The following is a 124,933-nucleotide window of genomic DNA, read 5'->3' as shown; positions in this document are numbered from 1 at the left end:
CTATGATTTGTTATATACAACTCAGGATGGCTCTGGATTTACAATCCTCCTGCCTCAGCCTACAATTTAATAGGGTTAAGGCATTGGTGACAAAGAACCAGCTTCAGCAGGTAAGAGACTAGAGAGGAAATATGAAGTTAACAAATATTAAACACACAGAGAGAAGTCCTATCTGAGGGGGCAAAACTTAATTCTTCATTTTGCTTTTCTCATCCTCTTTCTTATTCTTATTTTTTCTTATCCCTTTTATACCACCCACTTCTTTATGTAAGAAGGAAATCACTTCATAACCTCAAATTACATATTTTCTGAGGACGAATTAAAATCTTTACACAGAGCCGGGCAGTGGTGACGCACGCCTTTAATCCCAGCACTTGGGAGGCAGAGACAGGCGGATCTCTGTGAGTTCGAGGCCAGCCTGGTCTACAAGAGCTAGTTCCAGGACAGGCTCCAAAACTACAGAGAAACCCTGTCTCAAAATAAATAAATAAATAAATAAATTCTTTACACAGGAAGAAATGACATTATGATCACAAGTCACATGCTTTCCTCAGATGCCCACAAGAAGTTCAACATTTTGTTTGTATTCATCTTCCCACCATAACGTCTCCACCCCAAAGCAAAGATTCTTTTATCATTGATCAACAAAGTATTAAGCAGGCCAAGTATATCTGAGCCAGTTTCTTTATACTGGCAGGCGAAGATGCAGGGCATCAGAAGATGCAGGCTGAGAAGCCATGAGAGAGGCAGACTGTGATGAACTTAAGCATCCTTTGGAGAAGGGATTCTCAAGTGAATTGTCAGTCAACTTGGTACCCGAGAGGAGATCTTGTCTAGGAATTGGCTTGGTGGTTCATTAATCTTGCTCAACAGTTGATTGGCATGAAAATCATCATGATCTACATGCTCTTGAGGAATGCCAGCTTTATTGCTGAAATAACTGGAGAAGGCACTTGAAGTCCCTGTGGGAGGTGTCTCTCCCTTCCTTGAGGGTACGACAAGGAGCAGTCAGCACTCCTAATCTCAGTGCCATCTCTCCAATCCAGAAGTTATGCAATTTTGATGGTAGTTTAGTTGTCAGTGTGTTCTTTGAGTGGCAATCCCTGGGTTTAATCCCAATACCACAAATAAGAATAAAAACAATTATTATATTATTTTGAATAAGGAAATTAATTATATTATTAAAAATTAAAGTATAACTAAAATCATATAGTAAAAGTGTCCTTCACATTGCTACCCTCAACCACCTAGACTCCTTTTCCTACTTGCAACCAATATTAATTATATCCTTCAAGAAATTATTTATGGGGGCTGGAGAGATGGCTCATTGGTAAGTGAACCTGGATCCTCTGGAAAAGGATGTTCCCAGCATCCACAGCTCACAACTGATTGTAACTCTGATTCCAGGGGATCTGGCACCTTCACAGATATACATGTAGGCAAGACAACAATGTACATAAAATAAAAAATAAATAAATCTAAAAAATGAGATCATTCATGAAAATGGGTATATGCTGTAATTTTCATTTTTACACAAAATAATAACTGTATCAAGACTGATTCTTGGCATTTTGATCCAAAAACATATACTGATATACTGGAGCTTATTCTGTATTAATATGAAGAGATTTCTCATCATGTCTGTTGCTGTACAGAATTTCAGTGTTTCAATACAGGATTGTTCTGGTTGGTTTTTGTCAACCTGACAGAAGCTAGAATCATCTGCTATGGAATAATGTTCTTGCACCCTGTAAAGATTTGTCACTTGTATTGGTTTAATAAGATGCAGATTGGCCAGTAGCCAGGCAGGAAGTATAGGCAGGATGACCAGAAAAGGAGAATTCTGGGAAGAGGAAAGCCTCGGTCTGCAGTAACCAGCCAGATGCAGAGGAAGCAAGATGAGAATGCCTTACTGAGTAAGATACCAAGCCACGTGGCTAAACATTGATTAGAATAATGGGCTAATTTAAGTTGTAAGAGCTGGTTAATAATAAGTCTGAGCTAATAAGCAAACCAGTTTATAATTAATATAAGCCTCTGTATGTTTTTGGAACTGAATGGCTGCAGGACCAAGCAGGACAGAAACTTCCATCTACAGTCATCCAAAAATAGGGAATCTCAATTAAGACAATGCCTCCATCAGACTGGCCTGAAATTAAACCTATAGGCAAGTTCTTAATGAATAATTAACATGGAAGGGCCCAACCCACTATGGGTGGTGATACCCTTTGGCAGGTGGTCCTGGGGTACATAAGAAAACAAACAGCAAGCCATGGAGAGCAAGCTGATAAGAACCATTTCTCCATGGATTCTGTTCCAGGTTCTACCTTGAATTCCTGTCTTAGCTTCCTTCAGTGGACCATGACTAAAGATAGGTAAGCCAAATAAACCCTTTCCTACTAAAGTTTCTTTTGTTCTGGGTCTTTATCACAGTCATAGAGAGCAAACTAACACCAAGATTATTCAAGTACTACCTTATTGAGAATCCAATGGGTTGATTATAGTTCCTTTTTATGGCAAACTTTCCTGTGTGTCAATCTTTACACATGGGTACATTCACAGGATGAATTTCTAGAGGTCAGATTCTGGAATGAAAACTGTGTACATTCACAACCTGTCAAATGCTATTAATATGACATCCATAGATATAGTACCAATTTACAATCCCACCAGTAATAGGAAAAAGTTCCTGTTTCCTCACACCCACACATGACAGGATGGTATCCGAATTTTTGATTGCATGTTTTAAATATACAACCAAAAAAATCCCAAAAGAATAAAAAAAGTCATATAAAAGTGACATTTTTATTTCTTTTAGATATAAATGACTTTTCTCTTTGTTGTGGGAAAACAGGAATGGGAACCACCACACCCAGACCAGGCACCAGGGACTGCATGGAGAACTGAAGGAATGTACTCACTTTGGCAGGGACTCAGGAGAGTAACCTCCAAAAACCTGGGCACATGGGCCACAGTGTCTTGGACTAGGCTAGTCAGCATCATTTCTGACTTCTGTCATTGGTGGGTTCGAATCATAGCCTATGTGACTGAGGACCATGAGTGAGAACTCAGCCTATTTGAGCATGAGGAGTGGGAAATTCCAGAAGTAAGCACATTTATAGCAATGGAAAGAGGGGCAGACAGGCAGGTCTTTTACAAGCAGATGCAAATTTGAGATAAAGCCCTGTGTTTTTGCTTCCTGCCGCCAGTGTTTTTTCCCAATGGTCAAGAGCCATTTGCACTTCCATATCTTTGAACTGTTTCATCCGTTATGCTTGATGGTATGTGGACTTGAGTAGGTAAAGGAGTACCCTGAGGGTTTGGAAACACTATTTCTGGATGTGCCTAGTGACAGTGTTTCCAAAAGAGATAACATTAGAAACATCAGATGGAGCCAAGAAGACTCATGTTTATGAGAGTGAGCAGAAACTCTCCCTGTTTCTGAATTCTGTATTAAGTGGGAAAGTCTGATTAAAACCAACTCAAAGAAATAGACCAAGAAGGATTTGGGTTCCTGTTGTTTTGCTTTGATTTTTAAAAGCAGTATTATTACTTGTAAGAGGCATCACACCATAATGTGAACTTGGTGGTCAGAGGACAAATTTGTGGTATCGGTTCTCTCTTGTCACCCAGAAGTAGAATCCAGGGATTGAACTCCGGTTGTTGTGCGTAACATGGCAAATGCCTTTGTCCACTAAACCATCTAGCCTTCTCTGCTTTTCTTTTAGAGATGGCACCTCGCTCTATAGCCCAGGTTGACATCAAAGCTAGGCTAGCCTTGAATTCAAGATCTTCTTGCCTCAGCCTCCTCAGTGACTAGATTTCAGGGATATACTACCAAGCTTGGTTCCTGAGAAGGATCCTTATCAGTGAGGAATTGAATGTGAATCAGAGTTGTCTATTAAAAATGTGTGTACACCCTTGGAGACAACCCTTATAAAGTGAAATGGATGGCTGGTCAGTGGTGGCGCACACCTTTAATCCCAGCACTTGGAAGGCAGAGGCAGGCAGACCTCTGTGAGTTCAAGGCCAGCCTGGTCTACAAGAGCTAGTTCCAGGACAGGTTCCAAAGCTACAGAGAAACCCTGTCTCAAACAAACAAACAAACAAACAAACAAACAAAAAACCAAAAAAAAACAAAAAATGGAAATGGATGTGACTAAAATACAAAGAACCACTGACTGGTGATCATAATCAATGGGAAGAAGAGCCCCAAAGTGTTAGCAGCTTTGAAGAGGAGCAAATGTCTGTAAGACCTGCCTGAGGGAAGGAAAAATCAGAAAGTACATGGAAACAGAAATTAGCCCGGAAAGATATATACATATGGTGTACACAAGGATGGCAAAGAATCGCTGTTCGGAAGATAATTAGGCAGTGTTAATAATCTTTGCTTTGTAGCAACAAAGTATGTCTAGCAATGTTAGGTCATGTTAGATTAAATTGGAACAATACTGCGTTAGTAAATCAGGCCAGTCACATTATGTAGCAAGTAGCCTACAGCTTGAAAAACCATAACCACAGGGCTAAATCACAGCCTAACAAATAACTGCTGAGTCCCTGAGGCAAGATGCCTTGAACACAGCCTTCTAAAGGCAGCATGATACAGGTTGAACACACCTAATACAAAAATTGAGGATCTGAAACACTCTAAAGCTTTCTGTGTGTTGCAGAGACCCAAACCCAGGGTTCCACGCATGGTGACAACAGTTTCTTTACTTTTCTTTCTATTCTTTCTTCCTTTCTTTACCAAAATAAAATGCTAAAAGTCAAATAATCTGGGTGTGGTAGTGTTGCCTGTGATCTGAACACTTGAGCAGACTGGGCAGGTGGATTAGGAATTCAAGATCTACCTTGGCCAGCTCAGGTCATATAAGATCCTGTCTCAAAACAAAACAACAATCAAATGATCGATAGTTCACCTTTTTTTATTCTTGGCTTCTTTATTCATTTTTTTCTGTTAATATTTTATAGGCCATTGTGAGTTACCCTTTAATTATTTCTGAACTTGTAGGAGGTACTAAATAGATTCAGGGGGTTACTCAGTCTGGGAACTGAGGATAGTCGAATGTCAAACTCCATGCGGCCCATTCAACTTGATAAGTAACACTGTCTTCCTTTCTGGCCATGTTGTTTCCACTCCCACTGGCACATTATTCCCCAACTTATCTCTTCCCCCACTGCTTTTTTTTCCTTTACAGCAGTAGGGATTGAACCCAGGGCTGTGTTCATGAAAGGCGAGTGTTTTATCAATGAGTTACATCCACCGCCCCTTTTAAATTCTTTATTTTGAAACAGGGTCTTGGTACATTGCTCAGGCTGACCTTGAACATGCAACCTTCCTGCTTTGGCTTCAGGAGTGGCTGGAATTACTTTCCAGATCCTACTCCTTTCCTATACTACCCACCATTCTACCTCACTCCAAATTTCTCTCCCAAAGCTTCTTTCTGTTTCTAGTATTGCCCCTCTTCTTCATCCGCACTTCTACCTTAAGTCTTCCCCGTAGTCTCTTCTCCCAACTAGTGAAATAGTCTTACTACTATTTTCTTTTTCTCTAACCCAGTGTATGCACTGCTGTTAAAGTAATCTTTCTAATCTGTCAGTGTGATTCACCATATAAACAAACTGAAAAATAAAAACCGCATGATCATCTCATTTGATGCCGAGAAAGCTTTTGACAAAATACAACATTCCTTCATGATAAAGGTCTTGGAGAGAGCAGGAATACAAGGAACATACCTAAACATAATTAAGGCAATATACAGCAAGCCAACAGCCAATTTCAAACTAAATGGAGAGAAACTCCCAGTGATTCCACTGAAATCAGGAGCAAGACAAGGTTGTCTATTCTCTCCATATCTATTCAATATAGTTCTTGAGGTCCTAGCCAGAGCAATAAGACACTTTGAAATGGATAAAAATCAGAAAAGAAGTCAAACTCTCACTATTTGCTAATGATATGATAGTCTACATAAGTGACCCCAAAAATTTCTATGACTCATAAACACTATCAGTAATGTAGTAGGATACAAGATTAACTCAAAAAAAATCAGTAGCCCTCCAGTACACAGATTATAAAAGGGCTGGGAAAGAAATCAGAGAAACATCATGCTTCACAATAGCCACGAATAGCATAAAATATCTTTAAGTAACTATAACCAAAGTGGAAGACTTGTATGACAAGAACTTTAAATATTTGAAGAAAGAAATTGAAGAGACACCAGAAAATGGAAAGATCTCCCATGCTCTTGGGTAGGTAGAATTAACATAGTAAAAATGGCCATCTTACCAAAAGCAATCTACAGATTCAATGCAATGCCCATCAAAATCCCAGCAAAATTCTTAAAAGACCTCGAAAGAACGGTACTCTGAGATTCCATCTTACACCTGTAAGAATAGCCAAAATCAAAAACACTGATGACAACTTATGCTGGAGAGGTTGTGGGGGAAAGGGAACACTCCTGCATTGCTGGTGGGAATGCAAGCTGGTACAGCCCCTTTGGATGTCAGTGTGGCGATTTCTCTGAAAATTAGGAAACAACCTTCCTCAAGACCCAGTAATACCAGTTTTGGGTACATATCCAAAGGATGATTAATCGTGCCACAAGGACATGTGCTCAACTATGTTCATAGTAGCATTGTTTGTCATAGCCAGAATCTGGAAATAACCTAAAATCCCTTGACCGAGGAATGGATAAGGAAAATGTGGTACATTTACACAATGGAGTACTACACAGCAGAAAAAAATGACAGCTTGAATTTTGCAGAAAAAAATGGATGGAGCTAGAAAACATCATTTTGAGTGAGGTAACCCAGACACAGAAAGACAATTATCACATGTACTCTCTCATAAGTGATTTTTAAACATAAAACAAAACCAGTCTACAAATCACAATCCCAGAGAATTTAGACAACAATGCGGACCCTAAGAGAGACATACATAAATCTAATCTACATGGGAAGTAGAAAAAGAAAAGATCTAGTAAATTGGGAGCATGGGGACCTTGGGGAAGTGTTGAAGGGGAGGGGAGAGGCAGGGAGGGGAGCAGAGACAAACATAGAGTTCAATAAAAATCAATTAAAAAAATAAAACCTCGCCAAAGACTAAATAAATAAGTGATCTTTCTAAGTGGATATGTAAGGGTAAGTGGAGGATTTTCATTAACTTTGAGTAATTCTCTATGTAGGGTAATAGGGACAACTGGAGTAAGAAACTAACCAATCACTGAGCACCCTGACTCTAAACCCAGAGTAAGGGAAAGAAACACACCCTGTATTTGAGACCTGGGCCACAGAGAGAAAGATCTTTTCTCCTGAACTCAGGAATAAAGACATGTGCCCTGGCTCTGAAACTAGTGTCAAAAGAACACACTTTGTCCCTAGAATCAGAATCAGTGAAAGAAATATGCCGTGGTCCTAATATTAGTGTCAAAAAGCTCAAAAAGACCAGTGAAAGAAACACATTTTGGCCATGAAGTCAGATCTATCTCTGCCTCTGACCAGCTAAACTGACCTGAACAGGGAAAAACCAATCCCCCTTCGCCCTGGGAAAACTCCCCCACCCCGCAAGAAGCCCTATATAAGCCTCTCTGCGGCTTCAGTTCGAAGAAGCCACTCTCCTGGACTCCTCCTTCCCAAATAAATCTCTTTCTCAAAAGAGTCTTGGGTGAAGACCTTCATTCGCCGGCAGAGAAGAAGAACCTGACTGGGACGTCCCTTGGGGACCGAACTGAAAAACCTTGCTGAGACCTCCTTAGGGGGCTGAGCAAGGCTTAGAAGGTTGCTAGGATGCTCCTTAGGGGGCTGAGCGAGGGGGCGGAGCCCAACAGAAGAACCTTGCTAGGACGCTCCTTGGGGGCTGAGCGAGGGGGCGCGAGCACAACAGAAGATTCTTGCTAGGACGCTCCTTGGGGGCTGAGCGAGGCAGCAGAGCGCAACAGAAGATCCTTGCTGAGGCCTCGTTAGGGGGCTGAGCAGGGCGGAGAAGAAAAGTAACAACTTCTTGCAGGAGCTGGAGGAGGAGATCGCTACATTTCTGCTGGGGCTTCCCCTAGTGGAGTAAACAGAAGAAACATCTTGGGCAGGAGAAGAAGCAGATAGCTCTACTACGACGCTCCCATAAGGAAACAGAGCAGAGCTCAGCTGTAGCGGCTCTCCAGGAGAAGAGCAGGATCCCTATATCCTGTGGGGAGACCATCCCCCCACACACCCCATCTTCAGGCAGCCTGGCTTCCCAATGGTCAGTACACCTTTCCTCCAGGGTTGAGCTGTCCTGTTGCAGCTCCAGCCTCTAGAGATGTCTTCCTGTGGCTCTATGCTCCCACCCCCAGAGCTGTCCTATTGTGGATCTACCCCTCCAGAGCTGTCCTATCATGTCTCTGACGTGCTGGGAAGCAAGTATACCCTGGCTTCCCAATAAGTCAGGATATCCCAACACCACTACTGTACCACATTCCCCTACACTCTATAGTTCTTGAACATTTGTTTCATTTTGTGTGTGTGTGTGGTTTTTTTTTTTTTTTTTGAGAGGGTTTCTCTGTGTGACAGCCCTGTCTGTCTTGTAACTAGCTCTTGTAGACCAGGCTTGCCTCAAACTCACAGAGATCCACCTGCCTCTGCCTCCAGAGTGCTGGGATTAAAGGCACCACTGCCGTGTGTGGAGCCAGGCATGGTGACACACACCTGTAATCCAAGCATTTGAGAGATGGAGGCAGAAGGATCTGGAATTCATGATTGGTGTAGGGTTACAGAGCAAGTTTCTTATCAGTCTGGAAAGAATGAGACCTTGTTGAATAAATAAACCAAAACAGCAAAAACAAGCAAAAGGAATGGATTAAATCTGTTATTAATGGTTTTTCATGCCCCAGTGTATGGCCTCATACCCATACACATATGATCAGCACAAACTGAACAATGAAAAAAGATGTCATGAAGTTGGAAGGGGATTTGGTATACTGGGAGATTGATAAAATAAAAATATATTGTATATATGTGTTAAATTGGGAGCATAGGCCCCAGCCCCTGGCATCTATCCTAGCCCCCAGGCCTGAGAGTTATATTGGTCTGGGCTCCAAATCCCAGCAGGCCAGTATTTAAATGAACTTCCAAAAGAAGAACACATAGTCTGTCTCCCCCCATTCCCCCACCCCCACCCCACCCCTACCTCCGCTGCATTCATGGCCTCCCGGTTCCCCATCGGGGCCACCCAAGAGTGCAGAACTCCCATTAAACCTGGATATTTCTTAATTTGGCTTGTTTTGATTTGGCTTGATTAGGATTTTGCATTGGCAGACAGCTCACGTTAGAAAAAATTCCTAGTGTCTTGGAGGTTCCACCGAGATAGGGCGGCCCTTTCCACACAGCCCTAGGGCATGTGTCGAAAGCCCCCTAGTCTATAATCTGAGTTCTCCACGCCACACTTAAACCGGCTTCTGGGCTACAGCGGCTGTGTCTTGGTGAGTCCCTTTTCTTGTCTATGCTATAGGGTTTTTGAGGGATCCATTCATACTTATTTTTGTCATTTTTCAGGTTCCTGTTTAAGCTGTGAGCTCGCGCCAGGGATCTGATTCCCAGCAGTGGCCAGACTGGTGGGCCAACCTCGGCTGAAGTGGAGATTTGTTTGTTTTGGGACACCAAGCATTCAATTTCCACGGCCCCATTTGGACCTAAGAGTCATTTTAGTGGACATGCTGGAGTGGACTTAGGTCACATGGTTGGGCATAGACTTTAAAATGGGCACTTGCAGTTCAAAACCAGATCTGCTGTTGCCCCTGAGATGCCTCTTACAAAATCTTTTTAAATTGAACCTGTCTGATACAATCTGTCCCAAATGGCTAATTTCCCTATGCACTAAGATTTGGCCTCAACTGTCTTCCAGGACCTTAAAATTTTTGCCACCATAAAGACAAATGGATAGAACTTACATATGTCCATGTTTTTTTGAGCTCTGTGCTCTTGCCCCTTCCCTTAGTAGCCAATGTCTTAGTAGCCAGTGTTGCACAATGCTGCCAGAGGCACTGGCCCCTCCCCCACTCCCTCAAGTCCACACTATCCAACCCCCTCCCTTGGTTCAAGGTCAACTTCCACCTTGCCCACCTTCTCCTCCTCTCCCCCTCCTACCTCATCTCCCTACGCTGGAACTCCCCTCTACACACTGGGCTAGCCCCTTCCAATCCTCTCCATGTTTCCTTTTCTCTTCCAGATCTCTCTCAGATAAAAAAGTGGCTAGGTTCCTTTTCTACTAATCCTTCTGCTTACCCATTTTATCTTTTAGTCTGTACCAGATATTAGGAAAGAGTTAAAAAAGGTTGAGGAGGGTCCCCAAACTCATACAAAAATTGGGGAAAATGGCCTTTAAAGTTTTAATGCCTGCGAAGCTGAGTCTTCCCAACAGACAAAGCTACAACAATCTACAGGCCCAGGCCTTATCAGCTGCCCTAAGGTCGCAGGACGGGGACAAGGGAAGCCAACCACAAGGTTCTACCCTGATAGAGCCCAGTCGAAGTCAATCTCACAGGCAAACCATTTCAAGTGTGGCCTAAGTGGTCATGTGGCATGATATTGCACTATGCCTCCTCCGAGGTTATGGCCCTATCTGCCAGCAACCTGGACACTGGAAGTCACAATGCCCCCATGTGGGCTTGTCCTCTGGGCCATGCCATGGAGATCCAGCATCACCATCAGCAAGTGAAACCGTACCAGTCAGCCCTCGAGCTTCTCAGCCTTGCAGAGGATTGACGCTGCCCAGACTTGGTTTATCCCATAACCCTAACCAAGCCTAAGGTAAAGCTGCAGGTAGCGGGTACGTTCATTACTTTTATTCTCACTCAGGGTTTATGTTCCCCTCACCAATTTCAGTTATGGGGGTAGACAGGACTCATTCCTCCCCACTTAAAACTTTGCCACTGCCCTGCATTCCTGCAGGACAATTGTTCTCTCATTCTTTCTTAGTGATACCTGCTTGCCCAGCACCTTTACTGGGTGGAGATAACCTTAGTCGCTTCCCCAAAGCTTTGTTCTGCTTCTTGGAGCCCCTTTTTGACCCCACCCATCTCTGAGATCGTATTTTACAGGTTCACTCCTCCTGCCAGATGTGTGCCCAGAGCAACCCACAAGGGGTTCTCCACATACGTCAGTCTCTACACCAGCTTCGTGGACACCAACCAGGTGAAGATTGGCAGGTTAATTTCACTCATATGCCTACTCATAAAAAACTTCATTATCTCTTAATACTCGTGGACACTTTTACAGGATGGATAGAAGCGTTTCCAGTCTCCAGGGAAACAGCAGAAGTAGTGGCTCAGGTACTCCTAGACCACATCATTCCTTGGTTTGGTGTCCCACGAACCATCCAGACAGACAATGGACTGACTCATTAAACAACAACTAACCAATCTCTCCATTGAACTCAGGTTTCTCGAACCTCAATGGACAGGACCTCACACAGTAATCCTTACCACCCCCTCGACTGCCAAGCTCTTGGGACACCCATGCTGGTACCATCTCTCCAGGCTCAAGTAGGCACCTACTCAGGACACTTGGTCTGTCCAGCAGACATGACCTTCCACCCTCCAGTTTTCCAGGATGCCACAATGAACGTGATAACAAATTTTTTCCTAGACACCTGCTTTCTCACCTCCCCCAAGGAACAGATGCCTGACGTCTCCGGGATGACAGTATATGGGATGCCTCTCCAGTCACACCTCTTGCTGAACGTGGACACCTTGCTCTCCCTTTCCCCACATTGCCCCATGCCTGCAGGAAGTAGCCAGATTTGAGTCTATGCTCTTTTTTTTTTCCAAAGAGAGCCTAAATGTTTGTCATAATTATCACTTCAATTTTCTATCATCCCTATATCCAAAGAGTCTGGAATGTTAAGTTGGGAGCGTAGGCCCCAGCCCCTCGCATCCATCTCAGCCCCCAGGCCTGAGACTTATATTGGTCTGGGCTCCAAATCCTAGCAGGCCAGGTCCTGACCCTGAGAGTGATATTGGTCTGGACTCCAAATCCCAGAAGGACAGGTCATGACCCCTCCCTGGGGAGGTGGGGGTGGTCAGGACTACTCTCACAGAGTATTTAAATGAACTCCCAAAAGAGGAACATGTGGTCTCTTTTCCTTCCTCCTGGTGGTCGCATTCACAGCCTCCCAGTTCCTCCTTGGGACCACCCGAGAGTGCAGAACTCTCATTAAACCTGTATATTTCTTTTTTTAAAAAAAATTATTTATTTATTATGTATACAATATTCTTTCTGTGTGTATGCCTGCACCAGACCTCATTACAGATGGTTGTGAGCCACCATGTGGTGCTGGGAATTGAACTCAGGACCTTTGGAAGAGCAGGCAATGCTCTTTACCCCTGAGCCATCTCTCCAGCCCAAACCTGGATATTTCTTTATTTGGCTTATTTTGATTTGGCTTGATTAGGATTTTGCATCGGCAGAGAGCTTGTGTTAGGAAAAATTCCTAACAATATGTATGACATTTATTAAAAGTAATTAAAAATATTCAAAAATATTATTGCTTCACTGTCTTAAGTCTTCCAATATCTTTCCATTGATTGTAGAAAAACTCCAAAGTATATTCATTTTATGTGTATGGATGTTTTGCCTGTATGTTTGTGCGCCCCCTGTGTACCTTGTGCCTGACAAAGATGTCAGATCTGGTACTGAAATTATAGATGGTTGTGAGCCACCATGTGGGTGCTGGTATTGAATTCAGGTCCTCTGTAAGAATAACTAGTGGTTTTTAACCACTGAGAAATCTCTCCAGCATCTCAAGATACCCTTTTTAAAGGTTTATCTTGGCTCACAATTCCAGGAGACATAGTCTGTCATGCAGAAAAGGCAGGAAAGATCTGGCCACATTGCATCGACAATCAGGAAGCAGAGACCAGTGACTCCAAACTCAAAATTCTTAACATAATACATTCCATTGGCTCTGGTACTTCATCAGTTAATTAGCTATTGAAGTGACTCTTAAAGTGGGAGGGAGTGGGTAAAAGGTTTCCTGCTCTTCCAGAACACCTGAGTTCTCAGCACCCACATCAGGGGACTGTGTAGGCATCCAGAGACTTAGACATCCTCTTCTGACCTCCACAGGCCCACAGCCACATGTGGTTTGCAGACACACAGACACACAAATTAAAAATAGAAAATAAGGGCTGGAGCATTGGCTGCTCTTCCAGAGGTCCTGAATTCAATTCCCTGAAACCACATGGTGATTCTCAACCATCTATAATGAGATCTGGTGCCCTCTTCTGGAGTGTAGGCATGCGCGCAGGCAGAATATTGTATACATAATAAGTAAGTAAATCTTCTTTCAAAAAAAAAAACACTAAGACATACCCTCTTGTAACCTCACACTCACTATGTAACCAAGGATGAATTTGAACTTCTCATTATTCTTCTTCCATCTACTGAATATTGGGATTGAAGACACATGCTGCCACAGCAGGTTTTAAAGTGATTTCTTATTTTTTTCTCTTTTTCTCCCAAGCAATTACTTTTCCAGCATTATCAAAGATGCTCAGTTCTGGGAAAAAGCTACAATAGACTTTTAATAAAATTTGTTCTTGATCCACTGAGATGGCTGAGCTTACTGCCAAACTTGAAGACATGAGTTCAATCCCTGAGACCTACATAGTGGAGGAAGAGAAATGAATTTTGTGTTCTCTGATCTACTCACACACATACACACACTGTAAACGGAGACCGCACTTTCACTTCCCAGCAGCCCAGACTTGAATAATCACACAGAAACTATATTAATTACAACATTGTTTGGTCAATGGCACAGGCATATTCTTAGCTAGCTCTTACACCTTAAATTACCCCATTTTGATTAATCTATGCATTGCCACAAGGTTGTGGCTTACCAGTAATGTTCTGGCATCTTTCTCCTTCAGCAGTTGCATGTCATCTGCCTGATTCCATCTTCTTTCTCTCTACATTCAGTTTAGCTTTCCCACCTAGGTATATTCTGCCCTGCCATAGTCCAAAGCAGCTTCCTTATTAACCAATGGTAATAAAACATATTCATAGCATACGGAGGAGAATCCCATCTCTCTCTCTCTCTCTCTCTCTCTCTCTCTCTCTCTCACACACACACACACACACACACACACACACACACACACACCTCCCCTCTACACATACACAATAAATAAATAAATAATTTTAAAGTGCTCAGTTCTGAGCCACAGTAATAATAATCAGTTAGCATTTACAGTATGCCAAATGCTTTTCATATTATCTCATTTTACAACCCTATGAAGTTGGTATAACTATCAGTTTAATAGATGAAAAAAACTGATGATAAAAGAGGACTGGGTGAGGAGCTAGAGAGATGACTCAGAGGTTAAGAGCACTGACTGCTCTCTTCCAAAGGTCCTGAGTTCAATTCCTCATGTTGGCTCACAACCATCCTTAATGAGATCTAGTGCCCTCTTCTAGCATGCAAGGAGACATATAGGCAGAAGAACATTGTATATGTAGTAAATCAATCAATCAATCAATCTTTAAAAAGAGTATTGAGAGATAACTCACTGGGTAAACTGCTTGCCCCACAATCATGAGGACCTGAGTTTAGATTCCTAGCATGAGCATAAGATGCCAAGCATGGAGGCATGTGCCAATTACCCCAATGCTAGGGAACAGAGATGTGCAGATCCCAGGGACTTGCTAGCCTGCCACTCAAGCCAATATGGTGCTCCAGACTCAGACCCTGTTGTAGCAGCAGGCTGCTTGTTCGTTCCCGGATGCTCAGCTCCAAGATAATCACACAGAAACTGTATTATTTAAATTACTGCTTGACCTATTAGCTCTAGCTTCTTATTGGCTAACTCTTACATCTTAATTTAATCCATCTCCATTAATCTGTGTATTGCCACATGGCAGTGGCTTACTGGCTAAAGTTTTCAGTGTCTGTCTCAGGCAGAGGATCCATGGCATCTCCTCACTCCACCTTCCTCCTCCCAGCATTCAGTCCAGTTTTGCCCATCTACCTAAGTTCTGCCCTATCAACAGACCAAGGCAGTTTCTTTATTCATTAACCTATAAAAGCAACACATAGACAGAAGGACCTCCCACACCACTTTATATCTAAAAATAAGGTAGAGAATATGGAAAGATAATGTCAGTCTCTGGCCTCCATCTGTGTACATAGGCAAGGGCATGTGTAGTCTGCATGCGCACACACACACACACACACACACACACACACACAAAGTTGGGCTAATGATGTAGCTAATGTAATGATGTAACAATTCTAATGATTGTTAGAATGCTTGCCCAGTATACAGAAAGTTCTGGGTTCCATCTTCAGCACCATATGAGCCCAGTTTTCATTTGTGAATTTTTAAAAATTATCAATAGTAGTGGTGATGATAGTGATAGTAGTAGTAGGTGTGTGTGTGTGTCTGTGTTTGTGTGCATGTGTGACAGAGAGTGCAGGTACACGTGCCATGCTGTGTTAGTGTTCTGTTGCTGTGAAGAGACACCATGACCAAGGCAAATCTTGTAAAAGTAAGCATTTAATTGGGGCTTGCTTACAGTTTCAGAGATTTAGTCCATTGTCATCGTGGTAAGAAGCACGGTAGCACACTGGCAGACATGGTGCTGAAAAGTAGCTGAGAATTCTCCATCAGGATCTGCAGATAGCAGGAAGAAGACTCTGGGCTTGGAATGGGCTTTTTTAAAACCTCAAATCCCATCCACAATGAAACACACACTTCCTCCAACAAGGCCCCGTCTCCTAATCCTTTTAAATAGTGTCATTCCCTGAGGACCTATTCGAATCTATGAGCCTATGGAGGCAATTCCCATTCAAACCTCCACACATGGCATGTGTGTGAAGTTCTGAGGACAACTTTTGGTAGTCTATTCTCTCCTTCCACCATGTAAGTCCTGGGGGTCAAATTCAGGTCGTTAGGATTGGCGGCAAGCACTCCTAATTTTATCTGCTGAGTCATCTCACCAGACCTTATTTGTGCTTTTTGGCCCATATTTCAGAACCTTGGTTTGCCATATCCTATTGTCCCTTATGTATATTTCTGTACAGCAGACTGCCGTGATTATGCTGCATAGGCTTTACCTTTGTGAGACTGATTTTTGTAAGATGTAGGTTTATATATACAAGTCTATTTTTAATCAGTCCATACACGAATTGTTCACGTGTTCAAATGATGTTCATTGATTAAGATGCTAAGGAACCAACTACCAACCAAACTGTTTCAGCTTTCTTACGAATCAAAAGAGCAATTCAATTCCTTTATTCCAGGAGCTGTCTTTTTGGTCCTGGGTGTAGTAGTCAGTTCTGCTTTACTCGTCCTTAGTGAGACCTTCCTATAACCAGAGTAACTAACCTAACCCTTTCGAATATTCTTTTTTTTAAGATTTACTTATTATGTATACAGTATTCTGTCTGCATGTATGCCTGCAGACCAGAAGAGGGCGCCAGATCTCATTACAGATGGCTGTGAGTCACCATGTGGTGGCTGGAAATTGAACTCAGGACCTCTGGAAGAGCAGCCAGTGCTCTTAATCTCTGAGCCATCTCTCCAGTCTCCCTTTGGATATTCTTATCTGCTCTTTAGAGGTCCCACTTTATGTTAGGTGTCAAGAGTTGGACACCATCTTGAAAGTACCGGCTAAAAAAGCTAATTAGGAGCACAGCACTAACCTGAATGTGCTTGATTTGGCATGTGATCTTTGTAAGCATTTAAAGGAACTGTCTAAATCGGGACTTGGATATGTTCGGCACATCTGTAGTCCTTTTCCTAACTCAAGCAATAGCAACCTACGGTCTTAGAAATTTTATTGGTACTATCTATGGTTTTCTTTATGTATTTTTAGTCTTTTTTTCTATGCCTTTGGAGATGTTCCTTTTAGTTCATACCTGTTGGCGTTTTGAGAATATGGCAATCTGGGATTTGTCTTGTTTTTCAAGAGAGGAGTTCTCTGCATATCCTTGGCTATTCTGAAACTTGCTCTGAAAACCTTAGGTTGACCTGGAACTCAAAGAGCTCCACTTGCCTCTCCCTCCAACTGCTGGAATAAAAGGCATGGGCCACCATTGCTTGGCTTGGTAATAAAGTAATCTGCTTTTTTTTAAACTTTAATAAAATGCCTCTAGCAGGCTAACTCTATAAATGTATATAAAGACGTATATAAAGATTTAAAGTGAGTGTTCAAACACATTGGCTGTGGCAAGGGCTCCCCTAGAAGCTCTGTCATTTCTTGGCAGCTGTCAAAAATGGGAGCATGGATGGGGTGAAAAGATCAAAATGCCAAATAAGGCAAATAGCAATCCAGGTCAGGTTTGTTCTAGTAGTTCAGTCTCTGAGGATCAGTGGCCTGTGAACAGTACCTTAACCCTACCCAAGGTCAGCTTCATCAAAGACTTAATGACCTGCCCTCAGGTCCTACCTCTATTTTTTATATGAGTGTTTTGTCTACATGTATGTCTATGCATCACATGCATGCCTGGTGCCCACAAAGGCTAGAGGAAGGCGCTGGATTCCCTGAAGCTGAGGTTACAAACAGTTGTAAATCACCGTGTGGGTGCTGGGAACTGAACCCAGGGAAGGTCTCTTCAAGAGCAGCAAATGCTCTTACCACTGAGCCATCTCTCCAGCCTTAAGGTCCCAGCTCTTAAATTGCCCTTCCATTACCACCACACTGGGCCAAGCTTTCAGTACCTGAATGCATGCTGAATATTTTCAACGGTATCTAACCCATATACTTGAGATGGTGAATCTGAATACCTGTATGCCTACATAGATGAAAGATGTAAAATATGAGACACTGTTCCACCAGCCTTTGATTCTATTATGTGCCAATAAACACAGGCCTGAAGGAAGTTCTAAGGGAACTGTGCCAGGAATAACTGCTCCCTAGGCCAAGATTGTTTCAGTATTGTATCAGAGTAAAGTTTGGTATTGCTATTCTTATTTTTTGTTTTGTTTAAAGAAAGGGCTATCAATTGTTTCCTGTAAAGACTTTCCATGTGTTGACTTGTTACATTTTAGACTTCAAACTCCTTATAAAGATGTTTGTCCCCACTTTGAAGTCCTTGTTTCCCTTCTACCATTGCTAATATTAGTTGATGGACTCGGCAGTGGATTTTAGACAGAACGCTTAGGGCCTCTAAGACAGTGGTTCAGGCTCCAGTCAGTATCTGGGCAGACGAGGCAACAGCCGAGCTCTCAAGTAGTACTGTCCACATTAGAACAGCTTGGCCTTTGTTATTACATATTCCTATCTGAAATCAAGGTTTAGAATTTCAGGACTAACAGTATTCCACTTTTAATCAAGGCGTGAAAACACATTCCTGAGACTGCCAAACTCCCAGTAGTTCCTCATAATTCCTGGAAGCAGGGGCATATGTCATGCTTTTTCTTCCCCATTATCTTGTATCTAGTGGTGCTTAACACAGTAACGGTGCCAAAGCATAATGTATGCAGCTGGCAGAACCTTTCTCATTGTATTCACTGATTACGTGGTAAGATTGTAAGGGAAGACATGTAACTTTGCACATACATACAATGAGAATACTGCTACTGAGTGAGAAACCAGAAGGAATAACGATATAACACAATATTTTAAGAATGGAGGATAATTCCAGGCATAGTAGTACACGCCTTTAATTCCAGCTCTTAGGAGACAGATGCAGGATCTCTTTGAGTTTGAGGCCAGTCTGGTCTATCTAGTGAGTTCCAGGACAGCCAAGACAAAGAGAAATTCTGTCTCAAAAGACAAAAATATAAAAACAAAGAGCAAATAAAAATAAAGAACACTCCATGCCACTTCTTTTACCTTAACACATATAAAAGGTATGTGTGTCAGATACCTAAGAGCTTGAACTCTGCTCAACATGAAAATGGCATTATTTTTAGTAGTACTACTGCACCAAGCAGTAATTTATATGACATCACACATGTTAAAAAAGAAAAAGTCACTTGTCGGGCAGTGGTGGCACATGCCTTTAATCCCAGAACTCAGGAGGCAGAGGTAGGCGGATCTACCTGGTAGACAAGAGCAAGGTCTAGGACAGGCTCCATCCAAAGCTATAGAGAAACCTTGTCTCGGGGGAAAAAAAAGTCACTCAAATGGCTTTCCATCATGCCAGGTAAAAGCGGAAAGGTCTCAAGCTGTCTTACCTTTCTCAATGGCTTGTCTCAACCTACTGGACTTTATAGTTTTCTCATGGCATATAGCTTCTACCCCGAGGCATGTTAGCTCTCCCCAGAATTCTCCTTGATACTCATAAGGCTTGGTTACTTGGTTCTTTCAGGTTTTAACTATTTGTTAGAAAATAATAAAGTCCCAACAAACAGTTCCTAACACCCTTATTGCACTGTTTCTTTTTTCAACTTCTTTTTAGAATTATTTTCATGTGCATGAAGACCTGCCTGGATGTATGTATGTATGTCAGAAGACGGCCTCGGGGGAGGGTTGTGAACCATAAGGGCAATGAGAATTGAACCTGAGTCCTCTGCAAGAGCACACGTGCTCTCTAAACCACCGAGCAATCTCTCCAGTCCCATGCTGCTTCCTAATGGAGCTTACTACACTGAAAGCTTCATGCCATTCTTACTGCCTTGCCTCCCTTGGCTAGAACTAATCTCTTTAGCCTCAGGGCAGCTTCTATTGAATCCCTCTTACCAAACACCAAGTCTGGCTTAGAAAGGCACTTTAGTTTGTGGACTTAAATCCTCATTACAACTGACAAAACTTTCCCTGTAGTGCCTATGAAGAAATGCTAGAAGTATATATTTGCCCAGACTCATGGATTTGTATTAAGCAGTTTTCCTTTAGGTCTACACTCCAGTCTATGACGATTTAAAAACAAGAGGGGAATTCACTCTAAGCTCTTCTCTCAGGGCCCTAAGTGTTAGCTAAGATTTTCCCCTTCTAATCGTATCTGAAAGCACTCTCTTCTCACAAAAACTTCAGGGACCTCTAGAAGAGACTTAACTACATTTCTGTCTTGAAATGCGCCCACATGAAATCTGAGTTGCAGATAAAAACCCAAAATAGAAAGCCTTTCCATCACAAGTTGATCTTGCAGAGCTTTTATTTCAGTGACCGAAAGAATGCAGTTAATGAACTTATGACTAACGTCAGGCATGCACGTCTACCTGAAACTGTTTCGTTTTTGACTGGCCTAAATTGTTATCATTTTTTAGGCACATCTGTGAATGTTTTGTATCCTGCCATACAGAGTAAATTAACTTCTTCCTGTGCCAGTCTGGTAGTAAGAATTATGCTCAGGAGCTAGATTCCTTTTTAACTAACTAAAGCCCTCTGGATTCCCAGGCTGCCATTCTACCTTGAGACCGTGTTTTCATTCAGTATTGAAGTAAACCACAGTATGGGGAGAAAGACAACCTAAAAGGCTGGATTGTATGAACACCCATAGAATTGTTTTCAGCTCCGCTAGTCAAACTTGAACGGTAAGAAAGCTTGCGGGTATACAGTGCCAGGTTATTTCCTCACTGCTGCTCTTTCAGATGCAAAGGGCTCCTCTAAAAAATCAGAAATGAATTCATACAAATAGAGAGTTACTCTATGTGGTCCCACTATCAAATTATAGAAAGCACTTCCACTATCAAAATTATATAAAGCAGTTAAGGGACCTTGAGAAAGCAGAGTCCCATATACAGTAAAATGCATCTCGTAATTTCATTTATCTCTCAATTATTTTCACAGATTAGCTTTAAAAACACAACCAAATACACATGACTCTCAACTCCCATACATAAAAGTGGTCTTTGTTCATTCTCAGGTGACAAGATGTCCCAAGAAACTTGGGAGCCAATCCCCCCTATAACCATTTCTTCAATTATCCCATCAACAGCTTTTCGTTTCTTGAACTACTTTTCCACAGAGGTAATGCTGAGATCAGTCAGAAAGGCTTTCTGAGAAGACCGGCTTGGACTTCTGGGTCTGTTCCAGTCGATTTAAGATGAATTGGCTTGTATCAATGAAGCGTTCAACACAGTTCACAAAACAGGCCTCAGCCCGACTGTCCAACTTTGGCCCAGGTTTATCCATGCACTTCTCCTGTTCAGAATAAGACACAGAATCACAAAGGGCACTCACAAATAAGTCTTTTGCTTGTCCAAATAATTTCACCTAAATTATCTGATTTGGTAATTTGGACCCCAATTTTTCTCTTACCTGTGACACCTACATTTAAAATCGCATAGTATGTGTGTATCTATACATTTGTGATATAACTAAAAAGGCTGTGAGGAGAGAAAGAGATTGTGAGGGAGGCAAGAAAAACACATGAAAATAACAGATATGATGAAGCCCATGACTTTTTAAGCAAAAAATTAATACAAAAATTTTCACATTTGGCATCTTACCAACTGGACACAAGCTTCTATTACATTTTTCAACAAGCCAATGGAAAACATTATCCATCCTCATTTTTACCAGTGGAATCTCTGGCAGTGTTTGCTCAAAAGTCAAGGGGCCATAATATGGCACATCCTGAATATAACAGTGAGAAAAGTGGCAAGCAAAATAACCTTTTCCAGGTGGTGGCACACACCTTATCTCAGTAGCTGGGAGGCAGAGATATCTCTGAGTTTGATGTCAGCCAGGGCTGCACAGAGAAACCCTGTCTGGAAAAAAACAAAACAACAAAAAACTACTTAGGTGCCCTAAAACCAATCAACAAAGAAAATCTATGAACGAACATTTTTTAACCTTGTTTATTTAAGACAGAGTGGTTTGTCTTTTGAGACAGGGTCTCACTCTGTAGCCTGGATGGCTGAAACTCTCTATGTAGGCCAAGCTGGCCTGGAACTTGAGATTCTTTGTTTTTCATCTTTGCTTCCCAAGTTCTGGGACTGTACCATCCTACCCAACACGCACCAAAGGCTCTTGAATCCCCTCAGGAGGAGTGAAAAACTGGAGTTTTGTAAAGGCCCTATAGTTCACAGATTTAAGAAAAACGCAGACGCTGGGCGGTGGTGGTACAAGCCTTTAATCCCAGTACTAGGGAGGCAGAGGCAGGCGGATCTCTGTGAGTTCGAGGCCAGCCTGGTCTACAGAACTAGTTCCAGGACAGGCTCCAAAGATACAGAGAAACCTTGTCTCAAAAAAAGAAAGGAAAAAAAAGAAAAGGAAAAAGAAAAAAAGAAAAAAACATGGACAAATTCGTACATATGACACACATGTATATAATATAATTTGAGCATATTCCCCATTACCCTCTCAACTCCCTCTACTTCCCAACTCCTCATTCCCAACAAGTCCTTTTCCTACTATATGCCCTTTCTTTAGGATCCACTGGATTCTGGATTGCCTGCAAGAGCATATAAAGTTCTTCTACTGGATCATGAGAAACTTCAGGGGCTTTTATTGAAGAAAAATGAATTCTCCTCTCCTGGCTCATTATTCTTAAAGTAGTCATTAACCACACCACTTCCCACCCAAATGTAAGGCATCAGAGACTTTTTTTAAAAAGAAAAAGCTGGGCATAGTGGTGCATGCCTTTAATCCCAGCACTTGGGAGGCATAGACTTGATCTCTGTGAGTTCGAGGTCTGGTCTACAAAGCGAGTTCCAGGACACAGAGAAACCTTGTCTCTATCTTGGTGGCAAATACCTTTAATTCTACCAATCAGGAGACAGAAGCAGAAACAATTTAAAAACAAAGCAAAAAAAGCTGGAGGCAGGAAGTCCATTTTCAAGGTCATTTTTGGCTACTCTCAGCTACCCATTCAGTATGAGACTAGCTTGGAATACATGAAAACTTGTCTCAAGAAAAAAAAAGAAAGAATTGAAGCCCTCTGATCAAAAGCAAACCAGAATCCAGAATTTCTAAAGAGCATAGTCCAGCAACACATAAGTTTACAGGGCCAAGCAAATCAATACATTATAGTTAGAAGCTTTTAGAATAAATTTCCTTCATGCTTTGTACACAAGACTTAGAGTCTCTCTAATTCCAACGAATTTCCCTGGCTTCTAGATTCTTTAAGTTTTTCTATCACAGGAGGGCAGTGTGCTTGTCCTTGGCAACCAGAACACTTTGATCTCAGCTACAAACGAATGCCTTCTGCCCCTCTGCCAAAGTCCCCTCACCGAGCCGATTCAATTTCTCAACCTTCAGACCTTAATTTCTTAGTATTACACAACAACTCACAGTGAAGGCAAATAAATTTGTATGCTGGGAGAGATTATGCTGCTTTCATACTTAATGAGCTAGAGCCGCTTTTCATCAGGAGGGGTTATGACTGGGTAACCTAGGTAAATTCCCGAGGAGTCCAGAAATAACTGTCACGGACTCTCTGGGATTCGGGCTCCCTAAAATTCCAGGACTGGGACTCTGATCAGTCTTCGTGGCCGGCACTACTGCCTTAACCTCAGGTGCCTCTAACACCTCCGAGTGCTGGGTGGGACAGCGGTGCAATCCCGTGACTCCCAACCCTTTGCACCTACAGGTTCCCAAAGTAGTCACCCTGGTCCCTTTCGACCTGGCCTAAGGAAACCAGAGTGCAGTCCGGACCACCCACTCTAGAGTTCCCGACATCCCAGCAAGTCCCGTGGGGCAAGGACACAGGGAAAAGTAGGCACAGCGTCCAGATCCGAGCCCGGGGATCCTCACCCAGCAAAGTTCCGTCATCTGGTGCACCAGCTGCTGGAAGCGCTGTTTCTGCGTCTCCACCTCGATGAAATGCTGCAACTGCGGGTCCACGGTACCCAAACCTGCGCCCGAAGACGACGACGAGGAGTCCATCCCGGCGCGACCACGCGGGCCGAAGCGAGCACAGAACCGACTCGCCGACCTTCACGTGTCTGGGTGACGGAACCGGAACCACAACCTCCCCCGCCCCACGCCCTCCCGCGCGCGCGCGCCGCCCCGCCCCGTCCCGCCTCAGGCACCGCCCTGTGAGCTCACTGCGTCTGCGCGGGGCAGGCGGCCAGGCCGGCTCTCCCTGGTCCGGGAGGGAGACCTTGCTGCGCTGGCTCCGCGGGCGGGATCCGCTCCCCGCCACACCCCAACTGCGGCGCTCGGCTGTGGCCTGGAGCGACGTGGGAGCGGATAGCCGGGGGAAAAAAAGAGCAGCGTAAAGGAAAAGAGGAAATTCCTTCACACCACGTGGTCCAGCGAAGGGCCGGCCATAAAACTCCGCCCTGCCCACTTCCAAATTGGCCCGCGCTTTCTCAGCCTTGGCTTTGCCCCCTGCAGAACTCTTCTGCGAGTTAACTGGCTGTCAACTGGCTGTCTTGGGCCCCTGGGCCCAGTTCTGTGATGAGGTTTTCGTCTTGATGTAGGGAAATGAGGCACTGGCTGAGTTTGTCCCTAACTCTAAGATTCAGTCAAATGATAAGAGTATGTCCACTGTGTGCCAAGCACGGAGGAAGGCTTGTACATTCATCTACAATTAAGAGGCAGGCTTTAACAAGAGAGAGGAGTGAAATGTGTCGAATTCTAGATTAGGAATATGCCACGCTAATAACACACGATTTTCTGCAATTCGCAGAGAGCTTCAGAGCGGCTGTGTAATGAATTAAAATAGGAGATACCTTCACTCTTTCTAGTAATTTTATTTTATCAAAACAACCCCTCCCATTTAATGGCACCATTCCAGGCTGTCCTGCCTCCAAACACTTAACACTTACCCAACAAGCTGGTAGACAACTAGTGGAGCTATTTACATCTTTCCCTCCCCCAGAATGTTCCCATCCCAAATCCAGTCTGTTAGGAGTCTTGAAGTTATGGGCAATACCAGGCACAGAAATTCCTTGGCCTTTGCTCAGAAGCATTATGCCAGGGACTGGAAGAAGAAAGGCATTCCTAGATGTCTAGGGGCCTTTATGCATTCAGTAGGAGCATGGAAGGCTAGAGCCCGTGAGCCTGGGAGCCCTCAGAAAAAGTGGAATTAGGGCTTGAAGGAGAGAGGAGGAGATCCACGAAGCTTATCAGCCAGTTCAGGATTCTTCATCCATGACATCTAGAATGTTACTCAAGAGAACTTTGAAACTAGGACGTTCATCTGCTTTCTAAAACCAAAGAAAACAGACAGTGTTACAGTGTAGAATCCAGAATCCCCAAGGAACCTGTAATAATCACAAAGCATTAGGCTGATTAAGCATATCCTAAATACCTAGCTGCAAACGTTCTTGCTACCACGAAAAGCAGAAAAATAAAAAAGCAGGTCTCCAAAATATTCTTGTGTGCTTTTCTTCTTTATCAACTCAAGTTATTTTTCATAATTTACTTTTATGTGCATTGGTGTTGTGCCTGCATGTATGTCTGTGTGAAGGTGTCAGATCCCTTGGAACTGGAGTTATAGACAGTTTGAGTTGCCATGTGGGTGCTGGGAATTGAACCTAGGTCCTCTGAAAGAGCAGCCAGTGCTCTTAACCACTGAGGCATCTCTCCAACCCATCCCTTGCATCTGTTTCCAGAAATCAGACATAGACGTCCTATCCCCACTTGCACCTGGTTGTTATACAAACAGTTCTAGGATTGCTCTTTATTTGCTTGTTTTCGAGACAGGGTTTTTCTGTGTAGTCCTGGATGTCCTGGAACTCACTCTGTAGCTCAAATTGACCTCAAACTCACAGGGACTCTCCTGCCTCTGTCTTCTGAGAGTTTGGATTAAAGGTGTGCACCACCCACCACCGCTGATTAAAACTGTGGACACATTCATTGCAAATTTATACACACTATCTCATTATTTCAGAGCTTGGAATGAAGATGGCTATCAAGTATACTTCACTGGTTGGCAGAACAAAATTCCTACAGGCAAGTAAAATGTTTAGTTTCCAAATGCACTTCCTGTCATCACCAAGCTAAATGGACAAAAGACTTAACTTTGCAAAGGCCTGAAATGGACCCTGAACAACCAAGGGCTTTTGTTAGTCTGACTTTAAGATTACAGCTCTTTTGGAGATCCATGATCAGATTAAACGCTGGAAAGTAGACCAAGTTGGCCTTGAACTCACAGAGATCCATTTACCTCTGCCTCCCAAGTGCTGGGATTAAAGGCATGTGCCACCACACCTGGTTAAGATTTGGTCTTTTTTTAAAAAAAGAAAATTTGTTTTAGTTTTTTGTTGTTTATTTTGAGATAGGATGTCACTCTATATCTCAGGCTGCCCTAGAAGGCAATATATAGCCCAGGCTAGCCTAAAATCATGGAAAAGTTTTCACCCTCAGATTTTTGTGTGTTGGAACTACTTTAACCTTCTTGCTTGGAAGTATTTGATAATTCAGGAAAGATTCGTGACAGAATGGCTTCAATCTGTCAGAATCAAAGGGTCATCAATTTCTTAGTACTCAAATCGTGGTTTTCAGAACTAGACAAGTATCAGAAGTTCTGGGAAACACAAAAGGCTTTCTGAGTTCCACAGCAGATGTACTTATCCAGACTTTCTGGAAAAGAAACCCAGTAATTTCTATTTTTGAAAATGCCTTAAGAGGCCGGACATGGTGGCACATGCCTTTAATCCTGACACTTGGAAGGAAAAGATAGGTGGATCTCTGTGAGTTCAAGAATGGTCTGGTCTACATAGTGAGTTCCAGGACAACCAGGGCTATATAGAGAGACTCAATCTCAAAAAAAAAATCTTAAAAAAATTTTTAGGAGTAGGGCATAAAAGTATATGCCTGTGACCTCAGCATTTGGATGGTAGAGTCAGGAGAACCAGAAGCTAAAAGCCAGCCTTGGCTACATAATGAGTCTGAGGCCAGCCTGACAATTCGAGACCCTGTCTCAAACAAACCCCTGAAACACACACCTGGCTTATGAGGTGCTGGAGACCAAGGAAAGCTTCATTCATGCTAAGTAAACATTCTCCCAATTGAGGCACATTCCCCAGCCCCAGCAAAGCATTTTTAGAATAGTGAAAGCTAATCCTTATTTTTAAAATACTACAAGTGCACCCCCTGCAAATCTATAATATATCATTTTTTAAAAATGACCCAGAAAGTTGTCACAGGTATTTAGAGCACAGACTGCTCTTCCAGTGGACCCAGGTTTGATTCCGAGCACCTACGTGGTGGCTTCCAACTGTCAATAACTCCAGTTCCAGAACATCTGATGCCCTCCTCTGACTTCTATGAGTACCAGGCATGAATGTGGTACATAGACATGCATACAAGCAAAACGTGCATACATGTAAAATAATAATTTAAAAATATTTTAAAATCAAAACCCAAAAATCAAAGCAGACAAACAAAAACTATTTTAGGTCCCTTCTGAGAGACATGGTGTTTTTTTTTAATGATTTATTTAACTTTATTTAATGTGCACTGCTGTGAAGGTGTCAGATCTCGTGGAACCTGCATTTTCAGATAGTTTTGAGCTGCCATGTGGTTGCTCGGAATTGAACCTGGGTCCTCTGGGAGAGCAGTCAGTGCTCTTAACCACTGAGCCATCTCTCCAGCCCTGAGACAGGGTTTTTAATGTCTCACTCAGACCCTCAACCAGAAAAGGTCGGCAACTAGTAAAGTAGAAGAAGGATCAAAACTCCTAGGTGAGGCCCAGATGATGATTACCTGAGTGCTTTCTGGAAGATGGCATGGTCCTACAAACTTCCTGTTCTTAAAGCTGATATAGGTATTAAGGTCTAGTCTGTTCATGATACTCTAGCAAGGATTAGGATAGGCACGGAGAAGCCATCTGAGGACTGGGACGCAGGGCAGAACGAGAAAGTATGTGGAGCTATGTCTGTACCCAGGCGACAAGTGACCATGGAGAGAGGAGACTGGCCAGCTAACTGAGACATTAAGGGAAGAGTTTAAGTGGGGACACTACAACACTTACCTCATGCCAGCAACTGTACATGATGGTATATACCCTCTCTGATGCCAGATGAGGCCGGTAGAGGCGTAAGCCTTGAGCAATATGTTCTGCCGTCTCACTGTTAGTAAATCTCTCATACGGCATCTTCCCCAGGGAGTAAATTTCCCACATCAAAACCCCTAGAAGATAAAAAGGAGAAGTGTATTTAGTCTTGTTGGAATATTTGGGCCCCAATCCTTCTGGATGAACCCTAAAGATTAGAATAAGTCGATTTTCCCCTCTGTGAATTTTGCATCTTTTCAGACATCTGCCATGGCGTTGGCTGCACTGCCGGCTATGGGGAGTTGCACTAAGCTAGACCGTTAGTCACTCTAGAAGAGAGACTGGGACTTGTTTGTGTTGGTAGCTTCAGAGTCTGGCAGGGTGCCTGGTACATAATCAGTATTCAGAAGCCTTTGAATAATGAATGGTTTGTTTTCCGGGATATATTGTAAGTTCTAAGAAAACACAGATTATGTCCAGTTTGCTGTGGTTGTCCTCAGAAACCCCTGTGGTTTCTGATACATAAGAGGCACCCAAGGATCAGATGAATGATGACAGGAGTGTGAATTTGTACTGTCCTTTCATGTTCTTTTCTGAGTTATATAATCTATATTCTCTCTTCTCCCCCACACCAGTGTGTGTGTGTGTGTGTGTGTGTGTGTGTGTGTGTGTGTGTACATGCATGTCCATGTACATCACAACATACAGTGGAGGTGTTGTTCCACACTTTCCACCTCGTTAGAGACAGGTCTCCCTTGCCGTTTTTCTGGTAGATTCTACAGGCTATGTGACCCATGCGCTACTTGTGATTCTCTGGTCTCTGCCTCTCTGCTGCTAAGGGCATAGTGGGATTACAGAAGCCCGTGCTCACTATTGCTTCCAGGTTTTATGTGGGTTCTGGGGATCTGAAGTCAGATTGCAAAGCTTACACGAGAAGCAATTTGACTTATCCACTGAGCCATCTCCGCACCCTGACCAATATGTTCATATCTACTTACCAAAAGCCCAAACATCAGATTTGCTGCTGAACTTGCTATACATAAGCACTTCTGGTGGAGACCACCGGACGGGAAATTTGGAGCCTACCGAGCTGGTATATTCATCATCCAGGACATACCTGCAAGGGATTCAAGACTTGTGGCCGTGAATATTTAGACAGCTTGATGTATGCCTGAGTCTTCTCAGCACATGCATGAGGACTGCACAAACATTTACAGTCTTTCTCGAAAGTTTCTGCTAGCCAGTCACTGCATTCTCCAAATGTTACTTTTAATAAAACCTCCATTTTTATTTCTTTTTTTTTAGGAAAGTATTGATTTGCCTTCTATGTGGTTGAACCCAGGGCCTTGCATATGCTAGGAGGATACCCTAAAATGATATACACTTCTGGCCCTTTTTGGTACTTTTCAAAAAATGAGACAGTGTCTCACTAAATTACCCAAGCTGGCCTTGATTTTTTTTTTTTGAGACAGGCCTCACTGTGTAGCCTTGGCTGCCCTGGAACTCACTCTGTGACCAGGCTGGCCTTGAACTCACAGAATCCTGGTCTCAGCCTCCTGAGTGCTGGGATTAAAGGTGTGCACCACCACCTAGCTAATTGTGAGCCACAAGCAGCCAGGGTTGTTATCCACAGAGCCACATCTCCAGCCACTTGAACTTTCAGTCATGACACAGCTTGAGTCTGCAGAGGAGCTGGGATTACAGGCCTGTACCATCAGGCTCATTTCCCATAGTCATTTTTGATTTAGTTTTCCTGATCCACAAGGGTTACAAAGAATAAACAGAAGAAATAAAAACCTAATAAGGACTTCTTTACTTTTTTCTACTCCACCTTTTTCTTTCTCTGCATTTCTTCTGCCCCTTTTCTTTCATCCTGCAGTAGCCAATCAGGGTTAGACCAAGAAAGCAGTCATGGAAGAAAGTCAGCAGATTTAATAACAGGACAAGATACCAGGGAAATAGGGGGATGAAGGAGGAGGGAGAATGCAGAGGAAAATGAGGAAAGGGGAAGAGGGTTACAACAATAAAGGAAAGGATGAACCTGGGCTGGTGGCGCATGCCTGGAATCCCAGGACTGCAGAGGTTGAGTCTGGTGGAGGCACAAAGGTCCTTAAACCCATAGATCACTAGGGAAAACCAGAATGTTAAACACACAGGGGCCTCTTCTCTGGTGGAGGAGATAAAATACCTGCTTTCCTGCCCAGAAAGCTGGGAGTAGATTTTAACAACCTGGTGACTTTGTTATCTGTGGAGGCAGACCTCACCCAAATTCCCCAGAATGATTATCCCAGACTCTTCCCTCCTAAACCATTACCCATCCTTAGGGGAGAGGGCGCACATACTTTATGCCCTGCTGACCTCTATGTTATCAGGGACCACACTAGATTCTAGGCCTTTTAGCTATAGAACCCACCCTGATGGTTACACGTATTGTGTAAGTGTTTCTTTGTTTGGTGAGATGGGAGAATTCAAGAAAGGGTTTCTCTGTGTAGCCCTGGCTGTTCTGGAACTCTGTAGACCTGGCTGGTTTCAAACTCAGAGATCCACCTGCCTCTGCCTCCTGAGTGCTGGGATTAAAAGTGTGTGTGACCAATGCCCAGTGATGTAAGAGTTTCCATGTAGTCACACCGTAAACTTTATTGTGCACCTAGAATTGAACAATTGTTGTCTGGAAATCTTTCCCCAAATTGTACTGTGTTTTGAAATATGCTAACAGTGAATCGCCTGGCATTAGACTCCCCAAAGTCTGATACAGGTTGACGAAGTCATTCTGCACTGGGTTTTCAATCTCATCTCTTCGAGAGTTCTCTTCCCTGCCTGGATATCTGCAGGGTCCCCCTCATGAGTCAAGACACTAAAGGAGGGGGCTGGAGAGATGACTGGGCAGTTAAGAGCATTTGACTGCTCCTCCAGAGGTTCTGAGTTCAATTCCCAGGAACTATATGCTGGCTTACAACCATCTGTAGTAGGATCAGATTCCTTCTTCTGGTGTGCACGAATCCAGAGGACTCATATACATAAAATACATGAATAACTACATCTTTTAAAAAAGACACTAACAGAGGGTAATGTGGGAGGACAGCTGTGAGTTCCAGACCAGCCTGGGCTGCCCAGTGAGTTCCAGACCAGCCTGTGCTGCCCAGTGACTTCCAGACTAGTCTGGGCTAGTCTCAGAAAAAAAAAACTAAAAAGATAAGAAATATAACCCCAAAAAAGAGAAAAAAGAAATGAGTGAACTAAATAATTCAGAATATGCAGATATTAGAAGACAGTATAATGAGAGCAGAAAGTCCATGCACGACGGTGCATGCCGTCAATCCCACCTGCTCTATATAATGAGCTCCAGGATGGTCAGACCTACATAGAGAGACCATGTCTCAAAACACAAAGACAAAAAAAGAAAACAAAGAGATTGAAAATCATAATGCGCCTCTGTTTGTTGTGTGTTGTTTTTGCATTTAAAGTGGATGGAAAAGTCAGGTGTGGTAGCAATACCTGTAATCCCAGCAGCAGAGAAGCAGCAAGATAGAATACTCATGAGTTTGAGGCCACCATGGACTACACAGCACAACTGTTTTTCCAAAATAAACAATAAACAGGAAGATGAAAAAGACACACTCACCTAGACAGGCCAAAGTCGGACACTTTCACAACTCCTTGATCGTTTACCAAACAGTTTCGAGCCGCCTACAGTACAACAGATACCAGTGAGCCCTTGGCCCCAGGTTAAAGACGTGATGCTTCTGCCTACCAGCAAAATGAAACTGGGAAGACTGATGGACTTCAGCTAAAGGCACCTCCCACCTAAAGGAGTTATTTGATGCTACTGAGGGGTTTGTGTGTGTGTATGGAGTCATACATGTACATGTATGTGTGTGCATGTGGAAGCCCGAGGTTGATGTCTTCCTTGATCACAGTGAGCTCTGGGTTGCCACAATGGGCTTTTACGGGGTGCTAGGGATCTGAACTGGGTCTTTTTTCTTACTCTGAAGGCACTTTACCAACAAAACTATCTCCCTTGCCCTTAATTTTGAGGTTTTTGTTTGTTTGTTTTTTTAGCGAGAGGGTCTTAACCTGTACTCCAGGCTGACCTAGACCTCACTATGTAGCTCAGGCTGGCCTCAAAGTCACGGGACGCTTCCTGTTTCAGTCTCGAACGTGCTGAAGTTATGAGGGTGAGGCAGCCTACTTGACTGAGCCTGAGAATTTCAGCTGCATTCTCATGTCACTGAGAGCAACCCGCTCTGCATTCCTAAACTAAGCATGCAGAACAGTTTCGTTCATGTGGACCACTCCGCTTCATTGAACCGATAAGAGAATTCAGAAGGAACGCTGGGCAAGCGTGTTTTGTCTTCTGGCAGGGAGACTAGAGGAATCTGAGTCTCCATCTGGCTCAAAGAAACGGAGGTACAGTCTGATGCCTGCTGGGCCTAAGCAGGCAAGCAAAGAGTGCAGTAGAGTGGGCGGAGAGTGCAGAAGCACACAGGCCTGGCATGAAGGCTACAACCCAACTCCAGGTGACTCTTAGCACAGTGAGATTGTGGGCCCTGCCTTCTCAGATGGTCTAGATGTTCAAGATAAACTACAAAGTATACTTGTTTTTTAAACGTAGAATACACTTCTTTAAGTATCATAATATGTTAACTATAATAAAAAGAGTTTAAAAACCACTAGAGAGGGCTGGAAAGATGACTCAGAGTTTAAGAACACTGGCAGCTCTTCCAGAGGTCCTGAGTTCAATTCCCAGCAACCACATAGTGACCTGCAGTCATCTATAATGATATCTGGTGCCCTCTTCTGGTCGCAGGCATAACACTGTATACATAATAAATAAATAAATCATAAAAGGGGCCTGGTGGTGGTAGTGCACGCCTTTAATCCTAGCACTTGGGATGCAGAGGCAGGGAGATCTCTGGGAGTTTGAGGCCAGCCTGGTCTACAAAGCAAGTTACAGAACAGCCGGGACTGTTACACTGAGAAACCCTGTCTCGAAAAAACAAAAAATAAAATAAAATAAAAATAATAAATCAACCATGAGAGAACTGGAGGTGTGGTCAGTTGGTAGAACGCTTGACTAGCAAAGCCCTGAGTTCAATCCCCAAAACTGCATAAACCAGGTGTGGTGATGCACACCTAGAATCCTAGCACTCGGGAGTAGAGAAATATCAGAAGTCCAAAGCCAGCCTGGTCTACATGTAACCCTGTCTCAAAAATAAAATAAAACAGAAAGAAAAGAAAAAGTGGATCAGAATGTATCCGTGGGTCCTGTTTGTGACTCTGCTGCAACCAAATGGTAGCCTTGTACCAGGGGTAGCCCTACTGGGAAACACGGGACTGCTCTTCTCTTGGGGGTAGTGTTTCCTCACAGGTGACAGGGACTCAGGACAAGTGGCAGGCCTGTTGGAACTGAGGCTGGAGACAACTGATGGGCTCAACACTGGGCCAGATGTACACTGAATCTGATGTTTTCTAGAGAAACTCTAAACGCTGGGACTTGCAAGCTCTCCCCCCCCCCCCCCCGCCAACATCGTATGCTCTATCTTCCAATGCTTGTCCCACCCACTTCTCCCCACCCCAGTCCTTCTGAGGTCCCACCAGGTCTCGGTGAAGGAACTGCTTTGACTCCAAGTACTCCATTGCTTCACAGACATCTTTGCACATCTCCAGCAGCTGCTGAGTCTGGAAGCGGTGGCGCATCTCCCGCAGGTAGTTCAAGAGACAGCCGTTAGCCATGTACTCAGTGATGATGAAGATGGGGCGCTGTTTGGTGCAGACTCCATACAACTGCACCAGCTTCTCATGGGAAAGATTCCTACAGGAGAGGCAAGGAGTTAGTCCTCCGTCTTGCCCCTGCAGACCAGTCATAGAGGGGCAGGGGAGGGACAGGGTTGGCCTAGCATAGAACATCCAGTAAGATAGCTAGCAAGGTTATTTTCTTCTTTGCATCACAAACCCCAAAAGTACCTCAAATGTGCAGGGATTTGGAGCCTACCAAATGAACAAGAAACAAGCCCAAGCTTAAAACAACAGTAGGTTAAACTAGAATCATCCTTTCTTTGGAAAGTCAGTATTGTACATCTATCGCAAATGGTACTGAGAGGGGCCATATTCTGCCCATCACTATTCACAACCAACGTCTAGGTCAAAGAAATGATTGCCTTAGCAGTTCTCTTTTTGTTTGTTTGGTTTTTGAGACAGGGTTTCTCTGGAGCTCTGGAGCCTATCCTGGAACTCACTCTGTAGACCAGGCTGGCCTCGAGCTCACAGAGGTCAGCCTGTCTCTGCCTCCCGAGTGCTGGGATCAAGGTGTGGGCCACCACTGCCCAGCACCTCAGCAGCTCTTTAAGGTAAGCCACCAAAGGGCCCTCATAACAAACCTCAGTTCTGTCACTGTAAGTAATATTAGGCCACAGTGTGAGGTCTTTATAGTTTCTAGATTCCTTCTACAACTGGACGGAGAGTTGAATTTAATATGTAACTCACATCATGACTTTGGCTTCTTCAATGAATTCATCCTCAGACATGGAGCCTTCTCTGATCATCTTGATGGCCACATCATATTGGCCCCTCCATTTCCCATATTTCACTACACCAAATTGTCCAGTTCCAAGCTCCTTCAAGAAGGTCAGGTCCTTTGGATCGATTTCCCATGATCCTACCAATAAAGTCTTGTTGTGATTCTTTGAGAATATATATATATATATATATATATATATATATATATATATATATTGCCTATACTACTACATAAGATTCCCAACTAGGGAACAAATAGAAAAATAGTAAAAGGTGAATTCTCAGGAGTACTAATCTACTTTTCTTTACTCAGGTAACTCTCAAGGGGAAGGGATTGCTGGTTGGAGGAATCTGGGGGCTTTAGTTACAAAATGGCCAAAAGGCAAGAAGGTAAACCAAACAAACTTCCAAAATCCAGTTATGATTAGACTAACTATGACAGTTAATAAACTCATGAATGATGTTAAAATTTTTTTTTCATAACAAAATAGAGCTGGTTAGACAGCTCTGTAGGTAAAGGTGCTTGCCACCAAACTTGAAGATCTGAGTTCGATCGCCTGAACCCATATGTTGGAAGGAGAGAAACATTCTTTCCTGAAGCTGTTTTTGCAGTTCCAGAAGGAACCACTAGAGGGAGAAAATTTAAATATCTTGGTTTTATCTAGCCTTTTCTTGAGACAGCTGGCACAGAACAGTCTATCTTTTTTTGTTTTGTTTTGTTTTTCTTTTTTTTTTCCAAAGTTTCTCTGTGGATGTCTGGCTGTCCTGGAACTCACTCTATAGACCAGGCTGTCCTGGAACTCACAGAGATCTGTTGGCCTCTGCCTCCCGAGTGCTGGGATGAAAGACGTGCACCACCACCACCCAGCTAACAGAGCAGTATATCTTAAGAACATTCCCTAAGACAAGGTCTACTGAGGCAATTCTTGGAACTTCCAGTCTGCCCAACTCAACAGAAAGAAGCCGTTACCATAGCCCAGGCCTGCAGTGGACGGTGCATTCTTGTTTTGTTTAGACACAGGATATTTCAGCCTCGATATGAGTCCTGAAAAAGAAGTTACAGTGTCAGCGTAGAGAATGGGAATCCTGTGCACACCATCTTAAATTCTCACAATTCTAGCATGAATCTTTCTAAGGAATTTTGAATCCAAGATCTCAAATAATCCACACCGTCTTCTGAAGGTTTCTTTCCTCAAAAAAAGTTTTTGAGGACAAAAAAAAGGAGAACAGTAATTGAAATATATTTCTTGTTGTTGGGTATGATGATTCACACCCATAATTACATCAGTCTGGAGACTGAGGCAGAAGGATTACTGTGAATTTGAGGCTATCCTGGGCTACAGATAAGATAGCAAGACCTTATTTCAAAAAAATGTGAAAGAAAGAAAAAAGATAGAAAGAAATACCCTTCTTCTTACTGAATGACCGAATGTATCCCCACTTGCCAGCCTGGGCTTAGCTCACATCCTGCTTTCTCAACGAAGTCTTCCCAAGTTTCCATGCCTTCCCAGCTTTCGTCAAGTGTGTCTGAGGGTACCTAGAAACTGTGTTCTGCTGTTGTCTAACTTGTATGTTCTTTCAGGCCAAGAATCTCAACCTAAAATTTTACTCACTTCTAGAATTGCAAGAGTACATGGTAGGAACATGAGTAATTGCTAGTGAACACTTGCTGACTCATTCGTCACTAGGCTCTCCACTATGTGTCCTTAGTACCAAATAAGAAGCTAGCCGTGGCCTGGAGAAGTGGCTCAGTGGTTAAGAGCACATTCTGTTCTTGTAGAGAAAGTGAATGCAGGCCCTGGCATACACACAACTACAGGGGATCCAGTGTTTCTGGTCTCCACAGGCACCTTCTCTCATATACACACAACCATACACGCACACACACACACACACACACACACACACGTTAAATAATATAAATATGTTAAGAATAAGGAGGGAGAGAAATAGTCTGGCCAGTCCTGGTGTGCAGGCCTGTAATCCCAACTCAGGAAGCTGAGGCGGGAGAATCAGGAATTCAAGGACAGTCTGAGCTACAGATGAAGGTTCCAGGTCAGCCTGAATAATATAGTGAGAGCCTCTGTAAAAATAAAAAAAAGTAGAGCTGGACATAGTGGTACAAGCTTTTAATCACAGCACTGGGATGCAGAGACAGAAAGGCAGCTCTCTAAGTTCGAGGCCAGCCTGGTCTGCAAAGCAAATTTCAGGGCAGCCAGGGCTACATAGAGAAACCCTGTCTCGAAAACCAAAAGGAAAAAAAAAAGTAAAAACAAACAGGTAGGGCTGGGAAAATTGCTCGCTGATAGAACACTTGCCTAGAATGTGGGGTTCGATTTTCTGGCACTACATTAAAAGAAAAACCATTCCATTGGATGTGAGGTATGATTCCATCTTAACTGGTAGCCTAGCCAGCATCACGGGGATTGACTTTCCTAACTACATGGTGTGACTACACTTCCTCCATCCTTCTGTCTTGGATTACTTCTCCGGGTGTCTGCAAACCTCCACTGCTGCCTTGGGCACTTACCTGCAGAGTTGTGCTGATGGTAGTTAATGAGCTCGGGGATGGTGCTGAAAAGGTGTTTCTCAGCCAGGTAATACTGGCTCTGCGGTGTTGAACACACAACGTAATGGCGTATCACCCCTTGCGGGTCCCTGAATAAATGATATTTAGTCAGTAACTTGGGGGACCAGAAACGGGAGAACCCAGAGAGTGAAATGAGGTGCCTTTTGAGTTTAATGCCGAGGAAGTGAAAGAGGCAAACCATCAGGAAGTGTTGAGAGGCTACCGTTGTCCTCTGTCCCCACGACATTGGAACAGTAACACTTACCCTGTGGATTTAGCAAATACAGACACTGTGTATTTTCCAGCTTTGCTGGAGTCTCTGACAATGAAACCACCTTCTTTTCCCTGAAACAATGAGAAAGCAGTTCACCATAAGAGAAAATGGTGCTTATGTCTGCATCCTGACTGCCCAAACACAGGAGAACGGAAACAGAATGCCCCTGATTTTCCCTTCAAGTTCCAGGTTGGAGACACAAGCTCCTTGCTTTTAATGAATTGAAAGGTCAAACTGGGATCCCAGTTGAATGGGGACCCAATCCTTGGCTTGTATTTACTGTGTACAGAGAATGCCTTTTACTTGTGGCCTGCACTCACCTCTTGCTTTAGCAGCTGCTCAGCTTGACTCCGAGTCATGTGCTTGGAATACCACCTGTGAAAAGGGAATACTTGATTGGCTGCTAGGCCATGTCTAGTGTCTTGGAAGTTAGAGCATCCTCAGGTCTCACTGGTACTATGAGTCCATCATTTCATTCCAACACTATCAAGTATAATCCACACAGCAAACTTGAGGTCTTTCAAAGCGCAAGCTGACCCTGAGAACTGATGCAAAGTGTAGAGCAAGCAAGTAGCAGCATTTCTAAGAATGTGTTAGGAATGACTCTCTCAAGGACAATCCACTTCAATGGTGAAGGAGAAAAGGCCACCGGTTCAATTTTGGTGTTTTTATGCTTGCAAATATTTCCTGTGAGAGTTTCAGTGCCTTGAGCGAGATTCTTCTGTATTTGGGAGTATGAGCGAGATTCTTCTGTATTCGGGAGAATGAAAAAACTTTCCAGCACTCATATGCATAGGGATTTGCGGGTGAGCATCCTAACAAAATACAGACACTAACTTTGCATGGTGGCATCATTTGACTGTTAGTACTAATTTTGATATCAATCTTTAAATAAACAAAACTCATTAAAAGTATATATATAAAAAATAAAAATAAAAAGTATATATATATATATATGTGTGTGTGTGTGTGTGTGTGTGTGTGTGTGTATGTATATATAAGTATATGTGTGTGTATTATTCCCAACACTCAGGAGGCAGAGGCAGGCAGATCTCTGTGAGTTCAAGGCCAGCCTGGTCTACAGAACAAGTTCCTGGTCTACAGAACAGTCAGGCCTACACAGAAAAAAAATCTTGTCTTAAAAACAAAGAAGTATATACTGGAGGCTAGAGAGATGGCTCAGCAGTTAAAAGAACTGGCTTGTCTTCCAGAGGTCCTGGGTTCGATTCTCAGCACCTACATGGCAGCTCACCACTGTCTGTAACTCCCATTCCATAGGATCCTCACCTAGTATCCTCACACAGACATATGTGCAGGCAAAACACCAATGCACATAAAATAAAAATAATAATAAGTTATTTTTTTAAAAAATGTATAAAAAAGCTGGCAGAAAAATGGATGGAGCTAGAAAACATTATTTTGAGTGAGGTAAGCCAGACACAGAAAGACAATTATCACATGCACTCACTCACAGGTGGTTTTTAAACATAAAGCAAAGAAAGTCAGCCTACAAACCACAATCCCAGAGAACTTAGACAACAATGAAGACACTAAGAGAGACTTACATAAATATAATTTACATGGGAAGTAGAAAAAGACAAGATCTCCTGAGTAAATTGGGAGCATGGGGACCTTGGGGGAGAATTTAAGGGGGAGAGGAGAGGCAGGAAGGGGAGCAGAGAAAAATGTAGAGCTCAATAAATATTAACAACAACAACAACAACAAAAAGCTCCAGACGTGGCTCAGTGGTAGATTGCTTGCCTATCACGTACAAGGCCCCAGTTTAAACCCCAGTACTGAAAAAATAATATTCTGTTAAAAAATGTACAAAAAGCATGCACTGCACTCTGTTTCCTGCAAGTCCGTGCACTGAGAACACAGGCATACTCACTCATACATCTCTATGGAGTCTTCTGCTTCGGTGACATAGTTATTAGGAATGTAGCCTTCCTGCCTGCAGAGAACACAATATGGTCACACAGTGCTTCTTTACCCTCAGGTAGACAGACTCCTGTACCCACTTGCCTGAGTTCAAACCAAATCTCGGAGATATAAATATATCCCTTAAAGAAGACTATATCGCTGATGCATAGTTAAGCCAGTGAAGGGGGGAGCTTCTGAACTTTGACATTTCATTGTGTGCATCACTACAGATGTTCTTAGAGGTGACAGATGCTGCATGTAGAGCTGTACACTGGGAAATACTTGAAGGGAGAGTGAACTCATTGTGCTGTGAGAAGAATCCAGACACAGCACAGGGGAATCATGTTTGGAGCATTTTGTGTACAGGTGGAGCAGGCAGGCAAAGGCTCAGGAGGGGCTACACACACTCACCCATTTTTATCCCGCGCTCGCCACCATGTTTGGCTGCTTTCCTCCAGGATAATGTACTCCTCACCCTTTATCAATTGCAAGTCATTTGCATTCATTGGCATATAATCATAAAGGGCCACGACCTTTTTCAGTTCGCTTGTGGAGACTGGTGCTGCTGTTGGCTCAGGGGGGAGGGGCTTTTTCAAGATCTGTGTGGTTAGGAGGAAAAGTAGAAGGAGAGAAGGTTGGCTAGTCATCAGACCCTTTCCTCTCCTCCTTTCTAACTCTCTGGTTTACAGGAGGAAGAAGCCACTCTAACTCACATCAGGCATAATGAATATCTTAGTCAACTTTCATTCCGTGACCTTTTAAGTAAGCCCCAAGCAGATGTTCCCAGCTGCAGTTCACGCAAAGATCACCTAGGGAGTGAGTGTTTCAACACTCCTATCTCCAGAAAGTCTCCAACAGACCAACTTCATCACATTTTCTGCTTGCAGGACCCAAACATTAGCATTCTCTATCTGCAACCAGGAAACCTACCTGATACACCGATCTAGTAACTGATTCAGAACCTCAGGTTCCTTCTTTACAAAATGATTGTGATAAAACCTAAAGTCAAAATGGAGCCCCAAATCAAGCTTTTTAAATTATATTCTCCCCCCCTCCCCGGTGTGTGTGTATTCATGTAAGTGTGCCACAGTGAACATGAGGTAGTCATAGTACAATTTTTCTTTAACCATGAGTATCCCAAGGATCAAACTCGGGTTGTCAGACTCAGTGGAAAACATCTTTACCTGACAAGTCATCTCAACAGCCCCCCAAAGCACTCTGGAGTCAGAGGCAGGGGGATTAAGAGTTTGAGGTCAGTCAAACATGATACCATACATGGCAGCGCTTGGCATGGGGACATAGGAGGATTAGTAGTTAAAGACCATCTGAAACTGTTTGAGACCAGTTTTGGCTACCTAAGACCATGTCCTCCCCCTTTACCCCACCCTAAAAAAGGAAAAGAGAGAGCGATTGAGGCCACCTTGGATTACATAGTGAGACTCTATCTCAAAATGCAAAAGAGAAAGCAAGAAAGAAACAAATGGGAAATGGCAGTGGTAGAATCTAAAAATGTTCAGTGCTAAGTTCTTTTCCTTAACATTTATTAGGTATACAGTGTTCTGATGCAGGCCAGAAGAGGGCGCCACACCGCATTACAGATGGTTGTGAGTAACCATGTGATTGTTGGGAACTGAACTCGGGACCTCTAGAAGAACAGCCAGTGTTCTTAACTGCTGAGCCATCTCTCTAGTTCAAGTGCTGGTCTTTTAACTTTACTGTATGTTTAAAAACACTTTTAATTAAAAGAAATAAATTGGGCATGGTGGGGCATGACTTTAATCCCAGCACTCTGGAGGCAGAGGCAGGCAGATCTCTGTGAGTTTGAGGTCAGCCTGTCTATAGGGTGAGTTCCAGGATAGCCAGGGCTAAATAGTGAGATGCTGTCTTATCTTAGCTAGAGTTTCTATTGATGTGAAGAGATACCATGACCACGGCAATTCTTATAAAGGAAAATCTTTAATTGGGGCTGGCTTACATTTTCAGAGGTTTAGTTCATTATCGTCATGGCAGGAAGAATGATGGTTACAGGCAGACATGGTGTTGCAGAAGGAGCTGAGAGGGTTCTACATCCAGATCCAAAGGCAGTAGGAAGAGACTGAGCCACTAGGCCTGTTTTGAGCATCTAAGACCTCAAATCCCACCCCCTAGTAACACAGTTTCTCCAACAAAGCCACACCTATTATAGTAAGGCCACACCTCCTAATAGTGCCACTCCCTAGGAGCCTATGGGGGCCATTTTCTTTCAAATTACTATATCTCAAAAAATTGAGACTAAATACATTAAATAGCTACCAAGAGCTATGTAATAGCCCTCTTCTCATTGAAGAGGAAGTCTAAGTAGACAAACCCTTTTGCTCAGTGTAAACATCAATGAGCACTTCCAAGTTCCAGGCAAGTCTAAGACTCTAATGTGTGGTCAGTGATTCACAACAGTTTGCTGTTGTTTTGTTTTTTAAAACAGGGCTTCCCTGTGTAGTACTGGCTGTTCTGGAACTCGCTCTGTAGAGCAGGCTAGACTCAATTCAAAGATCCCCCTGCCTCTGCCTCCTGAGTGCTGAGATTAAAAGTATGGGCCACCATGCCTGGTGACAACAAGTTTGCATTTAGCCCACAGCTGCATGTAACTTCCCATTATACCTGATCTTCCTCTGGAGTAGGCGGAAGAGGCTTTTTCGTTTTTCGATGAGAACTCCCAGGTTTTAAGCCTGTAAAACAAGAAGCCAGTGACATTATAAGATGCATTTTAGGGGAGGGCTCAGAGACAGGTTTGACTTTGTCGCTGTATACACCGCATCTGGCAAGTCAAAATGAGATTCTGGGTGCCTAGCCACTCAGCATAATACCAGCTGGACTTCAGCCCACATTAACTAATAACCCCCAGCAGTCAAAATGTGCAAATTTGTGCCGTGTCCTTAAATTTGATAGGCCCTTGAGACTGTGATGAAAATAATGTCGAAGGAAGGAGAAAACAGAGTGGGGACACAGTTGTCTAAAGCTTTGGGTTCCATCCCCAGCAACACACACACACACACACACACACACACACACACACACACCTGCGCGCACACACAGGGGAGGGGTTGTATTGATCAGATATCTTACTTCCATTCCTGTTCTCCAAAATTTGGCAGCCCATGGCATTTTTGGCTGTCTGAGAGCAGCAGAGATACTGTCCATCAATCCAGAAGCAAGGGTGGTATTTCTGTACCAGGTCACTATTGTAGCGGATTACTGTTGCGAAAGAGAAGAGAGATCACACAGAATATGCCAGAGAATATACCATCTGCCAGCTTCCTCTTTGCCAGAGGTAAGTGCTAATCATCAAACAACTCTCTCTCCTTAACCACCCTGAAGGACACAGACAGCAAGGAGCCCGGCTGGTTCACAGGGGTAGCCTGGCCTGCCTGTTCGCACTGATCTGAATTATTTCCTGCACACTTGTCTCTTTTTGTGGTTTTTCAAGACAGGGTTTCTCTCTGTAGCCTTGGCTGTCCTGGAACTCCCTCTGTAGACCAAGCTGGCCTGGAACTCACTGAGATTCACCTGTCTCTGCTTCTCTGAAATTAAAGACTACACCACCACGACATAGCCACAGTTATCTTTAGTGGCCTGCCATAATGAGTATTCTCCAACCAACACAATTAAACTGGCAGATGCCTCCAGAACCCAATGACAAAGATGTGTCTTTTCCCAGTAGTCATTATAATTATCGTACCAGGCAGTTGTTAACTATGATGTCTGTTTTTCAGAAGAAGGAAATACATGAGCCTAGGTCTAACTCATTCCATATTTTACTACACCAATTTCCTGGTTCCCACTTTCTGACTCTTCTTTTTTATTGTTTGTTGAGACAGAGTCTCACTGTGCAGCCCAGGTTGGCCTGGAATTCACTAAGTAGCCTGGGATAGCCTTATACTTAAAATTAATGACTACTGCCTCAGTCTCCCTTATCTTGAGGGTCCAGGTGTGAGCTACTCTGCCTGGATCCTGAGTCATATTTTAGTGACACCTGCCTTAGGGAGAACTTGCAGTATTAGGCTTTCTGTGTGCATGGAATAGTCACCAGAACTGAGCTTGAGAGAAATTGTGTGTCTGCCCTTAGGAGAAACCAAACACACATATAAACCAAAAAACACAAAATTCCAATCTTCCTTGGCCACTGAGCAAGACAAGTATATATTTGCGTATGATATATATATATATATCATACGCAAATATATGTGTGTGTATAAAGATAATTATATATATAAAGATAATTATATACATAAATAATTATATGCATATAATCTTCTTACTGCCAAAATACACATGCAGTTCCATTTACCTTACAGGAATGGTAGGCAGGCTCTAAAACTCTTCTAGAAATCAAAGTAATTGACAAATAGTGGTTTGCAGATGTGCGCAATTGCTGTTCATAATTAATTAATTCAGTGGCATCTCAAGAACCTTACAATAAACTCAATTTCAAAAACTTTTTTTTGTCTTAGGGGTTTTTTTCTTTCTGTTTTGTCTTGATTTTCTTTCTTTTTTTTTAGAGACACACTATAAAGCTGGGTGGGGAGATGGGGAAGATTATTATAGAGTCTAGGAGGAGTTGGGGGAAGGGAAAACCATGATCAAAATATATTGTATGAAAAACAGTTTCATTTTTAAAAAAGGGATCCAGGGCAGGGCAAACAGACAGATGGGGAATGTACTTATCACTAAAGCCGGACACCCTGAACTGGATTCTCAGACCCTACTTAGAAAACTTAACTGGTCTGCAAATCTGTAACTGCAGCATTCCTACGGAGATGGATGTCAGAGAAGAAAATCAAGGTGGGAGGTGGAGGCAGGAGAGTCCCCTTTCAAAGGCATCTAGGATGGTGTGGGATAACTGAGAAAAGTCAGACAGTGGAAACAGGAGGTCCTGAGTTCAATTCGCAGCAACTACATGGTCTCACAACCATGAGATCTGGTGCCCTCTTCTGGCCTGCAGAGATACATGCAGGCAGAACACTGTATACATAAAAAAATAAATAAATCTTAAAAAGGGAGTGGGTGGACAGTGGAAACAGCTGACAAAGGCCCAGGCTGCTCCAAACACATGCACACTACTGCCAAGAAGACTCTTTTATAATATAAGAACAAAACCAAAATATTCCAGCGTAGAAAATACCTTATGTTCTAAGAGCTTACTAGTCATTCCTTATGCTTTTAAAGCTGTGGGAAGAGGCCTAGAAATCTGAAGGGCCATATGTATTTCACAGGTGAACAAGATAAAAGTAACATTTTTAAAGAGTGCATGACAATAGTCCCAGCACTTGGAAGGCTGAGACAGGAAGATCAAAAGTTCAAAGTTTGGCTGGGCTACATGCAATACAAAATCCCTAAGCTGAAGATGTAGCTCACTTGATAGAGCACTAGCTTAGCGCGCACAAGATCCTGGGTGCAATCCCTGGCACCTCATGAAACAGACGTAGTGAGCCAGGCAGTGGTGGCGTACGCCTTTAACCCCAGCACTCAGGAGGTAGAGGCAGTCAGAGTTGGAGGCCGGCCTGGTCTACAAGAGCTAGTTCCAGGACAGGCCCCAAAGCTACAGAGAAACCCTGTCTCGAAAAACAAAACAAACAAAACAAAAGCGAAACAAAACAAAAATAGACATAGTGGCACGAGCTGGTAATCCCAGGACTCAGGAAGTAGAGGCCAAAGTTCAAGGCCATCCATCCTTAAGTGCATAGCAAGTTCAAGGCCAGTCTGGGCTACATGAAACCCTCTCTCAAAAAACAAACAAGCAAAACAACGATTAAAAAAAGGTGTTTTTCACAACATACATGGGGTGGTGCAGCATGCATTGAGGAAGGGGTGCGTGCAGTGCTAGGAACGGAGTGCGCTAGGCTAGCGCTGTACCACTGAGTCGCATTCCCAGTTCCTCATCACGACCTTTGAGACTTTTACCCACTTTCCCCTGCCAACTTTTCAGGGTTCCTCTTCACATTACCAAGCACAGTGTGGTGGCAGTTGCATCACCTATAGACACTCGAAAAATACTAACGTAATACAAGCGACCAACAGTTTATCTACCTTTAATTATTAGCAGACGCTGGTATTTCTAAATAAAGCCACTGAAACTCCACCCTGCCTGGGCTAATTGCTCTGACCACAAGTGGCCTCTGCTTCTCCCCCCTGTGCTACTCCCTCCACCAAGGGCTTTAAGACCTCCAGTTCCTCTGTGCCTTGTGAAGGACAGGCACCGATAGACACTGCTAGAATACTTAACATTGGGCCACTCTGACAAACCCATCTATGCTTATAGGCTACTGGGGGTGGGGTGGGATAAAGCTTTCTACTTTCTCCAGTTTCAAGTATCCTCTCAGCATGGGCGGCTGTGGTGGCGCATGCCTTTAATCCCACCACTCGGGAGGCAGAGGCAGGCCAATCTCTGTGAGTTCAAGGCCAGCCTGGTCTACAAAGGGAGTTCCAGGCCAGGACAGTTTCAGAGAGAAACCCTGTCTCAAAAAAAAAAAAAAAGAATCCTCTTGCCACCTGGCGTAGTGGGTCATGCCTTTAATCCCAGCACTCAGAAGGCTGAGGCAGGCAGCATCCCTACTTTAGTTGTACATCTGGGCCTGGCATTTCCAGGGACTTGGAAAAGAATTATAAAAGCAGGGCGTTCCATCAAGAGAACTTGGGAGAGACTGATGACTTCAGCCATGCACAGGTGGCCTGTTGGGTAAGCTCAATGGTTGGTGTTTACTCTCTGAGTACTTGAAAGCCTGCTGGCTTTCACGCTGCCAGAAGACTCTAAAATTCTGTTTCAAACAGGCCTAATTCGCTGCCCTTATTTGTTATTGAAGCACTGCTTGTGCCATTGCCCCATCAATTTTGATGAGATCGGGCGGTTGTATCTGAAGGTCAATTAGGATAGACTTTGTTGAGCTTGACCAAACAAACTCCAGAATAGATGTGAGACTGAGGTGTATAGTTCAGCAACAAAACAAGTGCTTAGCATGACCAAGGCCCTGGTTTTATGTACGAGCACTAAAGAGGAGGAGGGATAGGAGAGAAATGCTTGTTGTTTTAATGTAGAAGTACCCATTATTGTGTTCAAGAAAAACAGGACGAAAGAGCTCGTGTCTACGTTCTAGTGATATGGCTATTTTATGGAAGATTCCATTGGGAAAGTCACCATAAACCTGGTGTGGTGATTCACACCTATAATCCTAGCACGGATAGGGCTGAGTCAGAGGGCTGGTCCTAAGTTTAATACTGGCCTGGGCTACAGTATGAGATACGGTCACAAAGTAAAATAAAAATAGAAAGAGGCAGCGAGATGGCGGCAGGTAAAGGCTCCTCCCACCAAATCTGATAACCTGACTTCAATCCCCGGAATCCACATGGTGAGAAGAGAGAGCTGAATCCCACAAGGCAAGTTGTGTTGTCCTCTGACCTCCAGACTTGTAGCATGGTGCTCATGTTTGTACACACATGCTCTCAAATTTAATAAAAGGTGGAGGAGGAGGAGGAGAAGAGGAAACAGAAAATACAGCAGCTGAATATTAGGTCCTGCTTTAAAAATTAAGGTACAATTTACTTAGGATAAATTACACAGACCAATGGTGTATAGCAAGCCACTTCTGTCACTCCGTGCTTCACCTCACTTAGATCGAATACTTTGGAAGGCGCCTCCTTGCCTCTCTACGATTAATACCCCTCAATGCTCAGATGAAACCTCCTTTGCGTGCACCAAAGGAACTAAAGGCGTGCACCACCACAAGCAGGACAGCTCCCCCCTTTCCCCCTTTATTAGCACCAGAGACTGTCCTGAGGCTATTAGGACTTCCATCTGAATCTCTCAGCAACAATACAAATCGCTAGGAGCTGCTCCTGCTTCATCTCCTCAGGGTGACTCAGGAAGCTGAAAGCCTAGCTGATTCTAAAAAGATGTCACTGTTAGGTGAGCCCTGGCTGCTGTTTTCATGCAAGCCAGAGACACGCCATACTTGTTCTTAGCCCAGCTTTAGCATGTGGAACTACTTCCACACTGAAGTTTTGCCTTTGTATTTTAATATTCTAGGTATCAAGGCCCAGGGCCTTGCATATGCTAGGCAAGCCCTTGACCACTGAGATACATCTTCAGTCCTGTAGGTTTTTTGGGGGGTGGGGGAGGAGAAGAAAGAAAGACCACAATTTAAAAATAGCAAGTGACGAAACACGGTTTCTCATATAACACCTCTGTAACATTTTTTGTGTAAAGTATGTCCTGAAGATATCTAAAACTTGTTGAGGACAGTATAATGAAGCCCAATTACTTGTGAAGAAGGAGAAGAAGCAACAGTTTCTGCTTTGTCTCCTCTGGGATGGCCAAAGAGGTTTGACAAGTTATACCGGGCACATCTTCAGCAAAGCAGAAGGGGACGCAAAACTGCACCTAGGTATCCTGACCTAGGTCTATTGACCAGTAGCAAACCAGCTAAAGAGACAGTGTTTTTGCCATCTTGGCTTTATGTTTAGCCTATTGTAATTTTGGTTAATGAACTTGGTTTGGAAATTATTGTTTGAAGTGTAAATGAACTGCCAACTCACACATTTCTCCCTCGCTTCTCCTCAGATAGGCTGCCCGTGGCTTCCTGTTTCCTAACTCGCTGCCAGCCATTCGTGCAGAGCCTAAATTGGTGGCAGGTACTAACTCCCATAGAAAAATCTATTTGGGTATCTGTTTATCAATGGTTTTCTGTGTGCTTGAATGCAACACTGTCGAGGGAACCAAAGAGGTACAAATCTCGATGCCCTTGGTAGTTCTTATACCAGTAGCTAGGAATAGTTCTCTGGCTTGGAGAAAGTCTATTTGTTTTGCGAATCGAATCTCAACCCTGTAGCCAGGCTTCACCACTGACTGGTACATGCTCATGAGCGGGTATGTCGTTTCTTTGAGTCTCAGTTCTTTCGTGTGGAAATAGGAGAGTGCTAATTCAGAAAATTATTGTGAGGATTGAATGAGACGACACATTTGAAGCACTTATCACAGATCCTGGTTCACAGTCATTGCCTGTAAGGTGCTAGTTAGTGTTGCTCTTAATCCAAAATTACTGCGAAAATGAAGCACGGTTAATACAGATAAAGTTACTTAGTTCAGTGTCTGCTACTCAGTAAGAACTCAATAACTAAATGGTCCTTCCCTTACTTTTCTCCTTCAGTTTGAAAGAATTGGTGATTGCAATGTGTACTAAGTATACTTTCAAGGCAAACCACTGAGTATTGGAATCTAAATGTTTGTGAAGACAAAGGGCTGCCGTGCAATAACCCAACTGTGCCGTTATCAGGCTGCCCTCCTTCCTGTTTCTCGAGGCAGCCTTTCCTGATGTCAACTCAACCAGTTAATCTCTCAGTCACTTGACATGTCGCTATATATACACACGAGACTATGTTCATGCATCCTGTGCTGCAAGCATCTGCAGTGAAACTTATCTCTACCACTGTGTGGTGAAGCCCTGAGGAAATGTTCAAGTTTAGGTCTTCCCAAAGCAATGACTACAAACTAGCTCCTTCGGAGATAGTGACCCACAATGAGATGGTTGCCCCGTTCTATCTAAGTGCCTTATGGTTTTTCTCATACGTTCACACGTGTTATTATTTGTTTGATTTTTAGGCCACTCTGGAGGTGGGTATGGCAGGCCTTATCATCATTGCCGTTTGGGAGGAAAAGCTGGACCACCAAGAAGCCCATAGCTTACTTGCCTAAAGTCAATAATAGAAAGTGGCTTGAAACTGAACTCTTTGTCTCTGACTTCAAGCACTGTCACACCCCTACCTAGAACTGGAAATTTCATATCCAGGACTTGAAATATTGGATAATCACTGAGCAACATACCACCTTTGTAAATAGTGCAGCATTTGCACGATATTGTTATAGAAAGTTTTATATAAAAAAGAAAATGAAGGTGTTCACAGTTACAAAACTGCATTAGAAAGAGCTGCTGAAGCTTTGTTTGTCATAGCCTGAACCTGGAAACAACCTAAATGCCCCTCAATCAAAGAATGGATAAGGAAAATGTGGTACATTTACACAATGGAGAACTACACAGCAGAAAAGTAACGACAGCTTGAATTTTGCAGAAAAATGGATGGAGCTAGAAAACATTATTTTGAGTGAGGTCACCCAGACACAGAAAAACACTTATCACATATACTCACTCATAGGCAGTTTTTAAACACAAAGCAAAGAAAACCAGCCTACAAACCACAATCCCAGAGAACTTAGACAACAATGCAGACACTAAGAGAGACTTACATAGATCTTATCTATATGGAAAGTAGAAAGTAGAAAAAGACAAGATCTCCTGAGTAAGTTGGGAGCATGGAGACTTGGGGGAGGGTTGAAGGGGGAGGGGAGAGGCAGGGAGGGGAGCAGAGAGAAATGTAGAGCTCAATAAATCTCAATAAAAATGTATATAAAAAAAGAAAGGGCTGCTGAGATGGTTTCCTAGGTAAAGGAGCTTTCATATGCAATGGAAGGAGAAAGCCAACTACTGACAGTATCTCCACACACATGCTGAGGCATGCAGGCACACACGTAATCATAATCATAATCATAATCATAAGCACACAAAACTGCACTGGAGAGATGACAGGACTGGGTTACAACTCAGTCTAGCATGTCATCTTCTGTTCATATGTTGAGGCAAACACTCTCGATCCTTCTCTCCCTCCTCTGAGTCCTTTCTCTTCTGTTAATTCATTCTTCCTTTCTCTATACCTCAATTCTCCTTCTCTTTTTTCCTCTCTCCAGCCTCTCCTCTCTTTCTTATAATTTCTTTCTTTTACTTTTGTTGTTGTTGTTTTTGAGACAGGGTTTCTCTGTAGCTTTGGAACCTTTCCTGGAACTAGCTCTTGTAGACCAGGCTGGCTTTGAACTCACAGAGATCCGCCTGTCTCTGCCTCCTGAGTCCTGGGATTAAAGGTGTGCGCCACCACCGCTCGGTTCTCTTTTCCTTTTTAAAACTAGTTTACTTTCCAAGTAAAACTCACCATTTTTGAGCTGGTGAATCCAACGCTTTCTCAGCTCTTCAGTTGGGGAGAAAACATAGAGAGGTCCTTCATCATATACAACCTGGAGTGATGAACATACCACATTTCAAGATTAGGGCTCAGAAAACAGAAGGAAAATCTTAGAGCAATAAGTGAATCTTAAAGAACAACATTGTATATCTGTTGTATAAAAGAAAGAAAGAAAACCCAGGGTCTTCAGTTAGCTGTGGTCCAAGGGTCAGGTAAACCAGTTGAAGAATTCCTGAACACTTATGTCCAGGGATGCAAGACCTCAAAACACTTAGCTTTTCAATACTCTTAAGCCCTCTTAATGTATATATTAATCTATGTTCCTATTTAGTTCATAATATCTCACTTAGCATTTGGTAGAGTTTTTTTTTTCTTTAACAAGGGATATTTTAGCCTGGTGGTGGTGGCGCACCCCTTTAATCCCAGCACTCAGGAGGTAGAGGCAGGCAGATCTCTGTGAGTTCGAGGCCAGCCTGGTCTACAAGAGCTAGTTCCAGGACAGGCTCTAAAACAACAGCGAAACCAAAACAAACAAGGGATATTTTATGATCTCAGTATTAAATTTTGGTTTTTTATGGAAGAAAATTGAAAGGACAATATATATGACATAAACTTTGATTAGTATTTGTGGGTTTTTCGAATTGGAAAAGAGGGAGTAAATTTTCATTCATGACTATTAACAACCCTTTCCAGGGACTTTCTCTCATTATTTGCCAAAACAAATTTAGAACTACAAACTTACTTCAAATTGAGTAAGTATACATCAGAGACTATCATCAAATCGGTATTTTTTAACACTTACCACGTTCATTATGCTGGGTATTACACAGATGCATAAAATATAAAAGATATTGTTCTGAAGTCAAGCATGGTGACTTACACCTGTAATCCCATTGCTGGGGAAGCTGAGGCAGAAGGAAGGTAAATTCTAGGCTAGCCTGAGGTACACAGTGAAATTGTGTCTCAAAAAAAGGGCTAGGTCTACCCCTCATAGAGTTAGTAGGCATCACAGAATGAATTCTAAAGTCAAATACAAGTTATTTTTGAATTATGAATTAATGTTCTTTATATAATGCCCTTCTTCATCATCGGCTCGTGCAGCCAAGCGAGATGATTGGGTTAAAAGACAGTGCTAATAAAAACTACGTCACGAACACCCTTCTCTCACAAGTTTTCTAACGGTCAGCCATGAAAGAGATCATTTTACATTTTTCTTTTTTGCTTGCTGGTCTTGCTTGTGCTCACACATCCATGACAGAAAGCCCCCTCCCCTGAGACTTTCCACTTCCTTTTCTGGCTTTCACTGCTGCCGAGGCGGCTACATTCACTGCCTGTTGCCTCCACCGTTCTCAGGATACAAGCAAGCCGGTTTGAAGCCCAAATTGTACTCTTTTCTATGGCTTTCTGCTCTAGTTATCAAAACGATGCTCTTGACCTGTTTCAGATCAGACTGGAGCATAGGCTTGCATCTAATAAGCCTTCCCCACACTGCCCTTCTTAATACTACCCCTTTCCTCCCCGTTTTGGTTTTTTCAGCCCACATGACCGCCATTAAGTAGACATGCAGAGCCAGAAGGAAGTGACATGATCAGCCAACAAGCAGAGTGCCTTTCTCAGTACAGCCGTCATAAACAAGACATATCGGAATGGGGCTGGGGTTGATTTATAGTCTTTTTGAGGTGTACATATGGAAAGAAACTGTGTAGATGGGGAAAATACAAAATCAAACATGCTTGTTAGTCTCATACATTGCAAAATCTCTAGATGGAAATCAACAAATGAACAATCCTTTGCTGGGTTGCCAAGAGGCTTCTGCTGCATATTTAATAAGTGAAGGGCTTCCAATAGTAAACATATCTCATTTGCAGCTCAGAAGCATCTTGTGGGCACCTGAGAGCAGTCCTCATGAATGTTAGCATTCAAAGAATAAGACCTCTTTCTCTAAGACTCTATGGAAAGCCAGAATGCTAACTTCCGTTGTTCCTAGCCAACAAACACAGCTGGCCTAATCTCATGTACACAAACCTATGCTTTGTTCCTTTTATTTGACTTCAAAAGAAATCATTAATCCTGCAAGTAACACAGCTGGGGTATGTATTAGCCAGCCTGAGCTTTGCTGTAGATAAGACCTCTGACATAGAGTTAATTATAATAATGGTTTCCTAGGTTACCTTTCAGAGACCGCCAAGATCTCTTACCAAGCATTATCAGCAGTTCTGACTAGATGTGGTAGCACTGGTTAATAAACCTGTAATCCCAGTGACTGGAAGGCTATGGCAGGAGGATGTAAGTTTGAGACCTGCTTTACAGCTCATAAAGAGACGTCAACTTTTTAAAAACTGGAGGAGAGAGGAAGAGGAAGATTAAGATGGAGAGTTTACAATAGAGGAGAGGACTAAAAAGGAGACGGGGTTAGGAGGGAGAGGAAGAGGGTTATGGCAAAAGCGGAGAAGGCTATGAGGGGGGTAGGAGGAGCAGTGGGTGGGGGAGAAAGGGTGGAGAGAATTAGAAGAAGGTAAAATGGAGAGACGGAATTAGGAAAAACCATTGACTCCTCCCTTGGGCCTGTGCAGATCTCAAAGAATGGTCTAGTAGAGCTGAAAACCCCATCCCCATATTATGTCATTTTCTGAACACAGGTCCCATGAAGATCTGTGAAAACTGACTGTGCATTTGCTGATGACTGATTATCTTTAACCCTGTCACCACACCTTGAGCTCCACAAACTTATTTTTCTGATAAATGCCCTTCAACCCTTTCGGGGAAGACAATTTGAGACTCACGTCTCCTACTTCCACACGCGTTTTCCTTGGAGATGAACTCTTTCTCTGCTGAAAACTCATCTCAGTGACAGCATACTATGCAGGGGCCTGGTCCCCTAACAGGACTTCCTTGACTACAATTTCTGCTCACTGGAACCTAGTATCCCTAGTGACTTCATTACAGAGGCTTTTCCGGAGTGGGTTACACACAATAACTCACCTGGAATGGGTACGGGAACCTTTCAATGATTGAAATCTGTTCCATTTCACTAGACTCCTCACCCCTCCTCTGTAATGAAAGAAGAAAGGAACTATGGTTACCTGTGGATGTTGTGGTGGTTTGAATGAGAATGGCCCCCCATTAGCTTACATATATTTGAATACTTGGTCCATGATTGGTGGAACTTTTGTGGGGAAGGATTAGGAAGTGTGGTCTTGTTGCAGGAGGCCTGTCACTGTTTCCAAATTGTGGATCAAGATGTAAGCTCTAGGCTGTTCTGTGGACATGCCTTTACACTATCATCATGAACTAACCCGCTGAAGCCAAACCCCAAATTAAACATTAAACACTCCTTTCTTTCTTTCTTTCTTTCTATTTTTTTTTTTTTTTTTTTTGGTTTGGTTTTTCGAGACAGGGTTTCCCAGTAGCTATGAAGCCAGTCCTGAAACTCGCTCTAAGATCAGGCTTGTCTTGAACTCAGAGATCCGCCTGCCTCGCCTCTAGAGTGCTGGGATTAAAGGTGTGCACCACCACCACCCGGACACTTTCTTTTATAAGTTATTTTCGCCATGGTGTTCTATCACCGTAACTGAAAAATAAGTAAGACAGAAGAGATGCTCTTTTCTGAATTTCTTTAGGTTTTGGGAATATTTTACCATGGATGCAGAAAACATTTGCAAAAAGCTTTTATTTTTTTTAAAAATATTTCATATTTATTTATATATGTGAAATGTCTACTGATGCCAGAAAAAAAAAGCATGATGTGCTCAGGAACTGGAATTATGGTGACTGTGAGCCATCCGCTGCGGGTGCTGGGAACTGCACATATGCTCTCTGCAAGAGCAGTAATTGCTCTTAACTGCTGAACCAACTCTCCGGGCCTGAAAAGAATTTCTTAATGATTACTTCCCATAGACCCATAGACATTCCAAATCATTAGCAAAACTGTAGCTTCTCAACAATTAGTGCTAGGAATTGGATAGCCACTTCGCATCATACCCCAGTGTAAAGTTCAGATGGATTTAAGAGCAGATGGTGAAAGTAGAACTATGACGGGATTGGGCTGCAGTGCAGTGCTAGAGTGCTTGCCTTATGTGCATGAAGTTCTGGGTTCAATTACCAGCAAGGCAAAAACATACAAAGAAATTATGATCTGGGAGTGATAGAGTGCACCTGTAATCCCAGTGCTTGGAAGTCTGAGGCTCCAGAGGGACATCAAGCCAACCTGGGCTATACCGAGCTGTAAAAACACCCACAGAAAAAGAAAGACAGAAACAAAAGGAAGACAGAGCTGTGTGTGGTGGCACATGCATTTAATCTTACCACCTGGGAGGCAGAGGCTGCTCTCTGTAAGTTCAAGGCCAGCTTGGTCAGGCAGAAATACATAGTGAGATGAGAGAGAGAGAGAGAGAGAACAAAGGGAAAGAATGACGGAAGGACAGAAACCGCTAGGTGGGCAGAATAAAACAAACCAAAGCCAAATTTAGAGATTAAAAAAAACCTGGAAGAATATTTTCAACACACTAATATTGACAAAGGACTCTTATATCAAGATGTCTTTGAAAGTGTTAGAAACACAGTAAATATCTCAATAAGAGTGGGCTAAAAAATGAACATGCAATTCACAAATGAAAAAATAGAAATGAGCAGAAGACACATTGTTCAGCCTTATAAGTAAAATTAAGTCACCAATGAAATATTTTTCTTCTCTGAAAAAATAACTAGTATTTAAAATATTCCAAGTTATAAAGATGGAGAAAATACCACCCTACATAGTTTACAGGACTGTAAGATATCACAATTCCACTTCTAGAAAATGAAACGAAATAGAAACAAAAATAACAAAAGCATTGGGGCCAGAGAAATGGCTCAGCAGCTAAGAGTACTTGCTGCCCTTGCAAAGGAGTTTAACTCTCAGGATGCATGCCACAGCTCACAAACACCTATAACGTCAGGTCCAGCGAATCCGACACCCTCTTCTGGCCTCTCTTCTCACCAGGCACACACACACACACGCTACATTTATATACATGCAGGAAAACACTCTCAAACATCTTAAAAATGTTGGAACTGAAGATGGCTCAGCAGTTAAAAGCACTTGCTAATCTTCAAAGGACCCAGATTTGATTCCCAGTACCTACACGGAGGCTCACAATTGTCTGTAACTTCAGCTCCATGGGATCCTATGTTAGATCTGAGGCAGTGTTCTGACCTCTACTGGCACCAGGTGCTAGGTATGTATGCAGGGCACACACATGCATGCAAACATTCACATAATAATAAGCCTTGAAAAAATAAGGGTGGGGTGCTGAAGAGATGGCTCAGCGGCGAAGAGCTCTGGTTGCTTTCGCAGAGGACCCAGGTTTGACTCCCAACACCAACATGGCCGCTTACAAATGTCTGTCATTCCAATGAAATGACTCTCTCTTCTGGCCTCCTCAGGCACTGCAACCATATGGTACACATACATACAGTTAAAATACCCATATACATAAAATAATAAAATAGTTTTTCAATATAAAGTGGAGAGGGCCAACAAAATGGCCCAGAGAGTAAAAGCACCTGTCACCAAACCTGATTACGTGAGTTCCATCTCCAGGAACTCCATGATGGAAGGTGAGAACTGATTTCCTCAATCTGTCCTGTGGTTTCCATACTCACGCTGTGGCACATTGGCCCTCAACCACTTGCCTGCAATAGCTAGCTAGCAAGAGAGAGAGAGAGAGAGAGAGAGAGAGAGAGAGAGAGAGAGAGAGAGAGAGAAGTATAGCCAGGCACATTGGCACATGCCTTTAATCCCAGTACTCAGGAGGCAGTGGCAGGTGGATCTCTGAGTTTGAGTTCAGCCTGGTCTACAGAGTGAAATCCTGGCCAGCCAGGTGTCTATGTGAGAACCTGTCTCAAATAAATAAGTAGATGGATAGATACATATAATGAAAACCTTTCAAAGGGAAAAGGAGGAGGAGAATGACAGAGAACGGCCTCTGACTTGGACCTTCCACATGCACACAAGCAGGTGTGCATGCATTTGCATACACTTAGACCACATACACCCAGAAAAAAAATAAATTAGAAAATCCAAATCACCAGCTCCCTTCCAAAGAAAATAAAGGTAAATTGCAAAGCAAGGTATATAGCAGCATTGTGTTCTCATTATAGAATATATATTAGTGCATGTGTGCTGCTAGTAGAGAAAATATATTTAAACCTGTATGTACCAGGATGGTGATTATTATTTAAGTGAACAGTGGGATTATACATCAGTTTTTCTTAGTTTCGCAATTTCTATATTTTCCAGTTTCTATACTAGATAGACATACTCCTATAAACAGAAAAAAAGAATCAGCAGGTGCTATTCCCTGGAAAGAGCCTGGGAATTCAGGGAGACTGGACCATGAGATATTAAAGAATCTAATCTTGGGGATGGGAAGATGGCTCAGCAGTTAAGAGCACTGACTGCTCTTTTAGAGGACCCTGGTTTAGTTCCCAGCTCCCATATGGTGGCTAACAAGCATCTGGAAGTAAAGCTCCAGGCAATCCAATGGCTCTCCTGGCCTCTTCAGGTAGGTACAAGACGAGAATGTGGTGCACAGACACACATACAGGCAAATACCCCCACACAAACAAATAAAATAGCAATTGTGAAATTAAAAAAAAAATAGTCTCTAATTTCATGCTTGTGATTACAGTACTTGGAGGGCTGAGGTAGAATTGCAAAGAATTAAAGGTCAACCTGAGATGCAAGGTGAATCCCAGACAGCCTAGGATACAGACTGAGACTCAAATACATACATACATACATACATACATACAACTCTTTAAAAATTAACTCTCCCGTGGCTCAGCCTTGGCATGGAGAGTTCCTCAAGCCATAGGTCTGACACTGACAGCTGAAGGAGGAAAGTCAATCCTCTTTGCCCCTTGTGAGAGGGCAGCCCAGCAGTATTTTAGGTCGGGGGTTGTAAAGTTTTCCAGGTTAAGTGTGTACCTGCTAAGAAGGAAAGATGCTGACTTGGTATCACCAATTCGTGGGAGACTGAAGACCTTTCAGGCTGGAAAGGATGGCTCAGTGGTTAAGAGCACATAACTGCTCTCCCAGAGGGTCCATGTTTGGTCCCAAGAAGCCACGCCCACTCACAACATCTGCTTGAAATTCTAACTCAGGAATCTGACACTGGCCTCTGTGGGTAAATACAGAAACGCAAACATGCGCACACATTCACACACACACACACACACACACACACACACACACACCCCACATAATTAAAAATAAAACAAATTTTTTAAAAATGCTAAGCAAGCCCGGCGGTGGTGTCACATGCCTTTAATTCCAGCACTCAGAAGGCAGAGGCAGTAGATCTGTGAGTTCGAGGCCAGTCTGGAACTAAGAGCTAGTTCCAGGACAGACTCCAAAGCTGCAGAGAAGCCCTGTCTCGAAAACAAAACAAAACAACAAAAGCAAGCAAATTCTCTTTTGGGAATTTCTTTTTAAATCTCCTTTCTCTTTCTCTCTGTCTCTCTGTCTGTCTGTCTGTCTCTCTCTCTCTCTCTCTCTCTCTCTCTGTATGTGTGTATGTATGTATGTATGTATGTATGTATGTATGTATATTCTTCAGGAGCATGTCTGTGGAGGTCAGGGGACAGCCTCAAGTGTCAGTCCTCACCTTTCACCTTCTTTGAGCCATGGTCACTTTTTTAGCTGTTGCATATGCCAGACTAGTTGGGCCTTGAACTCCCAGGAATTCCTCTGTCTCCACTTCTCATCTTGACATGGGGGTGCCAAGATTACAGATGCACTGCTGGGTCTGGCTTTAGGTGAGTTCTGAGGATTCTCAAGTCCTCAGGCTTGTCTGGCAAACACTTTATCGCTGAGCCATCTCCCAGTCTGAATAAAAAACTGACTTTTCTTTCCTTTCTTACAGTCTTGCTTTCTCTCTGTTTCCTGTGTGTGTGTGTGTGTGTGTGTGTGTGTGTATGGGTGTGTGTGCATGTGTGTGTGTGTGTGTGTGTGTGTGTGCATGGGTGTGTGTGTGTGTGTCCACACCCGTGCTGCAGTTCTCATGTGGAGATGAGAGGCGGATTTTCAGGAGTTGGCTCTCTGCTTTCACTATGTGAGGTTTATGGATAGAACTCAGGTCATCAGGCTTGGCAGCATTTTCCCTTACCCACAGGGCAAGCTTGCTGGCTCCCTAAAGGAACAAAACTGTTCCGCAGTGCACAACAACAGTGCCATTCTCTCTGGAATATTTGGAAGTTCCAAATGCCTCCCAACCCCGTAGCTCTCCCTCCTTGACCCTGGCTTCTTCTCACCAGAATCTGTCTTTCTGGTGGAGGATTTTTTTCAGGAACCACTGTTTCAACGCAGGTGATCTTCTCAACATCTATTGAACCTTTCTTGCTGCCTCTTCTCTGAAGGAATGAGAAAGAAAATGAAGAAAGATTAAGAATGTTCAAGCAATCAGACATTTACACATCGTTATTTAATCAGTCTCTGTGGCGAGATGGTATGTAAAGCCTAACAGAACCCTGAACCCCGTTTCTGTTTATTTTTGAGACGGGGTCTCACTATGCAGCCCTGGTCGGACTGGAACTCACTATGTAGACCCAACTGAGTGCTGGGATTAAAGGTGTGTGCCCCTGGCAGAACCTGTTATTTAAACATCTACCTAACCTTTAAATACCAAATTGGAGACATGTTACATAGAAGGATAACAATTATGTGCAATTTTGTCACAAGAAATAGGCAATGATGACTTCTTGGATTTTATTCTCAACAAGCATATGAATTGTTTTTGTGGGGGGGGATGTCGAAACAGGGTTTCTCTTTAGCTTTGGAGCCTGTCCTACAGAACTCACTCTGTAGACCAGGGTGGCCTCAAACTCAGAGATCCACCTATCTCTGCCTCCCAAGTGCTAGGATTAAAGGCGTACACTACCACCTCCTGGCTCATATGAGTTATTACCAACCACAAGATTCTATCACCTTCTTCTTTTTTGTTTTATTTTGCTTTGTTTTTCGAGACAGGGTTTCTCTATAGCTTTGGAGCCTGTCCTGGAAATAGTTCTGTAGAACAGGCTGACCTTAAACTCACAGAAGATCCACCTGCCTCTTCCTCCTGAGTGCTGGGATTAAAGGCCTGCACCATCACCACCCTGCACACCTTCTAACACTCTTGAATTTTTTCCCCTTGCATGATTGTACCTAGTACTAGGCTAGGAAATATTTGCCAGAGTTTGCTGTACTTAGGTCAATTTTATTTCTACACCCTCCTACCCTGACCACGGAAGACCTATCTCATGTCTCACAGAAGACCGAAGACAACTAAATCCTTGAAATGGTGAATTTCAGACTTCACATTTGGGAAACTTACCCCACGTTCAAAGTCATACTCATAGTAGGAAAGTTTCTGCACGGTCAAGAGAAAGAGGCGCTTCTTAAAGTTTAAAGGGGATGTTTTCTTTTTCTGTTGGGAGCGCTTCAGAAAGATGCTCTCCAGGATCACTGCAGCCATGGCTTCCTCTCGCCTCCGGGACTCGTTGCTATGCTGTGGATAAGGACAGATCGTGAGGTTTTAGCACAGTCATCTCTATTCCTCCAGGCTCCTCCTCAGCCCTGCGTCTCATTTGAAACGAAACACGCATGCGCAACACTAGCAAGGCGCCTTCTGTCTGCCTGATCTCCTTCTTCCACAGTCCCCAACTTTGTCAAATTCCAGGCTCAGTGAAATGAACACTGAACTACGCCTAGCTTCTTGTGTAAGGGAACTGAATGCTCTAGCTAACCAACAACATATACCAGGCCTTTGGTAACGTCGAGACACCGCTTTACACTGTTTATCCTTTTCTGCCAAGTCGCCAGAATCTGTAAATGGTCAACATTTCTGTGAAATTCTTGGCCCGTATATTCTCAGAAGGGATAATTCGGGCACCAGAACTTCACTATGGCAGATACTGGACTTTCCGTTGCCAGTTTCCTGAACAATAGAAATAATTTTTCAAGAGTTGACCCATTCAGGTTTGTCGCCAAAAGGACACCAGAGGGTACAACTGTACTTATGAACACACAATAACTGCCATTCGACAGATTTAGCTCATGCCCTGCTGTCTGGGTTACAAAGGAGAGAAGTTTTGTTTTCAAGTTGAGAACAGTTTTACTGCAGTGGATTGGTGCTTTGGCCTCCCCTCCTCTTTCCTAAGGTAGTTTCTTTTAGATGGCAGGCAGGTAGCAGTGATGTAACTATGGAGCAATGGTTAAGAAGGTTAAGAGCACTTGTTGCTTTTGCAGGCAGCCAGCGTTCAGTTTCCAGCACCCATACAACGCTCACAACCACCTGTAACTGCAGTTCCAGGATATTTGGTGCTTTCTTCTGACCTCCACGGGCACCAGGCATGCAGGTGGTGCATACATGTAATTGCGGGCAAAACACTCACAACCATGCAATAAAATTTAAAAAGTAAATCTTTTTTTTTTCTTAAAAAAAAGTAATGTAACTATGTTGCTTTTAAGAATGTCATTTGTGCTCATGTAGGAAGAACAACATGCTTAGAACACTCCAGAAAATTTTGTGAACCATCGAAGAGTCTTTGTGGTGCAGAAGATGGAACACAGGGCCTTGCACGAGGGAGACAAGGACTCAGCCACAGAGGTACATCACTAGCCTCTTTGAAATTTATATTATATCTCTGAGACAGCATCTCTCTGTGTAGCTCATGGTGACCTTCAGCTCATTTGGTGGTCCAGGCAGGCCTGACCTGCTGCCTCAGCATCTAGAGTGCTACCTAGACTATAGGCCCGCAACACCAGGCATGGCTCACCGATGGCTTCTTCAGACAGACAGATGGACAGACAGACAGACACACATACACACACCACATCAATCCACCTAAAGTTTATGCACAATTTTATAAATTCTAAGTTTTCATTGGAATCATTAATGAAAAGGTGGTAGCCATAAAAAATGGAACATAAACAAAAATGTTTCATCATCTCTCCCTGGAGCTTTGTGAGGAGCAGGGCTCTCCCCTGCAAGGGTGTGGAGCTTTATTTTCACCAGATTCCTTTTGCTTTTGGTGGCACCACAGAAACCAAACAAGTCAAGTCAGCACTTTATTTTTTCACTGAAAAACTGTCTTTTTTTCAGTAGGGAGAGAAAGGGGGTGTCTTTTTTCGAAGCCCGGTGCTCTCCACAGTTATTTGGCTCTGCCTTGTGATACAGACAGTCCTATCGTCATGACGGGACGACAAGAACAGATCCAAGGAATGTCCAAATGCTCAGGATGATCTTCGCCTTCTGTCTACTGCAGAGCTGCTGCTGTCTTCTGGCAGTGGATTGACCAGACTAATGTTTTGTTGGTGATCTTTAGAGAGAAAGGATGCAGAAACGCAAGCCTTTCCCTGCACCTTGCTGCATAAGTCTCCTTCTTGGCCTCTGCCTAAAATGGACTCCCACCAGAGTGACAAGCTGGCAAGATTATGAGCAATCAGTCCTACCTTCAGTTTCAGCCCAAACACCCAAGAAGTTCCTCTTAGAGCACTGTCCCCTGTTTCCTAATGAGTAGTGGTAAAAGCGCAACCATACCCCAGTCTTCTTAGCTGTTAAGTCGTGGAGACCTTTGTAACAATACCACTCGTGCGTCATGGTGAATTACATCAAGCACCTCTTTCAGAATCGAAGACCCAAATTACAGAAGGCGAAATAAAACCCTAAGGAAAGTGAATGGCATAAACAGTACAGAGGGTCAAAAGCACTCCAACAAACCATGCCCAGTTGTTTGTGTGCGCCAGAGAGTAAAGGTCAAGGGGCCTTTGACCTTTAATTATGTTGTGAATCTTAGTGGACGCACTTAGACCCAGCATTGGTTTCAGTTCTGATAATGTCCTCTTATGTCCTGTAAGACATATGCTGGGTGTTGCCTCTGTCTTCCTTCCTTCATTCATTCATTCACGCATTCATTCATTCTTTCATTCATTCATTTTTTTCCCCTTCAACACATCTAATTCATACAAGAGGAAGCCTTCTGTCTCTCTCAAATGCCTGTACTGAGGTAAGGTTTACTGCTGAAGTATGAGGAAGTAAGCAACCATCACCCCTCTGAGCCACAAGCGAGATGGCCTCTAGCGCTAGACCACTGAGCTGCACAGTTACTGCAATTTCCATAGTTTGTTAGCCCCTTGACTGTTTCTCTCCCATTCCTTAGAGTGAAATCCAGACTCACACAACCTCCAAATGTGGCAGTTCTTCCTTAGGCTCCTCTGATCCTTTAGCCAATAATAGAAAAGGAGAAACATCTCTCTCTGCATCCCCCAGAAGGCTGGCTGGCATAGTGTGGCGGACTGCTCTGCATTAGCAGGTAGAGCCTTGTAGCTACTCATTGTGGGAAACTCCTTTTTGTCTCTAACAATTCCATTGGCTAATAGAGGTGATCCAAACACAAAACATGCATGATGAGGGCTGCCTCTGCTCGTGTTAATCAAGGGGTGGGAGACAGGGTTGAAACAGAAGTAACAGAAATGTCACATATACTGAGAGATGTTCATAAAGATGATGCAAAAGAAGGGGGAGAAAAATGACAGAAAATATGAGTTGTTTATACGACATATGGTTTCAGTATTATTACTGAAGTCTGAATACAAGGAATACACGAAGCCACCTTTTGCATCCTCCCAGCTCTACAAGCAGCATGAAATTCAGAAAGAGGAAGCCTGTTAGTAAGAGCTCAGTCACCATACAAACTGCACTATGCCAGGGAATTAATAAAAATAACACGCGAAGAGTCGATAAATAAAAGCATCAGTGGCAATTATCCTCGCTTATGATAAGACAGACCACTACCAGGGACAACACTGGAGCGACATTCCATAAAGTACAAAGCTTGCCAGTGGTTGAAGGGAGTTCATGAGACAGATGCGAATCAATAGTACCCCAAACAACTCCTTAACCAGACTATTCAAGAGGTACCATTTTCTCATTATTTCTCCTTTAGAGTTCTGGGTAATTGACCATCAAACATCTGGCCATTTCGATTCTCTCTGTAGGGATATGGAAGAGAACTCTTGCTCCAGTGCCGTTCACCTGTCAGGCACTTTGGGATTATTATTATTATTATTATTATTATTATTATTATTATTATTTCTGGTTGTGGTGCTGGGAATGAAGCTCAGGGTCTTATTCCTACTTGTCTAGAGCTCTCCCACTGAGCCACACAGCCCAGTTTCTGATCGACATCTTATGTGTGTAATTCCAGCTGTTCTTCACAACAGACACACGGGACCTAATATCCGTGGGCTGTGTGACTTGTCCAGCACTCTATAGCTCTGCTGTGTCACTCTTGCAGTTTGTGAGCATGCCATACTTCCCAGATTGATTTAAATTGAATTCCCTTTTTTTTGCCACAAGGTCCAATGTAGCCCAGGTTGTTATCAAATTTTCTAGGTCGTCAAGATAGACCTTGGGCTTCTGATCCTCTCCTGCCTCTATCCCCTGAGTGTTGGGATGTGTGCACCCCCATACCCAGGTTATGTGGTGATATCAAACTCAGAGGCTTTTCCTTCCCTTCCCTTCCCTTCCCTTCCCTTCCCTTCCCTTCCCTTCCCTTCCCTTCCCTTCCCTTCCCTTTCCTTTCCATCTTTCCTTTCTTTTCCTCCCCTCCTGTCCCCTCCCCTCTCCTCCCCTCCCTTCTTCCTTCCCTTTCCTTCTGTTTTCTTCCCTTTCCATCTTTCCTTTCCTTTCCTTTCCTTTCCTTTCCTTTCCTTTCCTTTCCTTTCCTTTCCTTTCCTTTCCTTTCCTTTCCTTTCCTTTCCTTTCCTTTCCTTTCCTTTCCTTTCCCTTCCCTTCCCTTCCCTTCCTTCCCTTCCCTTCCCTTCCCTTCCCTTCCCTTCCCTTCCCTTCCCTTCCCTTCTTCCCTTCTTTCCTTTTCACTGAGGCAGAGTCTCATTATGTCCATTATGTCCATTAGCCCAGGCTGTCCTGGAACTCACTATGTAGATCAGGCTGGCCTTAAACTCCCAGAGATCCTCTTGCCTCTGCCTTCCAAAGTCTGGGATTAAAGACATACTCACCATGCTCAGGCAGAAGAAAGGTCTTTAAAATGTCATCTCCATAGTAACAAAGCAACCCAATTAGGAGTGGTAAATTCCCAAAGAATTCTGTTTAGACTCTACTGAAACATTGTTTAGACTCTACTTATACTGTCAGCATTACAGGTGACCAAATTAATGGTAAAACCTAACACTAACACTAGCAATTTTCAATTGAATTTTTGTTTCCCTTTGGTTAAACGTTTATTTTTCTCTATTATATCAAAATAACACAAATTCATTGTAGAAAATTCTTTCAAGTTCAGGGATATTAAAAATTAAAAAATCAGTTATGAGCCTCATATATAGACGTGTTAGTATTTTGGCATCTTTTTCATTTTTCTGTGCACATTTCTTATTGTAGTTGGATTCATATTGCACATATCATGTATAGTTTGCTTATGTTTAAAAATATCTATGAGGGCTGGAGAGATGGCTCAGTGGTTAAGAGCACTGACTACTCTTCCAGAGGACCTAGGTTCAATTCCCAGCACCCACATGGCAGCTCACAACTGTCTAAAGATCCAGTTGCTGGGGATCTGACACCTTCACACCAATGCACATAAAATAAAAAGTTAAATAAACCTTTAAAAAATTTTTTAAAAAAAATCTATGTATCCATTCATCCATCCATGCAATAATATTTTTTGCCAAAACAAAGTTTCAAAGATTCTTGTTTACCATTATTCCTAGCCACGCCTGTGAAGTAGGCGTGTTATCTCAGCACTCCGGAGGCTGAGATAGGAGGATCACATAGTGAGTTTAAGGCCAGTCTGAGCTGCACAGAGAAACCCTGTCTCGAAATCTAAATAGCAAGAGCAATACCAACAAAAATAATTGATAATAATAATAATGATAAAGAATCAAAGAGATGGTCAGCAGTTAAGAAGAGCGCTTTCTACTCTTCCAGAGGACCGGAGTTCAGTTCCCAACATCCACATCCAGCCATTCACAGCTGTCAAGAACTCCAGCTCAAGGGAATCTGACTCTCTCTGAAAGCATCAACACACACTTATGCACACGTACACCACACAGACACCACACACGCAGGCGCGCACACCAGACACAGGCCCATACGCCATATACACACTGACACACATGCACAGATACGGACACACACATACACACCACAGAAACACATCCATACAGACACACACATACCACACACAATGCATAAGGAAACGTGAAAAGTGTGTGTGCACTTTGCATTTTGATACTTATTGCCAAAATACTTCCCAAAGAGCATGCCTATTCCCGCTCCAAAGAGTAGGTTTTGAGAGCCTGAGTCCCCTTTGCTCTCCAGCTTTACTTCATTTATTTCCAATTCACTGCCAGTCATTTTCGAGTCTGCTTTTATTGTCCACAAACTTTTTCACTGGGTCAGTGGTCTCAAATTCTAGTTTGTCTTAATCTCCCACTTGCCTACAATTCAAGTCCTTGGAACTCTCCGAACTTTCTTTCAAGGAGTGAGACTTCATTTTCATTTTGGTAAGGGTCAGCAGCGAGAAGTACTGAGGCTCAGATAACCAGTGTTACTCAAAGTCTTTACATTTTGTGGCTCATTGGAAGTGGCCTTTCAAAGAGTCGGGGGTGGGGAGGAATGCCTGTGATTAAATGGTCCAGGTTTATGAAGCTCTCAGATCACAGTCCATTGCTCTATATGAACCTCTGCAACAAACTGAAAGTTACACGTGGCCCAATTGTTTCAGGCTCCTCAGAGGCGTGTTCCCCTCCCCCTCCCCTGACGGCTTCATGCATAACCAAGCAGGTTTGGAGTAAAATAAGTCAGTCTCCTCCATAACAACAACTACTTCTTCCTCCTCCTCCCCCTTCACCCTCCTCCTTCTTCTCCACATTTGTGAAACAAGGTCTAGCTCTGCTTTTCGGGTTGATCAGGAACTCCAGGTAATCCTCCTGCTTCAGCCTCCTGAGCGCTGGGATTACAAGTATGTGCCTCCACACCCAACTCTTCTTTAACCGTCTCTTGAACTTGGTTACACTCAAATGTCTAGGCCTCCTTTATCTTCAGGAATTAGCAATCAGCCCCCAGCATTGCTGAGGTTAACGTAGTCATGCAGACATGGATGACTCTCGGGAGAAGGCCCAAACTTTGGTTTTCAGCAGCCATATCTTCCCCGTTAGAACTGACTTCCTGCTCTGGCTCTAGACCACTGACAAGAGACTCTATGGGAAATTTGCTCAAATGGAAATAACAAATCATAGTGACTATTTAAATTGCATCAAGACCCTATGAGAAGATGGAAAGTTACACTAGTTCTTCGCCATAAGGCATTTGCAAACTGTCTGAACAAAACATCAACAGCCATAAGCAACAAGAACCTGGATTTTTGTACAAGCAAATAGATTAAACAGCCTGAATTTTTTTAAAAGAAGTCAGGTCAGGTGTAGTAGTGTCCACAAGCAATACCAGCACACAGGAAAGTAAGGCAGAAGGACCACAAGTTTGAGACTAGTCTGGGCTACATAGCCTTGGTTAGATGGGTAAGACCTTAGTTCCAAATAAAATAAATCAATAAAGTCAGAATAGAGTGGATAAGGCAAGCCTTAAGGGATACTGCATGAATGTAATACTTCAGGTTTCTATGAGAATTTGCATTTTGTGGCTTATTTCAAATAATTGAGAAAGGCAATAGTCCACTTGCTTCAGAAGTGTGGCATGCAAAATGAGGGAAGGAGCAGAACTAAAATGTTCATCTAACAGCAAAGAGGACAGCCTCTGAGCTGCCTGCAGTGTCCCCGGGCCAGCCTCTGGACTGCTGCTACTCCTGCCTCTGGAATTGAAGGGCATGGGATCAACACCCAGCCCCACCCCCACTGCTGCTCTAGAACCGCACAGCACAGGATAAACCTTCCAGCTTTGAGAGCTGGGTAGTAAGGAAGGTACCGGTTCATCTGGAGGTCTGGCCACTCACTCCAGAATGCCTCTGTTGGCTTGATCAGAGCAGCAATCTGAATCTAAATCTCACACCATTTGCCCCTAGGTCAACCCTATGGGCAGCTGGCAGGGCTCGGGAGGAACAAAACTAGTAAGGACTGCTGAGATACAGCGCTTACTTTGACCAGGGGCCTGTCTTAACGACTTTATGTTTATTTATACACATAGTCCTGGCAAGAACATCCAAGCAAAACAACAGGCAGGTGGGAAGGGGGAAGAGAAAGGAAAAATAGCTTGAGGAGAAAGTGGCAAGATAAATTTGATACAATTTAAAGGCTATTAAGTGCTGCTTCTGGATCAGGGGATAGCGGCCAGGAAATGAGAGGAGAAATAATGAAGCCAGGAGAAAAGGCAGCCAGGCACATGGTAGGCAGCAGTAAGAGGAAAAACCTTCCCAGAGACCTCAGGGGTTGGCCACACTGTCTCAGCTGGGGCGGAGGCTGCTTTGCGCTGGCCCTGTCTCCTACCCACTGTTACCACGAGGTTCCCACAGCCTCCACACAATCCTTCCTAGAAGCCAGCTCTCATCCTCATAATATTTGGTCTGTTGAAGGCCAAGCCAAGTCGCCTCCGCCCCATGCAGCACAGGCCTTTCCCCAGCTAGCACTGCCATTTGAGACCCATGAGCTATTTTAGAGGTTTTGCAGCTTAAGTGGCCTCTTAGAATTCCTTCTTCTAAGGGTCTCGTTGACACGAGGACACATTTCAGGTCTTCGAACAGTGTCTGGTGAAAATGGCTTGCTTTCACCCTACAGTTGTCTGCAATGTTGCTTTGCCACCAAGAGCTGCAGAGCTCCATTTCCAAGGTTGGCTACCTTTTCAGATGGTCACCTCGGCTCACTGTCTCCTCTTCCGACAGCCACCCCACCACACTGGCCCTCTCCAGAAGACCTTTACATTCCCCTCCATCATTGGAAAGGCATGCCAGGGTCTTCTGCTGGTGACACTTCCACTCTCCATGAGTCTCCTCCACCAGCAGATACATGGAAGCAGCCATGTTTCCTGTCTGTCCTTTCGGGGTCCCAACAGAAGTCCTTAAGACTGCTGCCCCGTCTCTGCGTCACCTCAGACCCACCTCAGACCCACCTCAGTTCTGACTTAATGCAGGTAGCTTCCCAGACGTAATGAGATGCCGGGACTTGGAAGGTGGGACTCGCTCTCTGAAGACACTGGCCCTGGAGACATATTCTTACGGTCCAGAGAGGAAGGACAGTCTGAACAAACCCCACCCTTTCGCAGCCACTCAGTTCCCTTTTTTTGTTTCCTGACTTAAACCAATGCCTTTTTTTTTTCTTCTTAGCAATATGGTCTCTGGTTCCGTGCTGCTGTCCCTATTCTGCTTCCCCCAACGCTCCCCACCCTCATTTGCCTGGGACCTCTTACACTAATAGAGTCCAGCTTGGAGAGAACCTTAGCTTTCCCGGGGCTGCCGAGTCCCCTAAGATTACGGGGCAGGACTGAACACACAGGTCAGCAGGCTACCCTCCCTGGGGTAAAAGGATGACATACCTAAAGAATTGTGGGGGTGATCAGCACAGGAAGAGAGGTGTCCAAGCTGGCAAGACACAGAACCAAGCCAGTGTCTTCAAGGTCTCTCGTCCCCTTAGGAGGGGAGACTCAGGGTCATGCAGTTCAACTTGACGGATGAAGAGGGCTCCCTCAGAGACCCTGAAATACATAGCCTGGCAGAGGTAGAGACAAGACTTCCCCTGCTGAGTCATTTTCTAAGAAAGTTTTTTTTTTTCTACAGATAAATATGCCTGAATGTAAGCCCACACAAAGACTTGCGCCCTTCCCCATTCTTTTGTGAATATTCCTCCTTCAAGATTCAACCTTATGAACTGAGGTTTCCATGAGGAAACCTTATGAGGTTTCCATGAGGAAACACATTTATAATCCAGCAACTAGGGTGATGCAGGTTGGCTGGTCACAAGTTCAAAGCCTGGACAGCATAGGAGATTCTGTCTCATTTTGTCTGTCTCATTTTTTCTCTCTCAAAGATAAACAATTGACAGCATTTTCTTTGATTCTGCAAAGCAGTAAACAAGGTGTGTTATTTGAAACCTGCATGTTCCCTCCACGGGGCCCTAGTTTGTGTTCCAGCTTCTGTTTTCTCCCCAAGGATCCTCTAAAGAAATGCAGCCAGTATCTGCCACAGACCTGAAGGTGTCAGAGCCCCCGGGGACTGATTTTCTTGTCCATCTTCAGTCATGGGGCACTTTTGTATCGCCTTCCCCTGAGATGCTATACTCTAATATGGAAACATATCACTGATTCCAAAAACTGATCAGAATGTTGAAAGCACCGGGAGTTTTAAAAAAATGGCAGGTTGGGAAATCATTGCATTGGTATAGATGGATGGGCACCAAGTGTTAAATGGCTTTCTCTACTTTGCCGACGAGTTATGTCCTTTCCCTGGTCACATGTACTAACTGTTCCAGTCACCAATGGAGTGACCACAGACATTGACCACCCCTCCCCTTTTCTTTAGTCAAATGCTCCTTGTCACATGCCCCATGTTTTCTAAAGGTCCATTTGCGATAGGAATTGCGAGTTCATAGGGGCACTGTGGGAAAATAGACAGGGAGGCAAAGGGGAAGGGCAGAATAAAGCTACTTCTTCACCCTTGGCTCCCAGCCACTCAGCGAGCACACTCACTCATACCAACAGAACTATGCCCAAACAGAACAGTACGGACAAATAAGCTGACAGTACAGATGCAAATGGCTACCACTGGGTAGACTGGCGAGACAGTCCAGCAGGCAAAAGCACTTGCTGCCAGGCCTGATGACTTGTGTCCAATGTCCATGGAAGGAAAGGGGGTGGCAATAGTGCTTGTGAAAATGGTACCTGGGCTTTGCTGACAGCAGCTAAAAGAAGTGGCAAAGCAGAAACATATATGACTGAGAGTCAAGATGACACTGGGCTTTTTTGTAGAAGTAAAATATCTGGAGGAAAGTGAATGTCTCACACACTGTGCAATGCCGGACTGTACCTAGATTCTTGTCTTTAGTTCTCAGTGGTTCATTTTGGAGAAAATAATGAGCAGAGACGTGTAGACTATTGCTAAACAAAGTTTGAACTATAGGATGAATAATTTGGGGGGTCTAATTAATGTTCTATTGTTTATTTGAAATTAGATAAGAGAGTTGACTTAAGTGTCTTCACCCCTACACACACACACACACACACACACACACACTCACGTAGGCAATATTGGATGGTGATGGTTGTGTTAATTTGACTGTGGCAGTTATGCAAGATAAGTGTATATCATCATATTGTATACAATACAAAATATATGCAATTTTGTCAATAAAATATTTTAAAATAAAAAGTTCTGCTGGGCAGTGGTGGCACACACCTTTAACCCCAGCACTTGGGAGGCAGAGGCACACGAATCTCGGTGCATTCTGGGCAAGCCTGGTCTACAAAGAGAGTTTGTTACACAGAGAAACACTGTTTCAAACAAACAAACAAAAAAGTTCCCCAAACCACATCACATGGGGAATGAGTAAAGAAACAAAGTTTGATTAGATGAAGAAGGCTAATTGTCTTTTTATCTTCAGATTACTTACATGGAAAACAAAACAAAACAAAAAACAAGAAAAACCAAACAAAAAAAAAAAATTTAGAAACTCCCTAAAGGCCAATGAGAGTTTTTAAGAGTCTAGGCAGAGGAAAGTACTGCTGGACTTTAGGTTCGCAGCTTGGCAAAGAAATGCAGCAGGCTGTGGAGTTGTTACTATCTTAGCCCCTGGAGACCACCCAACAGAAGTGTGGGTGGAGTTAATTTGTTTCTGGAGCATTATGCAAAGAGATATCCAGGGCCTCCTAACATCAGCTCCTGGTTCACTGCTGCCTCCTCTTGCATTCTAGCCCAAACATCTACATTGCAGGTGCCTCTCTTTCCCTGTGCAATATACTGGTTAAGACTAGGAATTATGTGCTGTTAAATGGCCGAAGGTTGAATTCCAACTTCCAAAATAACCATGTGTGTGACTTTGGATAAATCAGTTTCCTCATTTGGTAAATACTAGTCATAGGAAACAGCTCCTGAAGATTGGCAGGCATCCAGACACAGTGGCACATAGCACATACATGTGGCCCCCACCACTCAGGATAAGGATCAGAAGTTCACAGCCATCTTTAGCTACATAGGTGAGTTTAAGGTCACCCTGGGATTTCTGAGGCTCTCCCCACCCCAAAGATAGCTGGTATAATAGGCAGGCCATATATTATATAATCATATTATAGTATCATGCGATAGTAAAGGAAATAGAGTTCTGGAATCATAGAACGCATGGGGGTGAGGTGTGCTGCTACTACTGATGACAGCGGACCAAAGCCTTCACATGCCACGGGATGAATGCCCTCCCCCCTGGAAAATGGAAGTAGCATTACCACGTTCCTCCTAGACTCACTCTGAGAATCTATTTTAAAACTCAGCTAGCTTCCTTCAGCCTTTCTCAGTTGGACTAACTTGAAACTTCATACATGTCTGCTGCCAAGTACTCAGGGAAGCTGAGGTATGTTTTCTTGGTTGGCCCAACTATCTCAGAAGCCAGATAAATTCATTGCTAGTTTTCATAACTAAGATCAGCCAATTTACTTCCTCAGCTAAAAGGTACTGCTTTCATTGGATTTTTTTTTTCTTTCTTCAAAGTACTTAGCCTGAGATTGGACAGTATCAATTACTATGTCCTGCTCCTATAACAGTGCCTGAAACAGAAGAGACATTAAATAAATGAGTTGAAGTGACTGGCTCCCTCCCAGGGCTTCCGTGAGCCACATTTTGCTGGTTAAGATCGTTTCAGTTTCCTTGAAGTGGAACAAGAATGTTAGGCTGAGATGGAAGACCCCTCCACTTGATCCTAGACCCTGGTCGGCTCCAACACGGGAGATTGGAGTCTGGGAAGAGCATTGCTTTCTTCGCTTAAGCTACTAAATTGCAACCTCCGCCAAAAGGGATGGAGTAATGAAAGCTGAGGGGCACTAGGCGGGAGGAAGTGAAGGAAAGAGCCACGGGCTTAAGGCGGAGCCTTGGCTGAAGCGCTTGTCTGCGGCTGAGGCAAATCATCCAGCCATCCGAGGGCGCTGCGCTGGGATCCTTACAGACTCTATGGTAGCTGTCTCCCACGGCTCTGAGGAAGTGTACCCAGGCACCGCCTATAAACTTCCGTTGCTGGCCTTGCCTCTTTCTTTCTGTGCCGAAATCGCAGCCGCCAACATGGTATGATCGCGTGTCGGGGTTTCGTAGTATCCACCATAATCCTTGCAGCCGGCGTGGACAGTATTGTCCCAGAGTCCGTCAAGGCTCCGTCAGGACCTCGATGTACCTAAGAAATCTAACATTGCCGAGAGCGACACACAGGGAACGAAGTTCTGGGCGGAGGAATTGAAGTGGTGGGGCGGTTTAGCTGCGGGTGGATATACACTTGGCGCGTGTGACTGAACCATCTTTTAAAGCTACGTGGTCGTTGTGTTTTAGTGAGTTGTTGTAGTTAGCTTCATCTGGATCCAGGGAGGGTGCTGGGTCATTGCGGTCCGGTAACTGCACGTTCTGAAAGCCTTTTTTTTTTAAAAAAAAAAAAAAAAAAAACTAGGTGAACGTTCCTAAGACCCGCCGGACATTCTGCAAGAAATGCGGCAAGCACCAACCCCACAAAGTGACACAATACAAGAAGGGCAAAGATTCTTTGTATGCCCAGGGTAAGCTGCTTATATGTAATTTGATGATGGCTAGGGTACAGGGATGGGGAGTTGGTGGGAGATAAAGGCCAGCTATGTAAAGCAAGCTGGTCTGGAATAAGCAATCCTGCCTCAGCCTCTCAAGGCTGTGCCTGTTTCCTGTATGTAAATAATCTGGTTATGATGTGACACTTGTGAGAAGTATTAACGAGTCCAGGTATTCCCCCCTCCTTGGATGCAGTGCGTCCTCAATTTAAACTTAAGACTTTTACTTGTGGCTGTTATGATATAGGATCTGTGTACAGCATACCATAACAAATAACTTTTTCCAGGAAAGCGGCGTTATGACAGGAAACAGAGTGGCTATGGTGGGCAGACTAAGCCTATTTTCCGCAAAAAGGTTAGTGATTCCTAAGTGACATGTTTCTTGATTATTGTGGTAAGGACCTTGGCATTTGCCATCTCTAGTCTACAAGCATTAGTATAGTTTGGCAGCTAAGTTATCCCACTTAGCGGCAGGAATGTTTCCAAGGCAATGGAGCTGGGAGTCAACCCAGATCTGACTATAGTTGAGAGTATAGCATCTCCCTTTAAAGAGGCAAAAAAAAAAAATGAAGGAATGTGCCTCTCTTTCCTAAGAAGTGAATTATGTGTATACCAGCAAGATCGTTCATTCGTTTATCGCCATCTCTGAATCCTAAGCTCTTCGTTGCTGGAGGCTCAGTGGTAGAGTTTGAGGGCAACCCAGGTTCGATTCCCTGTATTGCCATGAAGGGCTATCTGGATTTCTCAGTCTCATGAAGTCTTACAGTGCATGTGTAGGCCTTCCACTGGCTGAATTCTGGATTCTTCTCCAGTTTAATGAAGTTCCTTCTTTAGGGAACCTGAATTTATTTGTTCATCTCTTTGTTCCTAATCTGCCAGCCTGGTTGTAGAAATTAATGACTTCCTTTGGGTCCTGGATTGGGTGTCGAGTAATGGGAATGCTTGTTCGTTTAAATGTTCAGCCCATTTTGTATGGGAGAGGGAGGCATTTCAGCTTTCAGACTGCAAACTAGCAACAAACCTATCACTAAATTAATTAGTGTATTTTAAAAGTTGATTATTAGCCAGGCGGCAGTGGTGCATGACTTTAATCCCAGTCCCCGGGAGGCCGAGGCAGATGGGTCTCTGAGTTCAAGGCCAACCTGTTACATAGAGAAACCCTCTATTGAAAAAAAGTTGAGTATTAGTGGGGCGTGTAACTGATTTTAGGGCTAATTGAAGTCTTGAGAAAATTGATTGAATTCCAAAAGTTGTATTTCATATTTGCATCAAATGCTGGCTTTTATTTGACTTAACCACTAAAGAATACAAATAGTCTGAAAGGCTACAAATTTAGTTTTTGGGGGGGGTAAGGGGAGGCAATGTCATGTAGCCAAGGCTGGCCTCAAATTCATGTGGTTGCAGCTTGTCTCCACCTCCAAAGTGATGGGAACATGGGCGTGCACAACTGCATCCAGCTTCAGTTTTCTCACTCAAAATGATTGACTTCTGGATTTTTTTTCCTCTCCATGGCCAAATACAGATCGTGGCAAACTAATTTTGTGACGGATTTTACTTCGTTTCTTTTGTAGGCGAAAACTACAAAGAAGATTGTGCTGAGACTGGAATGTGTGGAGCCCAACTGCAGATCTAAGAGGATGCTGGCTATTAAGAGATGCAAGCATTTTGAACTGGGAGGTGATAAGAAGAGAAAGGTACTCTCCTTTTAAATTAGCCTTATTCCTAGAGGAAACTGTTCTGAGCTTACTGTGCCACAGGGCATCCTCAGCAGTAATTGTCCACAGCTGAAGGTACAAGTGCCATAGCCCACATCTGAAATGCTTGGGACCAGAAGTTTTTTTGGGGGGATTGGTTTTTCAATACAGAGTTCTCTGTAGCTTTGGAACTTGTCCTGAACTTGCTCTGTAGACAAGGCTGGCCTCAGACACAGATCCCTCCTGTCTCTGACTACTGAGTGCTGGGATTAGAGGTGTGTACCACCACTGCCAGGAGGATAGTTCTTTGGTTTTTTTGAGGCAGGGTTTCTCTGTGTAGGTCCAGCTGTCCTGTAACTCCCTTTGTAGAGCAGGCTGGCCTCAAACTCATGTGCCTGCCCCTGCCTCTCGGGGGCTGGGATTAAAGGTGTGCACTATCAGCGCTTGGCAAGTATTTTATTTTTAGGTTTTATTTTTCAGATTTGTGAGCTTTTTATGTGCCTTATTAGCTGAAAAAAATCTAACACCAGTATATCTGAATGGCTTAAGGGTTTTAGTGTGTGGGCAACAGGGTCTCCTTAGAAATGTTTTGTGATCTTGGATTGAAGCCAGGGCCATGGTAGGCAGGCACCCAGCTACTGAGCTATGTACTGAGCCCAGGGATAGTGGAAGGTTCCTTAAAAACTTCAAGCTCACCACTTTGTTCTTCTGTTCTGTTTCCAGGGCCAAGTGATCCAGTTCTAAGCTGACCTTGTTATGAAGACAATAAAATCATGAGCTTTCACTCAGCCTTGTTTGATTTCAGTTGGTCTTTTGGGAGGGAATAAACTGAAGCTGTCAAGAAATTCCCTCAGCTTGCTGGCTGAGTGCTGCTCAACCTTGTTGAGCCGGTGTGAAACGTGACTAGTGACTACTTACAGCTTAAAATACACGAGTTACTGGTTATAAAATCCTAAATACTTATTTCAGGGTATAGGAGTCTTATGCCTTTGCTACTTCTGGTGTGTAGTGGGGCGATTTGGCTTAGTTCTCCAGGCAGCATAGTATACTAATATACATGCACAATTGCTGGGTGAGAGTAGTTAAAAATGGATTGGTTGGAACTGTGTGAAAACCTATTTGTCATTAGGGCAGTTCATTTGATTGTCTTCATTTGCAGTGCCTCCCAAGTACTGGGATTAAAGGCACCACACCTGATATCTTTGAAATCTACCAAGGAAGCTGATTTCATTTTTCCTTTGCAATAAACTGTAAGCAAATCATACCAAGTGCCTCACCTAGTGGTCAGCGTGTGGTTGGCATGCCTTTAAATCCTGGCTCTAGAGCTAGCCAAATAATCAAGAACAGTTATTCTGGTTCCTGAGGACCCTATACCCTTTTGACTTCCTGGGTATCATGCATGCATGTGGAACACATACGTTTAGGCAAAAACATAAATGTAGAGATTTTTTTTTAAATCCCAGCTTTATGGATTCTTAGCCAAATATGAACCAGAACACCTGAAGTATCCGTTACCAGCTCCTGACACAGGAGTACCCACTTCCATTTCAAAAGCCTTTTCAAAAACATACCTTGAGAAGTAGCTTTTAAAGGGCATGACTTTGAGATACTTTATTAAAGGGAACACAGGAAAGAGGCAGGGAATAGTTTGGTCCTTAGTAACACAGACCATTTAATGTACATCTCTGCCTTCAGACATAGTCTAGCCGAAGCAGAACAGTGCCTGAGGGATTGATTCGCGTTTTTAAGGTTAAAGTCCATTCATAGAAGCCTAGCTGCTCTTTCACAGGGAGGAGCTGTGTGATGATGCAGCCAGGATTGCAGGCTATTCCATGACCTAGAGAAGAAACCTGGATGGTGTAAGAACGAGGTCCACCGATTTCCTGCAGGTTTCTCACAGCTACAGCCCAGGCTAAGTTTGAGAGTGGTTTTTCCCAAACCTCAATGTTGTCTTCCTGAAAAGTCAAGAAAAGAAGTGAGAGCATGTGGGGACCCCATTACTGGCCTTACTTGATATTCAGCCTTATTGTCATAACTGTCTATCATACACTTGGAGGAAAAGTTAAGATCAGCCAGCAGGATGTTTTAGAAGTTAAAAAGTAGCTGGGCGGTGGTGGTGCACACCTTTAATCCCAGCACTCAGGATACAGAGGCAGATCTCTGTCTGAGTTCAAGGCCAGCCTGGTCTACAGAGTTCCAGGATGACCAGGGCTACAGAGAAACCCTGTTTTGAAAAGCAAGCAAAAAGACCACTGGGATCCTGAGCGCCTTTAATCCCAGCACTCAGTTCCAGGACAGCCAGGGCTGCACAGAGAAAACCCATCTCGAAAAACCAAACAACAAAAAGAAAAACTCAGTAATAGCTCTAATTACCTGGTTTTCAAACTCAAGGGAAAAATAACTAAAATCATTTCTTCATGTAGCACAGTTAGGTTTAAGATAATTTGGTACTTTAAGTATTAAAAGGTCATTGTAAGATACTACAAATCATAAACTTTAAGACAGGATAGTATATTCCTGGTCAGTTTTCTCCCAGGAAGTACTACTTACCTTTCTAAAACAGTACCCCTGCTTGCCCAAGGGGTCTTGGTTGATGGCAATTACATCCTCATTCTGCAGTAGAGCTTTGGCTTGAGAACTGATTTGTCGGAGATCATTGGACATGAGTAGAGGCGCTGCCATGATAGCCCAGAGGGCCATCTGAGTTACCTGCTGGTCCCAACTGAGGCCAAAGTTGCCAATCACTAACTAGAACAAAGAAGAAAGGAATTAAGGCAAGGGAAAATTCAAATGTTTGGTTTTTTGTTGTTGTTTGTTAGAGCACAGAGATCCTTGCATTCACATTGAAGCATTAAGGAAAACCAGAAACATTAAACACACAGGGGCCTCTTCTCAAGGGAAGAGATAAAATACCTGCTTTCTTGCCAGGAAAGCTGGGAGTGGATTATAACAATCTGGTGACTTTGTTATCTGTGGAGGCAGACCTCACCCAAATTCCCCAGAATGATTATCCCAGACTCTTTCCTCCTAAACCATTACCCATCCTTAGGGGAGAGGGCGCACATACTTTATGTCCTGCTGACCTCTATGTTATCAGGGACCACACTAGATTCTAGGCCTTTTAGCTATAGAACCCACCCTGATGGTTACACGTATTGTGTAAGTGTTTCTTTGTTTGGTGAGATGGGAGAATTCAAGAAAGGGTTTCTCTGTGTAGCCCTGGCTGTCCTGGAACTCTGTAGACCTGGCTGTCCTTGAACTCACAGAGGTCCGCCTGCCTCTGCCTCCCAAGTGCTGGGATTTAAGGTGTGCTCCACCACACTCAGCTGTGTAAGAGTTTCTATGTAGCCACACATAAGCTTTATTGTATACCTAGGATTGGAGTGATCACTACCTGGAAACCTTTTCCCAAATTCTACTATGTCTTAAATATGTTGACAGTAAACCGCCTGGCATCAGACTCCGAAGCCTGATACAGGCTGACGAAATCAATCTGCACTGGGACTTCATTCTCATCTCTTTGTGGGTTCGCTTCTCTGACTGGATACCTGCAGGGGCCCCCTCAGTTGTTCTTTGTTTCCTTTTTTTGGAGATAAGGTCTTACTATATAGTCCAGGCTAACCTTTCAGCCTTGAATTTGGAGCCACTCTCCTGTTTCAGCCTCTGGAGTGCCGAGACTCCAAGCAGCTACACAGTGCCTGTCGAAACATTTAAAAAATTTCCTAGATGGTTGACTGAGAGAAACCATTTTCCACAGCACTGTGACGGACGTGCTCATGGAGAACCTCATTCCAGGGCCAGGTGCGTAGGTCAGTGCTAAAAACCTTGCTTGGTTTGTGCTAGGTCCTGCTCTCAGACCCAGGCACCAACAGAAAAGAAGCCACCAGCTCTTGAACGAGGAGGACTCAGATCTTTACCATGTCTGGGTCATTCCAACCCCCTGGTCCAGCGACTTCAACAATCTCCTTCTGGTTAGTTGTTGTCCAGGTCAAGATATTCTTTATGCTTTCCCAGGAATCATAAACATCATCAAAATTTCTCCAGTGATTGCAATAATATTGGATATCTGTATAATTGGGCTATAAAAAGACAGAATTAGTTAACTTGCTATGAGATGCTAATGGTCCAGTTTAAAGGAGGCACTGATGGCCTCTATAGTGTACAGATCAAAAGTCTCCCCATAACAAATAACAAAGCCTGGAGTCCGAAATGTAAGGGAATTTCACTAGATGTTCATTTCATATGTAGGCCATATAATTTTAAGTTCCTGTTTAAAGTGACTTTAATATTATTTATGTTGGATATGCACTGAACTGTCTAGGTACTGCCTGGCATTATGAAAGAATTTTGTTTTTGACTGGAATCTGTAAACTAGCCTAAAGTGGGCATGTTTCTATTTTTGTAATAAAATAATTACAATGATCTAAATAAGTAGAAATAAGGCTTATAAAATTATATAGGATGCCATCAAACACGATAAAATCTGAATCCGAGACAAGTAATTTGTGGAATGAATCAGTTTACGTAGCTATGTGTGATATCCAAGGGCTACAATGTTGAGGAAAAAGACTATCTAAAAACTTCAATGTTAAGTAGCCAACCCTTTTAAAATCTTGGGTGCAGGCTTGGCAGAAATAATAAGCAAATACATCACCATAGACTTTTATGAAAATGTCTGTGTGGCCCAGTACCATGCACAGTGAATACACACCAACAAGGTAAGTACAGTATTTGACAAACAGAAGGAAAAATAGCGCAGCGAGGTAAAGAGCTGTTGGGGGATAGAAAGGCGGGCAAGAGGCAGGTTAATGGAGCTTGGTTGTATTCCAAGTGCAATGGAAGGAAAGCCGGGGAAGTTTTAAGAAGGGGACTGATGGGATGCCCTTGACATTTCTCAGAAAACAGTTCTGCTGCTGCTTGGAAAATGGTGGGGGCAGGAAAGCGAGCAGAAGTAGAGAGACCAGGCTGTCAGAGCAGGCTGGGTGAGAGAGGCCTGGAATACCAGTGTGGATGTGGTGGGGATGACAGATGTTAGCAATTCAAGATAGAATTTGGGGCAAATATTGGCAGGATTGCTGGTGAACCGTGAAATAAAAGGGCAAAAAAAAAAAAAATCAAAGGTAGTTTCCTGGTTAGCAGAAGCTTAGCTGATAAGCATTCTGAAATTTAGATTCTGGGCTCACAAGCTCACCTTATGAAAAGGTCTCATATAAAGAGGCCACTCACAGGAGTACACAATGCTTCTCCCAGTCCTGTTCAAGGCCAAGGACATGTACTTATAACCTGTGTGAGAAAACATTGGGTAAAATAAGGGAGGGAAGGGAATTCCCAGATCGTGCTGAATGAACGTGTAAAAAAGCCACTCAGAAGCTCCATGTCTATACTGTAAACCAGGGACAGGCTACTCTCTGCTGAGATTGCAATGAGGAGGTGGTGTAGAGAGGATGCAGATATAGGGAAAGGCAGAGGTAAAGCAGCATGTAGGATATAGTTATAATTACTCATTATAATTCATTTTCAGAGTCCTTGAATCAGAAGTGCACAATATATGCCATGGTTAGGCATGGATGAATTCCCCATGTATGAACAAATGACCGAGATTATTTCTTTTAAGGTCCAGCTTCCCTGTGGCCCTCAAGTTCTTGTCTGTGTGGCTTCATCTTTCAGCTGATGTTAACCAAAAGTCTGAGAAATGATTATGGCTGTATTTCTTGAAAAACCATACTATTTGGACTGGTAAAATGGTTCAGCCAGTAAAGGTGCTTGCAGGCAAACCTGATGACCTGAGTTTGATCCCTGGGACTCAAAAGGTTGGAGAGAACCAATTCCTGCAAGTTGTCGACACCCTGACTTCAACAGGCATCACAGCACCCCCACACACACAAAACAGTCACACACCCCGTAATTTTGATTTTGTTGACTGTAACATAATTTAAAAAATAAATGTAATGAAAAAAAACATACCATCCGCCAAGGATGTCACACTGTCACAGTGACAACCATCAAATTTTAGCAGATCGATGCCCCAGTCAGCAAATGTCTGGGCATCAATGTCATAGTATCCAAAACTCCCAGGGAAACCTGCACAGGTTTTATTCCCAACATCTGCATAAATTCCTAGCTTCAACCCTTTGCTGTGGACCTGAAATGAGAAGAAAGATGAATCAGGAAGTAGTTATCTAAAACAGGACGGGAACTTACTAAGACTAAGAGCAGAGAGCTGTGGGCTTCCCCAGGGCTTGGGGGCTTCCTTAAACCACTCCAGTTTTTTAGCTGAGCTAGCTGGAAGCAGAGCACAAATCCTCTAACTCTGCTAAGATAGTGCCAGCTAATCACGGTGAACTAGAGCAGAGAAGTGAGGAAAAAGCTGTGACCACTTTAATATTCCTCATGGGATCCCACACAGTCTTTCCAAAACTGGAACAAATTTTATCACTTTTTTAAAAAAGATTTTCAAAACAGGGTTTCTCTGTGTAACAGCTCTGGCTGTCCTGGAACTCTCTCTGTAGACCAGGCTGGCCTTGAACTCACAGACATCTGCCTGCCTGTCTCCTGAGTGCTTGGATTAAAGGCGTGCACCACCACTGCCTGACAACAGATTTATCTTGAGAAAGACTGACTACATTTCAGTTAAGCCTCTCTGAATCTCCTCCTATACTCCAAGGCATCTGTCTGGGTGAGCTTACTTAATGCAAGAATCTGCTAAGTTATACCATTCCCTGACTTGATGTCTCCTTTCCAGCTGCTTTCCATCTACTGAACTCCCAGCATTTGCTCATCGGCTGTAGCTTCTCACTTGCCCATCTGGATTGGAACTTGACCATTTTTCCTACAGTCCTGAATAAAATCTACTTAATGACCCTTAGCTAACATCAGGCTTCATCTGTCTTCAGTAGTCTCTGCAATGTTTGCTTTCATCTTTTAAAATTCATTAGTGGTATAACTGTGGTAGTCTCTCATGCTGCTATAGCAATACAAGCATGCTCGACACACCCAAGCTCTCCTTTTCTCCTAGAGAATTCAGTGGTTTCAGAAAAAAAAAGTTTCAACAAGACAGGCCTCAGGCTCAGGAACTATTGTGAAATGTGTATATGCTGATGTGATAATTCTATCTAGATAAACATAATGAACAGCTAACAGCAACCATTTTGAAGTATCACGTGGCATGTTTCTCAATAAGGTTTTTTTTTTTTTCTAAATTTTCGAGACAAGGTTTCTCTGTAGTTTTTGGTGCCTGTCCTGGAACGAGCTCTTGTAGACCAGGCTGGCCTCGAACTCACAGAGATCCGCCAGCCTCTGTCAATAAGCTTTTGTAAGTGCATACAGACCCATCAGAAAAGAAACATTCCGCTCTAAACTCACATAATTAGCTAGGTGTTTGATCCCACTAGGAAAGCGCTGGGGATCTGCCTGAAGGCGGCCCTTTGAGTCCCTTTCGGGAGCCATCCAGCAGTCATCTATGCAGAGGTATTCATAACCTGCGTCCTTCCAGCCATCAGAGGCCATGAGCTCTGCCATCTGCATGAACAGCTGCTCGCTGAAAGAGAATTTCCAATAGTCATTGCAGTTCATCAGATGAAGACCCACACGCTCCCAGTGTAAGGCACCCTGGGATTTGGGTTTCTAAAAATGCAGTGATACTCTGGTAATAATTACAACCCATACGAGGTAAAATTAACTCTTTCCTGTTTCTCCTCTCTCGTCCCATGATCTCTGCCCCAGGACACACACAAGGGGTGGGGCCCTCAGTTCCATCCCTATCCACAAAATAAAACCTCCAAATAATTGAAATAAGAATGAGACACATGAAAAACTTGCAAAGTTATTGTGGCTAAGAAGTTGTGGTGACACAGGTTTGAAATGCTGACTATTGAGGAAACTGTGGCAGGACGATTTGCAGGTCCAAGGCCTGCCTGGCCTACATCCGACTATAACCCCAGCAGGGTTAAAAGTCAGCAGAACAGACAGCTTCTGCATCAGCTTTCTCTGTGTACAGGGAAACAATCTCATTCACAATAGTAACAGAAAGAAAAACAAACAGAAAAGGCCAAGCTATCTAGAGAGTAATATGTTTATCAACCATATGTTAAAATTCTCATGGTCCTTAGTGGCTTGAATAAATGGAGAAACATTATCTTACTCTTGGCTCAGAAAACCTTGAACCCCAAACAGACTTTTGAAGGAATTTGGCAAAAGATTTGAAGAGATCACCTAAAAGATGAAGTGCTTATGTTCTATAAAAGAAAGGAAGCTACTGCATGTAACCTGGCATTAGAATACAAAGATTACTGTTATTTGAAAGTTCAGAAAGAGATCCACCCATCTCATGCCATGAGTCTTGTAGCTTCCCCAGAGAATAGAAGGTTTCACAATCACCTTCCTGTTTTTCTCTCTCGAGACAGGATTTCTCTGTGTAGCTTTGACTGTCCTGGAACTAGCCCTGTAGACTAGGCTGGCCTAAATCTCCCAGAGATCCATTTGCTTCTGTATCTGATTAAAGGTGTGCACCATTCCCACCAGGCTCACAATAAACACACCCAACCTCAGTGGTGGCACACGCCTTTAATCCCAGCACTTGGGAGGCTGAGGCAGGTGGATTATAGAGTTCAAGATCAGCCTGGTCTACAGAATGAGTTCCAGGACAGCCAAAAAGGTTACACAGAAAAACCATGTCTTGAAAAACCAACCAACCACTGGGTGATGTTGGCACAAGCCAGCCTGGTCTACAAGAGCTAGTTCCAGGAAAGCTAGGGCTCTTACACAGAGAAACCCTGTAATATAAGAATAGGATGAACAAAAATTGAGGAATCCAAGTAGCTACTTACTGAGGACTGCACAAATAAACTATAGCATATACAGATACCTCCATCTATCAAGGTACTATACTCTGCACATTTGAGGTCACATGTATTGTGTAGCATAGGATGGACTTGAACTTGTGATATTCCTGCTTCCACCTCCTAAACAGTGGAATTTAAATGTGCATCAGCATTCTCAATTTACAAGATGATGGAGATCAAAAGCCATGGCTGTGCACATGCTAGGCAAACACTGTACCAACTGAGCTACATCCCCAACCCAATTTGAAAAAATTAAACTGGGCATGATTTTGTATGCCTGTAACTCCAGCGAACAGGAAGTGGTGGCAAAAGACTAGCTTGATCCACATAGGGTGACCATGTCCCCAAATCCAAAGGTAAGGAATTCAGCTTAGTAATAGAGCACTTTCCTAGCATGTGCAAGGTCCGTGGCCATGTCCCCAATTAAAGAAAAACAAAACAAGACTTAGTCTAAAAAGCCAATTTCTTTTATGATGTCTGACCAACACCCTGATTTTATCTTTATAGGCATTCAGGGAAATAACTTGTGAACATAGAGAAGGCGTTGTGGCAGCTGCCTTTAGAGGCAGTTTTGCACCACTGGGTGACCTTTTTATGTTTTCAATAATACTGTTAAAGAAGCCACTCAATACCTAATACTTGGTGCTTAATCTTTTCGAAATCACAGATTCACTTAAGAATTTGAAGAAAGGGGGCTGGGCGGTAGTGATGCACGCCTTTACTACTGGATGATCCTGCCAGCACTCAGGAGGCAGAGGCAGGCAGATCTCTGTGGGTTTAAGACCAGCCTGGTCTACAAATGCAAGTTCCAGGACAGGCTCCAAAGCTACAGAGAAACCCTGTCTCGAAAAACCAAAAAAAAAAAAAAACCTCTTCTCTAGAAAAATGCCCATATATTTGTAAATTTACAATTCAGTTTTCTATACATACCAGGATAAAGACATCTGTTTTATTTGCCTAATTGAGGGGGGTCAGAGCAGGAATGGTGGTAGGTTTTTAGAATGGGTTTAACTGAAAGTTCATCTGTGTGAGATAACCGTTTTAAAGGTCTTTCTTTTTGAGACAGGGTTTCACTATGCTGCCCTGGTTGACCTTAAACAAGACACTGGTCTGTCTCTGCCTTTGGAGTGCTGGGATTAGTCCTGCGTCACCACGCTCAGCAATTTTACAGCTTTTTTGGTGTGTGTGTGCGTGTGTGTGTGAGCTCCTTGCGTTAAAAAAGATGCTATTCTAATTTGCAAACTAGTATTGTGAGCATCAGATAGGTTCAACCAGGTCTCAGCTCTCACCTTTGATGTGTAAAGTTCCTTCAGGTCAACTTTCCAGCCTGATGCCACACTCAAGGAAAAGGGGTTGAGGGACATCTCAGTGATCTCATGGTTTCTCTAACTCTCGCTTCAGTACAGCCAAAGAACCCGTGATCCAAAAAGAAAAAATGACATTGGTCTTAGTCATCCTCCTACCCATTCCAATTGTGCTTATGGCTAGCTCAAGGCTATCACTAAACAAGGGCAGAATACAAACCCAAAGGGTCTGCATGGAACCAAACGATATATGAAAAACTACCAGTGCAGAAAGAGATGGAGCGGGAGCAAAGCAGTGGCTTGCTGGCTATCTCTCATCTCAGGGCAGCTCACAGTTTAGGGACAGTCCAGATCCCGGATGGATGTTTTGTTGGGGATAAAGAAGCAGCAACAGTAGGGGATCTACTCCTTCAGCTCAAATGTTCCCATTCCTTCTACCAAATACGCCCAAAAAAACACACGGAAAGAGAAACGGCCACTCAATATCTCATACCTGATGCAGGAATCAGGCTCTTCTTGGCAGTCGAGGTTGCACATGAACCGTTCCCAGTGCAGCCAGCCCATAGTAGGAGTACGCGCCAAGCCATTGTCCAGTGCTTTGGCCCCAAGAACGCTCAAAAAAACTAAAGCCAGGGGTCGAAACGCAAGCTCACAGACCAGTCGCGGATCTCCGCTAAAAAGCTTCATGGTCACAGGAATTCTTTGGTTCAATTTCCTGCAGCTAACAGCTTTAAGTTTACCCTTGGGGCGGACCAATCGTGGATGAACTATTTAATAATGACATCATCGTTTCTCCGGCAACTGGACGGTTAGCGCCAGCGGTAGACCAATGAACAATCACGTAAGATATACATTAACCAATAAGATTGGCGCTCTCTTTACCTTGACCCACCCCATTTCCAAACCGGGAGGAAGTGCGGCACCACAGTGATCCCGAGTTTAAGCCGAGAGTTGCTCACGTGACCGAGATCTCACATGACGTAGGCACTCACGTGATCAATCGCTTACGTGAGCAGAAGTAGTTCTGGTCGTCGTCTATCGTCTCGCTATAGCTGTTTGAGGGAAGAAGGAGGAAAATCCCCCGGTCTCGTTGGAGGTTGGTGTGTGGGTGGCAACTGGGGACCCCGGGTGGTGATAAGAAAGAGCAGAGCGGAATCCGGGGTCGCCTCCGCCTTTTTCGTGCTCTGCTCCCCCCCCCCCGCCCGCGTCCTCCCCCCTCCCCCTCCCCGAGTGCCGGGAAGCGGCCTGCGCTGCGCCTGGTGGGGAAATGGTGGACGGTCGTGACTGTGTGCGTGTTTTTGTAAATCAGTTCGTGTGGCCGGATCTCGGGGGACCTTTCCCCCTCTGCCCGCAAGAGGGACCCGTAAGGTAAAAAGCGTTTCAAAAACACGGCCCGGAGTTAGGAGAAAAAAAAAACCAAAAAACATAATGAGACCCGCGGTCGGAGTACCGCTCCATCCATTCAGGCGCTCAACTATTCAAATCGCCCGATGGTCGCGAGAGGTCCCCAGGGGTCCCGAGTGAATTCCACCCTTAGAATGTGAGCTGGGCAACTACTGCGTGCCCGAGAGGCGCCCAATAAATGCTTTTACTTAATTTTTTGAACGTTTGTTTTTCTGCTTATAACGATCTACGAGTTGAATTTTGGTCATTCGAAAAGTAATAGATTCGTTTAAAAGGGACACAATTCAGCACTTTTCAACTCTTATTAATGTTACAAAAAGTGTGCTTTAACACAGGTACAAGTACACAGATTCTTAACTCACAAAGCCTGGTTACTACGTTAGGTAACAGAGTCCTGGTGGCCTTCTCAGGAAATGTAAGGAAGCAAAACCAACCTCCCAGCCACAAGGGAGGACCTATTGAGGCAGAGTGCTGTAGAAATCACCGTCGTCCCTGGGATGTTTTGTGAAATTATTCTTTCAGCAGACCGTTAGGCATGCACAAAAAAAAAAATGGGAAAAACGCATAAACTCAATAGCCACTGCTAACATGTGAGGTCCAGTCCCCATCAGTGCACACAAAAAGGTTTTAAAATTTTTTGGTCATATTTCCTATGCTTATATTTTTTTTCTAAGATTACTTTTGTTCCAATACAGTGAGCTTACAGGATTAAAACTACGAAAGTGTGTAGTATTAAAGTGAAAAGCCACCTCTACTGCCTTGCCCTCCATTTGGTCCCAAAGTTTATCTTATACGAAGTTACTTTCAGATCATCTCTCACACGTTTATACACTTTGTTTTGTGCTTGTACTGTAATCGGAGTAGGCTTATACTGTATATATTCATTCATTCAATGTATTTTGAAAATCTTTCTAGGTAAGCGCAAATGTCTTTTCGTAAGTGGTTGCATAGAAATTCGTATAAAGGTAGAACTGGAATTCATCCGTCTCTGTTGAAGGCTATTTAGTTTTCTCATTTTCTGCCATTACAGTGCTGCAGCAAACAGTTTTAAGTATTTCTGTCGACCAGATTCCTGGAAGAAACCCTAGCAGGGTCAAAGGGTATGTGAATTTTTACTTTAACATAATTGAGGTTATAAAATGGCTTTGGTCTTGACTCATTTAAAATTTTATAACTTTATATTAACTGTATAATGGTCCACTCTTCTCCCTAAAATGCCTTTCAAACAATATATAGTTCAATAAGTCCTGCTCTTAATTTCAGATAATTCCTTAAGGCACATACCTGAAGTGGATTTTCTGTCAGAAGGTGTGATAAATCTTATGAAAATATTTTTCCAGACTAGTTATCAGTTTTTATCCTTCTAGAGAACTCTAGCTTGTAAATAATGCTGACACAGTCACAGTTTAATCTCCACTGTTTTTGATTGGTGTTAAAAATGTTTATTTTACTTTAAATTTAATTTCCAGTGATTGAAGTTTGAAGCTTTCCCAGACGTTTTCCCTATATACTCCTTTTCTGCTGCATTTAAATTTTTTGAAGTTATGATTACATCGTTTTTCTCCCTTCAGACCCTCCCATGTTTAAATACCTCCCCACTTTTCCTCTCAAATTCGTGGCCTCTTTTTCTGAGTTTCATGCGTGTGTGCATGTTCCTGAATATGCAACTCCAGCCTGCTCAGCCTCTAGAGTGTTACTAGTATACGGGTTTTCAGGACTGACCATTGGGTGTTAGCATGTTTTGACTAATTAGTATGTTCTTCCCTCTTCTCCCACGGCAGTATTTCTTAGTTGGCTGCAGTCTTATATCCTCTTTTGTTGTTTGTTTTGGGATAGGGTCTCACCCTACAAGCCTGGCTTTCCTGGAGCTTACTAAGCGAGCAGGTTGTCCTTGAACTCACAGAAATCCACCTGCCTCTGCTTCCTAGTACCACCACACCTAGCAACTCTTAATATCCATAATCTTTTTTTTATCAATCCCTACAGATTCCACTTTTTTATTTAGGCAGATAGCATTTTCCCCCTACCTCTTTGCTACTGTTTAAATGAGTCTCTTGACATATCTCTAAGAGGTCATTTTTTAATTTGCTCTTTTCACCTAGCCCCCCTGCCTTCTGTTTGAATGCTCCAGTTGCCTGGGTGATAAGTCTGAAAGGGCTGTAATGACATCACTCCTGTTTAAAATCCATAAAAGGTGCTATATATATATTCCCTTCTCCACACCCAGCGTCAGAGCGGTAATGTCCCAATGTCTTAAGGTTTGGGGGAGGTATATGTCACACAGTGGTGTGAATACTGAATCATCGTGCCTGTGAACCAAACAAGAGTCTAGCCTCCTTATATTAAATAGAACCCTCAGGATCTTACCTCTTTCTTGGCAGCCCTGTCTTTTGATTTCTGTCTCCTTCCATTTTGTACTCTATTAAAAAATTGTTATAAATTGTTTCTGGATCCCTGAATAGGATCAGGATAGTTTGACTCAATTAACCATTCTGCCTCCAATTGCTAACACTTCATCAACCAATCCTCCCTTATTCTATCTGTTTGCACTTACCTTTGGAAAAGGCATACAATTCTCCTTTAGGACTGTAAGCCCTTTCAGGACTCATTGATTCTTATGCATCAGAACTGAGTATTGGACCTAGCATCTAAAAGATGCTTGAATGTGTAAATTCCCATTAATTTTTTTCTCTTAGGCTTTAATAGTTCTGTATTTTATTGATTTGCATGCATTGTTTATATTCTTAAGATATTAATGGCCTTGTGTCTTAGTTTTGTTTGTCTTTTGATTTATAGAAATTTTTATTTGTATATGAGATAGTTTTATTTGTTATCTTTAATTTTAATTTTCTCTCTATGATGTTAATGCATTGGGTCAGTGCAGAAAATTTAGAATATTCAAAAATGTACTAATATATTCTGTGTATATATCCATGGAAGCAAGTCTTATAGTACTGCTACCAAGAAATAATCACTATTCATTATACCGGATATATGCATATAGAAATGGAATAAGAAATTGTTAATTGAATGAATTAAAAGTTTTTGCAGTCTTTTTGTTCATGTGGCTATCTTTTGAAGTTACTGATGTGAGCTTCTATAACAGTTTTTTTTTTGTTTCTCTTAGTATATTGTGTACAATTTTTCATGACAATACTTTTCTAATTTTTTTAAAGCCACATTGAAATTGTGTTGAGCCAAGCTTGCCACCAAGAGCCCACCAGTCACCATGATGCTGAGCACAGAGGGCAGGGAGGGGTTCGTGGTGAAGGTCAGGGGCCTACCCTGGTCCTGCTCAGCCGAGGAAGTGATGCGCTTCTTCTCTGATTGCAAAATCCAAAATGGCACATCAGGTGTTCGTTTCATCTACACCAGAGAAGGCAGACCAAGTGGTGAAGCGTTTGTCGAACTTGAATCTGAAGATGAAGTGAAATTGGCTTTAAAGAAAGACAGAGAAACCATGGGACACAGATATGTTGAAGTATTCAAGTCCAACAGTGTTGAAATGGATTGGGTGTTAAAGCATACAGGTCCAAATAGTCCTGATACTGCCAATGATGGCTTTGTACGGCTTAGAGGACTCCCATTTGGCTGTAGCAAGGAAGAAATTGTTCAGTTCTTTTCGGGGCTGGAAATTGTGCCAAATGGGATGACACTGCCGGTGGACTTTCAGGGGCGCAGCACAGGGGAGGCCTTTGTGCAGTTTGCTTCGCAGGAGATAGCTGAAAAGGCCTTAAAGAAACACAAGGAAAGAATAGGGCACAGGTACATTGAAATCTTCAAGAGTAGCAGAGCTGAAGTCCGGACCCACTATGATCCGCCTCGAAAGCTCATGACTATGCAGCGCCCGGGTCCTTATGATAGGCCAGGGGCAGGAAGAGGGTATAATAGCATTGGCAGAGGAGCTGGGTTCGAAAGAATGAGGCGGGGTGCCTATGGTGGAGGGTATGGAGGCTATGATGACTATGGAGGGTATAATGACGGGTATGGCTTTGGGTCTGATAGATTTGGAAGAGACCTAAACTACTGTTTCTCAGGAATGTCTGATCATAGATACGGAGATGGTGGGTCCAGTTTCCAGAGCACCACAGGGCACTGTGTACACATGAGGGGCTTACCATACAGAGCCACTGAGAATGATATTTACAATTTCTTCTCACCTCTCAATCCCATGAGAGTACACATTGAAATAGGACCTGATGGCAGAGTTACAGGCGAGGCGGATGTTGAGTTTGCTACTCATGAAGATGCCGTGGCAGCTATGGCAAAAGATAAAGCTAACATGCAGCACAGATATGTGGAGCTCTTCTTGAATTCTACTGCAGGGACAAGTGGAGGAGCTTACGATCATAGCTACGTAGAGCTCTTTTTGAATTCTACAGCAGGGGCAAGCGGTGGTGCTTACGGTAGCCAGATGATGGGAGGGATGGGTTTATCCAACCAGTCTAGTTATGGAGGTCCTGCCAGCCAGCAGCTGAGTGGTGGGTATGGTGGTGGGTATGGAGGTCAGAGCAGTATGAGTGGATATGACCAAGTTCTTCAGGAAAATTCGAGTGACTATCAGTCAAACCTTGCTTAGGGAGAGAAGGAACATCAAACAGCTCCAGGAATAACAACTGCGCATTTATAGGAACTGGATAGAGTAGGAAGGATGTCCAGCATATCCAGTATGCTCGGTAAATGGGTAATACAATTGCTTCTGATCACTATTGGTCAGCTTCTTTCTTTCCTTTTTCTCCTTTTTTTTAAAGAACAAAATTTAAGTTTAATAGTTTTGCATTACAAGCTTGTGATTCATGCTTACTGTAAAGTGAAAGTTAAGATTGTTTTCAAACTTTAAGCTCAGCAATTTTGAACACTGAAATATTCATCTAGGACGTAATAACAAGTTCAGTATTGACCATAACTGTTAAATCCACTTTCAGCTTTCCTCAAGTTAGTTATGTTGCAGGAGTGTATTTAAGCAGTAAGCATATTTAGGTTTAAAGCAGTTTCACTTATGTTAAATGTTGCTCTTATACCACAATACATCAAAAACTTCAGATGCATGTTGAGAAACATGCTTTTCTGTAAAAATCAAATATAGGAGCTGTGTCTATGATTCAAAGTGACAACATTTGGCATGTTTGTTAATTCTAGCTTTTTGGTTTAATATCCTGTAAGGCACGTGAGTGTATACTTTCACTTTTTTTTTAAAAAAGATCTGGGACAATTTTGAGATGTAATACCAATACTTTAGGAGTTTGGTCATGTTGTTTGTATGGAATTCTGAGGCTTTGGTTTAAATCTTACCTTGTATTGTGAATTCCATTTAGATGTATTGTACTAAGTGAAACTTGTTAAATAAATCTTCCTTTTAAAAACTGGAAAAAATCTTGTATAGTTTGGTTTTTTTAAATTATGTTCTATTATATGGGCACACGGTAACTTAAAGTTCTCTGCAGTTGAGATGTAAATTTTCAGTTTTCTTTTTGAGACAGGGTCTCAAATGTTCCAGGCTGTGAATGACCTTTAAATTTTGATGTTTTTGGTTTTTCAAGACAGGGGTTTCTCAGTAGCTATGGAGCCAGGCCTTGAACTTGCTCTGTAGACCAGGCTGGCCTTGAACTCACAGAGATCTGCCTGCCTCTTCTTCCCGAGTGCTGGGATTAAAGGCGTGCACCGCGGCAACTTTTACATTTGATCCTCCTGCCTCTACCTCCTAAGTACTGGAATTTTGGTCATGTGTCACTGTTTTTAGTTTATGCAGTGCTGGGGAGCAAACCCAGGGCTTCCTGCATACACAACAGGCACTAACAGGGCTACATCCAAAGCCTAAGTTTGGATTTGTATGTGTTCAAGTGTACGTGTACACACTTGTTCACCATAAAATCATTGGGTACCCTGTTTTATTGCTCTCGATTGTCTCTCACTGAGCCTGCAGCTAGACTGGCAAGTTCCAGTGATCCTCCTGTCTCTGCTGATACCACACTGGGGTTACATGTGTGGAGGACTACGACTGGCTTTTTACATGGACGCTGGAGATGTGAACTTGGGTCTTCCATGCTTGCTCAGCAAGCATTACCCATTAAGCTGTCTCTAGCCCTGCAATTTTATTTTTTGATTTCTTTTTTTTTTAGACAGGTTTCTCTGTAGCCTTGGCTGTCCTGGAGCTTACTTTGTAGACCAGGCTGACCTTGAACTCAGAGTTCTGCCTGCCTCTGCTTCCGGAGTACTGAGGTTAAAGGTGTGCAGCACCACTGCTTGATGATGAAAACCTTCAAATACCCATTATGGTTTGCGGAAGATCTAAAGCGTGTAAGCCACTGGTTCTCTGACACTGCATTAGTGCCATTGGAACATGTTTAAAGACTGCTGGATCCCTTCCTGGGAAGGTTCTGAGATACTGTGCTGAGATTACTCGAGGCCACGTTTTGAGACAGCTCACCATTCTCCCACTGCTAAAGTCTAACCCTAAAAGGAACTGTTTCTGGTTTTGGTTTTTTTCGAGATTGTTTCTCTTTAGCTTTGGTGCCTGTCCTGGAACTAGCTCTTGTAGACCAGGCTGGCCTCGAACTCACAGAGACACACCTGCCTCTGCTGGGATTAAAGGCGTGTGCCACCATAGTCCCACCTGACTCTAAAAGGAACTGTTAAGAAATAGCTTTATGGTACCAGTTCTCTCGCCACTTTCATCACAAGTAGTTCAACATTTCTTTTGAAGTGCAAGCCACAGTTGATTGTTTACCTTAGCTTAAACCTCAGGGGAGTATTTTGAGCACCTGCGGCACTTCTGTCTCTGGTGTCTTACACGTTTCCCGGTGGGGAGCTGTTAAAGCTCTCACTGACCTTTAGTCCTGTACTCCTCTGGGAATCAGGAACAGCTGCACATGAACTACGTGTTTCTGGATAGATACCTGCCCAGAAACTGGGTCTTTGAGTTGTCTATTCTTTAACATCTATAGAAATATCCGGTGGTATTACAGGTATACAGATTTGGATGCAGATACCAGATTTATATTAATTGGTCCTGTATTTAGGGATACTTTATTAAGCATTGTTTCTGAAAATTAAGAAAAAGATGGCAGTGAGATTTGAGATTCGCTGATGATTTCTAATTTATATTTTTGGTTGATTATTTTTTTAATTATTTCTCATTTCTATTACAATTGACAGGAAAGTAGGAAATCCATTTGACTCTTATGCCATTGTGCCATAACGGATTCGAATGATTGCCCTTTCCTCTGAGCTCATTGGAGCCCTTTCTGGGAGGAATAAATAAATTCAAAGTGTTTTTGCTCTCCACATTGCTGAGTAATTTTTCCAGAAGTTTCTCTAAGTATGAGTGAAAAAGCTCCAGTTAGCCACTAGATGTCACCAAGTCCCAGAAAAGGAGAGCTGAATCCTGGCTTGCTAGAATGGCCTTTGCTCCATTGAATTGGGGCCAGCAAGGGGGCTCAGTGGGTAAAGGCGCTTCCTGCCGTCCCTCATCAGAGTTTGACACCTGGAGACCCACCCCAGAGAGAACAGAGCCCAGCAAGTTGTCCTCTGCCCATATGGTGTGTCTCCTACCACAATAAATTCGTTAAAAAATCAGGCTCTATAGAACAGTGAAAGGAAAGAATGTGGAGGATGTCAGTGGCCAGTATTAGAGCTAGCAAAGGGACAGCAGTTCCTGTCAGGGCATCAACACCGATCCCTGTGTACTGCACACAACCATAGGCACACCCCACCGCTGCTGGTGACCCACCACAGATGTTACCCAGGGAAGGGTTGGAAGAGGTAAAGCGGATGTCCCACTCCATTGGGTCAAAGTACCTGGTAATATTAGCAAAAAGTTGTCAGCTACAATAATCATGGCCTGAAACTCTTCCCACAATAGCTTGTGTCAGTGATCCGGTGTGGTTTGTGCAACAGCAGGAACATGATCTCAGGCTTCCTTGGGAATGTGATGTTTCACCCCAGATGGATTGAAATGGTTGGAAAACTTGGGGGTGAATCCCAACAAGCTGTCTTTTAACAAGTACATAATGTGTTCTGCTAATGTGCTTATTTATGTGTGTGTGGGTTCTGTAACTCATCAATTCATTCATTCATTCCAGAATTCATTCATCTGACCTTAAAATGGGTAGCCAAATATAGACAATCATATGTAACCCTCTAAGACTGTTGACTCATCCCCCAGCAAAACAATAAGAAAATGTGATGCCAAATTCATTTGTAAATGAAACACCTTTTCCAACAAGAGGATTTCTCTCGCTTTCAGTAAAAATGAGATGTACCCCCACTCAAGATGGGCCTTGAGAGCTATTGCCAGACAACTGGTGAAGGAGTGAAATCCATTTGCTTGCCCAGTACCAGGCTGAGTATCATGAGAGCCCTTTTACCATCCGCTCCCACCCTGACTGCAAAGCAGCCCTATGAATACACAGCAGACATGGCCGTGGGGTTACCAGGTTAGTGGGTGGGCGCAAAAGTCCACGGAGGAGAGTTTAGGTCGGACCTGTCTTGAAACCTTTTTATGGACCCCCACCTTCCACAGCACTGGCCCGGATAGATGTTCACAGATCAGAAGGCTATAGCCCTCTGAGGGAAGTTAGGTTTCTGGAAGAAGAGGTCGGTACTGAGTGGCAATAACTGAGAGTTATGGTGTCTTCTTAACATATTATCCCTTTTCTTTCCCTCCTTTATTTTCTCAACATTAAGAAAACATATGGGTGGGCATCTCACCTGCATGTTTATCTGTGCACCACTGTGTATGTGGGACCAGTGGAAGCTTGCAGAGGGGAACTAGAATGAGCCACCCTGTAGAGGAAAGGGAATAAAAAAAGAAAGCCATGCTCTTCGGGTTAGAGAAAGATTGAAGTGCAGAGTGTTAGGGAAAGCATGCTTAGAAACGAAATAGAAGCAAAGAAAAATTGGAATGTGTTTGAAAAGCGAGCAGATTAACTGCTGCTCCATTAAATGAGTGTCCAATTTATTTTCTCTTCTCTCTCTCTCTCTTTCTCTTTCTTTCAAGGAAGGGTTTCGCTGTGTAGTCCTAGCTGTCCTGGAACTTGCTCTGTAGACCAAACTGGCCTCTACCTCCCAAATGCTGCGATTAAAGGCGCGCGCCCCCCACCCCAAACTAGTTCCATTTATCTATTTCTAATGTGCTGTTTGACCAACTCTTTATTTTTGCTTTTGTTTTTCGAGATAGGATTTCTCTGTGTAGCCTTGAAGCCTATCCTGGCACTAGCTCTTGTAGACCAGGCTGGCCTCAAACTCATGGAGATCCGCCTGCCTGAGAGACAGGGTTTCTCTGCAGCTTTGGAGTTTATCCTGGAACTTGCTCTGTAGACCAGGCTGGATCACTCACCGAGATCCACTTACCTGCTTACCTCTACCTCCGGAGTGCTGGGATTAAAGGCGTGCACCACCAGTGCCTGACTTTGATCAACTCTTATCTGTTATTCCTATCTTTCTTTCATTTATGTATTTGTTTGTTTACAAGTTGAGGGAAGCCCGGGATTGAACCCAGACCTTGCCTATGTCAGACACTAGCACCGAGCTAGCTACATGCCTAACCCTTTTTTTTTTTTAGAAGGTCTAATTGAACATTGCCAGAATCTTTCCCAAAGTCCTTTTTATCCTCCTTCCTCTTTCTACTATCCCTTGTACTTGGTCTGCTTCTCCTATACATGGTGCCATTAGGTTTCCTTGCCATTCCGAGCTCTGGAGATAAGGAAACTGAGTCTCAGAAAGTCAACTATCTTGAGGAAAGAAACTTGTGCTGAAGGGAAGCAGGAAATAATGGAGATCTGGGAGTGAAGGACTTGTCTGGGATCCCGGTGGGATTGTGTAGCCATTCCTGGGAACCTGTGGGTGAGGGCAGTTGTGAGTAGCGCGGGAACCTCTCTCAGTCTGCAAGCTGGTTCTCACTCCGGAGCTCACAGTAAGGGGGATGGGAGTGGGGCCTGGGGCTCAGGAGGCTGGGGAGAATTTGGCCCGAATCCATCTGTTCCTCTCCAGATTTCCGGAGGCCCTTAAACAACCCGCTCCCCGCAGCATCTTCCACTTTAGGGACAGGAATTGGGAAAAGGCTGCCAGGAAATGGCGGCTAGAGCCTGGGGTGGGATGGGGTGGGGTGGCACCGGGTTACCGAAGCAAATGGGGGAGTGGTCAAGAGTGATGAAGGGCGGACGCGGCCAGGAAAGGAAGACGCAGAAGGTGTCTGCAGAGCTAAGAGAGGGATAAATACCAGCTTTGTTAGCCAGGCATCTGGAAAGTCTGGGCTATTTCTCCCACCCTCTCAGACCTCTCCTTACCCTTTTGGTCCTACCGGGCAAGGTGAGAAGGCTGACATAGGCAAAGATAAGGAAGTCTGGACAGCCAGCCCACCTCCTAACTGCCAATGAGTGATCCCCTCCAACCAGGGTTGTCGAAGCTCGATTGTCTCCCCCCACCCCCCAATCGGGGACTCTGCATCGAGGGCAGCAGCTTCAGGAGCCAGTGGGAAGGGGCCCTGCAGCTACCTCCTCTAGAAGGTGTCACGTTACCCTACACAGTACTCCTGGCTTGGCGTGCGGGAAGCGGCAGAATACAAGTTTATTTTCAATTGAGTGTTGATCCAACTTTTATGGCTTGTGATTAATCTTTTTCCTTCTGTTCTTGAATCTCCTATCGATGATGGGATCAAGGACAAACAGCTCACCAACTGTCACAACACCATATTGGAACTTTTAAAAGTTCTGAAAACATGATAGTCGTTTTCTTTCTCTACCCATAGTACTTTCCTTTTTTTTCTTTTAGAGTTTTTTTTGGTAGTAAATCTCTAAAAATGTTTTTACCACTTTTGTTGAGTCTCCTCTACCTAGTTCACACTTACTTGTTCTCATTTTGCTTTGTTTTGTGTGAACTGTAGAGGCCAACTTGACCGCACACACATAATCTACTGCCTTCAACTTCCAAGTGCTGAGGCTTCAGGCCTGCGCAACCATGCAGAGATAGTTCACACTGGTTTCTAGTCTCTAATTTTTTTTTTTGTACAAAAACCCGGAACGGCTACTATTTATAATTTTCCAATTTTTCTATGTGTGCTTTTTGTTTTTAAATATCTTTTCTGTAGTGTTGGGGTTAGCACCTAGGGCTTTGCACAATCCATGTAGGGTTGTCGTTTATTCACTTGGTTGTCGTTGTTATTATCATATTATTATTGTTATTATTATTATTATTTTGGCTGAGCTACCACAGGCCATTCTTTTTAATCATTAAATGTAATGACTTCCAAAAACTGCCTGTCAGGTAGAAACTGAGGAATGGCTAACAAACGGACATGAAGCTTTGGGGCATTTTAAGAATGTCCAAAACTTCTATTGTAGTGATGGTTTGAACAACTCTGTGAGTCTACAAAGGGCTACTTTAGTAGGAATCCTCCTTCTGTTGATATCTCTCAGTCTTCCAGCTAGAGACACGCTCACTCAGCTCCTTGGCTGTAAGTCTACAATATTCTTGTTAAATTTGGATTTATGAGCTAGGTGGTGGTGGCACATGCCTTTCATTTCAGCATTTGGGAGGCAGAGGCAGGTGAATCTCTGAGTTTGAGGCCAACCTGGTCTACAGAGTGTGTTCCAGGACAGACAGGACTACAGAGAAACCCTGTCTCACAAAGAAACAAAAAACAAACACAGCATGTGGAATTGAGTTGTTCTATATTGAAACCCCTGTTCCATTATTATAGGAATATTACCAAAAAACTATCTAGGAGCTACTCAGTGGTTAAGAGACCAAGTTGCTTTTCCAGAGGACCTGGGTTTAATTCCAAGCACCCATGGTGGCAGCTCACAAAGTAACTCAAAGGGATATGACGCCCTCTCCTGGAATTCATGGCTACTGTACATGCACTGTTCGCAGGTATACATGCAGGCAAAATGTCCTTTACATGTAAAATAATAAAATAAAAAAACTAAAGCCTATTTAAAAATCTATCTTTACTATTATTTTCTTTTTGTGTGGTATATACAGTGTATGCCTGTGGGGTGTGTGTGTGTGTGTGTGTGTGTGTGTAGTGGTGGTGGGGTATTTGTGCACCCAAGAAGGCCAAAGTTGGGTCACTTCTCTGCTCCATTCTCTCAAAACACATTCTGTCACTGAAATTGGGCTTCATTATATCTCTTCAGCTATGTTGGCTTGTCATCAAGCAGTGCTGCCATGCCTGTCTTTTTGTTTGTTTGTTTGTTGTTTTTTGAGACAAGGTTTCTCTGTGTAGTCCTGACTGTCCTGGAACTCACTCTGTAGACCAGGCTGTCCTCGAACTCACAGAGATCCACCTGCCTCCGCCTCCCGAGCAGGCCTGTCTTTTTTGGACATAGGTTCTGGGGATTCAAACTCAAGTCCTCATGCTTGCACAGTAAGTCCTCTTACCCACTGAGCCATTTCCCAGTTCACACCATTACTATTTTTAACTGATATGTAGCTCACTTTCTTTTGGAAAGAAAATACTCTTAGATACAACATTTATGCTAATATATAAAAGTCTGGTTTCCTGGAGAACAATTATTATTCTTTTTAAAGATTTATTTATTTACTATGTATGCAGTGTTCTGTCTGCATGTATGCCTACAGGCCAGAAGAGGGTGCCAGATCTCATTATAGGTAATTGTGAGCCACCCTGTGGTTGCTGGGAATTGAACTCAGGACCACTGGAAGAGCAGGTAGTGCTCTTAATGTCTGAACCATCTCTCCAAAACTAGGAGGACAATTATTCTTTAAGGATTTAGTTTAGAGGGGCATGATGACACACATCCTTAGGCCTAGTACTTGGGAAGCAGAGAAGGTAAAGCTCTGTGAGTTCAAGACCAGCCTGATCTACATAGTGAGTCCCAGGCCAGCCAGAGTTACATAGTGAGACTCTGACTCAAAACATCCACCTAAAACTTCCTAAAACATTTATTTTATATTTAATTGCGTGTGTGTATGTGAGGGAGATGGAAGTAGTTATGTGCACGCATGTGAGTGCAGATGCCTTTGGAAGCCAGAGGCTTTGGATCCCCTTAGAACTGGCTATAAACTGTTGCAAGCCATCTGATGGGGGTACTACGTTCATTTGGGTCATCTACAAGAACAGTATGCAGGATTTTGTGTGTTTGTTTCTTTTTATTTTTTATACATTTTTATTGATATTTATTGAACTCTACATTTTTCTCTGCTCCCCTCCCTGCCTCTCCTCTACCCCTTTCAATCTTCCCCCAAGGTCCCCATGCTCCCAATCTACTTAGGAGATCTTGTCTTTTTCTACTATGTAAGTCTCCCTTAGTGTCTGCTTTGTTGTCTAAGTTCTCTGAGATTATGGTTTGTAGGCTGGCTTTGTTTGCATTATGTTTAAAAACCACCTATGAGTGAGTACATGTGATAATTGCCTTTATGTGTCTGGGTTACCTCACTCAAAATAATGTTTTCTAGCTCTATCCATTTGTCTGCAAAATTCAAGCTGTTGTTATTTTTTTTCTGCTGTGTAGTACTCCATTGTGTAAATGTACCACATTTTCCTTGTCCATTCTTCGGTCGAGGGGCATTTAGGTTGTTTCCAGGTTCTGACTATGACAAACATTGCTGCTATGAATATAGTTGAGCACATGTCCTTGTGGCACAATTGAGCATCCTTTGGGTATGTACCCAAAAGTTATATTACTGGGTCTTGAGGAAGGTTATTTCCTAATTTTCTGAGAAATCGCCACACTGACATCCAAAGGGGTTGTACCAGCTTGCATTCCCACCAGCAATGCAGAAGTGTTCCATTTTCCCCACAACCTCTCCAGCATAAGTTGTCATCAGTGTTTTTGATCTTGGCCATTCTTTCAGGTGTAAGATGGAAACTCAGAGTTGTTTTGATTTGCATTTCTCTGATGACTAAGGATGTTGAACATTTCCTTAAGTGTCTTTCAGCTATTTTAGATTTCTCTGTTAAGAATTCTGTTTAAGTCTGTACTCCATTTATTTATTGGATTATGTGATCTTTTGGTGTCCAATTTCTTGAGTTCTTTGTGTATTTTGGAGATCAGACCTCTGTCTGATGTGGGGTTAGTGAAGATCTTTTCCCATTCTGTAGGCTGTCATTTTGTCTTGTTGACTATGTCCTTTGCTTTACAGAACTTTTCAGCTTCAGGAGGTCCCATTTATTAATTGTTTCTCTCAGTGTCTGTGCTGCTGGGGTTATATTTAGGAAGTGGTTCCCTGTGCCAATGTGTTCAAGTGTACCTCCCACTTTCTCTTCTATAAGGTTCAGTGTGTCTGGCTTTATGTTGAGGTCTTTGATCCATTTGGACTTGAGTTTTGTGCATGGTGATAGATATGGGTCTATTTTCATTCTTCTACATATTGATATCCAGTTATGGCAGCAGCACTTGTTAAATATACTTTCTTTTTTCCATTTGATATTTTTTGCTTCTTTATCAAAGATCAGGTGTTCGAAGATGTGTGGATTGATATCCGGGTCTTCTATTTGGTTCTATTGATCCTCCTGTCTGTTCTTATGACAGTACCAGGCTGTTTTCAAGACTGTAGCTCTGTAGTAGTGTTTGAAGTCAGGGATAGTGATGCCTCCAGAAGTTCTTTTATTGTACAAGATTGTTTTGGCTATCCTGGGCTTTTTGCTTTTCTATATGAAGTTAAGTACCGTTCTTTCGAGATCTTTGAAGAATTTTGCTGGGCATTGCATTGAATCTGTTATTTTTGTTTTTTGAGACAGGGTTCTCCGATGTAGTCCTGGCTGGCCTAGAGATCACTATGTGGACCAGGGTAGCCTTGAATTTATAGTTTCTGCTTCTGTCTCTCAAGTTGTAGGTTAAAAGCATATGCTGCCAGACATCTCCCTGGCTCCTGCAATTATTTTGTAGGACCCCATGCCTGTTGCCAGGCACTGCGCTGGGTGCAGAGGATGAGTAAACAAAACACTTCCAAAGTCTCTGCCCTCAGTGAGCCCACAGTCAAATGGGGAGCCAAACAACAAGCAAAAAGCCATGCATGTGTGTAATGGAGATGAAGATAAGTACTTGGTAGAAGAGGGTACATAGTGTGAGAACAATTCAGAAGGAAGAGCTTTGAGAGATGACTCAATGAATCAGAGCACTAATTGCTCTTACAGAGGACCTGGGTGCGGTTCCCAGCACCTACATGGTGGTAAATATAGACATCCGTTAACTCTAGTTCCAGAGGATCCGATACCCACTTCTAGCCTCTACAGGTACTAGGTAAGTGTGTGATGCACACTTGCACATGCAGGCAAAACAATTATATGCTATAGAGGCATGGTTTATGTAGCCCAGTCTGGCCTCAGACTCATTAGGAAGCTGAGACTGCCTTTGAACCTCTGATCCCTCTGCTACTTCTTTTTTCTTTGTTTTTTGAGACAGGGTCTCTCTACACATGTCTGATTATCCTGGAACTCATTATGCAGACCAGACTCTCCTGGAATTTAGAAATCTACCTGCCTCTGTCTCCCAAGTGCTAGCACTAAAGGTGTGCGCCACGGCACCCAGCTCTCCTGCTACTTACTACAGTTAAAATGGCAGTTAAATTTCAACATAAGTTTTGGGTAGGACAAATGGCAGTTTTCACTACTATTTCCTGACATACAACTTCTAAAACCCTTGGAATTTCTTAGAATGGATGTCTTTTGCTCCTTAATGAGGATCATAGTAGCTTCTCAGTGGAAGACCTGCAAATCTGGTGATCTGAGTTTGAGCCCCAGAACTCATATAAATGCTGGAAACAGAGAATTGACTCTGCAAAGCTGTCCTCTGACCTTCAAATGTGCACTGTGACAACTGCCTCCCCATAGTAATAAATAAATAAAATCTAAGACTAAGACACAATAAGATGAATGGAACTTTCAGCCCCACCCCAACCTCTGAGATAGGGAGGGGAGTTGAAAGTTAAGGAGGGGCAAAGATGGTTGATTATACTTGCATAATAAAATCTCCACAAAGACATGGCATCTGAGGTGTGTGAGGGCACATTCTTCTGAAACTTAATCCTCACCCTGTGAGAGCTGACCCTCATTTTTCAAAGTAGAAATTGTTAGAGTTGTAGAAAAGACTCAGATGATGCCTGTTGCAGTACTGATAGTATTTTTTTATGAAGAAATTGTTGATACTTTTGGAAATACAAAAGGATTCTGTCAACTAGAGAAGAAGAAAAAGATGTCTTTGGTTTCTTTTCTCTATAACTTATAAGGAGAGTGAGGGGGTTAATAGGTTTTTCTGTCCCCCAGTAATAGGTTTCTCTGCTGAACACAATAAACCAGATCAAGCCAAATTGAAAAAAATATAACAATGGGTGTATTTGAGCAAAGCAATTCCCAGACGAATTCTCCAGTACCAGAGATGGGACTGGAAACCGTGCCCACAAATGAAAGAAGGAAGATTATATAGATTGTAGACAAGGGGTGATGGCCTGTCCTCCACAAGCTGGATTTGCGCCCAAGTATGGTCAAAAGCTGACCGCTTTAGGCAGGGACTTGGGTGATTGGGTGATTGGGTGATTGGGACTGGGTATTTGATTTGAGGTACTGGTCAGAAAAATCGATACCAAATTCAGGGATGCAGAGTGTGAGATTGGCCTTAGATATATTGTAGGTGCCTTTGAATGTACCCAAGAGAAGTCATATAGATTGTTACAGGGGTGGATCTAGAGTTTAGTTTAGGAGGAGTCTGCAGACTGGAGGTATAAAGAGTGAGCTATTTGTATTCAGGTGGCATTAATTGAAATCACTGGTGAGGCCGGACAATGGTGGCGATGCCTTTAATCCCAGCACTCTGGAGGCAGAGGCAGGCAGATCTCTATGAGTTCGAGGCCAGCCTGGTCTACAAGAGCTAGTTCCAGGACAGGCCCCAAAGCTACAGAGAAACCCTGTCTGGAAAAACCAAAAAAAAAAAAAAAAAAAAAAAAAAAAAAAAAGAGAAAGAAACCACGGGTGAGGCTTAAATCAATTAGTGTCAGAATGAGACTGTAGAAGACAAGAAATGGCCTTAAGAACTAGCATCAAACATTTCATATAGAATAAAGGAGGATCAGCATGCAAGGGAGACAGGGAAAGAACATCTAGAAACTTCCTTTAAAAAAAAACAATAGGAGAGGCTTCAGTCATTGAAGAATGAATTGAATCATTCTTCAATGATAGAAGTAATAGGTGCTGGTGAGTGTGGAGGGCTTAAGGTGGGGCCTTAAGGTAGTTCGGTTTCTTTTCTTATTCTTCCTCCCTCCCTTCCTCCCTCCCTTCCTTCTTTCTTTCCTTTCTTCCTCTCTTCCTCTCTTTCTTTCTTTGAAAAAGGATCTCACTCTGCAGTCCAAGCTGGGTTAGAGCTCATTATGTAGACCAGGTTTGTCTGTACTTATGGCAATCCTCCTGTTCCAGCTTCTTGAGTGCTGAGATTATAGGCATGAGGTACCATGCATATGCCAGATCTGTTTTTGTGGAATGATGGGTAGAAATCCTGACTGGAGTGACTTGAGATATGGCTAGCTGATAGGACTATTCAATAAAATAGAAAACATTGACTATAGGGAATTATTGGAAGCAGTTTGCTCGTAAAGGGAATGTAATAATGTAGCAGGAATTTGAGAGGTCAAGAGATACCACTATCATCATCATCTTCATCATCTTCATCATCATCATCATCATTTATTATGACAGAATTTCACATTGCTCAGACTGACCTCAAACATATTAAGCAGCCAGAGATGTCCTGGAGTTCCAAATTGTCCTCCCTCACCTCCCAAGTGCTAGAGAGAAGCCCTTTTTAATAGGGAGAAATGTTGTGGCTGTGAAAAGATCCTAATTAAGCATCTGTTGGGAGTGATTAGTTGAACAGAGAAAGGGATTACACTCTATTGTACATCTATTCAGAAAGAGCAGGATCTGGGTCCGAAAATGGAGGCGGAGCATAGGAGGCAAGGTCATGGATGTCTTAATTGAGGGACTCTTCCTGTGACTGCTCGAGCAGCTGGACCCTGCGTGATTGCTTTAGGGAAGACAGGGAGGGCGCTCTTTTCTGACAGCGCACAATCACCCTTTTTTATGTAAATGAAATGTGGTCACGTGCACAGAGAGACAATGGGAAGGCAAGCTGTTGGAAGTTCAAAGAGAATGGAGACGAAGGTTCAGTGAGTTGGAGGGTGAGAGCAGGTTGAGGGACGACTAGCGAACTGGAGAAGTGACTGGCTAATTCTGATTGTCAGCTTGTCAATGGTAAATTTACTATGAATCCCATTTTACTTTTCCTAAGGGCTTTCTAAGTGTCATAGTGTTTTATTTAATCTTCAAAGCTGCCTAATGAGTGGGAGATTGTTTTTATCTCCTTTTCAAGATGATAAAATGGAAGGACAACAAAGCTGTCTCATTTGTTTAAGCTAGGTTTGCAGCCAGGCATCACATCCAGATTATCTTGACCATTAAAGGAACCTTTGTCCTAAAATTGCTCCTTATCATCCTTTACTATTGTTAGCTGTAGGCCTCCATAATCATATTTAATGACTGTGTTGTATTCCTTTGTGTGAACACAGCACACGTTATAATGTGATCTTTTTACACGTTTTTTTTCTCCCATTAGGTGCACACTGAGTTGCCAGAGAAGAATAAATACAGCACACATTATGATGGGATCTAAGCATTTTTTTCTTAATAGGCACAAGCTGGGTTGCCAGAGCAGAATAAACTGTTGTGTTCCTTTGTCTCCTGTGCTGTGTAGGAAGAAAGCTCAGGAAGGCTGGCAGTTGTTTGCCTTTCTGGGCCTGATTAGAGGCTCTGTGCGAACTGAGTCTCAAAGTATACTGAGCTCCAATTCTTCCATAGAGAGCTTCTCTATGGATTTGCAAATTGATTTTATGCTTGACAGTCTGCTCAGTTAATTTTCCAGAAAATCTCTAGCTAGGATTCTGCAGTCTCAAGACAGCCAGTGATCAACACTGAATCCCAGAAAGAAAAGAGAATTTTTGAGCCCTGTTATTGGAGATTTCATTTTTTTTCTTTTTTCTTTTTTGTATTTTCCCTTGGATTTTCTTTTTTCTTTTTTCTTTTTTTCTTTTCCCTTTCTTTCTTTCTTTCTTTTTTTCTTTCTTTCTTTCTTTCTTTTTTGGAGACGGGGTCTCATGTATTCTCAGCTGAGTTCAAACTCATTATGTAGTTGGTACTCCTCGTGCCTCTAATTCCCAAGAGCTAGAATTAATAGGTGTACATCACCATGCCTGACTATTTATTTATTTATTTATTTATTGACAGTATCTTACTATATAATTCTCTCTGTCCTGGAACTCATTATGTACATCAGGCTGGTCTAAAACTCACAAAAATCTGCCTGCCTCTGCTTGCTGAGTTCTGGGATCAAAGGCATGCACCACCATGTCTGACTTACATTATGCTTTTTAAACTTCTTATTGATTGACTGATTGGTTAGGGGGAACTGTGCACTTGCAATCCGTGTTGCACACGTGGGGGGTCAGAAGACAACTTGCAGCGGTCTGTTCTCTCCTTTCACCATGTGGTCTCAAACACTGAACCGAGGTCACCAGGCTGGGTAGTAAGTACCTATACAAGCTGCACCATCTCAAGCCCCTCCCTCCCCAGCTCCTTGTGTTTGAGACAGGCTTTCCTTTGAAGCTCCAGTTGCCCTGGAACTCCATAGCTTAGCTTGTATGCAAACTCACACCTTTTCTGCTTCGGCCACCTGTGTGCTAGAAATACAGGCCTGCCCCACCATATCTGTTTTGTATTTTCCAATGTTCTATAGAGAGTATGTGTAGTTTCCATTTTGTGGAGAAATTTAATTTAATTTACCTAAATCCAGGCAAGGCAGGAGACTGAAGGGTAAGGCTCACTTTTTTTGAAACAGGGCCTCTCTATGGACCTTGCTGGCTTGGAACTCACAGAGATTCACCTACCTCTCCCTCCCAAGTACTGGGGTGAAAGGTGTGAGCCACTCTGCCCACCCTAGCTGAAGACTCAATTCATATATATTTATATACATATATATGTATATATAAATGCCTGTATGTATTTTTATTGATTTTTATTAAGCTCTACATTTTTCTGTGCTCCCCTGCCTGCCTCTCCCGTCCCCTCCAACCCTCTCCCCATGCTCCCGATTTACTCAGGAGATCTTGAAAGACTCAATTCTTCAAAATCTGCTAGATAAACTTGTTTGTTCTGTGACCCAACAAGTCCATCTTTAGGGAAACTAAACGAAACCTTATGACACACACAGACACACGCACATACACACTCATATGCACACACACATGCATACACACACATGCATACACACACATGCACACATACACAGCCTTTTACACTTATTGTTATTCATAGCTGTCCTACACTGAAAATAACTGATATGTATATGAATAAGTGAGGGCATAAACAAACCGGCACACCCATACAATGCAGTTGAAATTATTAGGAAAATACTGAGTTTTACAGAAAGGTTTGGCATCTTAGCAGTTAGGTGACTTATGACAGCTTTGGGAAAGGGTCAACTTGATCAGTAAAGTTAGCATTCTGACTCTACCTTCACTATAATGTTGCATAAGTTGAATGGGAAACCCTGGATGAATGGAGCACATGACATAGTGTCAAACACGAGTTTCCCTTGCACTTCCTGCTTTTCTACCTACACTCAGATGTTTTTAGAGAATAATCCCAAGTTGTTTGCCTAGCATGCAGGACATCCTAGGTCTGATTACAGGAATGGCAATGAACGAACGAACGAACGAATGAATAAATGAATGCATGTGAGGTCCAGTGGAGCTTAGTGGTGGAGTGCATGCTCAGCAGCTGTGAGGCCTTGGGTTCAAGCCTCAGCACCAAACTAAAAATAAAAATACTGTAATGTGAAATATTCCTGAGTTGGATTCAAGTTTCACTTGGTGTCTGCCCCTGTGGTCCAAAATACATAAAAGAAGTGGGTTCCAAAGAACAATTGTTTCCATGTCATGATTAATCAGCATTTTTTCTTTCTTTCCTTTTTTTTTCCTTTTTGGTTTTTTTGAGACAAGGTTTCTCTGTAGTAGCTTTGGAGCCTGTCCTGGAACTCTCTGTAGACAAGGCTGACCTTGAACTCACAGAGGTTCGCCTGCTTCTGCCTCCTGAATGCTGGGATTAAAGGCCTGCGCCACTGCTGTCCGGCTTAATCGGCATTTCTAAGCTTTGTCTTAGTTTACCCTTTCACCCTGTATTCTTCTCTTAAGTCATTTCTCAGGCCACTGTGAGGCTTGTAGAGCACATTCAGTCACTGGCGTGGGAAGATCTGCTTGCCCCAGTGGACTGGAGGGGAGGAGGGAGTGGGCGGGGCTTGTCTCTTAAAGGGACAGGACAGACCATTACATTCCCATCTCTTTTTTATAACAAAAAGTGGAACTTTGTAGATCCATAAAGAGACTAGGGCTGGGACTGGAGAGATGGCTTGGAGGTTAAGATCACTGACTGCTCTTCTAAAGATCTTGAGTTCAATTCCCAGCAACCACATGGTGGCTCACAACCATCTGTAATGAGATCTGGTGCCTTCTTCTGGCCTGCAGGTGTACATGTAGGAAGAACACTGTACACATAATAAATAATAAAGAAAACATTTAAAAAAAGAGAGAGACTAGGGCTTCAAGAAATGAAATGGCTTTCCTAAAAATGATTTTAAAGGCTTTCTTACTGCATAGGAAACTATCATAAAGGAATTGCTAGCTGGATGGAGATGTTGCACGTCTTTAAACCCAGCACCTGGGAGGCAGAGGCAGGTGAATCTCTGTGAGTTCAAGGCCAGCCTGATCTATAGAGAGAGTTACAGGACAGGCTCCAAAGCTACACAGAGAAACTCTGTCTTGAAAAAAAATACATATATAAATAAGTAAGTAAATAAATAAATAAAGGAATAGCTAGGAAGCCCCTATTTGGTTCAGTCTGTTTTAGATGTAGGGAATAGAGGACAGGAGTAGTTAGATATGGTTTCCTGGCTAAGGAGTTGTGGACTGAACCTGTTTGTGGCAATAACTGGGAAAACATGCAAATATAAAGGCAAATATTACTGAGACATTTATCTGAGACAAGGAATTGTCTTAGTTAGGGTTTCTATTGCTGTGATGAAACATCCTGACCAAAAGCAAGTTGGGGAGGAAAGGATTTATTTGGTAGTCAGTCCATCATGGAAGGAAGTTAGGACAGGAACTCAAACAGTAAGGTAGGAAGCTGGAGGCAGGAGCTGATGCAGAGGCCATGGAGGGGAGCTGCTTATTGGCTTGCTCCTTATGGCTTGCTCAACCTGCCTTCTTATAGAACCCAGGACCACCAGCCCAAGGATAATACCACCCACAATGGACTGAGTCCTCCCCCATCAATTGCTAATTAAGAAAACACCCTACAACTTTGTCTGCAGTCTGATCTTATGGAGGCATGTTTGTTGTTGTTTCAAGACAGGGTCTCACTATGTAGCTCTGCCTGTCCTGGAACTTACCACTTAGACAAGACTTGTTTCAAACTCACATAGATCCTCCTGCCTCTGCTTCCCAAGTGGGATTAAAGACTTGTGTTACTATGCCTGCTAGAGGCATTTCCTTTTTTGAGGTTCCTTCCTCTCTGATAACTTTAGCTTGTGCCAAGATGACATGAAACTAGCCAGCACTGTCAGATGGTGGTGTCATGCACCTTTAATTCCAGCACTCAGCAAGCAGAGGCAGGCAGATCTCTGTGACTTCGAGGCTAGTCTGGTCTCCAAGAGCTGGTTTCAGGACAGGCACCAAAGCTATACAAAGAAACTGCAATGGTCTGTCCTGTCCCTTTAAGAGAAAGTCCGCCCACTCCTTCCCACCCCACCTCCCATCCACTGAGGCAAGCAGATCTTCCTTCTGCTTCTAACCTGAGCTCCTTTCTTTCTCTCTACCAAAGAGGTAGCTTCTGCCTCTTTCCCTTCTCCCCACTCCTCCACCTCTCTCTCTCTCTCTCTCTCTCTCTCTCTCTGTCTGCTCTTCTCCCTTCTCCCCTTCCCTCCTTTCCCTTTCCTTTCCATAACCCACTAAATAAATACCCTCTTTCTCTACTTAGCATGTCTAATATGTCTCTGTCTCTCACCCGCTATGTGGCTCCCTGCCTGGGACCAGCTGCCTTCATGGCTCACTGTGGTCTCGTGCCTGCTGCCCACTGCCACCACTCAGGAACCTGCAGCATTTTACCATAACAGAAACCCCATCTTCAAAAACCAACCAAACAAACAAACAGAAAAGAAAAGCTAGCCAGCACAAAAACATCCATGTTATAAAGCCAATTTTTGAAAGAGAGATTTTAAGATTATATAGTCACAGTTTGTTTGGTTGGTTTTTTATTTTTACAAACCAGAGAAAATATGCCCAGATGTCAACAGCAATTTCCCCTAGTTCACATTTTTCTCTATATAGTCCTGTGTTTTCATAAATTGCTATAGAGCACAGGGCTTTTAAAAGATCAGAACAATACTACCTCTTGACAAAGGCAGGAAAAATGACTATCTCTCTATCTGCCTTAAAGGAATTTGCTATGTAAACTTTTCTAAGACCAGATGTGGGCAATTCCTCGACTGTTTATCAGGGGTTTGGGAAACACTTTGAACTTCTGGGAAGTATAGTGTGTGTAAAGCAGAGAAAAGACCAAATGCACAGTACACATTTCGAGACAAGTATGTGCAAAGCACATGTTTACACCTAGGTCATAATGATTTATTCATTCTTGCTTCACTGTGCCTTGTGCTAGGAAGGGAAACCCGACCTTTCATTCCCCTAGATAGACTTGTGCCCTGCGATATCACCTCTGAAGTGGCAAGAAATTCAAGTTTGATAATCTCAAATGAATAAGATGTCCCTCAGCATGGGAGACAATAAACAGACACCCAAAAGCACCTTTATCTAGATGCCATCATCACCATCTGAGGCATACAGAGGACGAGAGGAAGGGGATAATGTTGGGCCTTAGTCCCTCAAAGTGTCCCACCTCCGGGGAAGACCCTAAGATGCTGCTGCCTGCAGTTGAGAATCAGCAATCCCCTTGGCAGTTAATGGATTTTCCAGGATCTCATGAATATGTTTCAATCCATGTTCAATAAATGTTTTTCTTCCTTCTAAAACTCTCCTTACTTTCATACCCCAACTTGAAGGTTATTCACTTATTTTATGTATATATACATATCACATTATTATTAATATTATTATATTAAACAATATATATTATTGTTTTTATTGCACTATACATTTTCCTCTGCTCCCCTCCCTTCCTCCCCTCTCCCCTTCTACCATTTTCTGTGACCCCCACGAAGGCCGTTCACTTATATGAATGAGAGGTCCCTAGAGGGGACTTGTTTCATTTGTGCAAGATAAATCCTATTCCACTCTGAAGTCCCTACCCCTCACCCTACATGATGTCTAGCACCTGGCCCAAGTACCCGTACTTTCGGAGTTGAATGAACAAATGGGTGTGTAGGCAGGTGGCTACTGGATCAAAGACTTGTTTGAAGATTACAAGCTTTTGGCGATTGATTACTTCTGTGGCTAAACTGAATGGCTTTTAGTTTCAGGAAAACATCAATACTGTTGACTATAATGGAATCGAGACCCACAAAGGCTAGATTATTGATACATATTTATTAAATACACACACACACACAATAAACCAAAGTGACGGCTGGCGGTAGAGAATAGTGCTTTTTGTCACACAACCAAGTGTCTGCCTAGAAATAAGTTCTCTCTTTTACCAGCAAGTTTCCTGGACTCCAAAACTCAATAGTGAGTTTTATTTTCCAGCCTGCTTTCCAGCCCCTCTATATGAAAACAAACCCTAGTACCAAGACCAACACAGAACAGCCTGTTCTCTTTCCACTGAACCTCCTCTGCAGGAGACAACTCTGAGGTCAACTAACTAATACAGCATAAAATACTCTCAGAAATGGGACAGCAAGGAGGGAACTGAACAGGCCTTGTCTTCTATTAACTCTGCCGGCCATTTCTATGGTGCAGAAATGATTCAACTGGGAAAGTCTGGAGAAGAGAGAAAAATCACAAGACATTGTATTTACTGATGGTTCTGTAATGTTTTATTATACACGGTAAGACAGACAGGGTAGGCCTGTCACTAAGTCCGAGAGTTTCTTGAAGCCAAAAGGACCCTCTTGTCTTCAATTTTGTAACAGAATAGCAATTAGTAACTATTTCAATCTGACCACACAAGGCTGCTTATTATATAGGAAGAAATTGGATATGCACCAGGCTCTGTAGTGCCTTCCAACAATCCCTATACTCAAAGGGTAAAAGTGGGACAGTCAGGAGTTTAAGGTCATCTTTGGCCATGTGGTAAGTTCCAGGCCAACCTGTGCTATATGAAATCCTTTCTCAAAAACCAAACCAAAGCAAAGCAAAAGAAAACAATGAAAGGACGGAGGGAGTGGGGACAGAGGGAGGGCAGGTAGGAAGGAAAGAAGGGACTATGTAGTATGTAGCCCCAAGCATGGCTCTACAGCCCTGCAATCCCACACTTGGAGAGCAGAGACAGTGAACAGACACAAGCCCACTGGGTCATGTGGCTCTGACAGGCCTTGCCCTTCTCCCCAATTCCCTCTGCCTTGCTAAAAACCGTGCATTTAAGGGTCAGCTGGAATACATTAAAAACCCATCTCAAAAACAAATTTAAAAAGCTTTGTGATTGCAATGATAGATTTAAGCATCATATTGCAAGTATAATGTGTCTGCTACCTGCAGCGGTCAGTATAACAAAATTTTGATGTCCAATGGAGGAGAGCCAGATGTCACCAAAGATTATAGGTTCTCAACCACCTAGAAAAAGAAAAGAGCTAAGCAGAATAAAGTGGCTTCTCAGTAAACGAAGTGTTTTACCTACATTATCTTGCTTAATACTTACAACAGCCAAGGAGGTAGCAAGTGTAATCTGGCACTCTGAATAAGAAGACTAAGAAGAGGCTTGCAGCAGTGCATGCCTTCAGTTTCAGCACTCAGGAGGCAGAGGCAGGCAGATCTTCGTGAGTTCGAGGCCAGCCTGGTCTACAGAGCAAGTTCCAGGACTGAAGTCATACCTACTGGGAAACCCTGTCTCAAAACACCAAAAAGAAAAGAAAAAAAGAAAAAGGATTCCACTCTGTAATCCAGGTAGCTCTGGAGCTCACTACATAGCCCAGGTTGATCTCATAAAACTCCTCCTGGGTTTCTTCTATGAGGCCTGTACAAGACCTAGACTGTCATTAGCCAATCACGGACTGGGGAGGGCCTTACTGGGCTCTCCCTCTCCCTGATGAAATATTGACTACTAGTTGATTCCTGGAGATAGGCAGCCATTGTCTTCAATTCAGTCCTCATAGGTGAATCTACCAGACTCCAATGGATAGTTCCAAACTCACGGTCACACAGATGGCCTAGTTAGGCTCACAGGGTCACAAAACAAAGCAAAAAGTCATGCAGGTAAGAGAGGGACTTGTCGGGAAGGAGAGGTTGACCGGAGTGGGAGAGAAATTAGAGGGTTGGGATAACAACCAAAATATATTATCTGATTTTTTTCACATCGTATAATTACTTTGAGAGTTTCCCATGTTGGTGTATAAGAACGTATGTTTCTTCAGCTAGGTATGGCAATACACTCCTATAACCCTAGAGTTTTTGTATTATTGGTTACATCTCTCATAATCATGACAGAATATCAGATAGAAACAACTCAAGGAGGAAAAGATTTATTTTGGCTCACAGTTTCTAAGAGTCCAGTTCATGATCACTTCTATGTGTTTCTAGACCCTGGGTGAAACAGAGTTTGTTTGCCTCATGACAGACAGGAAGGAGACAGTGAGGAGGGGACTGGAGACCCTGTATAACCTTCAAAGACAAGCAGCCCCCCATGACCGCAAACAATCCCATGATTTCTTCACCTCACCATGGTGAACTTGCTGAGGCGCAAAGAGAAACAAGCAACCAACCCTTTCTTTCAGTTTCATCTAACACTGATTTCAAGGAAACAAAGGAGAGAGAGCCTGGAGAGGATCCGTGGTCAGCATTAGAGACATGCAAAGAGTCCACCGTCCCCGCTAGAGCAGCAACACAAATGTGTATACAATCTCCCTCATCAGAGACCTGGCACTTAAATCTAATGTCACCTAGAAAGGTTTGATGGCAGATAAAGTAGGCAGCCTACCCACATCCCTAGCTAATTAGTTTTGGATTGATTTTAATTTTTTTGTGGTGCTGAAGATTGAACACAGGGCCTGACCCACGCTAAGGAGGCATCCTATCGTTGGAGGGCAGGAGGGTTCATTTTAGATTGCACAGATGAGTTATTTGGCAGGATCAGACAGAGCGTTGGAGGGGATAACAATCACACTCATGTCCTGAGCTAGTTGTGGTATCCACCTGCAACTGCAGTACTCTGCTGAATTCAAAGTCCAGATTAGCCCAGGTTACATAGAGACACTTGGTTTCAAAAGGCCCAAACCAATAAAAACCCAAACCTAGGGCTGTCTCCAGCAAATGGCTTTGTGGATCATTACCGTCAACAGTAATAGCAGTAGCCGCAGCAGCAGCTGCAGCCACGCGACTTCCTTAGGAATGTGAATTTTCCCTTCAGGTGACTGATTTAGAAACCCTGAGAGATGGGCCCAATAAGTTGCGTTTTGACAAGTGTCTAGGGTAGTTCTGCTCCAAGTTTCTTCATGGTTCCTGCAACTTGCGTGTTCTTTTATTCTGGAATCCGTTCATCCTATCCTAAAGGAATTAAACAAGGAACATCCATGTGAGAGCATAGCACACCCTTGACTCACCTCCCCCACTGAATTGCTATGAAAATGCATGTCAAACTTGACTATAAATTGTTAATCCAAAAACTCGTGAGAACAAGGGGTTTCTGAAATAAAGGAGGTGTTTTAGTTAGGGTTTCTATTGCTGCAATGACCAAATACCATGACCAAAAACCAACTTGGGGAGGAAAGGGTTTATTTGGCTTACACTTCCATATTGCTGCTCATTGCTGAAACAAGTCAGGATAGGAACTCAAGTAGGGAACCTGGAGGCAGGTCCCAATGCGGAGGCCCTGGAGAGGAGCTGATTACTGAGCTCTTCATGGTTACTCAGCCCACCTTCTTATAGAACCCAGGACCAACAGCCCAGGGCTGGCACCTCCCACCATGGGTTGGGCCCTCCCCTATTGAACGCTGAGAAAATGTTTTACAGTTGAATCTCATGGAGGCATTTCCTCAACTGAGGTTCCTTCCTTTTGGATGACTCTAGTGTGTGTTAAGTTGATACACAAAACCAACCAGTACAAGGGTCCGCTATAGAATCCACAACAACCAGAAGCCAAACTTAGTAGCAGTTGGGAAACTCTTCCAGATCTAGAGCATGAAGTATTTGTGGCATACCTCAGAGAGTGTGCTTGTTGGTTTTTGTCAACTCAATACACACGTAAACTTATCTGAGAAGAGGGAAGCACATTTGAGAGGTGTAGTTTTTGCTTGTTTGCTACAGCCGCCTGTGTGCAGTCCCCATTTTCCAGGGGCAGGGGGTGAGAAGACGTGAAGTCAAAGACACAGACTCGGGGAGATTCCCAAACAGAAGCTCTTTATTGTAAACAGGTTGGTGGTTTATATAGGGTTAGGGGAATGAAGCTGAAGCAGGAACGTTTCTAGTCGGTCTTTTTGAACTTGGAGGTCACTGCTGGCGTGTTGTGATTGACTAGGAGCACGTCACTAGTTACCTTGCTTTTGGTCCACTGACAGGTTGTCGTGGCCAATTTTTCTTATTCCTTTTGAGATTGCATGCACTTGCTTGCGCTTGCGCTACTGCCCTGCCTCAGAGAAGATATTTCCATTGGCCTGTAGGCTACCTTTTGGGACATTTTCTTAATTAGTGACTGATGTTGGAGGGCCCAGCCTCTTGTATATAAGAAAACAGGCTGAGCAAGCCACAAAGAGCAAGCCAGCAAGCAGCTCTCCTCCATGGCCTCTGCATGTTCCTGCATTGAGTTCCTGCCCCAACTTCCCCTCATAATGAACTGTAGCAGTAAACAGAAATAAACTCTGTCCTCCTCTAATTGCTTTTGGTCATGGTGTCTATTATAGCAATACAACCCTTGGCTAGAACGGGGAGGGGAACCATTCTTTCCGTCAGATATGCATTTACTATAGCTGAAGCACAGAACAATGGAGTAGGAGGGCAGGCCATGCAGAGAACTATTACTTCTTTTAGAATAGCAGCCTCTAAAGCTTCTGGATTCAGTGGCCTTGATGGCCAGCTGTGCTGGGATGTAGAGCAAATCTTCCACATGAGTAGGTTTTATGTTGATTTCATCTGTATCCATTAGATTCTTAACTTCTCTCAGCTCTCCTCCATCCATCTTCAGGCCACTATGTTCAAATTTAGGACATCTCTGGAACTGTTTTTTTTCTCTCTCAAAACTGAGTTCTTTTATCTTTCAACAGAGCTGATTCCTACCTAAAGGACATTATTCTCTGAGGTGAGTGGAAAGGAATATTGTAAAACAGTTGCTGATGGGTAAAATTCTGTCTGGTGTCAGACTAAGAGTATCATGAAAATATTTCATAACTGTTTGGGAGGGGCTTCACCCCAGCCCCTGGCATCCATTTTGGAATGTTTGGGTGGAAAATTCCATTTCAAGCCCCCTCCCCTGAGAATTGCCTCAGTACAGACTGTACCTCTGAGAAAGCCCTTAAACGGTGACCCTTCCCCAGAGAGGGTCAGGACCACTCCCACGACTATTTAAACTGTCCCCCAGAGAATGAACATGCGATCTTCTGGTCTTCCTTTCCCCTCTCTATGGTCTTTCCTGTTCTCCTCCTCCCTCTCTGTGTTTTCCCAGAAGGTCACCCAGGAGTGCTCGCATCCGTTAAACCTGGACTTTTGCTAATTCGGTTTGATTTGGTCTGATTTGGATTATTGCATTGGCGAAGAGGCTTATCAGGCCGAAAAAACTTTACAATAACCTGCTCCAACTTTCATTCATGGAATTCAGTCTTGTGACTGCAGAGCAGGCATATTCATGGGCTCACCAGGTTCAGCACTATTTCCATCGGCCTGAGGAGAACACTTAGGGATTTCCACTCACATAAAGCTTGTTTCTCCACTACACCACCCAAAGAGGGAGTAAGAGTGAAGGAACATTGCCACGCTTATGCAGGATTCATAAGGGACAGTACACACTTTGTCTTTAAATGCGGCTCTTTAGGGATAGGGATGTCTTTAGGAGTCTTCAAAATGGTTCTTGTGAGATGCTGTGACATTTTTAATGACATTTTCAAAGGTTCTATTTTACAAGGTTTAAAGATCAAGCAAAATTTAAAAATTAAGTCAAATTTTAAAAAAAAGCTAGCTGTGGTGACACATACCTTTAACCCCACACTAGGAAGCAGAGGCACTCAGGAGGCAGAGGCAGGCGGATCTCAGTGAGTTCAAGGCCAGCCTGTTTTACATAGTGAGTTCCAGGCCAGCCAGGGCTATATATAGACACTCTATCTTAAAAAAGCGGGAGGTTTGGCCGGTCAGTGGTGGCATACGCCTTTAATCTCAGCACTCAGGAGGCAGAGGCAGGTGGATCTCTGTGAGTTCGAGGCCAGCCTGGTCTATAAGAGCTAGCTCCAGGACAGGCTCCAAAGCTACAGAGAAACCCTGTCTTGGAAAAAAGGGTGGGCTAATACAAACTAAACTATAAAAATTAGTCTGTTTACTTACTTTCTTTTAATCTTAAGAAATTTTCCTTTGTAACTTGTAAGGATGTCTTGAGATGCAGTGTTTAGATTAAAGGATGAGAAATGATCTAAATACAGTTAAGAGCATTAGCATTCTGGCCCTCGATAAGTACAGTTTTTTTTTGTTTATTTGTTCGTTTGGTTTTTATTTGCTTGGTTTTTTGAGACATGGTTTCTCTTTGTAGTCCTGACTGTCCTGGAAATTGTTCTGAAGACCAGGCTGGCCTTGAACTCACAGAGATCCACTTGCCTCTGCCTCCCGAGTGCCGGGATTAAAAGCATCAGCCACCACTGCCCAGTCCAGTTTGTTGTTTTTAGTATCTTTATTTGAAAAGCCTTTAGGAAAACAAACACACCTCTATAAGCAGTTTTGATCTATCAGTTGTACTGAAGCTTCTGATGCTAGCCAGATTCTTTACTGAGCGGCTTCTTCTCCATCTCCTGTGCACATAATTTCCCCTGTTTTTGTATCCTATCTCCAAGACTCCACTGAGAAGGTGATGGGCTCTGCCTGTCCTGAGCTTGTGTCTGGACCTCAGCTCCCCAGCAGTGGTCAGCACAGACATGCAAAGAATATACACGGCTGCAGCTGTTATTCCATTGGGACACTTTAAGAACTAACCACGCCCATCCCAGCCACTTTTGACCCCCCCCCCCCGCCGCCATCTTCTCTCTCTCTCTCTCTCTCTTTTTCTCTCTCTCTCTTGCGCGCACGCGCGCATGTGTATATGTATGTATGTATGTCTTTGTTTTCTCTATGTTTGTCTATGCTTTTTCTTTCTTTAAGTAATAAATGTCTAACTTTATGTATAGCCTTATGTCCATTTACTTTGCCGTTCACCGTATCCAGACGCCTGACTCTGCCGCTCGCCCAGGGACCCTGTACTGCTCCGGCGGCAGCTTCTGCCTGGCTTGCAGGCTGCCCAGGCCATCATATCATATTATTTTTAAAAAGAACAATAGCAGCCCTTTGGCAGAAATGAGGCTTCTGAAAGCAGAGATGGGTACTGAGTGAGAGGCATCAGCCGAAGGTTCCTGTGATCTACTCAGTGATTCAGTTCTCAGTCATTTCCTTGTACTCGCCTCAGGGCTGCTTTTCCCATAGCTCTTCTTCCCTCAAGACAGAGCTTATATTCTGAGCTGAGCTCCTTGTACTTAGCTCGGTTTTCCATTCAACTGGACTCCTTGCTAGTGAACGCTTCCCTACCTACATGACCTGAAAACAGTCAGGTCTCTAAACCAGGTCTCCAGAGATTGCCTGGATCAAGCATGGGACACGGCTTGAGTCCTTTTTCTGGAGGCTCTTCAGTCTCTACAGCAAGTAGACTTTTAGTAGGTCCATTTTGTGCATCATTCCAGGATATCTGTCAACCAACACGTTTCTCAGCTCTCCTCAAGGGTAGGAATTGTGAGCATCTCCCAGGAGACTCCTCAGCCAACCCTCAAGTGGACTTGCTCAAACCTTTCCTCGTGGTCTTTCAAACTTTTCCAGTCTTAGTAGTTTTCTAATATGCCTGTGAGTCAGCTGCCAAAAAGTCTCAGATCCATGTGATCAAAGCAGGTTTCAGACCCCAACTATGTATGCTGTAGTATTACTGGAGTTGCTGTGTTCAAAACCTTGATCCTTCCTTGAAGGTCCAACAGCTAGGCTCTGCTGCCTGTACTCAGTAGGCCAATTAAAGAGACAGGTATCCCAGCACTTGGGAGGCAAAGGCAGGTATATCTTTGAGTTCAAGGCAAATATGATCTACAAAGTGAATTTCAGGCCAATAAGGTAAAAACAGTTCATTTATGTGTATGGGTGTTTTGCCTGCATATAGGTCTGTGCGCCAGGTGCATGCCTGGTGCCCGCAGAGGCCAGAAGAAGGCGTCAGTTCTCTCTGAAACTGGAGTTACAGACAGATGTGAACCACTGGGTGGGTGCTGAGGGTGGAACCCTGGGGAGGAACAGTCTGTGTTCCTAACTGCTGAGACATTGTTCCAACCCTTGTTGTGTTCTCCCTAAAAATATTTTATGTATGTATGTATGTATGTATGTATGTATGTATCTATCTATCTATCTATCCCTCTTTCTTTCTTTTTCTTTTTTCTTTCTTTTCTTTTTTTTTTGGTTTTTCAAGACAGGTTTTCTCTGTAGCTTTGGAACCTGTCCTGGAACTAGCTCTTGTAGACCAGTCTGACCTCGAACTCACCTGCCTCTGCCTCCCGAGTGCTGGGATTAAAGGCATGTGCCACCACCGCCCGGCCAATTTTTATTTATTTTTATGCATATGAGTGTGTTGCCTGCATAAGTGTGTGTGTATTGTGTACATTTTTGGTGCCCATGGAGGTCAGAAGAGAATATCAGATCTCCTGGAACTGAATGGTTATGAGCTGCTATGTGTTGTTGTTTAATGAATATAATGATGTTGTTGGCATGTCCCGGCAGGCTCGCAGAGCAGCCGCTAGTCCGACAAGGACAGCTGTGGGTCCCTGCAAGATCCCCAGGGTGGCAGGCTGGTCCCGCCATGCGGCCCGGAGAGCAGGTGGGTGGGTGTGGAGGACGGTGGAGTAAATAGACATAAGGCTGAACATAAAGCTAAACATTTATTACTTAAAGAAGAGGCAGAGAGACAGAGAGACAGAGATAGAGAGACATGAGACATAAAAACATAGATACAGAGGAGACACGTGTGCACACGCCGAGAGATGGGGACAGAAGAGAAAGAGTTAAGATGGCGACCAGGAGGTCAGAAGCGGATGGGAGTGGGCATGGCTTGCCCTTAAAGAGACCAGACCAAAAGGAATAACACTATGTGGCTTCTAGGAGTTGAACTCGGGTCCTCTGTAAGAACAACAAGTGCTTTTAACCATTGAGACAATCTCTCCATTGATACAATCTCTCCAGTCCCTAAAAAGAGGGTCAGGGTATTTGTTTGTTTTGAGATGGAGTCTTGTATTCCAGGCTGACCTCAAATTAGCTGTGTAGCACAGGACAGCAGACATGTACCACCATGTCAGGTTTATGCAGTGTAGATGGGGACTGAATGTCCCTTCCCGGCTGCCCAGACCCAAATAATCACCCAGAAACTATGTTAATTACAACAGTATTTGGCCAGTGGCTTAGGCATATTCCTTACTTAGCTCTTATATCTTAAATTAACCCATTTCTATTAATCTGTGTATCACCACAAGGCTGTGGCACCTACCTGTAAGGTTCTGGCATCCTTTTCCTTCACCAGCTACATGGTGTCTCTTGACTCTGCCTATTCTCTCTCTATATATATATATCTCTGTTCAGATTTCCTGCCTGGCTTTATTCTGCCATGCCATAGGCCAAAGCAGTTTCTTTATTAACCAATGGTAATAAAACTTATTCACAGCATACAGAGGAGCATCCCACATTGATGCAGTGCTAGGGATGGAACCCAGGACTTCTTGCATACTTAGCAATCACTCTACCAACTAAGATACATGCAAATCATGTCTATCTTTTTTTTGAGACAGTATGTCACGTAGCCCAGTCTGGCCTTGAAATTCACCATGTAACTGAACTTCTGATCCTTTTGTCTCCCCATCCTGAGTGCTGGTGTTATAGATATGCACCACCATATCTGATTTGTGCAATGCTAGCTTTAAATGTGCTAAGCAAGCAGTCCACTAACTTCGTGACATCGCCAGGGAGGTATAGGCTTAAGCAGAGGATGAGAAGTATGCATAACTGAGCAATTCCGGTCAAGATTTGGTTTTACCCATCATGGACATAGCACTGTCAACTGCTAGTCTGTCCCGTGAGCCGGTCTGATAAGTTGTAAACACTCTTTCGTAGAAATCATCACACCTTTCCATCCCTTCCTACCCAGTGATACCAGGGTCCCAGTCTTTTCCTTCTGGGCTAATGCCAACTTCTTGAAATTTATTGCCTCAATTGTCTAACGATTGAGGAGAGAGGCACAGTATGTGAAGTGAAGCTTGCATTCCATTGGCCTCATCTTCCAAGGGTGGCAAATGAAGCCGGGGCAGTACAATTATAAGCCTGTGCGATTTTAAATTACTAAATGTGCTTTACCAGCTCATTGCTGTCACTTTTCTTAAAGATACCGAGATTGGCAGGTAGAACCCATTTCAAGTTTCTCAGGATTTTTTCTCTGCTGAGATGACAGGCTCACTCTGTTGCTGTGGTGTTTTGAATGACAATGTCTACCATAAGCTCAGATAATTGAGTACTAAGTCAGCTGATGCTGCCCAGGGAAGTTTGTCAGTCGATGGTGCTGTTCAGGTAGGTTGCAGAGGTGTGACCTTGCTGGAGGAAGTATGTCCCTGTTGATGGGCTTTGAGAAGTCAAATTCTCTATAGTTCTAGTTCTCTCGTTTGCTGTGGCCTGTACATGATTTGTACATGATTTTACGCCTCAACAAAACACTTGCATCCACTAAAAACATTTCTTAAATGACGTAAATTTTTTCCTTTCTATAAATATCTTCTGTGCTGGAGATATAATTGAGTGGTGGAGTATTCCCTCATAATTTGTAAGGCCATTGGTTTGATCTCCATCACTGCCAGAAAAAACAAACAAACAAACAAACAATTCAGAATGAATTTATAGCCTTGTGTGTTGGTTCCCTCTTACCATCTCTCAGCACTGGACAGGATGAGGCAGGAAGACTGGCACAAATTTAAGGCCAGCCTGGCCATAATGAGTTCTAGGTCAGTCTGTGAGACTGTTGCAAAGACAGCAACCCTGACAAGAACATCACAAAGTGGCTTCATTTTCAGTTGGCATTGTGACACCCACTTATAATCCCATCACACAGGAGGTGGCAGCTAGAGGATCAGGCATTCGAGACAAGTATACAGTGAGTTTGAGGCTAGTCTGGGCTACATGAGAGCATGCCTCAAAAAATGTGTTCCTGGAGCTACTGAATACTAAAACGCATTCATTTTAGAGAGAATTGGTGGCAGCCATGACTCTGTGCTACAGAACAGAAGTGCTGGGGTCAGCAATGAGACTTGCTATAAAGACGTCAGTTGTTCTTGGATTTTCTGTTCAGTCCCGTCAAGGGTGGGGCTCTCCTTCCTTGCTTTTGTTTTCTGCAGTCTTTGCTAGCCTCTGTTGTGCGATTTCATTTTGATTCTCTTTCCTGAATGCTTGAACTTTTCCCTCAAGGCTTATCTTCTTCCTGTTGACATTTGCTTTGGGCTTTGTTTCAACTTTTTCAGCAGTAGCTTTAACCAGCAGGCTGCAGATCTCCTGACCTCTTTATTTACTGCCTCTTTAACTGAATTAACTTTCTTTGTAGAAATCTTGGTATTGTCCACAGTGGGAAAGGTGGGTTCCTAGGTGCCTATGGGTCTTCATAAAGTTCATCTGCCCAGCTACTTCCAATACACACAATTGGTAGCCTGAGCTACTGGGGTCCTGAATTAAGAAAAATTGTCTATTCTGTCTATCCATCGTCTGTCTGTCTGTCTGTCTGTCTATCTGTCTATCTACCAATCTTTTTTCTTCCTTCCTTCCTCCCTCCCCCCTTCCTTCCTTCTTTCCTTTCTTTCTTTTCGTTTTCTTAGACAGGGTTTCTCTGTAGCTTTGATTGTCCTGGAACTCCCTCTGTAGACCAGACTGGCCCCAAACTCACAGAGCTTCACCCATCTCTGCCTCCCTGAGTGCTGGGATTAACAGCTTGCGCCACCACTGCCCAGTTCTTTCTACCAATCTTATGTCTTTTTTTTAAAAAAAATTTATTTATTATGTATGCAGTATTCTGTCAACATGTATCCCTGCAGGCCAGAATTGGGGGACCAGATCTCATTACAGATGGTTGTGAGCCACCATGTGGTTTCTGGGAATTGAATTCAGGACCTCTGGAAGAGCAGCCAGTGCTTTTAACCTCTGAGCCATCTCTCCAGCTCCCAATCTTATGTCTTATATGAATGCAACACCCCTCTTTTTCTTAGATAAATAGTAGTATACTTATGTTTTTCTCCATTTTGCTTTTCTTCACCTAGTGATAGATCAAAAGATCACTTCAAGGTATATGGAATGCATTATCTTCATTTTTAATTGCTTCATCTAATTAATATACTGAAGCTGATCCAAATAGTGCTACTGATGAACATTTTAGTTTGGTGGGTCCTTTTTTTTTTTTGTTTTTCAAGACAAGGTTTCTCTTTAGCTTTGGAGCCTGTCCTGGAACTAGCTCTTGTAGACCAGGCTGCCCTCGAACTTATAGAGATCCACCTGCCTCTGCCTCCCAAGTGCTGGGATTAAAGGTGTGTGCCACCACTGCCTGGCTCTAGTTTAGTTTTTTTTTTTAAACCATCTTGGTATTACATAGAGAGCTGTAAAGAATGACCTCATACATATGTCATAGTGGATTTTTGTCAGTGTTTCTTTGGGATGGATTTCAAGAAGAGGGTTTGTTAGGTGAAAGGGGAAATTGAGCAACATTTTCACCATCTCCCATCCAGTGGAGTGGTACAGTTTTATATTCCTACCATTAAAGTGACATGGAAGTGCTTGCCCATAGTTTCACCAGAACACTATGCAGACAAAACTTTGGATTTTTGCCAATCAGATAAGAAAATCATATCATAGTTTACTTTTAATATATATCCTTATGATAAATACTTTTCATATGATTGAATAATTTTTTCTGAACACTAACTTCTTTTTAATTACTTAGAAAAAATTTTATGTGTATGAGTATCTGTGTCTGCACACCATATGTGTGTCTGGTGCATATAGGAGCCAGAAATGAGGAGGTCAGAGCCCCTGGATTGCAGTTACGGATGGTTGGTTGCCACTATACAGGTGCTGGGAAAGGAATCTGGGTCTTGTGTAAGAATGACTAGTGTTAACTGTTGAGACACCCTCCAGCCCGCAATGAGTTCTCTCTTGGCCATTAAGATATCTATTTAATGTATTTTGAATTATTATCATTTTTTAAATTGTTTAATCATTATCTTTTAGAAATGGGGGGCATGGAACCCTGGGTTTAGTTGTCTTACTTTTGTGATACCTGCACTCTGTAGGTGGAGGCAGGAGGATCAGAGGTTCAAAGTCAAATTCAAAGCCCACTGGGATCCAGAAGACCCTGTATTAAAAAAGAAAAGTATTACACTGTCGGTACCACCTTTAGGTGAAGAGCTTGGCTGATCAATGGCTACCGAAAGAGGAAGAACCAGCTCCTTCAGAGACTAGGCTACCCTGTCTCAAGTGGTCATCTCTGGACACACATGCAAATAAGCAATGCTAAAGGAACTCAGTGGGTTGCATATATATGTTTGCATCTATATACATACATACACACAGATATGTAACAATAATAACTAAGGAACAGATTACGAATTTGAGAGGAAAGGATGGGACACAGGAGGAGTTGGAAGGATGGAGAGAGTGGTAGGAGAGATGCAGACAGATGCAGACAGATTCAATATTTCTGTGTGAAGTTCACACACACACACACACACACACACACGCCCGCGTGCGCGCAAAAGCGACAAGCATTGTCTTTGGTCAGTAAAAGCGTCTTTAAGTTTTTAGTCATGTCCTTTTGCCATGACCTTAATATCCTTTCATTTTCCCTCTGAAATAGTTTTTGACAAATTCTTTAGTAAATTGGGTAACAAGATATTTTAAATTGATTTTGCACATTAAATACTCCAGAACTAGAAGCAACCATTTCCCAAAGTGTTGGTAGAGTAATAACCCCCATATCTGCAAAAACTCCCACATCATAACCGTAACACTTATCACTAACTGACATTATAGTCATATGACATTTCATTGTTTATGATGTTTCTTCCTCATAGTCTAAGAATGTTGGGCCTTGGTGTGTGAAGAGCAAGAGCTTTATTTTCTTCCTTCACGTTTCTTAAACACAGAACAGGACTTGGCACACTGGCAGGGTCAGAAGCTGCTTATTCCCATTGACCAGAAATTGTGATTACAGCCCTGGCATAAGGAGAGTAGTGGCCTTCCAGGGACTGGTCCTGGTCATTCTGTGGACAGAGAGATGCCTGGTCAGTTGCAGGCATCATTCTGGTCATGAAACAATGTTTCGTTACACCGGGGGCAGATTGACCAGTACTGCCCTGATCAGCAGGCTATCTGACTGGGA

General features: G+C 43.2%; 5 protein-coding genes and 1 non-coding gene across 9 annotated transcripts; 2 read left to right on the top strand and 4 right to left on the bottom strand.

The window, feature by feature from the left end:
• Positions 1 to 20,053: 20,053 nt before the first annotated feature.
• On the bottom strand, positions 20,054 to 23,832 carry Timm8a (translocase of inner mitochondrial membrane 8A). Its single transcript, XM_087902644.1, has 2 exons — positions 23,617 to 23,832; positions 20,054 to 21,060 (listed from the first exon to the last, which is right to left on the bottom strand). Exons 1-2 carry the CDS (start codon positions 23,746 to 23,748, stop codon positions 20,899 to 20,901), a joined length of 294 nt encoding a protein of 97 aa, XP_087758770.1. The 5' UTR covers positions 23,749 to 23,832; the 3' UTR covers positions 20,054 to 20,898.
• Positions 23,833 to 24,540: 708 nt separating this feature from the next.
• On the bottom strand, positions 24,541 to 68,822 carry Btk (Bruton tyrosine kinase). Of its 3 annotated transcripts, none has more exons than XM_048417805.3 (19): positions 68,656 to 68,822; positions 59,485 to 59,658; positions 58,424 to 58,522; positions 53,111 to 53,179; positions 50,099 to 50,180; positions 42,194 to 42,322; positions 41,729 to 41,796; positions 39,503 to 39,690; positions 39,060 to 39,122; positions 37,488 to 37,542; positions 37,159 to 37,238; positions 36,855 to 36,982; positions 35,295 to 35,369; positions 34,292 to 34,463; positions 33,404 to 33,620; positions 31,431 to 31,495; positions 28,807 to 28,925; positions 27,788 to 27,945; positions 24,541 to 25,016 (listed from the first exon to the last, which is right to left on the bottom strand). In XM_048417805.3, the coding sequence occupies exons 2-19, from the start codon at positions 59,623 to 59,625 to the stop codon at positions 24,945 to 24,947; spliced, it is 1,980 nt and encodes a 659-aa protein (XP_048273762.3). In that variant the 5' UTR covers positions 59,626 to 59,658; positions 68,656 to 68,822; the 3' UTR covers positions 24,541 to 24,944. The 3 variants fall into 3 exon arrangements, with proteins under 3 accessions (XP_048273762.3, XP_048273761.3, XP_048273763.3); XM_048417804.3 differs by lacking the exon at positions 68,656 to 68,822 and adding an exon at positions 68,233 to 68,392; XM_048417806.3 differs by lacking the exon at positions 68,656 to 68,822 and adding an exon at positions 68,222 to 68,368.
• A 3,398-nt stretch (positions 68,823 to 72,220) lies between these two features.
• On the top strand, positions 72,221 to 75,840 carry Rpl36a (ribosomal protein L36a). Its single transcript, XM_048417650.3, has 5 exons — positions 72,221 to 72,379; positions 72,753 to 72,858; positions 73,170 to 73,237; positions 74,454 to 74,576; positions 75,300 to 75,840. Exons 1-5 carry the CDS (start codon positions 72,269 to 72,271, stop codon positions 75,318 to 75,320), a joined length of 429 nt encoding a protein of 142 aa, XP_048273607.1. The 5' UTR covers positions 72,221 to 72,268; the 3' UTR covers positions 75,321 to 75,840.
• A 320-nt stretch (positions 75,841 to 76,160) lies between these two features.
• Positions 76,161 to 85,485, bottom strand: Gla (galactosidase alpha). Of its 2 annotated transcripts, none has more exons than XM_048417649.3 (7): positions 85,214 to 85,485; positions 81,939 to 82,113; positions 80,541 to 80,718; positions 79,768 to 79,859; positions 78,494 to 78,655; positions 77,127 to 77,324; positions 76,161 to 76,531 (listed from the first exon to the last, which is right to left on the bottom strand). In XM_048417649.3, exons 1-7 carry the CDS (start codon positions 85,405 to 85,407, stop codon positions 76,268 to 76,270), a joined length of 1,263 nt encoding a protein of 420 aa, XP_048273606.1. In that variant the 5' UTR covers positions 85,408 to 85,485; the 3' UTR covers positions 76,161 to 76,267. The 2 variants fall into 2 exon arrangements, with proteins under 2 accessions (XP_048273606.1, XP_085540952.1); XM_085684826.2 differs by lacking the exon at positions 85,214 to 85,485 and adding an exon at positions 84,706 to 84,810.
• A 173-nt stretch (positions 85,486 to 85,658) lies between these two features.
• Hnrnph2 (heterogeneous nuclear ribonucleoprotein H2) lies at positions 85,659 to 91,497 on the top strand. Its single transcript, XM_048417647.2, has 3 exons — positions 85,659 to 85,816; positions 87,155 to 87,224; positions 89,301 to 91,497. Exon 3 carries the CDS (start codon positions 89,354 to 89,356, stop codon positions 90,701 to 90,703), a length of 1,350 nt encoding a protein of 449 aa, XP_048273604.1. The 5' UTR covers positions 85,659 to 85,816; positions 87,155 to 87,224; positions 89,301 to 89,353; the 3' UTR covers positions 90,704 to 91,497.
• LOC125389533 (small nucleolar RNA U13) lies at positions 88,352 to 88,452 on the bottom strand. The gene has a single exon (XR_007228481.1). It is a non-coding gene; the product is annotated as a small nucleolar RNA U13 (small nucleolar RNA).
• Positions 91,498 to 124,933: the final 33,436 nt, after the last annotated feature.

This window comes from Myodes glareolus, chromosome X, assembly GCF_982192425.1.
Source record: "Myodes glareolus chromosome X, mMyoGla1.1, whole genome shotgun sequence".
Taxonomy (NCBI): domain Eukaryota; kingdom Metazoa; phylum Chordata; class Mammalia; order Rodentia; family Cricetidae; genus Myodes; species Myodes glareolus.
This window is presented reverse-complemented; position numbering and strand designations above follow the sequence as displayed.

Bases quoted from the DNA above. Each gene is read 5' to 3' on its own strand.
- Timm8a (XM_087902644.1), bottom strand. From the start codon at position 23,748: ATGGACTCCTCGTCGTCGTCTTCGGGCGCAGGTTTGGGTACCGTGGAC. The intron at 21,061-23,616 runs GTGAGGATCCCC...TATTCTGAACAG, and splicing joins AGATGACGGAACTTTGCTGG to GAGAAGTGCATGGATAAACC.
- Btk (XM_048417805.3), bottom strand. From the start codon at position 59,625: ATGGCTGCAGTGATCCTGGAGAGCATCTTTCTGAAGCGCTCCCAACAG. The intron at 39,691-41,728 runs GTATAATGGGAA...CTAACCACACAG, and splicing joins CTACTCCAGAGGAAGATCAG to ATCTTGAAAAAGCCCCTCCC. The intron at 35,370-36,854 runs GTAAGTGCCCAA...CTTCTTTTTCAG, and splicing joins CCATCAGCACAACTCTGCAG to GACTCATATCGAGGCTGAAA.
- Hnrnph2 (XM_048417647.2), top strand. From the start codon at position 89,354: ATGATGCTGAGCACAGAGGGCAGGGAGGGGTTCGTGGTGAAGGTCAGG.
- Rpl36a (XM_048417650.3), top strand. From the start codon at position 72,269: ATGGTAGCTGTCTCCCACGGCTCTGAGGAAGTGTACCCAGGCACCGCC. The intron at 73,238-74,453 runs GTTAGTGATTCC...TTTCTTTTGTAG, and splicing joins AGCCTATTTTCCGCAAAAAG to GCGAAAACTACAAAGAAGAT. The intron at 74,577-75,299 runs GTACTCTCCTTT...TTCTGTTTCCAG, and splicing joins GAGGTGATAAGAAGAGAAAG to GGCCAAGTGATCCAGTTCTA.
- Gla (XM_048417649.3), bottom strand. From the start codon at position 85,407: ATGAAGCTTTTTAGCGGAGATCCGCGACTGGTCTGTGAGCTTGCGTTT. The intron at 77,325-78,493 runs GTAAAGATCTGA...TCTTTGTTCTAG, and splicing joins GTTGGAATGACCCAGACATG to TTAGTGATTGGCAACTTTGG. The intron at 76,532-77,126 runs GTAAGTAGTACT...TTGACTTTTCAG, and splicing joins AGGGGTACTGTTTTAGAAAG to GAAGACAACATTGAGGTTTG.